The 140,962-nt window shown below is 50.1% G+C and overlaps 6 protein-coding genes across 6 annotated transcripts; 3 read left to right on the top strand and 3 right to left on the bottom strand.

Moving 5' to 3' along the window:
* Window positions 1-13,033: 13,033 nt before the first annotated feature.
* On the top strand, window positions 13,034-14,605 carry Fam43b (family with sequence similarity 43 member B). The gene has a single exon (XM_051173650.1). The coding sequence runs from the start codon at window positions 13,184-13,186 to the stop codon at window positions 14,174-14,176; it is 993 nt and encodes a 330-aa protein (XP_051029607.1). The 5' UTR covers window positions 13,034-13,183; the 3' UTR covers window positions 14,177-14,605.
* A 19,621-nt stretch (window positions 14,606-34,226) lies between these two features.
* Window positions 34,227-62,811, top strand: Cda (cytidine deaminase). The gene is made up of 6 exons (XM_051173532.1): window positions 34,227-34,277; window positions 34,394-34,546; window positions 35,422-35,608; window positions 51,224-51,335; window positions 57,191-57,248; window positions 62,331-62,811. Exons 1-6 carry the CDS (start codon window positions 34,227-34,229, stop codon window positions 62,445-62,447), a joined length of 678 nt encoding a protein of 225 aa, XP_051029489.1. The 3' UTR covers window positions 62,448-62,811.
* A 10,324-nt stretch (window positions 62,812-73,135) lies between these two features.
* On the top strand, window positions 73,136-85,083 carry Pink1 (PTEN induced kinase 1). The gene is made up of 8 exons (XM_051173647.1): window positions 73,136-73,582; window positions 77,524-77,808; window positions 78,570-78,670; window positions 80,433-80,615; window positions 81,143-81,306; window positions 82,875-83,002; window positions 83,275-83,511; window positions 84,792-85,083. Exons 1-8 carry the CDS (start codon window positions 73,196-73,198, stop codon window positions 85,047-85,049), a joined length of 1,743 nt encoding a protein of 580 aa, XP_051029604.1. The 5' UTR covers window positions 73,136-73,195; the 3' UTR covers window positions 85,050-85,083.
* A 1,708-nt stretch (window positions 85,084-86,791) lies between these two features.
* On the bottom strand, window positions 86,792-93,724 carry Ddost (dolichyl-diphosphooligosaccharide--protein glycosyltransferase non-catalytic subunit). The gene is made up of 11 exons (XM_051173648.1): window positions 93,548-93,724; window positions 93,311-93,421; window positions 91,198-91,284; window positions 90,387-90,490; window positions 90,157-90,251; window positions 89,119-89,212; window positions 88,726-88,874; window positions 88,145-88,292; window positions 87,508-87,628; window positions 87,290-87,396; window positions 86,792-87,201 (listed from the first exon to the last, which is right to left on the bottom strand). The coding sequence occupies exons 1-11, from the start codon at window positions 93,705-93,707 to the stop codon at window positions 87,052-87,054; spliced, it is 1,326 nt and encodes a 441-aa protein (XP_051029605.1). The 5' UTR covers window positions 93,708-93,724; the 3' UTR covers window positions 86,792-87,051.
* A 2,545-nt stretch (window positions 93,725-96,269) lies between these two features.
* Window positions 96,270-126,644, bottom strand: Kif17 (kinesin family member 17). Its single transcript, XM_051173663.1, has 15 exons — window positions 125,985-126,644; window positions 120,047-120,193; window positions 119,231-119,332; window positions 114,526-114,715; window positions 110,681-111,133; window positions 109,377-109,486; window positions 106,964-107,117; window positions 105,908-106,464; window positions 104,985-105,062; window positions 103,223-103,440; window positions 102,449-102,680; window positions 101,763-102,021; window positions 100,355-100,425; window positions 98,903-99,020; window positions 96,270-96,694 (listed from the first exon to the last, which is right to left on the bottom strand). The coding sequence occupies exons 1-15, from the start codon at window positions 126,627-126,629 to the stop codon at window positions 96,516-96,518; spliced, it is 3,513 nt and encodes a 1,170-aa protein (XP_051029620.1). The 5' UTR covers window positions 126,630-126,644; the 3' UTR covers window positions 96,270-96,515.
* Window positions 126,645-129,320: 2,676 nt separating this feature from the next.
* Sh2d5 (SH2 domain containing 5) lies at window positions 129,321-138,274 on the bottom strand. The gene is made up of 10 exons (XM_051173664.1): window positions 138,188-138,274; window positions 134,724-134,851; window positions 134,349-134,429; window positions 133,928-134,002; window positions 132,998-133,144; window positions 131,819-132,070; window positions 131,495-131,669; window positions 131,070-131,178; window positions 130,418-130,577; window positions 129,321-129,677 (listed from the first exon to the last, which is right to left on the bottom strand). Exons 2-10 carry the CDS (start codon window positions 134,808-134,810, stop codon window positions 129,474-129,476), a joined length of 1,290 nt encoding a protein of 429 aa, XP_051029621.1. The 5' UTR covers window positions 134,811-134,851; window positions 138,188-138,274; the 3' UTR covers window positions 129,321-129,473.
* Window positions 138,275-140,962: the final 2,688 nt, after the last annotated feature.

Genomic DNA, 140,962 nt, shown 5'->3' with positions numbered 1-140,962 from the left:
CACGCTTCCCATATAATGTCTTACACACACAGCACATACTCAGAAATCATTTAGTCCCAGCACTCGGGAGACAGAGGCAGGCAGATCTCTGTGAGTTCGAGGCCAGCCTGGTCTACAAAGCTACACAGAGAAATCCTGTCTTGAAAAACAAACAAACAGACAAACAAGGAGTCATTGGATGACTGAGTGTATGAAAAGTGGCCAGTTGTGCTTAGATGAGGGGCTCCCATTGTGGGCAGGGGGATTTGCACCAGTGTCAGTTTTGGTATAAGAGGGTGGGAACACCAAAGCTGCCTCTCCATCCTATCTGGGATCCCATCTGCTTTGGCTCAGGGCCTCCCTCCGGCTGCAGGTGTCTGCATTCCTGAAATGAGCCTGTATCCAAATCCCAGCCTCTATTGACAGAGCTCTGTTCTTTGCTATGCAAACATGATTTTGTTTGAACTGGACTGTAATTTGATGGATGGACCAAGGGCTCATCTCGGGTGCAGGCATGATTCGGGTAGCATTTCATCCATCAACTCTGCCCCTCATTTACATCCATTCCACTGGGCATCTGAGCATCTCATGAATCCTAAAGGTTCTTTGACATTCCAAACCCTTCATGTGGAATTTTGTCACACACACCCTTCATTTAACCTCCTTGAGACAGGGTCTCATGCAGCTAAGCTGATCTCACACTGCCTATGTAGACAGGGGTGAGCTTGAATTTCTGGTCCTCCTGCCCCTACCTTCTGAGTGCTAGCCATTATAGATCTGAACACTCTCATGCTGGGTTTATGTGGTGCTGGGAACCAACCCCTGGGCTCCATGCATGATAGACAAGAGTTCTATTAACAGACACATCTCTAGCCCTCTCCTTACTTTCATTCTATCGATTTACTTATTTGTGTGTGTGTGTGTGCTATGTACATTTCCATGTAGATAAGTATGCATATAAGTGCACATATATACACCTGCACGTGGAAAGCAATGATTGATTTTGGTGTCAACCATTTTTCATCATATTTGGGGGATGGGTGGGTTCAAGACAAGGTCTCACTATATAGCTGTGGCTGTCCTGGAACTCACTATGTAGGTTGGCCTTGAACTCACCAGAGATCCACCTGGCTGTGCCTCCCAAGTGCTGGGATTAAAGAAGTGCGCTCCCATGCCCAGCTTCATCTTAATTTTTGAGACACTGTCTTTCACTGGCCTAGAGTTAATTGATTGACTAAGTTGCTAGCTAATGGGTTCCAGGGATCCACCTGTCTCTATTCCCTCAGCTCTGGGGTTACAGACACCTGTCACGTGTCTGGCTTTTACATACATGCTAGGGATCCAAACTCAAGACCTCGTGTCTACGAATCAGGGACCTTACCAACTAAGCCATCTTCCCATTGCCATTCTCCTTACTTTCTTAGTCATATATATACATGCATGATTTTGTCAAAGGTGAGAAGCATGCCACACCCAGATTCACTTACTGCCCTGCTACTTGCTACCTCTGTGACCATAGGCAAGTTACTAAACCTCTCTAAGTCTCAACTCCCTTGTGTATATGTGGTATTGTGGATGAGAATGGCCCCTATTGGTTCATATGTTTGAATGCTTGGTGCCCGGTTGGTTGAACTGTTTGGGAAGGATCAGGAGGTGTGGCCTTTTTGGAAGAGGTGTGTCTCTGGGGAAGGGCTTTGAGGTTTCACAAACCCATGACATTCCAAGTTAGTGCATAATGAGTTCTAGGCCTGCCTGGTATATACTGAGCTCTGACCCAATAAAGCAAACAGTTGGACAGTGGTGGCGCACGCCTTTAATCCTAGTACTCAGAATGCAGAGGCAGGTGGATCTCTGTGAGTTCCATGCCAGCCTGGTCTACAGAGAGAGTTTCAGGACAGGCTCCAAAGAGAAACCCTGCCTCAAAACAAAAACAAAAATAAAGCAAGCAAACAAGAGTGCTTATTATTAGAAATGATTATAGCTTCAAAGAAAGTCAATTATATTATGAAACAGGTCTGTGGAAGAATTTAGGGTATCCACCAGCACAGGAATCTGTGCAAACACAGATTCTTTAGAAGAATGTTTCTGGGCTGGGGAGACGGCTCAGTGGGTAAGGTACTTGCAAGCATATGAGTTTGAATCCCCACACCTCTCCAGGTGCAGTGGTGCATGCCTGAAATCATGCTGCTGGTGCTCCCAGGTGGGCGGGCAGATTCTGGAGCTCTTACTTACCAGCCAAGTCTAGCCAATAGAAGAACTCCAGGTTCAGTGAGAGACCCTGTCTCAAGAAGTAAGGAGGAGAGCAACAGAAAATGAGATCCATTCTCAACTTCTAGCCTGCAAGTGAACATGCACAAACATGCACACACATATATGTGCACAAATGAGAATATAACATACATTGCAGGGGATGTGCATTCATGTCAGATATAGTGGAACATACCTGTAATCCCAACACTGGGGAGCTGAGGCAGGAGGACTGTGAATTCAAAGCCAGCCTGAATTATACAGGGAGACCCCCATCTCAAAACAAATAAAGGAGCAGAGAGAATGTGCATGCACAAATGTCTACACAGCCAGCACTGAAAGGCATACCTCTCCCCTTGCATCTTCTGTACATCCCCTTGTAAACTACAGTTCATTTCCATTCTGAGGCTCTAATCACTTACAACCACCTGGATATGAAGAAAACTGTACTTTAAGAGCACTGAACACATGCCAAAATCACTAAATAACACATTCCCCAGCCTGCAGCAGAAGCACTGGACCAACTGCTATCTGCCTTTCTCAGACAGGAAAAACAAGCTGCCCAAGGTCACAAAGTGAGTCACTGTCGGAAGTGAGGCTTTTTTCTAATAAAAGCATATGTACTGTCCCTTAAGAATAATGTACTGACCTGCCATCAGCCAGGAGTTTGCTCTTGGCTGCTTTTCTTTCACTGGAGAAGATGGGACTCGAGTCACACAGCAGGAAGATGGCTCATATGCAGCTCTCAGCAACTTTTTGAGAACCTACTATGTGTCAGAAAGTACCCATGGTACTTTTGAGGACCTACTATGTGTTAGATACCACCTGTGGTACTTTTGAAAATCTATAATGTGACTGGTGCTGTTCAGAGCATTTTCAAGACCATAATGTGTGTCATACCATCCAGGGCATTCTTGAGAAACTATCCTGAGCAAAGCATGATGGTACATGCCCACAGTCCAGCCCTCCGGAAACTGAGACAAAAGTCTGTACATTTAAGGCCAGTCTCAGCTATATATTGAGTTCCAGGCTACAGTATAAACTATAGAATGAGACTGGGGGAGAGGGGAGTCTAAAATGTGCCACCCACTGTCTAGGGCACTGTGGAGTGACCAGTACCTCAGACAGGAGTTCCTGCCCTCAGGGTGAATAGGGGTTTATTTATGAATGGAGGGGAATATAACTGAATCATTACATGATTATTTAAGTGCAACTTTGAAGGTAACTTTGTAGAACAAGACCAAGGAGAGACAAGAGAAGTCGGAACAATTGCCCAGAAACACTGGCTTGAAAAATTACCTAGACTTCAAGAGAAGGACCAGAGGCAAAATAGTGTTTGCTGTTGGAGGGACCAGAAGGAGGTATCGTGGCTTGGCTAGGCCAGAGGAATTGGGGGGGAGGTCACAGGAGAATGGGAATCATACAGAGCTTTGCAGGTGAAGGGTTAGAAGTGGCACTAGTTAAATGTTCCTGCTGAAAGATCGAGATCTCGCAGCTTAAAACAGCAATAACATCTATGACCTCACAGCATGGGCCAGCCAATCAGGAGCAGATTCATTGCACAGTTCTGACTCAGGTTCTCAGGAGGCTGTAGTCACCTGAGAACTAGACTGGGACTAGAGGACCCACTTCCAAGTCAGCTCACTCACAGAGATGGTGAAGCTGCTGGCTGCTGGTGGGGTGCCTCCATCCCTGGCCTCTCGGACCTTCACAAGGCTGTTGCAATGTCCTCGTGACATGACAGCTGGTTCCTGCCACAGTGAGCGACCCAAGAGAAAACAGGCAGACAGCAAGACCTTCAACCTGGCCCCAGAAATCGGCGTCACCTTATACTGCACCTCACCCATCGTGGCCATCCCAGTCCATGAGGGGAAGGACTCCACACAGACATGGACACCCAGAAGTGAGTCACCCTAGGAGCCATCTTGGAGGGGACAGTTATAGCAAGTGTGTCTTCTCAACTCTGTATGCTCATACTGGGGGTCTAGTTTTGAAGTCAGCACTCACTTGATTTAAAAAAAAAATCATTCCTAGGAAGGCAGAATGTTCACATCAGGGGGAATGAGGTATTCTAGCCTTTTCATTTTGTGAAAGAAACATGCATAAATAAATACTTGGGTATGCACCAAATCATTTTGTTATCTTTTGGTTTTTGTTGGGGGGGTTGGTTTTGTTTTGTTTTCTTGATACAGGGTTTCTCTGTACTACTTTGGAGCCTGTCCTGAAACTCACTCTGTAGACCAGGCTGGCCTCAAACTCACAGAATTCCACCTGCCTCTGCCTCCTGAGTGCTGGGATTAAAAGTGTGTGTCACCAGCACCCGGCCTCTATGGCTGACTAGTGTGACCAGCTTTACACTCTGATCTTCAGGCAAGCTTTATTTATTTATTAGATCATAAACAAAATGTCACACACCACACTGAGCACAAAATTAGAAGGCATCAGATCTCTAAGGAAAGCAGTTTGTGATGCTCCCCTCTCCTGCCAAGCCTCACCCCACAGCAACAAGGGAAGAGAAGTGGCTGACACTGCCAAGCAGGAAGGGGATGGCAGCCCAGAGTGGGACTCAAAACATTTGGGGACAAGGAAGGATTGGGACCACGCAATTCAGCAGAGCAAGGGGGGAAAAAAAATCCCATGCCTGATCATAGTAAAAAAGAGTGTCCACCAACAGCCAGCAGGGGGAGCCCCAAATACACCCCACACCCCCACAACTCGGAGCTTGGAAATTCCAGCCCAGGACCTGACCCAAAGCGCCTCTAGGCTGCAGAGCCCATGCACAGCCTAGAATGAGGGGTGCATGGGACCCCCTGGCCACATCAACACACTCAGGCTCATCCACTCCATCCCTAAGTCAGGGGACAGTACTGGTGCTCTCTAGGCACACCAAGCAGCCCAAAAGAGCTCAAGATTCATCCTCAATGCTCCTAAGAGTTTCTAGTCAGCTCTCCTGCCTCTTGGACAGAACTGGACTACAGTGGTCACTAGGAATTTTAGGAACAATTTGTAGCTGCTTGACTTGTCTTTAAATATACAAGAATAAAGAAAAGAAACTTGGGAAGATTGATGAAAAAACCAGAAGATTAAAAATAAAAGTCAGCTATAATTAGGTACCCACAAAGGGAAAAGGAAAAAGAATAAATAAATTCAGCAAGGTTGAAAAATCAACATGCAAAAATCAATTGTATGTCTTATGCCAACAATGAGCGATCTGAAATGGAAATGAAATGAATTCCACTTACATAGCACCCAAAGAAAAAGCTTAGGAATATGACCATGGAAACAAGAGACATGTGCATGGAAAAGAGAAAATCTTACTGAAGAGGGACTGGGGAGACAGCGCAGTCTATGAAGTGTCTGTTGAACAGCATGAGTTCAAATCCCCAGCATGTAGGGATGAGATAAATGTGTGGTCTGCAACTCTAACTCAGTGAGGAAGAGACAAACAGATCCCCTGAGCCTACTGGCCACCCAGACTAGTCAACTGGTGAGCTCTAGGCACATGCCTTTATTCCCAGCACTGGGGAGGCAGAGGTAGGCAAATCTCTGGGAGTTTGAAGCCAGCCTGGTCTACAGAGCCAGTTCCAGGACAGGCTCCAACACTACACAGAGAAACCCTGTCTTGAAAAACAAAACGAAGCAAAAAGAAAAGGTAGAAATGTGTAAAGAAAGACACCCAACTTAACCTCCAGCCTCAAAATACATCTGCACTTGAATACATACATACACACATCATACAACAAAATGCTGAAAGAAATTAATGACATATATTAATGAAAAGATATCCTGTATTTATGGACTGAAGGCTTAGAGCCACTTGGCATCCACTGGCATTTTGATCAGGGATTCCATTTAATCTAGAGTAATCTGTAGAGTAAATGGAATCCCTATCAATGTGCCACTGGATGCCAAGTGGCAAAAGGACAGTGTGTCGGTGGTGGAGCATGCCTTTAATCTCAGCACTTGGAAGGCGGAGAGACAGGTAAACTCCAAAATATACCTCAAGGGGCTAGAGAGATGGCTTAGTGTTTAAGAGCACTGGCTGTTTTTCATAACTGTTTTTTTTTTTTTTTTTTTTAAGAAGGGTCTCTGTGAAGCCCTGGCTATCCTGGAACTCACTCTGTAGACCAGGCTGGCCTTGAACTCACAGAGATCCACCTGGCTCTGCCTCCCCGATGATGAGACTAAAGGAATATGACATCACACCTGGCTAAAGCACTGGCTACTCTTGCAGTAAACCTGGGTTCATTTCCCAACACATGGGGCTTGCAACCATCTGTAATTCCAGTTCCAGGGACTCCAACACCCATACCTTTAATCCCAACACTCAAAAGGCAGAGGCAGGCATATCTCTGTGAGTTTGTGGCCAGCTCGACTACAGAATGAGTTCCAGGACAGCCAGGGATGTTACACAGAGAAACCCTGTCTCAAAACAAAACTAAACAAACCCACAACATTTCCCAATAAGAAAGCATCGTTGCACACGCTCAGGCCCAACTTTTTGAATATTATTTACCTAATACAGCACAGTCTAAGTTGGAAATGGAAGCCACTAGGCATGATTGTACATGTCTTTAATACCAGATTTTAGGATCCTGGTAGATCACTGTGAGTTCAAAGCCAGCCTGGTTTACATAGAGATATTCAGGTCAATCAGGGATACATAGTGAGATCCTGTATTAGTTTGAGTTATTATTGCTATGATGAAACACCATGACCAAAAGCAACACCGGAAGGAAAGGACTTATTAGGCTTAGCCTTCTGCACCAATAGCCCACCACTGAAGGCAGTAAGGATGGCACCTGGAGGCAGGACACCTCCTGCCAGAGATTTCACCACTTCCAATGGGCCACGCCCTCCCCCATCAATCATTCATTAAGGAAATGCATTACAGGCTTGCCCATATCCAGCTCTCATAGAGGCATTTTCTCAACTGAGGGTCCCTCTTCTCCAATGACTTAAGCTGTGTTGAGTTGACACTGAACTAGCCAGCACAGACAGAAAGCTCAGGACTGGGCTGGGAAGACAGCTCCGTGAGTAAACATGTTTACTGAATAAGCATGGAGGTCTGAGTTCAGATCCTAGAACCCATATTAAAAAAAAAAACAAACAAAAAGAGCTGGGCATGGCTGAGCAGGCATCTATAAACCCACATGCTATGGTGGGCAGGGACAGGAAGACCACTGGGGCTTTTGCCGCCTGCCCAGTTCCAGGTTCAGTAAGAGACCCTGCCTCAAAGAAATAAGGTGGAAGGTGACAGAGCAGGACACCTAATGTCTAGTCTCCCTCTGACTTCTCCCCACTGAGTGTGTGTGTGTGCAAGTATATGGACATGCGTAACAAAATGACAAGTGAAACGTGAAAATGGCTGTCTTTGGAATTGAGACTAAGGCTGGGTTGAGAAATTTATTACTACTACTACTACTATTATGCCACTTATATACCAACAATTTTTTTTTGTTTGTTTTTCGAGACAGAGTTTCTCTGTAGCTTTGGAGCCTCTCTTGTAACTCACTCTATAGAACAGGCTGGCCTCAAATTCACAGAGATCTACCTGCCTTTGCCTCCCAAGTGCTGGGATTAAAGGTGATCAAACAATTTGATTTTTAAAAGAAATATAGGAGTACACACACACACACACACAAAAGGAATAAAAACTAAGCTGGACAGAATTGAGGCTGGCGCGGCGGCGGGACAAGACCAGCGATGGGCAGAAACACATACTCCTTACATATGGCGCCCACATGGCTAATAAGAACTTCCACTTAAAATTTAACAAAAGCTTGAAAAAGGGTTTTACAAACAAAAGAACAGAGACAAGCAAGGTTTTTTGGTAGCAACATTTTTCTTGGTTGGACTCTGCTTTGCGAGAGACAAGCAGATATTTGCGCTGCTCCTTTAAGGGAAGTTTCCTGACTCAGCATAAGCAGCAAAAAACTGCATGGCTTTTAAGAAGCACTGCTAACAATTTATTGGTGTGTACGAGAGCTGGCAATGATAGTAACCAAGCCGGCAGCATGCTGCTGGATGGCAGCATAGAGACCAAGGCAGTGAGCACAGCTCTCAGTTCTGGTGGTAAAATACCTGCCATCTTGGATAGACCAGCAGCTATGTTGTTGTTTACCAGATAAAAGACTCGTGGCCAGAAAAAGATAAAGATTTACAGTAAAGACAGATTCACATTAAGAAAAAGCGCTAAAGGTTTACAGTGTGTTCTAAAATATACGTAGGCTTGGGAGAGAAAAGAAATAAAATGGTTTTAAAAATACAGCGAGGAGCTGGGCATGGTGGCACATGCCTTTAATCCCAGCATTCAGGAGACAGAGGCAAACAGATCTCTGTGATTGCAAAGTAAACCTGGTATGCAGAGTGAGTTCCAGGACAGATAAGAGTTACACAGAGAAACCCTATCTCCACAGATGGAAAGAATCTGCATACTGTATGGTATTATATTGTCTTTTATTGTTTAACTGCTGAGGAAACAACAACTGTTAAAGGAAATGCTGCTGGATTAATTCAATTTATATATTTTTAAAATGCTTTGACTTCAAAATTTAATCTAAGGACAAGTTACTGGGGAAAAGGATTTCTAGTTTTGTTTCCACAGAAAAGGAAAAGCTATGGATTCTTTCCAGACTAATGTGGTTTGATCAAGCCAGACCCCCTGAAACAGAGTTGCAGGTGATCCTACATTCAAACCAGTTGGGACATAGCAGCCTTGCAGACTACAGCCAGGATTTCTGCATCTTCTTAGAATCCCCCATGACAGCGCCCTTATCAGCAGGAAGTAGTTTGGAAAGAACGACGCCCAAATTCCCAAATATTGTTTATAAATGTTTGTTTTCATTTAAACGGGGATGGTTTAAATGGTTAATGATCACAGCCAATTCTTTTTAAAGGTAAAAAGAGAATTGTGGTATAGATATGAATACTTTGTGTTAGAATGGATTTATTGATACAAATTTAAGGTCAATTTTATGATACGTATATTTCTCCTTTTGTTTAGGTATTGTGTTTATATAGCTCATTTAGAAATGTAATGTATAATGTAGTACAGATTATAGATAATTACCTATGATAGTCAAAGCTTAGAGTTAAGTTAGTTAGGTTTTTCAAGATACACAGAGATGTATTTGAGATAGACAGGCATTCTTCAAACCTTTCAAAGACCTACAGAATATGGCATTTAAAATGGTTTAGGGTTTTTCTTGACAGTGAGACATAACTGCTCCTGGCAACACCACCTGCGTCAGAAAGGAAAATAGAGGACATTAAAGAAACTCATAATGGAGTTTGCTTTCAATATGGCAAGACTAGCCATTTGGACAAGATACTGCTCTTGTCTGGACTATTTGACTTTATGCTGTATAAACCGGACATGCAGGACCCACAGGAAACTGATTGCTGATACAAGATAAACATTGCTACAGAGTTCCTGCTTCATGGAAGAGTCTGCCAGACACAGAGAAAAATGACTGACAAACTGCCAATACAAGATGACAGTTTAAAGTTTCCTGCTTTGCTGAGGAGTCTGCCAGACACACTATGGCCTATGGGCTGAAGATGAAAGATTACAGAAGAACTTCGGGTGACTGACTAGGCAGTGAGTTGTCTCTGTCATTTCTAGAGTTTATATATTATCCTTCTGTGGTCTTTGATGGAGTTGAAGATAGATAGTTATGGTTATAGTTTTCCTTAGTTAGGATTAAAGATAAGTTACATAGACTTTAGACACACAAAGATAGGATAAATGATGAAATATTTTCTTAAATCTTACTAAATGTTAATGGACTTAATACTGTTAACTGTGATTCTTATTTGATAACTGTTGTGTGACATATTTTGCTATGTTAAGATTAAAACCATTCTTTTTATTTTAGACAGAAAAGAGGAGGTGATGGGAGATGTCATTCTGTATATGTTTCTCATACTGGTTAATGAATAAAGCACTGTTGGCCAATAGGAAAGCAAGATAGGCGGGACTAGGAGACAAGGAGGAGAGAGGAAGTAGTAAGGAGAGTCAGGATGGAGAGTCTGGAGAGAGGAGGACATCAGCCGGCTCTCTGGTAAGATAACCACGTGGAAATATTTAGATTAACAGAAATGGGTTAATAATTAAGACAGAGCTAGCCGATAAGAAACTAGTACCTGACCAACAGCATTATATCAAATACAAGGTCTCGGTGTGTTAATGGGGCTGGCGCGGCAGCGGGACAAGACCAGCGGCGGGCAGAAAAACCTAACTCCTTACAGGACAGGGCTGACTACATACCTGTCTATGAAGCTATGGTGATGAGGTCTGAGGCTGGGAGCTCTTCCCTGAAACAGAAGCTTCTGGAAGCCCCAAGCTCTGCTTTCGTTAATGGCTTCTCCTTCTATGTGAATGGACATGAGGTTGTGTCTGAGGCAGTTGACTCTTCCAAAGCCATGAGCTTAGAGGGAGTATTGCAGTTTGTTCTAGGTGACTGAGCATTATAAGGCATCTAAGGAGGAGCCTGGGGAGATGGGAACCTAGTAGGGAGAATCCAGGCCCAGGAGGCTGGATGAGTTGCTCTCCATGTGGATGGGATTGGCAAGTATTAATAGAATAACTGGCAATGCCAAATGCTACTTGCTATATGGAAAGATAGCTCAGTGGTTAAGAACACACATTGCTCTGGCAGAAGACTCAGATTTAGTTCCCATCTCCAACCTTGGGTCACTTAGAATCAGCTGTAACTCAAGCTCCAGGGGATCTGAGGCCCTCCTTAGACTTCCAGGAGCACTGCATCCAAGAACGGACACACACACACACACACACACACACACACACACGCACGCACACGCACACGTACACACGCACGCATGCACACGCACACACGCACACACACAAATACACATCATTAAAACCTTTTCATTTTTTTTCAGCATTGCATCTGCTGTGTTTTCGCATGGTCCCAAATAGGCACATCCTAGAATATGTTTTAAAGGTGGTGGGAACAGAAGCCACACCCCCAGCATGAAGGAAAGTGAGCCTGGCTGGGAATGGAATGGGGGCTCTCCAGGTACAGCCTGTCTTAAATTCTCTGATAGCGGAGCTGCTGGACAAAAGGCAGAGGATACTTGGGGCATCCTTTTTTCTTTTCTTCTTCCTCCCACCACACCCCCTCTCTGAGGCAGCTCTCACTATGTACACCACGCTGGCCTTGAACCCACAGAGATGGATGGGCCTGCCTCCGCCTCTGTCTCCACAGTGATAGGAATACAGATGTGCACCACCACGCCGTGTGTGTGTGTGTGTGTGTGTGTGTGTGTGATTTTTATTCTTCTGGGGATTCTGAAGCCACTCACCCACTATTCCTACTTGTTATCCCCAAATGAGCACACAGCCTTGTCATGGAATTTGACTTGGTTTTGAACTCCGCAAGATCAGCCCGGAGCCCTTTCTTGACCTGGCAGGTACCTCCATATGACAAATCCTGGGGACCCAATGAAAGAGCTTGTGCTGGCAGTGGGGAGCCTTAAGGCAATGGGCCCACGTGAGGGCAGTCCAGGAATTCTGGGAGCCTGTAGCCTAACTCAGAGAAAGCTGTTTTGGCCAGTAGGGCTGTTTTTCAGTATTCTAGACCACCTCCCCAGTAAAAACCAGTTACTCCCCAGGGGATGGAGCTGAGTGCCTGGATTCTATGTAGCAGAGAGACAAAGGTCAGAGGGAAGGGGTTAGGTGGAGGGCCAGCTCTGGTGTTAATGGGGTCTAAATGGACCCATCTCCTTCCAGCCTTGTGACCCTGGACTGTCTATCTGGAGGATTTGAAGAGATAGTGAATGCTAAACACCTAGGAACTAAGAAAGCAACTCTGCAAATAGGGCATTGTCTGTTTAATCTTCAGACAGCCTGGGGGCTGCACTTTGACCAAGGGAAGAGATTTGCTGCTGCAATTCACACAGACTCAGATCTGCTCTGGGAACCTCTCCCCATCCCCCAAACTCTTCTCCTCGCTTCTGTCCTGACCACCAGCCGCTGGTGTTGCGGTATGACCAGTCCCTCGGCTCAGGGGAAGCAGCCTGGCCCACGACCTTGGAGGAACCTGGGAGAAAGCTTCACCAACGACAGTACTTTTCCACTGCACTGCGCGGCCACCTCGGCTGCCTTTGTGCTGTGTAGAGAAGAAGCAAAGGGCACCAGACCGGCCCCAGCAGGAACCCACCCCCAAATCTCTGGTCTCAGAGATGGGGGTAGGTAGGCTCTGTGGATGAGGGGCAGCAGGAAGGATTCCTAGAAAAAGGAGGGGCTCTCCCTGGGAGCCTGGAGCCCACGAGTGAGGCTGGAGGAATCTGCATCCGTGAATCCCTCCGCAGTGTTTTCGGGGATTCCAGCTCCTTAGCTGCCCCTCTACTCTTCATCCTTCCAAAGATAAAGCTCAATACAGTTCCAGCGCGCCAGTTGCTGGGTCTTGGGAAGCTCGAGTCTGCATGCGTGGGGGGGGGGGGGAGAAGAAAGGGAGGGGACTAGAGAGCTAGCGGTCCCGCCCGGTGATGTAGGCAGCCCAGGGAGGTGGAGCCGCAACGCCTGAAGGAGTTCCCACCGCAGCCGTGGTCTAGGTCCACCTCATCCAGCTACCACCAGCCCCGGCTCCAGAGACGTCCCTGCCGCCGGTTACCGTGGCATTCCCCACCCATATTCGGACCTGGGGAACATCCATTGCTCTAGACTCCTGTCCCTCCTTGCTTCCCAGACGGCTGGAGTCATTCCTGGGGTAAGCTGTTCCGGGCCGACCAGCCGCCACACGGGCATCTCGCGGCCAGCCCAACTGGGCACCGAGCATCTGCGAACCCAGCCCTGCCGGACACCGGGCATCACACAACGACTATCTCCGGCCTCCGCCCAGCTTGTCGTGAGTCCTGGGCGGTGGACTTCTGAGCGCCTTGGCCTCCCCAGGGTGAGCTCCCCACGCTCCCAGCCCTCTGGGCCGCCGCGATGCTGCCCTGGAGACGGAACAAATTCGTGCTGGTGGAGGACGAGGCCAAGCGCAAGGCGAAGAGCCTGAGCCCCGGGCTCGCTTACACGTCGCTGCTCTCCAGCTTCCTGCGCTCCTGCCCGGACCTGCTACCGGACTGGCCCCTGGAGCGTCTGGGCCGCGTGTTCCGCAGCCGGCGCCAGAAAGTAGAGCTTAACAAGGAGGACCCCACCTACACCGTGTGGTACCTGGGCAACGCTGTCACTCTGCACGCCAAGGGCGACGGCTGCACCGACGACGCCGTGGGCAGGATCTGGGCTCGCTGCGGGCCGGGAGGGGGCACGAAGATGAAACTGACGCTGGGCCCTCACGGCATCCGCATGCAGCCGAGCGAGCGGGGCGCCGGGGGCACGGGGGGTCGCAGGCCGGCGCACGCCTACCTGCTGCCGCGCATCACCTACTGCGCGGCGGACGGGCGCCACCCGCGCGTCTTCGCCTGGGTCTACCGCCACCAGGCGCGCCACAAGGCCGTGGTGCTGCGCTGCCACGCCGTGCTGCTGGCGCGGGCTCACAAGGCGCGCTCCCTGGCCCGCCTGCTCCGCCAGACCGCGCTGGCGGCCTTCAGCGACTTCAAGCGGCTGCAGCGGCAGAGCGACGCGCGCCACGTGCGCCAGCAGCACCTCCGCGCGGGGGGCGCCGCCGCCTCGGTACCCCGCGCCCCATTGCGCCGCCTGCTTAACGCCAAGTGTGCCTACCGACCTCCGCCGGGCGAGCGCGGCCGTGGGGCTCCGCGTCTCAGCAGCATCCAGGAGGAGGACGAGGAGGACGATGCGGAGGAGGAGGACTCCCGGGACAGTGAGGGAGGAGCCCTGCAGCACGAGCGGTCCGAGGTGCTGAGCCTGGCCCGGGAGCTGAGGACGTGCAGCCTACGGGGCGCCCCGGCGCCTCCGCCACCGGCGCAGCCGGGTCAGTGGAAGGCCGGCTCCAGGGAGCGGGCGGGCCAGGCACGCTGAGAGCGCAGGGCTAGGACTCGGGCCCTAGACCCGGCCCAGCAGACTGACCAGGACTTTAACCCGGCTCTGCCCGCTTCAGCCTTCCTGGTCCCCGGCCTGCCGCCCTCACGGTGTATGTAGTGGTCGCCTTGCTCCTCATCCTGGCTCTGGGTGAAGCCGGATATGCCCTTGATTACTAGGGGTGGAGGGGAGTCCACACACCCCCTTCTGGGAGTTTCCCTGGCCCTCCACTGTGGAATTGCCCCCATGCTTTATGCCAGGTCTCTGCCTACAGACCAACTTGCTCTCTTCCAAAACAGCATCTCAGGAGAAAGGGGGAAATATTTGCGGAAACCCTAGAGGGTGGGTTTGAACACAGGACCCCGTCTAAGGGAGGAGTAATGGCCCTGCCCTTGGTCTCTTATTCTCTGTGGTAAGAACCTGGAGAGATTTCAGATAAGGAAGAAATAGGTGGGGAGAAATGTGACAAGCCCCACTGAGGACCATACACACAGGGAGGAATTCCTTCCAACCCTTTACCGTTTGGAAGGCTCCTGACACTGCTCTGCCTGTGAAAAGGGACAGGGATGGCCCTGTCTGTGTGCCAAGAACAGAGTGGAACAGTCTAACAGCCCAGCACTAGGCAGCTTTCCAAGCCTCTGCCTTGACATTCTTTCAGGGCTCCACTCAGCCCTTCTCTGCAGACAGATAACTGGTCTACCCTGCATCGTGGACCATGATGGAGCCTCCAAAGGAGGTAAGGACACATGCCCCAACCAGGCAAGGCTTTCAGGGCGATCAGGTCCTGACCACAGCTGTACTTACATGCAGGATGAGGGAGGAACAGGTATTTAGACAGAGGGGAAGGGAGTCCCTACCTAGGTATCTCCACAAGGCCATCAAAACCCAAAGATCTATGTCATCTACTGATCATTGTAAATAAAGTGGATCTGCTTTTTCAGCTGTCACCCCTCCTGTGTTGTGTTTGCCAGGCCTGCTGAGGGTGAGGCTGTCATCATGATCCTGTCCTGTCCTGAACCCTAAGGACAGGAAAGGGACCAGGAAAATAGTCCTCTTTAGCATCTGCAGCCACCTCCCATGATCCCCTGGAGTGGAGATTGCTGCCTGGAAGCTGTTCCAGGAATGTCAGGGGAGGAGGCAGTAACATATGCTTTGTCTGAAAACTGCATGAGCCAAATCCCAGAGGAGCAGCCCCTGTCTATCCGTCTGTCTGTCTCTGCCTCCCACGATGTCTGTACACCAAGGCACTCAGATGCAAGTATCTGTGGGGCATTTGGTAGAGGTGTGTGTGTGTGTGTGTGTGTGTGTGTGTGTGTGTAGTTGGGGGCTTCTCTTTTGCCGTGTTATGTGTTATAACCTGTGGTATAGACCATGACCCCACCAAATTCAGGGATGAGAAGAGGGCAGAGGGTAGAAGAGGAGGACAAGCAGCCTAGATTTCTTTTTGAAAGACTGGAGAAATGTGGCCAGCTTCTGCCACGGTGAGGCTTGAGCTCTGGTAGCTTCAGCCCTGCCCTGAGCTGGGCACAGATCCCAGAGCTACTCTGAGCTTACACAAGTAGTCTGTACTATGGCCAGTGTTCAAAATGACTCCCTTTCTCAGAGCTACTGGAACAGAGAGTACATCGGCCACACCATGCTGAACCCTTACAAGGTCAAAGGTCTGCTAGAGAAAGCCAGGGCTGGTTTTGCCCACCATGCTGACAATGACCAACAAGACAAAGATATCCCATCTGTCACTTCACTTGTACAACTAGTCAAGGCTTCTGCTGGTGTTTTTCCCACATAGAAGACGAGGTGGCATGTCACCCCTGGAGAGGACTGTGAGCTTCAGGGAAAGCTCTGGGGTTGGTTTAAGGCAGCCTCGCTAAGTAACAAGGTCTGAACCCAAATGGTACAGCAGATATTCCTAATCGTGTCTCACCTATGGGTGCCAGGGCTTAGGTGCTGGAGCTGCTGGAGCCCTCTCCTAAAGCTAGGATTAGAATTAAAGGGACAGACACCAAATGATACTTTCCAGGCTTGCTCCCAGCCTCTGGCTCCCTCTCCTTTCTCCTCAGGCAACCTGCCAACACCAAAGGCACATGCACACACACTTGTACAGCATCCCCCTTCCCTCACTCAAGCAATGCTTTCCAGCCCTGGAATGAAAAGGCCGGGGAGTGGTTTTCCTTGAGACATCTTTGTTTCCAGTGTGTGTTGGAAGGAGGACTTGACCAATGTCTATCCTTCACTAGTAAAGGATGAGATAGGACATCACAGGCTAGTTAGTATGGCTCCTGCTGCCACCTGGCCAGGGTCAGATGTTTGGGACTACCCCAGAATCCTGGCAGCCCTACTACCCAGGGAAAGGGTTTCTCTGATTTTGGGCATCCATCATTGGGTGACCTGGTGCCCTCATCTCTTGTCCGGGTTTCAGATTCCTTACTGGTAGAATAAAATTGGGAGTGGGTTGAACCAGCCTAGAACTGACAGCAAATCTTCATGTCTCAACCTCCTAAATGCCTGGATTATATGGTGGTGTGCACCTTTAATCCCAGCATTCAAGGAGGAAGAGCCAGCAGTCCCTGGTTGAGTTTAAGGGCAGCCTGGTCTTCCTAGCAAGCTCCAGACCAGCCAAGGCAGCATAATGAGACCCTGTCTCAAAAACAAACGGTGTAAGCCACCACACCTAGCTGAATATCAGTTTTTAAACCACTTTTTTTCCCAGTTTTTGTTCTGTTCCAGGTGCCATGGAGAACAAAGGGGCTGATAGGATGGCAAGTCTTCCCCATCCTGCTCTAACTACAACATGTAGTTGTGTGATCATTCCCCTCCCCCTCCCATTGGCTGGGAAAGGCTCATACTTATTAAAGCAGCACTCTACCATTGAGACTTTATTTGGTGTGGTCTCAGTGATGTGAGTATAGAAGTTTTTATAATTGATTTATTTTGAGACAAGGTCTCACTGTGTTAGCCCTGGCTGGCCTGAAACTCACTACATAGACCACGCAGCCCTCAAACTCACCAAGATCTGTTCTGAGTGCTGGGATTAAAGGTATGCACCACCACACCAGGTTCTCTCTGTTTATGCGTGCATGCGTGTGTGTTTTGTATTTTGTTTTGTTTCTCAATATAGTTCTGGCTGTTCTAGAGCTCTCACTATGTAGACTAGTCTGGCCTTGGACTCACAGATCCTCATGCCTCTGTCTCCCAAGTGCTGAGATTAAAGGGCTGTACTACCACACCCTCTGGATTTCTTTCTCTCTCTTAAAGATGTATTTATTTATTATGTATACATAATAATAATGTTCTGTCTGCCTGCATGCCAAAAGAGGGCATCAGACACTATTATAGATGGCTGTGAGCCACCATGTGGTTGCTGGGAATTCAACTTGCGCCCTCTGGAAGAGCAGTCAGTGCTCTTAACCTCTGGACCATTTCTCCAGCCCCAAAATTTTCTCTTAAGTGATGGGATGCCCTCTGAGCTTTCTAGCCTGAGACTTGGACTTGTTGGCTGACCCAGCCAGAGATGTACTATCAGAGCATTAGAGGATCTCAGACACAGCCATAGAGAGTGGGAAATGTGGCCCTAGTGAGGCCTGTACCTTGAGGATGACTGTCAAAAGTCTCCTGGGAACTCTGGGACCTAAATCCATCTCTCCTGGTGCCTCCAGAGGGGCTGAACAGTGATCAGTGTGACACACCACATATATAGCTCAATGTATACATCAGTCATCCATCTTGATTCCCAAGTGTGTGTCCCCATACTGCTCCCTGGTTTTCTAGATGACATGGTTTATTGCTACCTCTAGGCCTTTGCACACACTGTTCGAACTAGTGGCGATAGTTTTCAATTTGATGTTTTCAATACTACCCATCCTTCAAGGCTCAGCTCCAACTACTGGAAAATGTATGTTCCTCTACTCCTGCTTCTTGAGGGAGGATCTCTGCGTTCCCCATGGTCCTTGCACTACTGTGACCAAATGTATCATTCTTCCTGCTCATCCACCTTCAGTTCCGTACTCCTTTGTGTTCCCACACCTTGTGTTCCTTGTAGGGCAGAGAGTTGGTGGTGCTCAGTAATCCTCTCTTGAATGAACAGATGAATGAATGAGCCAGATGGAGGAGGCGTCATAGGCCAGGAAACCAAGTGTGTGGAGGCACAGTCCCTCTGCCAAGCTCCTTCTGCAAGATATGGGAGGAGAGCTATCCTCAGATGCCCTGTTCTGATGAACAGTGCCTGGGGAATCCAGGCCTAAGTGAAGCCTCTGTTCACAAGTCTGTTCTGCTCTTCAAAGCCCCGGGTGGGTCCTCTGCCTCTCTGGGCTGGGCTCTCCCCAGTGCCAGAGCTGACTTTCCCAGAGCAGAGGCCCCGGTGATGGCAACCCACTTTCCAGACACACTGGCTGGGACTGGCACTTGGTACTTGGAGGAATGACCACTTAGCCAGATGCAGTCTCTTGATTAATACACAGGCAACAGACCTCGGCACAGGCTGAGTGAGGCAAAATTAATTCCAGCCTGATAGACATGATGGCTGTGTGACTTCAGGAAGGTTCCTCAAAGCTTTTGGAGCCTTAGTTCCCCATCTCTAGGTGAGCTGACATCTCAGACAGTGGGAGCTGATGTCTTGGATGGCTGGAGAATAATGTAACGTGTAATGGAGTATCTCTTAGTGTGAGATAGCTGTTGCCATTACCATTTTACCTGGAACTCTCCTAAGGCAGAACCCAAATGAGATCAAGTGCCTGGTCTCTGGCACTTGGATCCAACACCTCAGACCTTTTTCATGTGTCTGTATGTGTGATGTTAGTGCATGTGTGTGTGTCTGTATGTGTTATGTTAGTGCATGTGTGTGTCTGTATGTCTGTATGTGTGATGTTAGTGCATGTGTGTGTGTCTGTATGTATAATGTTAGTGCATGTGTGTGTGTCCTGTATGTGTGATGGTGTGATGTTAGTGTGTGTGCATGTGTGTGTGTACATGCATGCATTTGTGCATGTGTGTGAAGCCTGATTCTGATGATAAGAATCCTCTTTCATCCTCTCAGTATATTCTTTAAGTCAGGGTCTCTCAGTTGAACCCAAAGTTTTCCAGTAAGCAGTAGAGCTAGGCTTCATGGCCAGCTTGCCTTGGGGATCTGCTGTCTCTGCCCTCCAAGGCTGGAATTACAAGTAACCCATCATACCCAGCTGACATTTACATGGGATCTAGGAGCCTGGTCCTCACTGCACAGCCAGTACTTTTGAAGCAGAGCCCTCCTCTACCCTTTTCATTTAGTACCCACCCAGCACAATGCCAGGCACATATAAACATTCAGAGGTGAGTGAATGAGTGAGTGAATGAATGATTATGTGCTCCAGGCAGCAATGTTGACACACAAACTTCTCAGTCAAGGTATGATGATGTAATTGGCCTGACAGAAATAAAAATGTTCTAGACACTTGTGTCTCCAAATCTGACTATCAGGTATTTGAAACAATGGATTCCAGAGAAATGGGAATTTCTGCAGGAATCTCAGGCTGGCAGAAGGAAAGGGAACCAGCCTAAGGGAGTTCTCACCTCAGGAAAAATGAGACACACAGCGTGTCAAGCCACCTGACAGGATGACACTAAAGCCAGGGCAGTGACAGGCCATGCCTTAACCTGGCCACTTAGTTATGCAAGTCTTCTGCCTTCTATTTAAACTGTTCCCTCATTTCAGGATCACAAAGATGGACTTGTCGGGGAAGGGTCATTGCATCTTGTGCTGGTTAGTTTTATGTCAACTTGACCCAAGTTAGAGTCATTTGAGAAGAGGAACTCCCTTTTGTTTGAGGGGGGTGGGGTGAGGGAGTGGGGAGGTTCAAGACAGGGTTTCTCTGTGTAGCTTTAGCTGTCCTGGATCTTGCTCTATAGACCAGGCTGGCCTTGAACTCAGAGAACCCCTGCCTCTGTCTCCTCTGAGTGCTGGGATTAAAGGCTTGTGCTACCTCTGCCACAACCACCCAGTGTAAAGATGGGCTCCTAATTGAACAAAGACATACAAAAGATTGGTGTATAGGCAAGTCAGTAGGGGTTTGTCTTGTTTTTCTTGATTAATGATTGATGTGGGAGGGCCCAGCTCACTATGGGTGGTGCCAGCTCTGGGCAGTTTGTCCTGGGGTGTATAAGAATGAAGGCTGAGAAAACCAGAAAGCTTTAGTTCCTGCCTCCAGTTTCCTGCCCTGACTTCCTTCAGTCATGGGGTGTGATCTGAGAGCTGTAAGATGAAATAAATCCTTTCCTCCCTAAATCGCTTTTCATCATGGTGTTTTATCATGGCTACAGAAACCTTCATGAAAACGTCTTTGTCCCTGTTCCTAATGTGGTCATACTGAATACATCTCCTTTTCTTTGCTTCTGCTTTTCACTATCAACTCGTCTCTTTATTTGTTAATTAATTAAGTGCATTGGTATTTTTCCTACATGTAGGTCTGTGTTAGGGTGTCAGATCTTGGAGTTACAGACAGCTGTTAGCTACCATGTGGGTGCTGGGAGCTGAATCTGGGTCCTTTGGAAGAGCAGTCAGTGCTCTTACCCTCTGAGACATCTCTTCAGGCTCCAACTCACCTCTTTCAAGTGTCTTATTGAGAACAAATGGGTTTTTGGGAGCCCAGGCTGTGTGATGGTTTGAATGAGAATGGCCCACATAGGCTCAGATGTTCAAATACTCAATCCCCAGTTGGCGGTGCCATTGGTAGGTTTAGGAGGCGAAGCTTTGCTGGGGGAGATCTGTGAGGTTTCAAAACCCTGCGCCATTACCAGTGTGTTCACTCTGCCTTGTGCCTGAGGTTAACGATGTGAGCTCTCAGGATCCAGTTCCTGTCACCATGCCTGCTGCTTGCTGCCACATTTCTCTGACTTGACAGACTCTTTCCCTTTGGAATTGTAAGCCAAATAAACCCTTCCTTCTTCTGGTGGCTTGAAGGAGGATGGCCCCCACAGGTCCATGTTTGAGTACTTGGGCCTCCAGGTGGTGGAATTCTTTGGGAAGGGTTAGGAGCTGTGGCATTGTTGAAGGAGGTGTGTCACTGTGGGTAAGGCTTTGAGGTTTCAAAAGACCCTTGCCATTTCTGGTGTCTCTCTCTGCTTTGTGCTTGGGATTCAAGGTGTGAGCTCTCAGTTTCTGCTCCAGCACCATGCCTGCCTTCTGCCATGCCCCCCACCATTATGGTCAGGGATGATGAGTCCCACATTGAACACTTATTTCCTTATTTACTTATTTATTTGTTTTTTCAAGACAGGGTTTCTCTGTGTTACAGCTCTGGCTGTGGCTGTCCTGGAACTTGCTTTGTAGACCAGGCTGGCCTCAAACTTACTAAGATCCACCTGCAGCCTCCACTGTGCTGGGATTAAAGGCATGAACAATCACCACCTGCCAAATATTTTCTTTTATGGGTTGCCTTGGCCAAGATATTTTATTACAGCAATAGAAAGTAACTAATATAGGCTATGACTGCCACATGGAGTAACAGTTAATTTTGATTGCCAACTAGGTTAAGAAATGCACAGGGATGGGCTGGAGAGATGGCTCTACTGTTAAAGGCTAGACTCATAACCAAAAATATAAGAAATGCACAGGGTGTTTGGGAGGCACACCTCTGGATTTGTCTGTGGTGGTGTTTACAGGGACAGTTCCATCTTTGGAGATCTGACCTAATCAGTGAATTCACTGGTGGTGCTATTAGGAGGTGGTGAAAGTCTGGAGAGAGGACCTGACTAGAGGAAAGAGGTCACTAGAGGTGTATCCTTAGAGTTTTGCATCACTCCGACTCTTTCCTGTATTTATCCCTGGCTGTCTGTGCCTGAACCACCATGATGTGAACTGTCTTGCCCTACTCCTCCCCACTACCACCACCACCATGACAGACCTAATCCTATAAACCATGCACTAAAATAAACCTTCCCTCCCTCCCTTAGTTTGCTTCTGGTCAAGTACATTGTTCACATTGATGAGAAAACTTCCCCAGTGCACAAACGTTCCAAAGGTAGATGGAAGTGTCAGGACAAGGACCATAGCCTTCATCAACCTGACCCTAGCTAAGAAGATGAGGTTGACACTGTTACATGCTGGGAGTCCTTGAGAAAAAAGACCAAGGGTCCTGGATTTAACAGGAAGTATGGGTAGACTCTTGCTTGACCTGCCCATCATCCCTTCCTGGTTTGTAATAGAAGCTGCTGTTGCTGTCTCTTCCCAAGCCCTCAGATACAATCTGTCTCTACCTGCCCTGTACTTGGGTGTGATCATGGGATTGCATTAGGCCACTAGACCAGTGTATACAAGTCTTGGACCTGGACCATATGTGTGTGTAACTGAATGATAGTTACCTCATTTCCATGCCTGCTTGCTAGGCACCTTCACCCAGGGTGTCCTTGGAAACCATACACTGAGCATGGCTGAGACTGAGCCAGCTCAATGCCCACCATCAGCAAGACAGATGAACTTTCACCATGTAATGCCACAGACATATGGGGCTTGCTATGCTTTACTTGAGACAGGGTCTCACTGTGTCACTATATAACCCTGGCTGGCCTGCAGCTTGCTCAGAAAACAACTAGCCTCTGCCTCCCAAGTGCTAAGATTAAAGGCGTGTGTCACTGTACCTGTTGAACCTTGTAACCAGCCGCTACCAGGGTGTCTCTGCTGAGCCTGCTCTTCCTGTACCCTCAGACTCTATAGCTCCAGGAAAGTGACCCCCCCATGGGTTCCAGAGGGCAACATGGCATGCGGTCCTAGCTGGTCAACGTGCTTGATTAACTCTCAGTGTCAGGTCAGGAAAGGGCCGGTGCACTAGTCACTTTTTGTACTGCTGTGACCAAATCCCTGACAAGAAGCAATTTTGTGGAGGAAGGGTTTGTATGTCTAACAATTTGAGGGGACAGCTGCATAGTGACTGCAGGAGACTCTGTCTCAAAAACTGAAGACATAAATAAACACATACATGCATGCATATATACATACATACACACAAAGCTGACATGAGATCAGTTAGTACCACCCTGGGCAGAAGGGGTTTCTAGTTGCTGGACAGAACTCAATGCATAGGAAATGAGTCAGACCTGCAGATGGGGTGAAAATAGACATAGTAAGGATGTCCTGGAGGAGAGGCAGAAAATCAGAAAAAGGAGATCCCACTGTAACCCTCCCAACTCCCCCCCCACTCCCCCACCCCTTCTGGCCACAACAGACTTGTGAGGTGGGGTGTATTTCTGCATCTTTCCGCAAGATGAGGAATGGCCCAGGGCACCTTGGGAAGGGCCCCAGCTGCCTCTGAAGCTGCAAGTGGAAAAGGCTCAGCAGATGGGATACTCTGCCTCCCAATATAGTCTGCCTGTGATCTTCTGCTCCCTAGGGACCCAATGGGATCCTACAGCAGCCTTTAAAGTCGGCAGATGCTAGGGGACCAAAGAGAATACCCTCCCACCCTTCCTGCCTTGCTCAGGCCCCAGACCACAGAAGACCCAGAGACCTCACCACATCAGCCGAGGCCACATCCCATTGGCTGGAAACCCTTCTCCCCATTCTGCAGGCTCACATGGTGGTGGGCCCTGGGAAGTCTCCTGTAAAAAGGACCTCCGTGGGGGTAGATGCCACCCAGGGAGCAGGCGAGGCCCTGGGCAGAGACTGGATGCCTTGTCTGCAAGGATTCAGCCCCAGACATTAGACTCCTTGGAGATCTATTAAATTTCCTCTCCCAAGATCACAAAAACAACATGTTCTTATTTGAAACTAGAAAGCAGCAAATACACAAGACAAAGTGAACACCCTCCCCCTCAGGCACGGCTGATATCCCGTCCCCCAGACCTCAGCAAGCACACACCTGCGTGGTTGGTATTATAGCCTGACCCACCATGCTTCCTGCTCATGAACATGATACAGGTTTTGCGTTTATTCTCATGAAAACAGAGTCATTCTTTGACACATTAACCTGCAAAGAGCTGTGTTCTCACTTACCTCATGCTTGGTCCTGTAGCTTCCTAGATTTAAGTCTACCTCATCTTTAAATAGCTGCACGGTGTATTTCAACCCTTCCTGTTTAGTGTGCTGGGGCATCACTGCTTGAAAAGGGGTCTAATAAGTGTCTGCTGCGTGTAGATAATCAGAACACACTGGCTGCTCTTCCAGAGGACCCAGGGTCAATTGGGGGGGGGGGTCTGATAGCCTCTTCGGGCCACTGAAGGTACTGCACACAACTGGTGTACAGGCAAATCATCCATACATATACCACAGTCCCAGCCCCCAGGAAGCAGAGGTAGGCAGATCTCTGAGAGTTGAAGCCAGCCTTAACTATGTATTGAGTTCCAGGCTGCCCAGGGTTACATAGTGAGACCCTATGTCTAAATAAGTAAGTATTTTTTTAGAGAGAGTTCAAGGCCAGCTTCAGCAACATAGCAAGCTTGAGTCCATCCTACCCCACATGAGAGCATGTTTCAATAATTAAGAGAGAGAGGAGAAATGGAAGTGGCCAGAGAAATTATCATAAATGTGAATGGTAGTTATTATGTGTAACTGCTAAAACAAGAGCAAGAAGTATTTTCTTTTTGTTTGCTTGCTTGCTTGCTTGCTTATTGTTTTAATCATATAAACAAGGCTGCCTGCGACAGCCTGCACGTGGATGTCAGAGGCCAGAAAAGGTTTCTCTCCTCCCACCTCCACATAGGTTCAAACCTTCGGCTACCAGGTTTTTGAAACCAGTGCATTTACCTGCCGAGCCATCTCATTGGCCCAGAAAACGATAATTTCCAAGTGAGTTGACGAACGAACATACATCCATGTCAATTAACATAGAAAAGGACAAAATGGGGGCAAGGCAAAAAAAAAAAAAAGAAAGAAAAGAAAAGAAAAAAAGAAAAGAAAAAAAAATCAGAGAGCAGCAGCTCCACAGCAGATCCCGGCCTACCCAGCAGGGGCAGAGGGGCCAGTGCATCCCTGCAATGAGGTTGGCTATAGACGCTTCAGAAAGGCCAGGAAATATACTGATGCTGAGCTAGGAACAACTCTGGACCCCACTGCAGACCCGGCCAGACAGGAGAAACGCCACCACCGCTACTGCCTCCAGAACTCATTGCCCAGGACAGCTGTGAGGACATGAATCCACCAATGCCCTTCACGACACTAAGAAGCCAGGACCAACCTGGCACCAGGGCCTGCCTCTCTGCAGCTGCCACAAAAGAACCAGAACATGTCTGCCACCGTGCACCCAGAAGAACCCAGGGCCACCTCTACCACCTCTGCCTAGTGCTCATCTCTTTGCCTTTCTGATGTATCTGTTCTTCTGGACAGACTCAACATTGAGACAGAAACCCTAGCTGCCTGGATGCCTGGAAGTCACTCTTCAGGGCCTCAAGTCCCTAGAGCACAAGAAGCCATGGTGGCCAGCAGGGGTTGGGGGGGGAGTAATTCCAAGCAAGGCATCTTTGGTATTGGGGGGGTTGTAATACTGAGCAGGGTATCTTTGGTATCTGGCCACAGCCACTCATCACTTAACCTCAATTTCCACCCCACCTGGGAGACAGAGGCAGGAGGATCTGTGAGTTGCAGGATAGCCAGGCCTACGTACAAAGACCCTATCTTGAAAAAAAAAAAATATATATATATATATATATATATATATATATTAGAAGCTTTATCCTTTGCTCCTAAAGGATCAGTCCATCTCATTGATAGCTGCATCCCACTCGCGCATGGGAGACCTGGGGTAATATTTCTTTCTCCATGTCAATCACAGCTCCATCTTGATCATCTATAGTTACACACTGAATTGTAAACTTTACTAACCCAAAACCTCCCCACAAAAAAAAAAAAAAGTCAGAGAATGAAATTAAGGGTTAACACCAGGAGGAAATTTGAACATGACAGGGGTGAGAATACAGACAAATTCTGAGGTGCTCCCTTCTGCAATGTATACCTTGAAGCATGCAAACACCCATGCTTCAACACACACGCGCGCACACACACACTTCACTCCATGGCCTTGGCCTTCAGTGTGCCACTTGAACAATCTGAGGTTTGCCATCACGGATCACCCACCCTTCACTCAGGAGGCAGCCGAGGCGGGAGCCGAAGCAGGCATGAGCTATTCATGCTGAGCTGATGTCATCCTCTGTTAACTTTTACAAGTGGGCAAGGAGGTTGAAGGCGCTCAGGGAGTTTCAGAGGGTCCAAAGACAGATTTATCTGTGTTTTCATGTGGAAGAATTGGTTACTATGCCAACCTAGAACTCATCTCAGAGCTATTCTCTCTCTCTCTCTCTCTCTCTCTCTCTCTCTCTCTCCAACCAAGCATAACGAATAAGCAATGTGCAATTTCCAGACCTGAGTCTCAGCTTTCAAACTACTGTTTTTTTGTGGGGTTCCCTGATGGAAACATCATTCCTTGGTGACTAAAACCTCTAAAGAAGCCGAGATCACGGTCTTGAGAAGCAAGGCGCCCTGGTTCCACTTCAGTTGCTTCAGTTGCTGTGATAAAATACCACAGTTTAAAAACTACTTAGCTGAGAAGGGGCTTGTTCGGCTTACTATTCAGTGTACAGCCCATCGTTGTGGGAAAGCCTTGGCAGTGGGGACGGAAGCAGGTGGTCACATCCCAGTCCCAGTGGAGAGCAGAGAGAAATGAATGCGCGCATGCCCCAGACACAGACTAGCGGCGCCCCCCGCAGGATGGGTCTTCCCACAACTAACCCAATTAAGAAGAAAGTCCTCACACACAGGCTAACCTGAGCTAGACAATGAGTTCTGTCATAGAGACTCTCTTCTCCCAGCGATTGTTGACTGTGGCAAGCTGACAATTAAAGCCCACCACCACAGGGAACCGAGCTTTATGCTCCCCGAATATGAATTATGGAAGAGAATTATCTCTTTGACCTGGATTCTGGCTCGAGTATATGCCAAGTCCTTCATTCCAGATACATTTAAGGTTGTCTTCTAACTGACACTAGCCAAGTCTCAGTAGGTTGTGTCACTGACATATAAAGTCAGGGGACTCTGGTGGGGAGCGTGACCAATATATCGCATGTGTGCCTTTACTTTTTTGCTGGAAAAAAAAATGGGGCTTTTGTTCAGAAGCAATGCTGTTTGTAAAACAAAACATCATTTGGTGTTGTTGTTGTTGTTAATTCTTTTTGAGACAGGGTTTCTCTGTGTAACAATCCCAACTGTCCTGGAACTCCCTGTGTAAACCAGGCTGGCCTTGAACTCACAGAGATACACCTGTTTCTGCCTCCCAAGTCCTGGGATGAAAGGAGTGAGCCACCACCACCTGGCCAACAAACACTAGACATTTGTTAATCCTCCCCCCCATTACCAGCAGCTGTATGTCAGGCAGAGCTAGAATAAATGTCTACAGCTGTATGTCAGGCGGAGCTAGAATAAATGTCTGCTCCGGTGGGGGTAACCTGGGTAACTTCAGTAATGTACAGCTTTCCAGTGTGACCAGCCAGCCACCAGATGGCAGACTGACCCTCTCAGGGCCTGGTACCATGCTGAAGGTTAAGTCACTGTTCTTGGCAGTTGGGCACTTGGTTCTGGGGAAAACTAAGGTTAGACAACTAACTGCTAGACCACTCAGTAGGAGAGGACTCATTTTATTCAGGGCACCCATTCCCAGCCCAAAGACCATCTTCTCTGGCTTCTTTGCTGTTAGATTAAATCTTATTAAGTTTGGACGGTGAAATGTAAATGAGGGTGCATCCTTTCTAGCATCCCCCCACATTTCCTTCCTGCTCCCTGGAATGAGTCTGTGAAGACTAGCAGTTCCATGGCCATCTTGGAGCTTGAGATGAATTTGGGAAAGGTGTGCCATGGTGCGCATGTGGAGGTCAGAGGACAACTTGTGGAAGTCCGTTCTCTTCTTCTACCACATACATTCTAGGGCTCGAACTCAGGGCATCAAACCTGGCAGCAAGTGCCGTACCTACTGAGCCGTCTTACCAACTGTAAGTTGAATTTGGAGATGGAAGGCATAAGCTTATAATGTGGAATTGAATCCTTGAGGGCAATGTGGGCACTAGATGGAAGAGAAACAGAGTTATATTTGATATAAAGCAACCTGGGCATGGTGGTACACACCTTCATGTCCTTATACACCAGAGGCAGAAGCAAGAGGACTGCTGCAGTTTAATGATGATGATGATGATGATGATGATGATAGTTGAACCATTATTTGGAGTTGTCTATAACATACATTGTCTTAGGGTTTCTATTGCTGAGAGGAGACACCATGACCATGGCAACTCGTATTTATTTATTTATTCATTTATTTATTTATTTTGAGGCAGGGTTTCCCTGTAGCTTTGGAGGCTGTCCTGACACTCTGTAAACCAGGCTGGCCTCAAACTCACATAGATTCACTTGCCTCTGCCTCTGCCTCTGCCTCCCGAGTACTGGTATTAAAGGTATGCACCACCACCACCTCCCAGCTGGAAACTCTTATAAAGGAAAACATTTAGTTGGGGTGGCTTACAGTTCAGAGATTTAGTCCATTATTGTCATGGTGGAACACGGCGGCCTTCAGGCAAACATGGTCCTGGAGAATGAATAAGAGTTCTATATCTTGATCTGTAGGCAACAGACAGAGTCTGTTTTCACACTAGGCACAGGCTGAGCATAAGAGACCTCAAAGCCCGCCCACACAGTGACACACTTCTTCTAACAAGACCACACCTATTCCAACAAGGCCACACCTACCAATAGTGCCACCCCCTATGAGCTTATGGGGGCTGATTACATTCAAACTACCACATAAGTCAACCTAATACTAACATAGAATAAATCATCAGTCAAAGGAGAAATCTAAAATGTAGCCATAACTGGACAAGAAGGCCATTTGGCTGCAATATCTGTTACCCCAGTAGTCACCAAGGTAAATTCAACTCATCTGGCTTGCTAGGCAGGTGTCTCTTTTCTCCCTTGTAGCTCCGTGTTTGTCCCTCTCAACACTGAAGATGGGTTAAAGGAGTCCACAATTACCCAGATAAAGAATTAACAGGTATTAGGGGAGCACTCATACAATGATGATAAATAACCACCGGCATCTTCCTGCTCCTAGAGATGAAGCCCTTCAGGATGCTCCAACCATAGCCCAAGAGCCCATGAGCCAACTCCTCCTCTTCCTTATAAGGAGTCACATCCACACTCAATGAAGCCACACCCTAAGGTGTAGCTATCACCCCAAGTCCACTGGCTGAACAAGATGCCACTACACAACTCTGTGTGCTTGATTGAAGAGAATAACTCTGACAGAAAAGGGCTATGCTTCACTGATGAGGGATGTCCTTCTGTATATGTTTCTCTGATTTGGTTGATGAATAAAACACTGGCCAATAGAGGCAGGAAGATAGGTGGGATTAGGAGAAAAGGAGAATTCTGGGAAAGGTAGGCAGATAGAGATTGTGAGGAGACACCATGTAGCCAAGGAAGGAGTAACAAGTCTGGACCCTTCTCCAGTAAGATAAGACCACATGGAAATACTTAGATTAGTAGAAATGGGCTGATAATTAAGAGAGAGCTAACCAGTGGGAAGCCCTAGCCATCGGCCAACAGTCTAATAATTGAAGCAGCAATGGGACCAGGCTGGAAAGAAAACTCCAGCAACACTTCATTCCAGAGTTAATAGCATTAACTCCCAAGGTTTACAGCATCTGCTCCAAGGTTTACCAAAGCTTTACTGCAGAGTTTATAGTATTCACTCGTGGGTTTACAGCCTTCATTCCAGAGTTTACACCATTCACTACACAGTTTACAGGAGCTCCACTCCTTTAGGTTGTGGGAACCTCAAGACAAGCTCTCAAAACACAGCAGCAATGCCAATAAATGTAAAAGGAAGTGAGGCTGCATTCCAGCTACTCAGGAGTCTGAGGCAGAAGGATTTTGAGTTTGAGGTCAGCCTGGGCTGCAGAGTGAGTTCAAGGTCAGCCTGGTCAACTTAGTGAGCACCCCAAGCTTTCATAATGACAATGAATGGTAGAACATCTGTCTAGCATGTACAAGGTACTTAGTTCAACACCCTGTGCTGAAAACCAAGTGTTAAAAGGATTAAGGAATTCCATGTCTAATCAAGACAAATTTCAGGGTTCCTTTTAAATTTTTTATTTATGTGTAGGAGCATTTGCCTGCATGTGTCTGTGTACCACGTGCATGGCTGCTGCCATACAAGGCAGAAGAAGGTGTTGGATCTTCTAGAACAGGATTTACAGATGGCTGTGAGGTACCACGTGGGTGCTGGGAATCAAACACTAGTCCTCAGTGAGAGCAGCTGGTGCTCTTAACCCACTGCTTTGCTTTGATTATTTGGAGACTGGGTCTCAGTACTTAACCCAGTCTGGCTTGAAACTCAGAAATCAGAGATCTGCCTGCCTCTGCTTCTCCAGTGCTGGGCTTGAAGGGTGCTCCACCACCTCTGGGTCAATTCTATTTTTAGGACCAAAAGACTAAAAATAAGAACATGCCTTCTCATCTTGGGACCCATTGGATCAATGACCTTGGAAAGACAAATTTACTAAGTGCTAACAAACATTTACCTTATCATTTTATAAATGTGGGCAACAACTGACATTAAGTATCAGTTCCAATGACTTTGACCCCCAATATAAATTCTGTTTCCATATCACTTTATTGCAGTGATTAAATTTATTGACTGATAAGAAGTATTTTTTATTCTGACTTCTCCTTCAAAGTAATTAATAAGCCTATTTCAAGACTATGCAATCTGGTGCATTTATTATACTGTATGTATACTAGCTGGGGATGGTAGCCCAGGCTGCTCATCCCAGCACTCAGGAGGCAGAGGCAGGTGGATCTCAGTTTGAGGAGTATATTATTTTAGTAGTCATCAACCTTAATAGTGCTGTAGACCCCTTTGGGAGTCTTGTGAGGCCTAGGGAACCATTTTGAAAATGGTGAAATATATTGAAATAATTGTTAGAATAGTTAAAATACTTGTGATATTAATGTATAAAATGTATTTAGACAGGATCTCATTATATATCCTGGCTAGCTTGGAACTCACTGTGTAGGACAGGCTGGCCTCAAAGTAATTAGGCTGGCCTGTACTTGCTCTGTAGCCCAGGCTGGCCTTGAACTCACAGAGATCTGGGACTGAAGGTGTGTGCACCACTGTGCCGGGTTTCCAGGGATGTAACACTTATCCAGTCTCTCTCTGTGCGACTCTGATGGGTGCAAAGTCACATTACATAGTCTCCTTTTGCTTCTGTGGAAATTGAGTAAGACAGTTGATCAAGCACTTCCTGATCATGTGTATTATTGTTTCCTAATGTTCTTACCAATTTCATGTGAGTCACTCTATACTCGGTTGTAAATTGCCATTTGTTTTTTGTTTTTTTTTCTGTTTCAGTTTTTCAGCCTTCTGCTATATTTGTTTACGGGGTCCTTTACTGAATAAAACTTGATCTTTATGTGGCCAAGTTTGAAGGCTTAAAGGTTTTGAAAGGGGCTTTTTGGTTGTTTGAAACAGTGCTTCTATGGCCCAGGCCACTCTCAAACTCCCAGCAATCCTCCTGCCTTAGCTTCCCAAGCACTGGGACTATAGGCATGAGCAGTCATCTGGCTTCCTCTGTGGAATGCCTGTTTAAGGTTTTTCCTTGCTTTTTTCGAGGAATATCTGTCTTCTTATTGAGTTTTGGGGCAGTTAAATATACATTATAGATCCTTATCCTCCGGGAAGTGTTAGCGCCTGCTATTCTGGGGCTTTTACTCCTGTGCTGGAGAACACTGAAGGCAGGAGACACATCTATATGCAGGACTGGGGGTGAGCACAGCATGGCTGAAGGGGTGCCAGGACACTGATAGCATCTTCGTCTACACCCACTCTGTCTGCCATAAACACCGCTGCCCCCATCATTTAAAACCCGTCCTGGGCTCTTGCCATCTGGAAAGAAACTTTCTCAGGCTACCCAGCTCACCCCTCCCTCTAGACTGTTAGTTTTTTCAGTCTTGCCACAGGCCCCAGGTCCTAATTGTGTGTCACGGTGTCTTACACCTGTTGATTTCCTGTCTCCTTCACTAGAGTGTGAGAACCTCAAGACAGGCACCTCTCATTGCCAGGTGGTGCCCAGGGTGGGACCTGTCACGCAGCCTTCATTACCACATGGATTAACGCTTGTTGAACCCTTGCTGGCACCAAGTGCTGCCCTAAGAGGTGCATGTGGCTCTGCTTGGTTCTGGCAACCACCCTGGGGCTGGGCATGGCTCAATGGCTAGATCAATCCCTGCTCTTTCAGAGTTTGGTTCCTAGAACCCACATCTGGTGGTTCACATCCAATTCCAGAGACTCTGATGTCCTATTCTGGCCCCCCTATGCACCCATGTGTGTATAGCATGCACTCATACAGACACAAACACATAAATAAAAATCAGGGGGAAATCTTATAAGAGAACAATAATCCCAGGAACTAACTACTCTATCATTTGGTGTTCCAGGGTTGACAGAGACAAAGCTCATACAGGCCTAAGCTAGCGGGGAGTGTACTGGCTCCACACGGGGCAATCTAGACATATGCTCTCAGGCCTGACTAGACTCAGAGACAGCTTCTTCCCTTTTATGCTCTCAGCCTTGTGTCTCTGTAGGTGGCTTCACTTTGCAAGCAAGCTCTCTGGACCAGAGGAAGCTGGCTATCAGCCCTGTAGCTCCATCTCAGCTTACCAACCACAGTGCCAAATGCATTCCAGGGACTCAGCAGAAAGAGGAGGCTTCTGATTGGTTGTGCTGCCAATCAGGAGCTCTCCCCTGAAAGAATCAAAACAAAAGATGTAGAAAAGTCTCTCTGAGCAGAATTGTGGCCTGGTGGATCTCATCTCATCATGGGACATGTGGCAGTATTTTGCTTGTGCTCTAACAAATAAAGCTCTCCTGAAGATCAGAGCGCAGAGCTAGCCACACTAGTCAGCCATAGAGGCCAGGCAGTGGTGGCTCACACCTTTAATCCCAGCACTTGGGAGACAGAGGCAGATGGATCTCTGTGAATTCAAGGGCACCCTGTGCTACACAAAATTGGTCCAGTCTAAAAGAGAAACTGAGCTCACACTTGGAGTGACATACCTTAATCCCAGCACTAAGGAGGTGAGAACAGGAAGGGATATGACTGGGCAGAGAGAGGAATGTAAGACTGGACGAGGCAGGAGGATCTAATACCCTCTTCTGACCCTCCATAAGGACCAGGCAGAGGCATGGCAAACAGACATTCATGCATACAACAAAAATAGAGACAGAAAATTTTAAAAGAGAGAGAATATGGATGCTATTTTAAAAAACATCTTGCCTGGCGGTGGTGACATGTACGTTTTATCCCAGCACTCAGGAAGCAGAGGTATGTGGATCTCTGTGAGTTCAAGTTCAGCCTGGTCTACAGAGGAAGCTCTAGGACAGCCAGGGCTACACAGAGAAATCCTGTCTCAAACAAAACAGAACAAAACAAAATAAAACAAAACCCCGAAAACAAACAAAAAAAACAACCAACTTCTTTACTCTCTGCCTTCAGGAGTGATGGGCTCCTTTCCTTCCTGCTTGGCCCCTTAATTCTCTCCCTCTCTCTCTCTTTCTCTCTCCCCCCTCTTGTGTGTGTGTGTGTGTGTGAGTGTTTGTGCATGATATGTGACTGTGGGTGCATGCCTACCATGGCAAGCATGTGGGGGTCAGTGGGCAGCTTTGTAGAGTCGTTTCTCTCCTCCACCTTTGCATGCTGGGGCTCTAACTCAGGCTGTCAAGCTTGCTGGTGGAGTGAGCACTTTTCCTGCTGAGCCATCTGGCCAGGTCCTTTCCTCTTTTCCTCTCCTCAGGGTGGGGTGCATAGAATAGACTACTCACTGAATTATCTTCAAGGCCTGCTGTGCCGAGGACATTGTCACCCTTTTCCCGGTTGGAATTGCACTTGGCCCCTAAACATTTATCAGAACTGCTGACCTGTCTTCATACTGCAAGTCCCCATCCAAGGAGAACGTGCAACTGGATGGGGAATGCCCAGTGCCAAGCTGGAGGGGTAAGAGCCTCTGGAGATATGGATAGAGGGGGGTCAGGACCTAACGGAGGGAGATATGGGGGGGGGGCTGACGCAAGCCTTGCCCCTGGGGCATCGGAACTGCCAGGTATGGCTTCAACTATATATGGTTGAGAGCTGACAGTACTGGATGCAGAGGTGTCTGCATGCGGGGGAGATGCTGCTCCATTCTCTTCCTCTCTCCTCCTGCCTTCTTTTTCCCAGTCCTTAGCACCACACAAGCCCTCACTCAGAGAAGCTGCTGATTCATCTGGCACACTGGCCATCTGGCAACACCTGGAATTTGGCCCATTCTATACAATCTTGGCCAAGTCACTTGTAGACAATAACCGGGTTAAAGTGTTCCAGATTCTCCCTGTACGACATCATCATCTCATGTTCGCAACCTCGAGATGTTCGCAACCTCTGACAGGCGTGTGTCCACTCTGGAGACAAGGAAACCAAGGCCCAGAGAAGCAGTGCAGCTCTACCTGGTTGTGGAGAGAGCTAATAAACAGACCTGGAGTCTAAGCCGGAGCCCACTTTAATCCGAAGTTTCCATGCTCCTGTGCTACTGTAGTCAGAGGAAACTGCCAGTGTTCATCAAGGAATCAGCTAACATTTGTATGGAACAACTCGGGTATAAATCCACTTCTGGTACCACCAACCCAATGTCCATGAAGAGAAAGGAAGGCCCGGCTTCCTTCAGCTGACGTGCTTTTAAATGCTGGGTTAGGACAGGGAGGAAATGAAGACAAACCACTGAAAATAGACATTTCCCCCACGATTTGCATACCTTCTGACTTGGCACACTATCATGGTTGCCCTTCAGCCTCATCCCTTCCCTCAGTTTAGAGACAGACAGAGAGAGAGAGAGAGAGAGAGAGAGAGAGAGAGAGATTAGATATTCCAAGAGCTCTGGACACTTTGAGCTCTGAGCTCAGGTCACACAGACCCACCCAGAATTCTCCTCCCTTGGGCAGTGTTTGTCTACAGTCATTCACTGAGGTGGCACGGCGCCCTGTGACCCACTCATGATCCATGTTCGCTTTAAAGGAGACTGACTCACTCGTGGGCACCACACATCGGTCCACCCTGGGACTCCCCAGCTCAGCCTAAAGGGCATATCTTCTGGGCTCCCGCCCTGGGAGCCTCCAGGTTTCTGGTGTCGCGCAGGGACACACCCCAGGGGAGGAGCCACCTCTCCCGGCCAGTGCAGGCAGACCGCCAGCTTCAGTTTCCTCTCCTCCAAGGCAGACAGCTCATTCACCACCAACCGGACCAACGTGTCCCAGGAACGCCCCTCCTGTGCTATGGAGCCCGAGCTCGTCCAGCGGTTGCTGCTGTCCTCTCGGGAAGCAAAGAAGTCAGCCTACTGCCCCTACAGCCGCTTCCCTGTAGGAGCTGCCCTGCTCACTGGGGATGGGAAGATCTTCTCTGGTAAGGGCTGGCGCCGTGGTCTCCTCCCTGGCAACCGGGATGGGGCTCAGGTACTCTTGGAGAGGGGAGCAAGCAGTCCCCTCCTCACTGGGCCTATCTGGCCTCCTGCCCAGGCTGTGGGGCAACTCAACTGCTGTTCTACACAGTGGTTCTCTGTTCTTAGAAGTCTGGGATGGGGAAGGGAGTTTGCAGGTGAGGCTGAGGGAGAGACCAAAACCAAGACTCCCCGTGACCTGCATGCAGGTCGCTAGAGGATTAACGCTTTCAGAATGTCCTGCACACCTGGCATGCACCTGTTCCTCTGTAAATTCTTCCTCTAACCTGCTGACCTGGGTTAGATCCATTTTTAGATGAAGAAGCTGAAACCAAGAGTCAAGTCCTAAGTCACAGGAGGCCCTGGTAATGGCACCCAGGCTGGAGGCCCCCAAAACCTCCCTTTCTTACTGTGGCTGGCAAGGAATGGGCATCTGGTATAAAGTCTAGGAGAGGATCCAGCAGTCTGCACTGAGTTAACACCGGTCTGTCCTGAGCTCACCTAGGCCAGAGTGGCTGCAGCTGGTGGTGGGATGCTTGTTCACATGCACCAGGGTCTGGGTTTGGGAGGAGGGCAAGAAGAGAGGAAAAAGAAGGAAGAGAGGGAGGGAAGGGAGGGAGGAAGGGAGAAATAAATCTCGGTAAACTTAAGATATGTCATGGACAGGAGGCAACTGCAGTGCCCCTTTGTATGTCTTGTTGACTGAGGTTCTGTGGTGTCCTGAATCACTTGGGTGTTGTGAGACACTTTTCCTTGGAAGATGCAACACATGACTGACTATTCACCCCCAGATAGAGAGTCCAAGACAGACCAGAGTGCAGACACCTCCAAAGTCTAACTCGGTGAACCAATGAGTTCTACTGGGGTGACTTATAGGAATATGGGTGCGGGGTCGCTTATAGGCACAACAATGACTCAAAGACAGCTGCATCACCAAGGCCACACCAGGACGGGTGACAGCTCACAAAGCTGGGAACCTGGAGCACAGGGCACAGCCTGCAGGCAGCTCCGCAGGTTGGAGTGTCCTTTTCATGTGGCTTGCTTGTTCTAAGCCTCTTGCAGGCAGCTGGTCTGGTCTCCGAGTCTTTGCAATTCAGCCTCTTTCATCTGAGAAAGATTCTCATTTTTTACTGTTTACTCTGGCAGGAAGAGGGCTCTGGTCCGTTTCAGGGAATTCCAGATGGGGTTAATGGAGTACATGAGTACATACATGGCTTGGGCCAGGACTGTAGGAACAGGAAGAGGAGGAAAGAGATCTGGGGTAATCTGCCAGTCAGCAAAGTGCTGATCTCCAGAACCCACATAAAAAGCTAGGCTTGGTGGTACTCACTTGTAATGGCAGTGCTGGGTAGATGGAGACAGATGGACGTGGGGGCTCTCCGGCCAGATAGCCTAGCCTGATTGGCAAGTGCTAGGTCAGTGAGAACAAAGAACAATGTGGATAGTGTCCGAGGAATGACACCTGAAGTTGACCCAGCCTGGCCTCTATACACATGCAGCAGTACACACACACACACACACACACACACACACACACACACACTCGGGAGGGAGGGTTGTGAGAGATACCCAATTGAATGAAAGAGAAGTCTTTGGCCCAGAAATTTTCAGTCAGGTGGAGCAGGGAAGTGATAAGGTAAGTGGCCAAAGGCAGAGCTGGTTTGTGCTAGGGGCAAGGTGGGCAGGGACCAAGAGCAAAATTAGAAGCTACAGTGGAATGAGGAGTTAACTGTGTGGGAGATCCCTTGAAATCTCACAGCCAGTGCAGGAGGAAGGCAGGCAAGTGCTGTGGTATTAGTTAGGAAGCTTTCCCTTGTCGGTGACAAGCCTGCAGGGTAGCTCCAATTTCAGGACAGGCTGACCCAGGAAATCAGGTACCATGTCACTCTGTTTCTCGAGACAGGGTTTCTCTGTGTAACAGCTGTCCTGAAAATTGAGGCAGAGGCTGGCCTCAAACTCATGAGATCCGGCCGCCTCTGCCTCCGAGTAGTGGGATTAAAGGCGTGGGCCACTAGACCTGGCATGCCACATGGCATTCTTACGATGGGTGCTGCTTGCTTTCTGTTGCCTGGCAGATGGGTCTCTACCCACTAGGGGACAAGGACACAGGCAGGTTTCTGCTCTTCATTCTTACAGCCATTGTACCCAACTTTAGATTGCACTCCAAACTCAAGCTCCTTGGGCAGATCCTTGCCGCAGGATGGATGAGCAGAAATGTTACCATTTAACTGAGAGAGGGCCCTTTTGTCTACTAGGATGCAAAAGTCACAAGCAGACCAGGAGGGATGCTCTTTTAGCTTGGTAGTGCTGGGCCTTCTAGTGCCCATAGCATGTGGTGTGGACAGACTGACACAAGGGCTTAGCGCTCCAAGTCCACAGAACTAAAGACTTGTGCTCCCCAACCTATAATGCGGAGATTTAGTTTTAGGCGTTCACATGGGCGATGTGTGTCTCTGGGCTTTGATTGCCTGTAGCCTGGCTGGTGCTCAGCAGCTAGTGAGTTCCAGTATGGCAGCCTTGGCCTTTAAGGCTTGTCCACTTCCTAGAACTCTTAAGTCTGAGGCAGGCATTACTTCATCCCTGGCTTTTCACAAGCTTCTGCCTTTTCTACACTTGTCTCGTTATCTGCCAGCTGTTTTTGTTGTCTCCTCTTTGCATTACCAGCTCACCTTGCTCTACCTGTGATAGCAAGAGTCTCTACCTGCCATAAACACTGCAAGTATGCAAAAAGAAAAAAAAAGTCTTTTATGGACAGAGCCAGGAGGTGGGTATTTATTTCATAGGTGTGACATGCAAACTGAAACACACGAACCACAGCCACTTCAGGTTTTATCAAGACCAAAGTCAGCCTTTCCATCTGTCAATCACAAGCCTTCCTGAGTTATCAAGGGAGTGTCCTCTTTTGGACTTGAAGCCTCTGCAGGGTTCTGAGCAGGCAGAGATGGGCCACTGGAGTAGCTGTACGTGGGAGTTAAGGGGCAGGTTAGTCCAACCTTTTCACATTACAAGTGAATGTTGTTATTTACATTACAAAGCACACAAATGTCTTTCTCTCTTTGGTTTTTTTCAAGACAGGCTTTCTCTGTGTAGCTTTGTAGACCAGGCTGGCCTCGAACTCACAGAGGTCTGCCTGCCTCTGCCTCCCCAGTGCTAGCAGTAAAGGCATGCACCACCAACTCCTGGCTTCTCTCTTTCGTTTTTCAAGACAGCATTTCGCTGTGTAGCCGTCTGTCCTGAAACTCAGAGATCCACTCGCCTCCTGTCCCAAGTTCTGAGACTTTTTTCCCGAGACAGGGTTTCTCTGTATTGCTTTGGACCTAGCTTGGTAGACCAGGCTGGCCTTGAACTCACAGAGACTCACCTGCCACTGCCTCCTAAGTTCTGGCATTAAAGGCCTGCGCCACCACCTGGTGTAAAAGTGTTTTTTAAAGATTTATTTTTAATTGTGTGTATGTGTCTGCCAGTCTGTCTGTGTCTTTTGTGTGTTTATGAGTCTGTGTGTGGGTGCAAGTGCCCAGAGGCCAGAAGGCACTGGATCCCTTAGACCTGAAGTTACAGGAGGGCGAGCTGCCCGATGTGTGTGCTGGGAATCAAACTCTGGTTTTCTGCAAGAGTGGTAGCTACTTTTAGCCCCTGGGCCATTGCTTCCACCCCCCCCCCCAATCTCATAATGCTTTAAAAGACTATAATTTTGTGTTGGGCTTCCATTGTAGCTGTCCTTGGCTGCCTGCAACTGCATGCTGCCCATGGGCTGCAGGTTGGATGTGTTTGAAAGTTCACTGAGGCGTGTCTTACCTGGAGTAAAGGTTTGTAGCTGTGGAACGTGATCTGAAGCAGGAATCGTGCCTTCAGTGGGTGTGGTTAGGATAGGCTTTGCTGCTAGGGTGCATGTTTCTCTGAAAGGTTCCTGCTCGAGACTGTCAGAAACCAGGGAAGGTCTGCTGGATGGTGCGCATTCCTAACAACTTCATTCATTCACAGGAAAACATCAAAGCAGGCTCCCCAGAAAGGACTTACTCTCAGTACAAAACTAACAATCTCTTATATTTTTGACTGTGAGCCTAGCCTTTACTGGCTGAGCCATCTCTCCAGCCCAAAACTGACAATCTCAACAGCACTTTAAAAAAAAGAGATGTGTGTAGCTGGGCATAGTGGCACACACCTTTAACCCTAGCACTCCAGCAGAGGCTGACAGATCTTTGTGAATTCAAGGTCAGTCTAATCTACAAAGCGAGTTCCTGAACAGCCAGAGCTACATAGTGAGAATTCTGCCTCAAAAAACAGATTCTTTAGTGGGGTGTGGTGGCACACGCCTTTAATTCCAGCACTAAGGAGCCAGAGGCTGGTGGATCTCCGAGTTTGAGGCCAGCCTGGTCTACAGAGTGAGTTCCAGGGTAGCCAAGGCTACACAGAAAATCTTGTCTCAAGAAACAAAAATAAAACAACAAAAAAAGTGTTTGTGTGATGTGTATGAATGTTTTTATGTGTGTTCAGGTGGAGGCCTCAGGCAATCATTAGGGGTCTTCCTCCATCCCTGTCCCCCTTACTGACAGTATGGGGGGGTCTCCCACTTGAACCCAGAGCTCACAGAACCCAGAGCTTGCCACATTCTAGTCTAGCTAGCTAGCTTGCTCTGGAGTTCCCATGTCTACCTTCTGAGTGAGTGCTGGCTCCCATCTGGCATTTACACTGTTGCTGGGGATTCGAACTCTGGTTCTCATGCTTTTTTTTTTTTTTTGTTGCTTGTTTTTGTTTTTTTGAGACAGGGATTCTCTGTATTATTTTGGAGCCTGTCTTGGCACTCACTCTGTAGACCAGGCTGGCCTCGAACTCACATAGGTCTGCCTGCCTCTGACTCCCAAGTGCTGGGATTAAGGCATATGCCACCACCCACCTGGTCCTCACGCTGACACTAATGCTTTCTTTAGGCACCAAACCATCTCCCCAGATATTATAAGTATTTAGCCTTGGTGCAGTGACTTAGGCGCCTCTAACTGTCTCTGAAGAAACAGAATTTTGCAGAGGTGAACAAATGGAAGACATTAGCCTAAGTACCAGATGTCTTTCCTGATAACAGAAGTGGGGCCAAGTGCATAAACCGAAGGCCCACGACATCAGGTAGGGTCTGGGGGGGGGGGGGAAAGGGGTCTCGAAGCAACCAGAGGAAACTGTGGAGCAGAGAGATAAGGGAGCAGAAAGGGCACAGCCCACTGGAGACACTGAGTTTGTAACTTACAGCAGGGTGTGTCTGCTCAGCTCTGTGACAGTCCCCAATCAACAAAAGCCCAGGCTCTCAGTAGCTTCCAAGCACAAGAAGGTGGCATCCCACACAATTCAAAAGCAAGTTGCTTGCTGAAAGCTGTCAGCAGCTCAGAATAACATTTACTCCCTACCCCAACTAGGGCCTTGAGCTCCTCACAGATGGGCCACCTGGCATAGGGATTGGTGACTACAATTGTGTTGCAACTGGCAACCTTCTGCAGTTGCTGGTGAGGAGAGTGAGACAGACAGACAAGAAAGCTGGGGTGGGGATGCACACAGGTATCAGGACAGGAGGAGTGAGAAACGGGGAAGATGGGGAGTGGGCCCATCCTCATGTCACATGGGGAAGATGCTCCGCCAGTGTTCCTGGAAGGCCAGGTGAACATGGGTAAAGGGGAAGCTTAGAGGACCACTCAGAGCCCCAGGCATACTCCAGGAAGTGTCTCCCACCTCCTCCTACGCTCCAGGTGATGAGGCCGCCCACTGCAGCACCAGAGAGGATCTTGGGATAATGGCCCAATGAGGACTTGCCTGTTCCTGCCAGCTTTTTGCAGGCACCATCTAAGCCAGTGGTTCTCAACATTCCTAATGCTGTGACCCTTTAATACAGTTCCTCATGTGGTGGTGATCCCCAAGCATAAAATTATTCTCGTTGCTATTTCATAACTGTAATTTTGCCACTGCTGTGAGCTGTAATGTAAACATCTGTGTTTTCTGATGGTCTTGGGTGACCCTATAAGAGTCTTTCAATCCCCAGTGGGGTCATGAATCACAGGTGAGAACCGCTGATGTAAAAAAGACTGGAGCGTTCTCCTTTAGTGTGTGACCTTGGGACATTACTGTCCCCTCTCCTCTAATCACCCACCATTTAGAAAAGAAGCAGCTTTGCTGGATGGAGATAAGGCTAGGAGAAATTCTGAACCTAAATTCAATCCCCAGCGCCCATGTTAAAAGACCAGGCCTAGTGGTACACGCCTATAAGTGGTACACGCCTGTAAGTGGTACACACCTATCATCCCAGTGCTGGGGACACTGAGGCAGATGGATCCCTAGAGGTCATAGACAGGCCTGTTTAGCCAAGTGAGCTCCAGGTTCAGTGAAAGACTCTGCTTCAAAAAGTAAGCCAGGACAGGGGTGTGGCGATGCACACCTGTAGTCTCGACGCTCAGGAGGCAGAGGCAGGTGTCTGTGAGTTGGAGGCCAATTCTGGTCCACATAGTGAGTGAGACATTGTCTCAAAGTGAACAAATGAATGAAATGTAGAAATAAATTATAGTGGAGGGTGACTAAGGAAAACATTCTTAGGCTTCTATATATGCACATGCACACACGCGCGCGCGCGCACGCACACACACACACACACACACACACCACAATGTTTAGAGGCCAGATTTGGTTAAACATCCTATAACCTCAGCACACAGGATGCTGAAACAGGATTGTAAACTCAAAAAGAGGGTGGGGCAGAAAAGAATTCGTAGTGCTGCCTAGGCCTATCTAACAACAACAACAACAAAAATCTCCTGGAGTAAGGTTTCAAAAGACTCCCTCTGATGGTGAGTAGACTAGCATGTGCCACTAGTCCCAGCTACTTGGGAAACTGAGTCAGGACCTTACATTTGAGCCTAGAAGTTTAAGACTAACATGAGGGACATTGCAAAACTGGACGACTAGAGGGGAGGGGCAAGGAGAAGACCAGGTAAGGGCAGTAGAGACTATTCCTTTTATCTCAGTGGGATCCCTCAGTAAAGAGAGGAAGCTTGGGCCAGGCTGACTGTCAGCTTTACCCAGCACTCAGGAGATCCTGTCTCAAAAAGTTGTTTCTTTAGTGGGGTAGAGTGCCACAGCCTTTAATCCCAGCATTAGGGAGGCAGAGGCAGGCAGATATCTGAGTTCCAGGACAGCCTGCTCTACAGAGTGAGTTCCAAGGCAGCCAGACTATACAGAGAAATCCTGTCTTGAAAGAGATTCGGGGGTGGGGGTTACCCTCCAGCTCTGCTCTCTCTTCTGGACTCCCCATTGGGAGCCTCTGCTTGCTGGTGTGGTGGGAGCATCCCATCCTGGCACCAAATCAGTTTAAAACAAATGCCATGGAAAATAAGTTCTGTAGTTGGTTCTTTTTTTTTTTTTTTTTTAACTCTTGGGGGGCCACTACCCAGCTCCCAAATAAATGTGCAGAAACTTATTATTACTTAAGAATGCCTTGACTGGGCAGTGGTGGTACACACCTTTAATCCCAGTACTTGGGAGGCAGAGCAGGTGGATCGCTGAGTTCGAGACCAGCCTGGTCTACAGAGTGAGTTCCAGGACAGCTCCAAAGCCACAGAGAAACCCTGTCTCAAAAAAACAAAAAACAAAACAAAAAAACAAACAAAAAAAAAAAGAATGTCTAGCCTTAACTTAGCTTGTTTCTAATCAGTTTTTCTTTCTTTCTTTCCTTCCTTCCTTCCTTCCTTCCTTCCTTCCTTTATGTTTGAGACAGGGTTTCTCTGTATTGCTTTGGAGTCTGTCTTGACACTCGCTCTGTAGACCAGGCTGAACTCAAACTCACAGAGTTTCCGCATGTATGGCATGCTCCACCACCACCCGGCCCCCTAGCCAGCATTTCTAACTTGATTATCTTGTTTCTCTTTAACTACTATTGCTTCTTGGCTATCTACCTTTCTTTCCTTCCTTCTTACTCCGTGGCTGACTGTGTGGCTGGGTGGCTGCCCCTGGTGCCCTCCTCTCCTCCTTTTCTTGCTCCTTGCTCTTCCATCAAGCCTAGACTTCTCCTGTTTATTCTCTCTGCCCTGCAGCCCCACCTGTCTCTTTCTCTCCCCTTGCTATTGGCCATTCAGCTCTTTATTAGATCAATCAGGCGTTTTAGGCAGGCAAAGCAGCACAGCTTTACAGTTAAACAAATGCAACATAAAAGAATGCGATACATCTTTGCATCATTAAACAAATATTCCACAGCGTAAAGGAATGTAACGCATCTTAAACTAATATTCCACAACACAGCCCTTTGGGTGGTACAGACCATCATCTGCATCCTGACTCCTGGGCGTTTCCACCCTGTAAGCAGGATTCATAATGGTACCCATCTTGCCTGGCTGGAGAAAGGACTCAATGACACAGCAAAGCCATGGGCAATACCAAAAATCTTATCTTAGAGTCAGATATGATAACTCATCTTCTCTCTAGCATGTCTCGTGTGCAAATGATGGTGGCCTGTTTTGTGTCCATAGGGAAGCAAAACAAGATTGTGGGTCTTTCAGGAAGGATGTGTGTGTGATTTGAAATTTAAGATTAAGGGGTTTTCTAGAAGCCCTGAAGTAGCTATTTTCATTTCAGAAGTCTAGCTTTGTCTGAAGTTGGACATTCTACTTCCTCAATATTAATGCATCATTTTTTAACTTAGGTTGCTATAGCAAAAGGCCACAGCTGGGGAACATCAACAATGCACTTCCAGTCTCACAGTAGACAAGTCTGGGAGCTCACAAGTCCAAGGTGAACATGCCAGCAGATTTAGTTCCCGGTGAGGATCGGCTTCCAGTCTTGGCTGCCTTCCCTTGTGTCCTTGCACATTAGAGTTAAATGACAGGGAGATGTGTTTCTGCCAAGAAGCACCATGAAGTAAGTTAAAGCTGGGTGGGAGATGGAAGACAGAAAAAGTAAAGTAGCAGATTTGGGGAGGGTCATCAGGGAAGGCAAAGCTGAGGAGAGCCACTGATCCGGTGTCCAAGGACAGAATGATAGCGTGTTAAGGTAAAGAAAGGTGTTAATCGACTTTATGTTGGGGGCTAGCAGAGTTTCACATATTAACAATATGTTTTCATGGCTGGAGAGGTGGCTCATCAGTTAAGAGCACACACTGCTCTCCCAAAGACATTTGGGTCCCAGCAGTCCCATCAGGTAACTCACAACCACCTGTAACTCTAGTTCCAGGGAATCCAATGCCTCTGACACCCACATGTGAGCACATATCCCTGAGGACACCTGCACACACATGCACATACCCACAGACAGGGTTTCTCTGTAGCTTTGGAAGCTGTTCTGGAACTAGCTCTTGTAGACCAGGCTGGCCCTGAACTCACCGAGATCTGCCTGCCTTTGCCTCCCAAGTGCTGGGATTAAAGGCATGAGCCACCATTACCTGGTCATATATGTACTTTTTTAAAAAGTTAAGATAAAATCTAAAAAAAAAAAAAAAAAGAGTGTTCTGGTAGCTGGAGATGTGTCTTGGTTAGAGGGCTTATACGCCTAGTGTGTGCCAAGCCCTGGGTTTGCTCCTCAACACCACTCACACTCCCCAAAAACAAACTTAAGAGGGAGTTTAATTGGGGTTACTTACAGGAATATGGGAGCAGAAATGACTCAGAGACAGCTGCATTGACAAAGCCCATGCCAGCATGGCTGACAGGTCACAAAACTAGGAACCTGGAGCACACTGCACATCTTATACAGGGTTCCACAGGTGGGAGAGTGTCCTTTCCAGGTAGTTCAGTTGGTCTAAAAGTCTTCTAGGCAGCTCCCTTTGTCTGAGAGGAACAGTCAACCTTCTTTGCTCTTTACTCTTGGAGGGGGAGGGGCCTAGTGAGTCCTGGCAGTTTCAGGGAGTTCCTGACACTATTCTGAGTTGTTTACTTGCTGTCTCAATGAGCTTCCCAGGAGAACTGGATGTTCCAGTCTAGGAGGAAACCACTACACAACTTAGGTAGAGGCTGGTTTTGGAGTCACCCTTGGCTACTTATATAGTTTGAGAATAGCTGGGCTACAACAGACTTTGTCTAAAAAATACAAAAAGAAAGAAAGGAAAAAGGGAACGTAGGTGAGGTGGCTGGCTTTGTAGGCAGAGAAAGGCTGAAGCAAAAACAAGGGAAAAGCTGGGCTGGGCCTTCTCGGTTATTTTCCTTGAGAGAAGCCTTGCCCCTCGGTTTTACATCACTGTAATAAAATACCCAAGGCAGTTGACCTTAGAGTAAAGGTTTGCTTGCTGTGTAATTTCATATTTTATTCTAGTATTAGTTGGAAAAAGGAAGGAGTTAATGTAAAATTTCACTATGCGGCTATTTTTCTGTGAGAACTGTGACTCAGTGAAGATTTGCTTTGGCTCCTAGCTCTACAGGTCCCTGTGCAAGGCCCAGCAGTCCCCGTGCTCTGGGCCTTTGGCCAGGGCTGCACACACAACACAGAAGCTCCCCCACAGTCCAGCAGCAGCAAGAGAAACAGTTGGTTTCCCATAATCCCCAGTGAGGACCCTCCTCTACTGACCTAAGAAGCCCCCACAAGATTCCATCTCTTACCAGGACACAGAACCTTCCAATAGTGCCACCCCAGGCAGTACTCAGACTTTGGGGGGAACACTCAGCTTCTAAATCATAGCAGGTAAAAACCAAGATAATAAACAACAGAAAAAAGTAAAACAAAAAAAAGATGAAGTTACTTCAAGTTTGATTTTTTTCCTTCGATTTTTTAATTTTTTTTTTTTTTTTTTTTTTTTGAGATAGGGTCTCATGAAGACTAGGCTAGCCTCCAATACGATGTGTAGCTAAGGCTGGCCTTGCTGATCCTCTTGCCTCCATCTGTCAGTTTCTGGGATTACAGGTGTGTGCTGCTACAGCTGCCTCTCCTGATTTCTAAGGTCAGATGAGAACTTAATTTCGATTTGGTGACATGGAACTTCTCAGCGTGGGTGACATCCTTTGAGGCTCAGTGCCTGAAGGGGATCCCTGTACAGCGGGGGCTCCTTCCAAGGCCCCAGGTTAGGCACAAACCACACCCAAATACCTGTTTTCACAGAGAGACCCTTTATTAGGTGGGGCAGGGACTAGGGAAAGGGGTGGGGACACTTGTCCTGCAGAGACAAACAACTGCCCTGGGTAGGGGGAGGACAGTTGTGGCACTTAGGCAAGAAGCTGTTTATAAAGGTAAAATGAGAAACCCGGCATTAGGATGAGCTGTTTAATTTTAATGGGGCATGTTAATTAGGTGAACCAAAGGGGGCTTCTGATTGCTGGACTTCAATACTTTGATAGCTGGACCTTGGTCAGCTTCAGGAGGAGGAAGTGGCCAAATAAGGGCTAGCTCTAGAAATGTTCTCAGGGTTGCCCTGAACTGGGTGTTCGAGATTCTGAATCCTAGCTGTATTCCTTGTCTTCTACATGACTGCAGTGACTGAGATTCACACGAACTCTTGTAGACTAAAGAAATGTGTGAGCTCACATAAGAGCACCGGAGAATATCCGGGCCTGGGGTCAACTGCATAGACACAGAGCTTTCCTTATCTCCCATTCTCTAATGGTACCTTCCAGAACAAATGGAAATATGGCCAGCCTCAGGGCAGAACAGAAGGTCTACACAGAGAAGAACCCTAATTGTCGAGTTTGGGTCAGATGCTAGGCCTTGTCATCTGCAGGCCAGCCAATAGGAAGGCTGTGTGAGAAAGGATGTCAGCTTCTGTTTGAATTACCTGCTGGAAATGAGGTGACCCTTTATAAAATGGAGGAATGAGAGCCTGAGAGATGATTCAGTCCATAAAGGACTTGTTGTAGACCCGAGTTCAGCTCTCCAGCACTCATGTAAAAAGCTGGCACAATGGTATGTACCTGTTGTCCCAGATTAGGACAGTGGAACCCCTGGGACTTATTGGCCACCCAGACTAGATGAATTGATGAGCTACAGGTCAATAAATAAATAAAGGTAAGGACTGGAGAGATGGCTCAGCAATTAAGAGTGTAGCACAATAAATAAAAGGCCCAGAGATTGATACTGGGGTTCAAACTTCAAGCTGAAGGTCAGAAAAGCAAAGCATCTGGCCACTAGCTTCTAACCTCTACTTCAGGCTGAGTGGGCTGACCCTGTCTCCACTAGCTCAAGCCTCAGACTGTAACCTCTCCTCAGCGTGGCTAGAGAATGAATTCCTCATACTTCAGTGTGACTGGAGAATGAGTGCTCCTATCTTCAGCTGGAAAATGAATGCCTCCTACTGACTGCTTGCTCTTGTCTTTTATACCTCTCTAGTGCTGGGTGTGAGCTGTAATTCTCTTTTAGACGGATTCACTCTTGTGTAGATCTGGGTGGGCTTGAACTCACAGAGATCAGTCTACCTCTTAATCCTGAGTCCTAGGATTAAAGGTGTGTACTACCACCTCCTAACTTCCCACTGCTGGGATTTAAGGTGTGTGCCTGGCTTCTATGACTTATGGCTGACATTGCTTTCTAAATCCTCAGGCAAGCTTTAATAAATCATAAATAATACATCACTACATAAGAGCGCATACCACTCTTGCAGAGGACCGGAGTTAATACCCAGTTCCCATGTCAGGCAGTTCACAACCATCTGTGACTCCAGCTCTAGGGGATCACACACCCTGTTCTGAACTCCATAGGCATCTGCTCTCATATGTGCATACGCCCCCACACATGTATACACATAATCATAAATAAGGTGGGGAGTGTTGGGGAAGACTCCCAATATCAGCCTCTGAACATAAGCACATACATTCATACATACATATAACATGTACACACACACACACACACACACACACACACACACACACACTAACGAAATAAAAAGGAGGAAGAGATGCCAAGATGTCAAAGCATTCAGTGATCACTGCATTCTGCCTGTGATGGTACAGTGTACACCTGCCCTTCTTCCCGGATATAGGAACCTGTCACTACCCGGTAGCTCTGAGACAGCCCCAGCCTGGCCATGAAACACACTGCCCTTCCTCCCAGGAGACTTACATCTATGGCATCCTGCCAAAGTTCGAGTGACAGCCATTAGTTCTGGGCCGTGGATTCTTGTGGTCCTAAGAGCTATGAGCTACATGATAAATGTATTTGCTCCCAATATGCTAACATAGATCATGAAGGCACAGGAAAATCCAAGGAGACACTGACTCTGGCAACAGCTATATGTGTTCAGTGGCTTTCTCTTACAGCTTCCACATCTGGTAAATACTTGAGGGACAAAATACCGCAGAATCATAAAGAACACTCAGACTTGGACTTAGGGATTGTGACAAGCGGGGACAAAGTTGGAGCAACAAACACAAACCCAGTAACTGTAGGAAGATGGTGCGTCTCTCTCTCTTCTCTGGCAGAGCAGCAGCGGGCTGCATTCCAGGCATGTGGGCTGCATTGCTCTGTTCTACAGGGCTGTTCCGTAAATGAGAACCCTGTCCAGGTGTGCCACTGTACACACTAGAGTGTGCCCTCATACACAGGTTCAAACTGGCACGCTGCCCCATTCAACATTGAGCTGTTTTTGCTGGACAAGGGGGAACATGCCCTTAGTCCCAGGAGACAAAGGTAGATCTCTGTGAGTTTGAGGCCAGCTTGATCTATATAACAAGGTCCAGGCCAGCTAGCACTACATCATGTGATCTGTCTCAACAAAAGAAATCAAGTCTCAAGCCCTAGGAAGGGAAAGAGGAAGTAGAGGGCAAGCAGTGAGCTTCTAGAACTGTCACCGTAAGTCATTCATCGCACTTACCGCTTCCAATCACATTCATTGGCTTAAACTGCATGCTTGGGCTGGGGAAATGGCTCAGCTGAGCAAGCATGAGGACCTGAGTTTAAATCCCAAGCATCCATGCATGTAAAAAGCTGGGTGTGGTCACATTTGCTGTTGGGGTATTGTAGGGAAGACAGCAGGATCCTTGGGCATATTGGCTGTCATCCTAACTCTAGGTCCCGTCTCTCAATCAAATAGAGAATGACACATCCAGCATCCTATATCCTCCTTTGGCCTGCACAGACACACACAGGCACACACAGCCAACAAAACTGTACGACTACAGGAAGCTCCAAGGGAGTCTGGGAAAGGTGGTTTCCAGCGGGTAGCTCTGCACCCAGTTACACTCCAGTGGAGAGCAATGAGCAGCTTCTATCCGCAGCCTCCCCTGCCCCCCACAAGGGTCTGTACTCATTCTCCCTACACATGAAGCACCCACCCACCTACCTACCACCTGGCTAAGAGAGGCCTCCGAGGGCAGAGTCCCACAGCTGCACCGCTCCATCCTCCAGTTCAGTGGTTAATGAATTGAATAGTTTCCTGCCCCCACTTCCTATCCATTCCCACCATACGGTGCAGAGTTTTAAACGGTGAATAACAACAGACTCTGCCATTAGGTGAAAGGATGGAGAGGGAACACACAGTCACCAGCCGTGGCCGCTAACGGACCCCCAGACAGACACGCGAGAGGTTTCCTGTCCTGCCACATCCTTGTCTCTTGTCTGCTGGGGTTGCCAGCTTAGCTATCTGGGAACCTCTCTGTTGGTCATGTCATCATTTGGGGACATATCTGCTGAGAGCATTGGGGAGCTGGAGGGATGGCTCAGAGGTTAACAACACTGGCTATTCCCACGGACCGTTGTTCAGTCCCCAGCACCCACATGATGACTCACCACTGTCTCTAACTCCAGTTCCAGTGGATACAGCGCTCTCTTCTGGCTTCATTGGGCACCAGATACACATGCAGTGTTCGTACAAACATGTAGACAAAACATACACATAAAATAGAAATAAGTAAAACTTAAAAAAATAAAAAATCCAGATCCACGACAAGCCTCCCTGTGGCCTTCATTGCTTAGATCCAGACCGGCGGCTTCTATCTGATTTCTCCCTCTGCACCCTGGAATGCAATCTGTATCTTCACACTGCCACAGTCAGCTCTCCACTGACTTTGTCAAGCCTCAGCATCTCTCTTGGTCTTGACCTTGACCTTGGGAGTGATGAGGCTACTCACCTGCCCAGTTGCAATGCCTTCTGTTTGGGAACCAGGACGAGGCAACAGGGAAAGAAAGACCTGAGCATTCTCGGAAAATCCACCTCACAGCAGGCCCCAGTGTCCCTCAGTGCACCTGGACACATTGCCCCTTCCTTTCCAACTTTGTTGAAAACAGTGAACCCCTCCCTGGCCTGGGTTCTGGGCGTGTCCTCCTAAGGGTTGAGAAAGACCACAACCAAAAGCAATTTAGGGAGGAAAGGGTCCACTTGGCCTACATTTTCACATCTTAGTCCATCACTGAGGGAAGCCAGAGCAGGAGCTCAAGGCAGGAATTGGAGAAGAAGCCATGGGTGGGGCGATGGGGCGGGCTGCTGCTTAAAGGCTCACTCCTCATAGCTTGCTCCGCCTGCTTTCCTAAAGTACCACCAGCTCACAGATGGCACCACCTGCAATGGGCTCGGACCCTCCCACATCAATCATCAGTCAAGAAAATGCCCCACAGGCTTGCTGGTGTGGGCACAAGGAACCTCTCACAGCATCCATGTCAGGAAACAGTTCTGTTGCTTATACTGCTGGTCTCTTCTCTCCTCTCAGGGTGCAACATAGAAAATGCCTGCTACACACTGGGTGTGTGCGCTGAGCGGACAGCCATCCAGAAGGCCATCTCGGAAGGATACAAGGATTTCAGGGCTATTGCTATCTCCAGGTGAGTGGGAGAGGCCAGTTACTGCAAAATTCATCATCCCTCCACCTGACATCCCCCCATACACAACTCATTCATTCATTCATTCATTTAGTCATCAGACACGTATCTGTTGTATATGTTCTTGGCAGACAGGGGTAGGCCCCGGGGCTCAATGCCAGGGATAAGAAAGTAAATAATAGAGGCTGGGGTCCTGGCTCAGTTAGTAGAGTGCCTGCCTACGATGCAAAGGCCGTGGGTTTAACCCCAGCATCACATAGATATAGTTGCACACCCCTATAATTCCAGCACTCAGAAGATAGAGGCAGGAGGATCAGAAATTCAAGGTCAGCCATGGCTAAATAGTGAGTTCAAGATCAGCCTTAGCTACTTGATACCTTATCTCAAAAATCTCAGCAGGGCTGAGATGGCTCAGTGAGTAGCCACCTTTAAAAGATTTTTTTTTTTAGTTTTTGAGACAGGGTTTCTCCATGTAGCTTTGTAGACCAGGCTGGTCTTGAACTCACATAGAGCCACCTGCTTCTGCCTCCCAAGTGTTGGGATCAAAGGAGTGTGCCACCACTTCCTGGGGTGTGAGCTTCTCAAAGGAAATTTTTGGTGTTGACCCAGTGGAGACTAAATGAGGGATCTGGAAGCTTTGGGATCTCATCATTCACCTGGTTTCTAGGGGCTCCTCCCTTCCTCTAACTTTCTCTCTCTCTCTCTCTCTCTCTCTCTCTCTCTTTTTTTTTTTTTTTTGTTGTTGTTGTTGTTGTTTTGAGGCAAGGTCTCACTGTACAGCCCTGGCTGACTACACAGTTATAAAACTCACTATAGACCAGGCTGTCCTGGAACTCACAGAGACCTCTGCCTCCCTTGGGACTAGAGGTGTGTACCATGCCTGACGCATTCTTGAATCTCAGCTACTGAGAGGCTTCAACAAGATTCCTGAGTGAGCGGCTTCTATCCCTTTTCAAGTCCCTATAGTTTTCTAGTCTATCTCAGACTGTACCCTAGGGGTTAGCCTATGAGCAGTTGACCCAGGGTGATCCTGCCACAGAAGGTATGTTTCAGTCCCGACAACAGCAAGTATAACACAATCTCCCAGAGGTACAGTAGAAAGACATCACACAAAAACAGCCACAGGACCTGAAGGTCACTTGGTGTAGTCTCCCTTGCCACCACCCCACTTTTATAGACAAAAAAAAAAAAAAAAAAAAAAAAATTAACAAGCAAAACCCTGAGGCTTGAGAAGTTAGGACTTTCCTGGGACTTAGTGGTAAAGCTGGGACAAAATGCAGGTCTCAAAGTCATAGTCCAGGCCACAGTCCACTGTATCATACCGTGCCAGGAGGCAGATACTCTTCCCTTCTCTCAATAAGTGGGTCCAGAACCAGCCACTCAACTTTGCTAACTTCAGCACCCAGGTGAAGGTGCCAAAACCAAGCTGGGGCAGTGACCTTGTGGCAGCCATGTAAGGCACTGTGTTTCACGCTAGGATCCAGCTTGATAAGAATCCCAGTCAAGGGCTAGAGAGATGGCTCAGAGGTTATGAGCACTTCCAGAGGTTCTGAGTTCCATCCTCATATACCACATGGTGGCTCACACTGTCTATGGTGAGATCTGGCGCCCTCTTATGGCACGCAGACATATGTGTAGGCAGAACACCATATATGTAATAAATAAATAAATTAAATGAATGAATAAATAAATAAATCCCCCAATCAGTGCCCTCTTGTGCCCTACATGTGGTTGCTCTAGCTCCCATGAACCTCCTTCAAGGGGAGTGCAGAGGGGTCTTGGCGCTGGACAGAGACTGTTGGCTAAGCCTGTGAGAATGGGCTCTTTACGCTTTAAACCGCAACAATTTAACACTTTTGTGGTGAGCTACACTTGGGTGCCCCTTTTGTAGTAGCTAGTAGAAAAGTAATTTTGGCAAATTAATGGCTGAGGAAACTGACACAGTCAACGGTGAACCTAGCCAGCAGAGCCGCTGACCAAGCATTGGTCTTTAGCAGTGTGAAACACAGATTCTGGAAGGGAAGCGCAGCCTAGTAGAGAAACGGGCTCTGAGAGCAATACTGACAGGGTCTGTGTAACAGGGAGGACCTTGTGGCTTTGTCCCAGTCCGGCCCGGAGGGGATCTGAGTACTGGAGTGCCATGTTGGGGAGCCTGGAGCCAGGGTTGCCCTTGAGAATCAAGGCTGCGATTCCTAGCTTTCTCTGGAGCTGAGGGCTGTCTGAGCTTCCCTTTGGCTTCTGGAGAATAAATGAGGCTGTGCTGGGAACATTTTGTGCAGCTGAGGACAGATCGGGATGTGTATTGTACTTTATGAAGAAATGGGGAGAAATAACTCAATTTCAAAGCTGGTCCAAGAAAGTAATGATGTTCTGGGGAAGAGAGGCCAAAGCCAGCAGAATGGTGCAGTAGCCTGCTGGCTGGCTCTGTTAGCATTTGCCCAATGAAAGGCTTTTCCCCTTGCCCATCAGCTGCTTTTAAATATGACTAACAGGGTCTTGCTATGATCAGCAGATGTCCTTACATAACACCTGCAGTTTCCAACACCCAAGTGGCCTACTCTGGATTTTTAACCCATAACCATATCCCCCAGCCAACAATGCAGTCATTATCACACTAATGATATTAAACAGAGAGCATGGATTTAGAGGAGGAATGGGAAATGCTAGCCAGCTCTTATTGGCACAGAACAAGGCTGAGCAGTCCAGTCCCCTCCCTGGGAACACAAAGGATGGAGATGCTGTGGGCATTGGCAGAGCCAGGGCCTCACTGGACTCCTAGCCTCTGTCCTCAGCATCAGTAGGCTTCTGGCTTACCACGCTGAGCAAGACCCCAGTGTGTGACCAAGGTGTGCACAAACCACAGGAAACCCTTGATCGCCAGTAAAGAGAACCCAGGTGTGGTGGTTTGAAAGAAAATGGGCCCTGAAGGAGGCGTGGCTTCGTTGAAGTAGCTATGGCCTTGTTGGAGGAAATGTGTCACTGTCAGAGCAGGCTTTGAGTTCTTGAAAGACCCGCAGAGCATGGACCCTCACGCTCAGACTCAGGAAAGGCAACATCCCAAGTCACTCATGAGAAGCGGTCTTGATGCAACAGCATGCGGCCTTTTCTATTCCAAGTGCACTGGGGTCCATAGTCATACAGCCCGTGGAGTAGAGGACTGGGGACCCCAGTACAGAATTGAGACAGCTTTTATAGGATTACAACAAAGCCTGCGCATCGTAAACCAATCATCTCATAGCATCCAGAGGCCACGCAGTGCGGGACAATCAATTTAAACCATTTTATAGTTTTTAGACCAATCATTTTAAATCATCCAAGCCTGCGCTTTATAGACCAATCAGTTTTCTATAGCCGGAGGTCTGCATTTGCGGGGACTCCTAGACGTTTTGCCTATTCTCTGAGGTCATTGGAGAGTTAGGCTGTATTTTTCCATCCTTATGTTCAAGCTGTGCCCAGTGTCTCAGCTGACTTCCTGTTGCCTGCAAGATGTAGGACTCTCAGCGACTTCTCCAGCCCCATATCTGTCTGCACGCTGCCATGCTCCCTGATATGATGATCATGGACCGAACCTCTGAACTATAAGCAAGCCACCCCAAGTAAATGTTTTTCTTTGAAAGAGTTGCCCTGGTCATGGTGTCTGTTCACAGCAATAAGAACCAAACTAAGACACCTGGGAGATGTCCAGATGTAACAAGCATATCTGAGAGCTAGTGCTCACTCTTGGCAAGAATGTTGAGTGACACTTAAAGCCCCAGCTTCAGCGTCCCTGGGGCTGGATTTCAATCTTTCCCTACTGTCCACCTAAAGTGTTTAGAAGCCTCTGGATTTTATTTTATTTTTAGACTAAGTCTTGATGTAAGCCAGGCTGACCTTGAACTCACTTTGTAACTGAGGCTGTGGCCCTGACATTCTAATCTTCCGGCCTTCACCTCTTGGGTGCTGGGGTTGTAGGTATATACTATCATTTCCACTTTAGATGGTACTATGAATCAAACCCGGCCTCTGTGTGTGATAGTGAACCCCAACTACAATCCCAGCTGTCAGCCTGGGTTTTTTTTTTTTTTTTTGTCAGGGGACAGGGTTTCTCTGTGTAGCCCTGGCTTTCCTGGAGCTCACTTTGTATTCCAGGCTGGCTTCAAATTCACTTTCCTCTGCCTCCCAAGTGCTGGGATTAAAGGCCTGTGCCACCAGACCCAGCATCAGCCTGTGTTTTGAAATGGTAAAACTCATGAGAGGAACAATACACCAGTGTGCTGTCCTCAGGCTGCATGACGTGACTTCTGTGAACTTCCTAGCGCATAGTGAGTCATCAATGAGAACCACAAAAGCAGGCATAGCAGTGCATGCCTGTAATGCATGAACTTGGGAGATGGAGGCGGGAGGTTCACAAGGTCAAGGTCATCCTCAGCTATGTGGCAAGTCAGAGGCCAGTCTGGGCTACATGCGACCCTGTCTCAAAAGTAAATTTTACACATCCTCTAGACATGGTATCTCACTTTGTTGAAATCCTGCTGAGTAGATGGCATTGTTGCCTGCTTGTTACAAAGGGACAATCCATGGGTGACTTATGACGGCTCAGAGCCACACGGTGAGCAAAATGGAGTTGGCCAAGAGTCAGAATTTGAATCCCATGATCTCTTAGAGCAGTCACAGAGCTGTGGGCTCAGAAGGGCAGGGATGGTGGTGCCAGACACCAAGGTTCCTACAGTCAAATCTGTGTTCTCTAGGCACCATCCTTTGTCCCCCGTCTGAGCCCAAGGACTGCTCCAAGGGGCCTGGATTCTCACAGGCAACCCTGGCTGGAAGTGTGTGCCTTTCTCTGTCATTCTCAGTTGCCAGCAGCCCATTTTCTTCTTTGATACACATACATGGTAGTCTTCCACACCCAGGGCCTGGCCTTTGTGTGTAATCTTCCTTTTTCTTTCATTCCCTTTTCTTTCTTTTTACATTTTTATTTATACGTGTAGTAAGTGTATATGTGTGTATTGTGTGCATGTGTGTGTATGTTCGGAAATGTGGGGGGGGGCATTCATGTGTGAATGCGTGTATGTGTCCAAGGAGGACACAGGCGGGCTTCAGCTTCTCTAGAGCCAGAGTGACAGATGGTTGTGAACTACCCTGTGGGTGCTGGGAACGGAACTCAGGTCCCCTGGAAAAGCAACACATATTCTTAACCGCCGAACCATCTCTCCAAGCCCCCATTCCACTTCTCTCTCATATTTCTCTACAACACAGAACACCTCTTGGACTTCAGACTAGCCATTCTGTTAGTCATCTCACCAAACCATTGATCTCACCAATAAAACAGCTATGCTGATACGCAGCTTGTTCTGAAAATTAAACCTAATAACGTGGTTAAATGCCTGGTACAGCAGTTTTTCACTAAGTGGGAATGCATGACTACTCTTCCTGTGAGGACAAGCTGACGCCACCTTCTGTGTGCGACATTGTCTCGCTCTGGTGACAGGCTTATTACGGTGCATTCTTAATGCATTTTACTTAAAATAGTAAGTCTAGTTTTGTGTCACCCACTGGGACGAGCCCACCTATGAAGGATAGAGATAAGCTTTCCTTCTCCCTTTGTCCTGGAGCATGAGTGAGAAAACAGCTAAGTGCCTCTTAAATATTTATGAGTGTACTGGTGACACCAGCGTTCCACTGTGGCTTTGCTTTCGGGAGTGTAGCCAGCCGCCAAGTTGCCTTCCCAGCCTCCAGGTCACAGTGATTCTGGGAATCAGGAGTTGTCTGATGGGGTGTGACCTGATATGCAGCAGGACAGGGACTCAGTGTGTGAATCTCTGTCATCAGCCAAAAGCCTTTGTGACAGACTGTCCTGAGTTGAGTCTTTGTTTCCCCAGTGACTTGCAGGAAGAGTTCATCTCTCCATGCGGAGCCTGCCGACAAGTCATGAGAGAGGTAAGAACTTGGTTTCTCCCTGGAAAGCAAGCCTGAGGTCTCTTAGAGGCCACACCAGATTGCCAGTGTAGACAGTTACTTCCCGGGCTATTCGGCTGGCTGATTCCTGTGGTCTTCCTGGGTTCACATGAGCTGCTGGAAATGAGTCCCTCTGTAGCACAAATAAAAACCCAGAGACAGATGTTGGGGTTCAAGCTGAAGATCAGAAAAGCAGAGCAGCCAACCCCTAGAGAGTTCTTAACTCTACCAATGTTGGGGCCATCCTGTCCTCAGCAGACTGAATACACTGCGCTCCTATCTCCACCCATCTGACATTCCTCTCCAGTGCTGGGATTAAAGGCGTGTAGCACCACCGCCCAGTTTCTGTGGCTAACTGATGTGGCTGCTGGGATTAAAGGTGTGTGTCAGCACTGCCTGGTCTGTATGGCTAGCTAATGTGGCTGCTTCGCACTCTGATCTTCAGGCAAGGTTTATTTGTTAGATCTATAAACAAAATATCAGCACATCCCTCTTTCAACATATACATACTGACAACTCTCTTGATGCCAGGCCCTGAGCCAGCTCTGGGGATAAGCCAGGCCAGGCTTGCCCTCACTGAGCTTCGAGCAGCTGTGACAAAATACAGGAAAGGAAGTTGGAGGACAGAGAAGCAACAAGGGGACAAAGAACAAGAAACTCTAGCCCGTAGGCCAGTCCCAGCATTCCTCTTGATTGTACATAACTGTGGTAGGGGACAGCTATGCCCAGTCGCTGCTCCACCGGTGGTGAGCACTCTGGCCCTGTGGCAGCAGGGCTAAGCAGTTACAGGAGAGCCACACAGCCTGGGAGACCTGAAATACTTCCTATTTGTCCTTTGTCAGCAAAAAACTTTGCCACCTTATGCTCTAGTGGCCAGGAAGGTCCTCTCTTTGAAGGTGACATTCTAGTAGAAACATAAATCATGAAAAGCAATGAGACAGAATGTTCTAGAGAAGGATAATTCTAGACAGACAGGCCAGCGGGTTTCACACAGACTTAGATGTTTGCTATGTGGTCAACAGCAGAAGGACAATGGGCAGTGGGGGGTGGGGAGCAATGGGATATAGAATCACAGGCTTGGGCTGAGGCCGTGTCACATGGCTGTACCAGCCAGGGAACAGTGTATTCCAAAATAAAGGGAACCGAGTTATGCACTTAAAAATGACAAAAGTGGCATATGCCTGTAATTACAGAACTCAGGAGTCAGTGGGAAGTTAGCTGCAAGTTTGCAGCCAGCTTGGGCTATGTAGCAAGTTCCAGGTCAGCCGTGGCTGTCCAACAAGATCCTGTCGTAAAACATACAAGCAAACCCGGGTATTGGTGACACACACTTTTAATCCTAGCACTCAGGAGGCAGAGGCAGGTGGATCTCTGTGAGTTCGAGGCCAGCCTGATCTACAAAGTGAATGCCAGGATAGTCTCCTCGAAAACAATACAGAGAAACCCTGTCTCAAAAAACCAAAATAAATAAATAAAACATACAAGCAAACAAACAACAAAATTGATAAAGGAGAGAGGGTGTGTGTGTATAAATGGAAAATGAAAAAGGATATGAAGCAAGTTTTGCTAGTTTGTCTTGGTTTTTTGAGACAGGGTTTCTCTGTCCTAGAACTTGCTCAGTAGACCAGGCTGGCCTCAAACTCACAGAGACATGCCTGCTTCTACCTCCTGAATTCTGGGATTAAAGGCCTGTGGCAGGTGTGTGTGTGTGTGTGTGTGTGTGTGTGTGTGTGTGCATGTGTGTGCGAGCGCACGCACATGTGTGCACACGCCACAGTACAAATGTGGAGGTCGGAACTTTTGAAAGTCCATTCTCTCCTTCTACCATGTTGACCTCAGGCAGCCAACTCACATGGTCAGGCTTGGCAGCAAGCACTTTTGCCTGCTGAGCCATCTTGCTGGCCCTGGAAGGTTTTACAAAACGTACCAATATGAGGCTTCGATTTTGTTAACTGTGGAAACAAAAGGGTGGTTTGGATGGTGAGTTAGCTGGCTGGCTGCTTTTGCTGTCCTGGGGATGGATGGAACCCAGTATTTACTAGACAAATACTCTACACAGTGCCCAACCTTGACCATGGGTTTTCATTCAGGCCCAGTGGGGGCTTCTGGTGTTAATGTTGGGGGATGTCAGGAAGATTTAAGATTCTCAAAGGATCCTATGCCCTCTAGGATCTTCCCAAATGAAAACCACAAGCCCAGAGAATCCCAAGCATGGCCTTTGAGCTTGCTATGAGAATACTGAGAACCTGACAGCCCTACCTAAGCCCAGGACAGACTCAGGTGTCATCCTTTCTATCTCCAGTAACATCAAGGGAGAGCGACCAGCCCATGAGGAGCTGGTATCAATGGCAGCCAAGGCTGGCTCCAGACTCACTGCCCCTCTCACGGCCTATGCCTCCTGGAGCCACACCCCGGACCACTGTGCAGGAGAGTGTGGGTTTTGCCACAGCACGGGTGTGTGCTGCCTGTTCAGCAAGCATTCTTGCGTTGGAGCTGGTGCTGGAAGAAGGGCAGTTGGCTTATTTGTCTGTCTTATGCTTCCCAGTCCTGCAGTTCACAGAGCCCATCTCCCAAGTCCAGATGGAAAAGCCACCCCAGAGGCATTTATTCTCAGGGTGAACTTCACCTCACCACAGAGGGGTGGGCCCAGCAGCCCAGCGCAGTGACCATGTCTAAGGACACCAGCAAGCACCGAATTTCTGGGACCCAAGGCCCCAACTTGATCCACTTGCTTGTGGCCATTTCCTCCAAAAGGATTAGATGCTGGCAAAGGACAGAGAGGGAGAGGGGGAGGGAGGGAGGGAGAGAGAGAGAGAGAGAGCAAATGAAATTATCTGGAGGGGAGAGGAATCATGAAACCAAATGTGAACAATGTGCCATGAAGCCTGGGAAGCAGGGACCTGGCATCCAAATCCTCCTACATCTAGCTCACACCTATACCCTCAGGCACAGCCTGCCAAGCAGGAAATTTTCCTCCCTTGAAACCTTAATTCTGAAAACCCCCAAAGACTGATGGAGTCTGGGAACAGCTCCGATTCAGACAGATGTGTGGAAAACAGGAGGCCGTGGACCAGCCATGGCTGGCAGCCCACACATCAATCACGGTGCCACAGCCTCTGTGAACTGAACACCTACTAAATGCCAGGGTCCATGAATCTCAGCATGCCTGCCAGGAGATGCTAGGTCTGTCGACTCTGTCACTGACTTAACTCTCCACCCACCCACCCCCTAATGCCCTTTCCTATCACTAAAATACCCCACAGATATAAACAATGGGCCCCATAGGAGCCACCGCGAGGCTGGTGTGGGAGAAAGTTCTGGATACGTGTTCGCCTTTGCTGATGTGTTACTGTGGGAAAGCACCTGATCAAAGCAATTTAAGAACTGGTTATTTGGGGCTTACAGTTCCAGAGGGTTAGGGTCCCTGATGGGAGAGATAGCAGACTGTGGTGGCTGGAGCTGAACGCTCACATCAGGAACAATACTCGGGAAACGGTGAATGCGCTGGAAACCCCCAAAGCCTGCTTTCGGTGTCACTTCCTCTAGCCTCACTTCCTAACCCTCCCCAAACTGCCTACCAACAGGGGACCAAGTTCCAAATGCGACAGTGCTTCCAAACCACCACAGCTGACTTAATACCACTAAGACTCAGTTTCTTCCACAGTAAAATAAACATAGTGGGAGCAACCACCTCCGCTGGTAGGTAATGCTGTAATGCAAGTGTAGTATGTTGAGTGTCATCACACAGACACAAACTCCTCCTGGAATGAGGCACAAAAGTGAGCCTGTAAGGAGCAGCAGATGTTAGCTGTCATTGCCATTGCAGAAGGAAGCCTAGCTTTAGGGCATAGACTTTTTTATTATTATTTTTAATTATGCCTACGCATCTGTGTGGGGATGTGTGCACTCAAACACAGTTGCCCACAAAGGCCAGAAACACCAGCTCTTCTGGAGCTGGAGTTACAGGAAACAGTGAGCCTCCCAGCGGAGGAACTGAGAATCAAATTTGGCTCCTCTGAAAGAGCACTGCTTGCTTTTAACCACCGAGCCATTTCTGCAGCCCAAGGCACAGGTATTCAACAGTAGCTAAGAAGATGGCTCATTTGTGTGCAACCTTGAGGACCAGAGTTTGCATCCCCAGAAACCCACATAACTGGGAGGTGGTCTAGGGAGACACCTGTAATCCCAGTCTTTGAAGGCAGAGACAGGATCCTCACAGCAAGCCGGCTGGCAGGACTAGCCCTGTTGGTTGAGCTCTGGGTTTGATGGAGAGACCCTGCCTCGGTGAATGTTATGAGCAGTTTTCCTGCCATCCTGGTCCCAGAGCCGTATCAGCCCCAAATAACACACAGAGACTCTGTGTTAGTTATAAATCTGCTGGCCTGTTACTAGTATTTCTTATTGGCTAGCTCTACCTAAATATTAACCCATTTCTATCAACCTAAATATTTCCACGCGGTGTTGGCTTACCGGGAATGCCAAACCTATGTCTCCTTTGCCTGCTACATCTCTGCAGAGAAGACAGAGATTTCCTGTTTGTCCCTGCTTATATTCTGAGTCTGCCCAGCTATGTCACTTCCTGCCTGTCTGAACAGACCTCCAGACCTCTGTGGTTAGCTAGTGGCAGTATCTGCCATGCTACATCAATTCCTGCCTGGCCAATCAGTGTTTTATTCATCAACCAATAAGACAAGCATAGATACAGAAGAACATTCCCCATCAAGTGAATACTATGGATGGCCATGGAGGATGATTCAAGCCCCAACCCTTGGGCTTCTACATGCATATGTTCCCACACATACATATGCACACATGTATAACACACATACAAGAAAACGTATTTGTATTTTTATAAAGCTCTTGGGGGCAACCTCTAGGGACTGCCCATGGCCCATCAACAGCAGGCCATGCACTCTGCTGTTGACTGGTGGTGTCCTTCCACTGATCCCTCCTCAGGCTCTGTGACATTTGACAGGAGAGAGACTGAGGCACAGAGGACCATTAGACAGAAAGTCGTAGGGTCAGATTCCCTGGCGTCTCTCACAAGTTTGCTCTCTTTTCCAGTTTGGCAGCGACTGGGCCGTGTACATGACCAAGCCAGATGGCACGTATGTAATCAGGACAGTCCAGGAGTTGCTGCCAGCCTCGTTTGGGCCTGAAGACCTGGAGAAGATTCATTAAAGGCTAGAGAATAGAATGCCTGCCTGTGTGGGTCTGGGTTCCCAACTAAGGGAAGAGTTCATAGAGATAACTGTCCCTGGCTGGGCCTGGAGTCACCTGCCACATGGGTCCCAAATGGCTAGGCAAGGGAGACCTTGCCACAGTCTCCCCAAGAATGATGAAAGCTGTCACTCAGTTTGGGCCAAAGCCTGCATCCTCTTGGAGACTCCACCCCCTCCTGTCCCTCCTATAGGCCCTGGCATTCTAGGCCTGGCCTGCCTCCCTGCCAGCCTTCCTAGCTTCCTCCAAGTCCTGTTCCATGTTATTTTTCTGATTGTAAACTCCACAGAACATCCTGGCTGAAAAGAACATGTTTTTGCTCTTAGTCCCTGTGTGCAGCTCTGAGGGCGTGGCTCATCTCGCAGGGTGGTCTTAGTGTTGTCTTCAGGCGGAGGATGTGGGTGCTTCTCAGTGCACTGCACGGCTCTAAGCGGCGTCTGAGGTCGGAGGCTCCTTGCCCCTGTGTTCTTGACTGGAAGCCCTTAGGCAGGGTTCGATTCTAGGAGCTCACTTGCTATAGTGGCTATAGTGTGGGCATGGGTGGGAAGCTGGGCCGTTGGGGGGTCCCTGGAGGATATGGAGGTATCCAGATGTCTTCCTCCTCCTCACTTCCTGTCTATGAGGTGAGCTGATCTTTACCACACATTCACAGTGATGTGCACCTCCCCAGCCAGAGGCTGAAGGTCAAGGGGCCCAGGAGCCAGACCCCCAAAAACTGTAAGGCCAAATAAATCATAAGCTGATTTGTTACAGGGTGGGGAGCTGACTGACACACCACTGCTGGGGCTGGTTTGGGCTTAATAGAGACCCGAGTCTCTATTACCCGAGTCTCAGACATTTTTTTGGGGCCACCAGTTCACAAATAACGACATGACATGGAGACTTTTTAATTAATTAAGAAAGCTTAGCCTTAACTAAGGCTTGTTTTTGACTAGCTCTATCTACAAGCTGCCTCGTGGCTTTAACCTCTCCTCCTGCATGTCCTCTGTGTCCAATTGGCAGCTCTCGTGCACCTAGATTCATCTTTCTCTTCCTTTCTCTCCCTGGGAATCCCACCTATATCCTGTGCTTAGCTATTGGCCGTTCTTCTTTTTATTACACCAGTTACAGCAATGCATCTTCACAGTGTACAAACATCCCACAGCAGCCACCCACTGCCACAGCTGTGATAGCATAGTGTAAGGGGAAGCATGGGCAAGGTAGGGAGGCCATCTCTCAGGACCCACTAAGTGCCACATGCTTTTATACTACTCTTTGTTTTCAGTGCTCAGTGATTTTGGGAGCTGGCCGTCACCTCTCTTTTTTAGGCCATGGGTCAGAGTAGCTGCGAGCTTGCTTGACAGTCATGGCAGAGTTCAGCAGAGAATCCAGATCCCGGCACTCTGGGGAGGCAGAGGCAGGCAGTACTCTGAGTTCGAGGCCAGCTGGGACTACATAGGGAGGTTTCAGGGCAGCCAGGATGACATAATAAGATCTGTCTCGACCAAAACAGAAAGGTCCAGATCCCTTGACCCCACAGTGACCTGGAAGCTGTGCACTCTGCTGAGGTTTTTGATGTGTATGAACTCACTGCACCCTCACTTATCAAACCCAGAGGTGGTTTTGCTTTCATTTTTATCAATAAACACATCAAAGACCAGAGAAGTTAAATCATTTCCCAAAGTCAAACAGCCATGCGGAGCAAGGAAGTGAGTCGGCTCTGGTTCTGAACAGCTTTTACCCCATTCTGCACATCCGGGACTGTTTACTGAGTGTCTTTCCTGTCAAGTATGCTGAATTCTGCAGAGAGAACAACATAGAAGAAACTGTCTGATCTTGAGGAATGCTTAGTATGAAGTGAGGGATCGGATAGATTTAATGCACAGGATGAACACTAGCCAGGGAAGGACAGGGATGTACACTGTGACCAGGGAGAAATAGGCATGCACACTAACCAGGGAAGGACTGCTTGCTTTGTGCATTGGTAAGCACACACACACACACACACACACACACACACACACACACACGCACACTAAAACAAATAATGTTTAAAGAAAGTTTGTGCTGTGGATTAAATAACCTTCAGGTTGTGTGGGTTGGCCTAGGTTGTTTCACTATTCTGTGACTCTGTCTCCACATCTGTAAATGGGACTGTTGTGAGGGTCTGAATGAAACCATGCAAAATTAAAAAAAAAAAAAAAAAACTAGCTGGGAGATGGTGGCACACACCTTTAATCCCAGCACTGGGGAGGCAGAGGCAGTCGGATCTCTGTGATTTTGAGACCAGCCTGGTCTACAAGAGCTAGTTCCAGGACAGCCTCCAAAATCACAGAGAAACCCTGTCTCGAACCCCCCCCCAAAAAAAACCCTAAACAAAACAAACAAAAAGCATGTTTAAGCCACATATGGTGGTATGTGCCTGCAATCCCAGTGTCTGAATTGGGTTTCTATTGCCAGGATGGAGCACCGTGACCAAAAGCATCTTGGGAAGGGAGGGAGGGTTTTATTTCATCTTACACTAACACATCACAGTCCATCATGGAGGAAAGTCAGGACAGACACTTGAGCAGGAGCCTGGAGGCAGGAACTGAAGCAGAAGCCATGTTGAAAGCCTGCTTGCTACCTGCCGGGCGGTGGGGCACACACCTTTAATCCCAACACTGGGGGGGGGGGGGGCAGAGGCAGGTGGATTTCTGTGAGTTCCAGGCTAGCCTGGTCTACAAAACTACACAGAGAAACCCAGTCTCAAAGAAAAGAAAAGGGGGGGGGGTGTCAAGACAGGTCTTCCCAGTTGGGAACATACAAAGGATTGTACCATGAAGCACTGGGGGGTCTGGGAAGGGTAAAAAAACAAGGCACGAATACCTGTACTTCATGAAAGCAGGCAGAGGAAGACATTATTCAATGGAAACTTCCAGAATTTAGTTGAACAGTATCCCCTAGAAGAACTATAGTTATTGACCCAAGAGAGGCTGGGATATTAAAGCCAAAACATTTTCACTTGGCAACTGGATGTACAGCACACTGCCACGTGGAGTTTCCAGAGCCCCGAGTGCTGTATTGTTCTGTGTGTCGGTGTCTTCAGAACCTGAAGAAGCAGTCCCAGATTCCGATGGAAATAAACACAGGTGTGTGCACTTCATCTGTTCTTGCCAGCTGCTGCTTGCCTCTTTCAGTCCCAGGATGCTTGAGGAGTTCCTCTGGGCAGAAACAATGTCACAACTCCAATGACAGACCTAGCACTGCACAGTGCCTGTATCTCAAATGAAAGCCACCATTCATGAACAAGTACTTGAGCAGTAGTTGAGCATAGTAGTGTGGATCTGGAATCTGATCTCCCTGGAAGCTAAAGTAGGAGGAACTTGAGTTTAAGGCCAGTCTGGGTTACATAGTGATTTGAGAGCCAGCCTGGGCGATTTAGAAAAACCCCATCTGAAAAAGGAAGATTGGGGCTAAAGATGTGGCTCAGTAGGCCAGACAGTGGTGGCCCATACCTTTAATCCCAGCACTCAGGAAGCAGAGGCAGGTGGATCTCTGGAGTTCAAAAACAGCCTGGTCTATGGAGCAAGTCCCAGGACAGCCAGGGCTACACAGAGAAACCCTGTCTCAAAAAAACTAAAAACAAAACAAAAAAAGATTTGGCTCAGCAGTTAAGAGCATTTAGCATGGGGGTGAGATGGGGGAGTTGGCGGGGGGGGGGGGGGGGGGGGGAGAAGGGGGAATGGGAGGAAGGGAGGGAGAGGAAACTGGGATTGGTATGTAAAATAGATTGTTTCTAATTGAAATAAAAAGTTATATATAAAAAAGGAGTGTTTAGCAGGTACTGCTCTTGCAGAGGACTGGGATTCATTTCCCAGCACCTGTATCAGGTGGCTTGCAACTGCCTAGAACTTCCCATCCAGTGGACCCAACACCCTTTTCCTGCTTCCATAGTCACCTACACACACGTGATGCATATCATGTCACACAGGAACACACATATAGACAGAAATCAAAATAAATACATAACAATAATAAAAAGGATTGAGGCAGGTGGATCTCTGTGAGTTTAAGGCCAGCTTGATCTACACAGTGAGTTCCAGGACAGCCAGGACTATGTAGGGAGACTTTGTCTCAAAAGACAATAAACAAATAGTTTTGTTTTTAAGGGCTAGGGACATAACTCAGTGGCAGAGTACTCACCTAATATGTGCAAGGCTCCAAGTTCAAGCCACAATATTGCAAAAGAAGAAAGATGGGCTGGTCGGGTTGGGGGGGGAGACAAAACAGAGTTTGGGGGTGTAGCTCGGTGTATACAGTGCTTGTCTAGTATGTGCGAGGCCCTGATCATCCCAGCACCACAAAGATAGAGAGTGGAGAGAAAGATCATAGAGATAGATAGACAGAAAGTAGACAGATGATAGATAGTAGATGACAGATGAATAGATGATAGTAGATAGATAGTAGACAGATGATAAATTGATGATAGACAAATGACAGGTAATAGATGATATAGACTCTAGATTGTGATAGATAAATGATAGAAGGTAGAGAGATAGTTAGGAATAGATGGTCTGGAGAGATGGTTCAGTGGGTAAGAGCACTGGTTGCTCCTCCAGAGGACCGTGGTTCAATTCCCAGCATCCACATGGCAGCTTACAGATGTCTATAACTCCTGTTCCAGTGGATCCAGCATCCTCATGAATGCACATAAAATAAAAATAAATAAATTTAAAAAAATAGATGGGTAATGATGATAGATAGATGATAGATTAATGACAGTTAGCTTACTGAGTCTCAGACATGGACATTTCATAAGTGATCGTATGAGCAGACATGGACAGAGGCTGAACCAGAAGTCTGTTGACATGGTTTCAACTGTGTGATGAAAAATCTAAGGGGAAAATTAAAAGCTCTACAAGCACAGAGGGAAATATAAGGCACAGGTTCTATCAGCTCCCTGCCACTCTGTGAAAATCGCCAGCAAGCATGTTATTAGCTCAGTTTCTCTGGGTCTGGGCTGAGATGAGTCTTCGGCTCTCTCGAAAGGCTTCACAGAAGGTATGAGCCTGAGTTGCCAAGTCATCTGAAGACCAGAGTGGTGCAGGTCTGCAAAGCTGACACACAGCTGATGACAGATTTGGCTCCTCACAAGAGGCTGCTGTTATGACTGGGTTCCTTGTTGTCGTAGGGCAGTTAGCAGCATGGCAGCTGGGTTCTCTCAGAATAAGCAAGAAGGAGGAGCTGAGCTTTACAGAAAACCAAATCTCTCTGTAGGCCACATACTGTATACTTCCATGACACTGTGACCAAAATGCCTGGTGATAACTTTTTTAAAAAAGATGTATTTATTTATTATGCATAGTGTTCTGCCTACACGTATGCCTGCACACCAGAAGAGGGCACCAGATCTCATTACAGATGGTTGTGAGCCACCATGTGAGTGCTGAGAATTGAACTCAGAACCTCTGGAAGAGCAGCCAGTGCTCTTAACCTCTGAGCCATCTCTCTAACTCCTGCCTGATGACAACTTAAATGAGAAAGAATCTATTAACTCCTGACCTCAGAGATCAAGTGCATTGGGATGCGATGAAGAGGACCCAGAGAGGCTGAGCAGGTCACTGTTGTGGGATAGGACACAGACAAGGGAACTCTCCTGCTCGGCTGGTTTTCTTCCCCCTGCCCCCCTTTACTCTGTCAAGTCCCCAGCCCATGGGATGTTGTCACTCACATTCAAGGTGAGTCTTCCCTTCTCACTCACTTAGTCCTCCCTGGACACACCTTCACAGACACCTGGAGGTGTCTTCTAAATCCAGTCAAGCTGACAATGAAGATTAATCACACATCCAAACGCTTTCCACACATCCTATCCTAGAAGCGAGTCCCTGAGGTCCAGTCCACATCCTTTGTTCTCACACTGGACCATAAATACCAAGTCTGGGCATTCTAAAAATACTGGTGTCAAAGATGGATGTGAATAAGGAAGAGAAAAGGAGACAAGACTAGTGGCCGAGGGTCAGAAGAAGCCAGCATAGCTGGCCCCGTGTGGGAGTCCACCTGACCACAGAGGGCACCAGCAGATAGACCCAAGACAGGGAGGCTGGGGCATGGCCTGAAATAGCTCCCTCTTCTAAATCATGAGTTGCATGGCTGTGGGTGTAGCTCCATCAGTAGCCTGCTTGTCCATAAGCACCTGGCTCTGGGCTCCATCCTCAGAGCCATGGAATCCAGCTGAGGTGAGGGATGCCTGTAGTCCCAGCACTAGAGAGGATCAGAAGTTCAAAGTCATCCTCTACTACATATGCATTATGAGATCTTCACGGGCTATATGAAACCCTGATTCAAGAAAAAAAAAATGGGGTGGGAGAAACTACTTAAAAAAACTAGCTCAAAAGTAAAATTCAGTTTCCTCCGGGCTGGAGGCTAGCTAGGCTTGGGGAGAGTTGGGACGGTGACAGCTGACACTTCTTTCTTGCTTTAGCAGAGAAAGCCTACTGAAGGCTTGTATTCCCAGAAGACTTTCAAACAAGGGCTGGGTGTAAGCCTGGTCTTGTCCTGCAGCGTCTGGTCACCCCGGTCTCTCCATGCTGACTCCTCCTATCTACTTCCTCTTTCCTCCTTGTTTCCTAGTCCCTCCTATCCTCCTTTCCTATTGGCCAACAGTGCTTTATTTATTAACCAGTATGAGAAACATATACAGAATGACATCTCCCATCAGCTGGGGACCCAGAAGGCCTTTCATTAGGTGCTAGGGAAGCCAGGTTTAAAGACCATAACCCCCGTTCTTAAAGAACTCACAACATGTTACACCGGAAGAGAGGAAGAGCTCCCAGTCCATTCCAGAGAAAGTCAAGGTAGGCTCCCTGGACCTTGAGTATGAATGGTGACCACTGGGATCAGCAAGACTATTGGGGCTACAGCAAATGATCCTAGTATTGCTTGGTCCTAAAGGGAAGGAGAGAAGACACAAATGCCAGACAATAGTGAAGAACGTTCTGTGCCTAGGCAAGGAGCTTGAACTTTGTCCCAGGAGCAATAAGCCAGGACAGAGAGCAGGTGGCACAGGGTGTTTTATCTGTGAGTAGTCACTACATGGCAGCAGAAAGCAAATAGCATAAACCACACACAGCTGAACTCACCAATATGGCGTCTCCCTGTTCCACTGCCCATGTTTTCATCCCTCTTGGCTCAGGCACCATGGCGACGCTTCATCCCAGTGAAATGTCAGTGTCTGTCCACCATGTTCTGATGGTAACCTGTAAGCCCCCAGCCAAGGAGTTTTAGGAGCAGGACTTTGACCTGGTCTAGGTTTTAATCTGTCAACAGTTTCAGCGTCCTGCCCCCTCCCCATCTGCTGGAGTTGACAGATAGCATTTCTGAAATGGGCTGTGGCTAGAGGACATTGCTGTTTTGAGAAAATGTATCCATCCCTGCCAGGAGGGGACAGAGTGATGAGCTGGTGAGCTAGTGCCAAGGGATGCTGTCCAGAAAGGAAAGGACAAACAACACTGAAAGGCTGTTTTTTCAACTCTCTCCTTTTCCATTTTTACATTAGCATCAGCTTTTGCCCTCACGTCCTTTGGGAGAAGGTTAAACAATGCTTCTTAGGAATGATATGTACTTTACCAAAACTCAGATGTCTCCTGTGCATGGAGGGAGAGTGTTGTGCAGACACAAGGATGCCTGTAGCAGGGAAGCAGACCAGAGGTGGGCACCCTTTCTGCCCTCTCATTCTTGCTTCTGAGCAGATCAAAGCTTATCCGGCACATAGCTGCTGTTTAATGTGCTGTAAATGAACGTTTCTCTTGCACAGAATATTAAACCTGCAATGTAAGCAGGATTCTCAACAGAAGACATACCCACATCCCCACTTTGACCTTCTTGGGTATCAGTTCCAAGCTGGGAGACAGTATAGGAGAGCTGGAGATCATCCACCCTCTGAGACTTGGTGCCACAGAAAGGTATCCATCATAGGATAAATGGGGGCTGGGAAGATGGCTTATTGTGTAAAGTATTTGTTGCACATACTTGAGAACCTGAGTTCGAATCCCACTGCCTACAAAAAAGCTGGGTGCAGCAGTGCATGTCTGCAAGCCAAGCATTGAAGTGTGGAGGGGCAGAGACAAGCAGATCCCTAGAGCTCACTGGCCAGTCACTCTAGGCAAATGGGTGTGTTTCAAGTTCAGTGAGGGACGATGTCTCAAAACCAAACAATCAATAAATAAAGATTGTAGAGAGCAACTGATGTTGGCCTCTGGCCTCTACATGCACAGGTGTGCACACAGAAGCACATACCTACCTACCCATAAATTAAAAAGAAAAGGAAAAAAAAGTGGAGAGGGATGGAAAGAAAGGTACTTCCTGGGTCCCCGTCACAGATGGCAGACAGAGAGCACAGATGTCCTCAGGCCCTGCCAGGAGCTTCTGTGGGCAGACATCATCTTTCCATACAGATGTCTGCCCAGGAATCAGGCTTCATGCTGTGCTTGGCTCAGACTTGTCAGAAGCAGCAGAGACTTCCGCTAAGAGGGAGTATGAGCATATCCAATTCACAGCAGCAGGTTAATTAACATTAGTCTGGAGAATTTGTTTCCGGGAACAGGTTGCCTATCCTAGTGTAGTCAGAGTGCCTGCAGCTTAGGAGAACAAATCCTGAGGCTTATCACAAACACACTCCTGAACTCGAATGGATGCCCTTCCCAGGCTAAGGACTCATCACAAGCTTCATGGAAACGGATTAGAGAATGGATTAGAGAACAAATCCTGCTGGGGATGGAGCTGAGTGGGGGGAAAGCTAGCCTACTGCAAATGAAGCCTTGGGATTGATCCCAGCATTGCATCCTGCAGCTGGGTGTGATAGAGCATCCTATAATCCCGATACTGGGGAGGTGGCCCACCACAAAATCTTTATTGAAATAGTATCTTCAGGGTCTGGGGCTCAGTGGTAGAGCATGTTATAAAGGGGAGCAGGTGGGAGGATAGAAAATTGCACTGCACAGTGTACAGTGCAGTGTACAGTGAATTTTCATCTCATGGGCACACAGGCCATGAAAGAGGTCACCAGCATCCAAAAGACTCTTCACGTCCCTCTAGTAACTGCCCACCCAAAGACACTCAGTGTCCTGACCCCTAATACAACAGATCAGTCTCACTGCCTTTGAACATTATATAATTGAATAACAACATTTGTCCTTTTATTCTTTTTTATTTTTCTAATACATGGTTTCTCTGTGTAACAGCCCTAGCTATCCTGGAACTCAATCTGTAGACCAGGCTGGCCTAGAACTTATAGAAATCCACCTGTCTCTACCTCCCGAGTACTGGGATTAAAGGTGTGCACCACCACCACCTAGCCAAAGTCATATATCTTATATATACATACTTTGTGCCTACCACTCTGTAGTGAGATAGTCATTCTGTGGCATTGACCACGCCCATTGGGGGGGTGGAGCCATGGGCGGATGCTATCTGTGGAAGGAGGTCTGAAGGAGAGCCTGGAAAAGCTCTCTTGCTGGCTAGACTAGGACAGGAGAGCATCTGGTGGAATTTCGTGGTGTTCATCTGTCTAGGTTGTAAGTTATTTCTCCCTGAATAAACATCTATTCGGCCTATTTGTTTATCCTGATCCTTATTTAACCGCGATACCACTCAAATGAGGATCCCTTTGCAATTGCTTGATTTCTATAGGTAAACTTCACACACACACAAATATGCAAATAAGTAAAGTTTGCTTTGCAAGCATAGGGACCTGAGTTAGACTTGGGAGACAGAGGCAGGCATATATCTGTGAGTTCAAGGCCAGCCTGATCTACAGAGTGAGTTCCAGGACAGCCAGGACTGTTTCACAAAGAAACCCTGTCTAGAGAAAAACAAAAACAAAACCCTAAGTTAGATCCCTGGATCTCAGGGATTTTAGTTGTTGTTGTTTTTGGGTTTTTTTTTTTTTTTTTAATGTATGGTTTGCCAGTTTATATGTCTGTTCACCATTTGTGTACCTGGTGCCTGAAGAGGCCAGAAGACAGTGTTGGATCCTCTGGAACTGGAGTTATAAATGATTGTGAGCCAATATGTGGGTGCTAGAAAGCAAATCTGGGTCCTCTGAAAGAGCTGCCAGTGATCTTAATAGATAGGCCATCTCTCCAGCCTCTTGGGGTTTTTTTGTTTGTTCTTTTTAAATCTAGAAAGCTGAGTGAGGTGGCACATGCCTTTAGTTCCAGCATTCAGCAGGCATAAATTACGGCCTTTGGTCGAGATCTCCCTCCTGGTCCTAAGAAGCTCTGGAACCTGTGACCTGTAGAGGAACATGAGGACACTTGGGGGAGGGGGAGAGAAGACGAGGCCCTCAACAGCCAGGGCAACTTGAACTTCAACCTGAGCTCTAATATTTGCATGCAATCTGGAAACACAGCACTCTCTAATCTACAAAATTGGCAGGCTTCTATCATTGTTAGGGGAGTTTAACGGTGTAAAGGGCCTGGATCGGTGATTGATAACAAATACTAGTTTACCGGCTCAATTTTTCATGTTAACCTGGACTAGTGAAGTTTCTGCAGCCTCTGTACCAGAGTTCAAAGTGCAAATCAGCCACTAGGGGAGACGCAGATGAGCTCACAGCGCCCTCGTGCACCGAGCCGGGAAACTGCCGCGGCCCCGCCCCCCGCGCACAAGCTCCACCCCGAAGTTTGTTGTCGTTCTCGGCCTCTCGGACGTTTGTGGCGGTGGCAGCGGGACCAGGTCGCCGTGCCACCATGGCGGTGCGACAGGCACTCGGCCGAGGCCTGCAACTGGGTCGGACGCTGCTGCTGCGCTTTGCGGCCAAGCCCGGCCCGATCTCGGGCTTGGGAAGGCCCGGCCCCGTGGCAGCCTGGGGCCGCGGAGAGTGCCCGGGCCGGACGGCAGGTCCCAGAGCACAGCCGGGCCCGCTCGGGCTCCCGCTTCCCGATCGCTACCGCTTCTTCCGCCAGTCGGTGGCTGGGCTGGCGGCGCGGATCCAGCGGCAGTTCGTGGTGCGGGCCCGGGGCGGCGCGGGCCCTTGCGGCCGAGCAGTCTTCCTGGCCTTTGGGCTGGGGCTGGGGCTGATCGAGGAGAAGCAGGCGGAGGGCCGGCGGGCCGCCTCCGCTTGTCAGGAGATCCAGGTGAGCGCAGCCGAGGCCGGGGAGCAGGGCGAGCGACCAGGACCCTGCCCAGAGTTGGGCCTTTGGGCCAGATGAGGCGGGGCAGGGGCGGGGCCTGGGCAGGAGGAGGCGGGGTTAGGAAAGTGGTCGGGAGTGGGGTTGGGCCGGGGGCGGGCCCTGAGCCCGAGGGGGCGGAGCCGCAGCTAAAGTGGCGCTAGGGCGGAGGCGAGGCTGGGATCCCGGGCTGGGATCCCGCAAGGACCTGGGGCCAGAGAGAGAGGCTACAGCTAGAACTATAGCTGGAAGCAGGGGCATGGACTCAGGAGGAAATAGGGAACGCTGGTTTAGGGTGGAGGCGTGACCAGGAGCAGGTCTGGAAAGCGGTTCTTGAGCCATTGAATTTGTTCCAGTGATGGCGGCAGCATCAGGGGCGGAACTACCTGAATAGTTATAGATTCAGGCTCTAAGCCCTAGTGTAGGGCCAAGTCTGAGGATGAACCAGAAGTCTGAAATAGGGCATGGACATAGGGAAAGGCAGGCCCCTGAGCTGTGATTGGGCAATTCAGGGGTGGAGAACTCGTGGACCGTACTAAGTGATGGGTGGCATCTTAGTTATGTGTCTAGGAGCATGTCATGAGGGCATACCTAGACCTACCTGGTAGTGGGGGTAAGTCGAGGGATAAGGCAAAGATTAAGGTCTATCTTTGACTAAACTGTAAAATGGAAATCATCAATTAAGTCTGACTTCCAGTTACTGATGGCCTGATATGCCAGCACTTTGCATTTCTTTTACAAACAGTATTTTTTTTTTTTTTTACAAGAGGTATTGTCAATTGTTAGTTCCTGTTGCATTGTAGCAAGTGACTTTGAGTAAATTTTTTTCTTTTGGGACTTGAGGAGGAGGCCTTGACTTGTGTATGTAGCCCAAATTGACCTTGAACTTCTGGCCTTCCTATCTCCATTTCCCAAGTGCTGAGATTATTGGCATGTGCCACTATGCTTTGCATACACTTTCTAAAAACCACATTACTCTTATCTCTTGATGTAGTTGTCATCTCGATTTATATTCCAAAAAGGTGAGATGACTTACTCTAAGTCACACTGCTGGTAAAGGTAGAGCCCAAGGCCCACCCTCTCAAAGCCTGAGCCCTTTGCTGAGCCAGGCTGCTGCTGGGTAAGAGGCCCAGCAGAAACTGCAGAGAAGACTGAGAACAGAGCACATTTCCTGTTTTAATTAGCCAGAGTGGAGTTATCACTGGATACATACGTGGGAGCTCTTTGGCCTTTCAAACTCTTAAAATAGCATAGCGACCTCTCTTTTACTCACAAAGTCTTCTAGTCAAGGTCACCCAGACAAACAAAACCAATAGGATGTGTATATTTAGAGATGGGGACTTATTTTGAGCACTTGGCTCATGCTGGGCTGGCAGATCTAAAGCCTGAAGGCAGGCCCAGAGAAGAGCTGGCTGTGCAGTTCAAGTCTTTAGGTTGTCAGCTGCCAGAACTCAGCCTTCTGGGAAGCCAGCTTTTTTCCTGGGGTTTGAAACCATTTGCTGAGTGAGTGTAGTCCCTGTATTTTACAGGGTTGGGCTGAGGGGTCAAAGACATAGATCAAAGACAAAGATCAAGCACGCATTTCCTCTACTTCCTGTTCCTAATACTGGAACCCATGCATGTGTCTTACATAGCTACGGTGAGACCCTGTTCCAAGCAAGCAAGCAAACAAATAGAAAAAAGATGTAAGTATAGGTGGAAGATTTTCAACACATCCGGCCATTTGACAGGTGCATATTAAAATGAGATGATGTATCCGTGCACACTTACTAGAACAACTAAGATAAAAACAAGAACAGTAGCAGATGCCGGTGAGGGTGGGGAAATGGGATCTCTCAGGCCTTCCTTACCGGTAACCGTCACAAATGGCAAGTAATACAAAATTAAATATGTGTTTACCATACCAGCCTGTCATGGCAGTCATCAGCATCTACTGGGGAAACAGAAACATTCGTACAAAAACCCGTGTGCTGCAGTTGCTATGGAAAATGGTAACCCTAACCGTCAAAAGAGCTAAAAACAGAATCACTATCTAGTATCCACTTCTCCGTGGATACCTGACTAACGGACAGAATGCATGTAAGCTCTAGGCAGCTTATTTTCAGAGCCAAGGGGTAGAAGTGACCCCGTGTCTGTCAGTGCTGTATGTTGTTCAGCCTTTGAAAAGGAAGGACATGCTGGAACCTGCTGCACATGGATGAACCTTGGAGACGGTTTGTGCTACCACTGTATAGGTATTGCCTCTGGGAAAGCTGAGAAAGGGGTACAGGGACATTTTGCACCATTTTTGCAACTTTCTGTGAGAGTAATTACAAAAGAAAAAGTTAAAAAGTATCTTGTGCTCAAACCCCTGGTTAATGGGAATTACTCTGTAGATAGCTTTTCTGCCCCTGGGGTTTATGAAGCTGATGACAAGGGAACACCCATTTCCATGTATTAATCAGTGAGAATTGTCAGTTCAAGGTATAGTAGCTTCTAGGGACCCAGTGCCTTGGGAACTGAAGAAGGCATGTGTTACAGGCTGGTCCCCAGGGCTACTTATGGAGGAAGGATGACCTAAGCTGGGCTTGAGTATTGCGGTAAATAAGGATCAGGATAAACAAATAGGCCGAATAGATGTTTATTCAGGGAGAAATAACTTACAACCTAGACAGATGAACACCAGGAAATTCAACCCGATCCTCTCCTGTCTGAGTCACGCCAGAAAGAGAGAGCGCCTTCCTGGCCCCCTCCGACCTCCTTCCTCACTTGAGTAAATAGGAATGTGCCAGGCACAGCAAGAATGCAGTTGGGGAGAGTTCATAAAGGAACCCAGGGAGAGGCGCCTGCCGGGTAAGTACAGAGATAGGCAGAGCTGGGGTGTAGTTCAGTGACAGAACACTTGCCTAAAGTAGGGAAGGTCCCAGCAGAAATAAACAAGTGTAGGCATGTAGACCCTGGCCTGCCAAAGCTCCAGGAAAAGCCACAGTTGTCCCTTGGTGTCTACAGGGAATCTGTTCTTGTCCCATTCGGACATCAAAATCCCCAGATGCCAGTTCACATCCCAGCAATAAGATGATGGTTTTGTATGAACACCTCCTGTAGGCTGTAGATTATTTCTAGATAATTTACAGTGCCTGGCATGCTGTTACAAAAATCTGAACAAATGCCATGGGATGCTCACTGGGATGTTCATGGAATAATGGCAAGAAAAATGTACATATGAATTACTTGTTTTGGGTGGTGCACGCCTTTAATCCCAGCACTCAGGAGGCAGAGACAAGTGTTTCTCTGAGTTCAAAGCCAGCCTGGTCCACCGAGTGAGTTCCAGGATAGCCAGGGGTACACAATGAAACCCTGTCTCAAAAAAAAAAAAAAAAATTAATATCTCACTCTGTGGCCTAGGCTCAAACTAGTGACCGTGCTGTGTGCTGGGATTACAGGTGTGTACCAGGATTTTGGTCTGCAGGGACATTTTTGTTTGTTTGTTTGTTTGTTTGTTTTTTGAGACAGGGTCTTTCTGTGTAGTCCTGGCTGCCCTGGAATTCACTGTAGACCAGGCTGGCCTCAAACTCATGGAGATCTGCCTACCTCTGCCTCCCAAGTGCTGGGACTAAAAGCATGAGCCACCACTGCCTGGCTGCAGTTGAAATCTTTAAAGACCGTTTTCCATCTGTAGTTGATTTAAGCCACGAGTGCAGGGCCTGCATTGGGCTGTCTGTGATCACAGTGAAGGGTTGCGTGAGAAATACTGTCTTAGACAGTGAGCCAGAAGCAGGCTAGCCTGTACCCAGGACAAGCCCACACTTAAAGTCAAGGTGGCCGTCTTAGTGAGGACCCTGCACGGTGGTGCCTCTTCTCCTCTTGTGTTTGCTTTGTGGTGGCCTCACCAGAGCCCCAGGATCACAGCCCATTCTTTTTCCTCACAGGCAATTTTCACACAGAAGAACAAGCTGGTGACTGACCCACTGGACACAAGGCACTGGCGCGGCTTCCGTCTGGAGGATTACCTGATAGGACAGTCCATTGGCAAGGGCTGCAGTGCTGCGGTGTACGAGGCCACCATGCCCACTCTGCCCCAGCACCTGGAGAAGGCCAAGTGTGTTAGCCTCCTAAGAGAGGGCCCGGATGTCCTCCCAAAGGGAGCAGATGGGGAGCGGGCCCCAAAGGCCCCAGCCTTTCCCTTTGCCATCAAGATGATGTGGAATATCTCGGTAAGGATGGGCCTTTCGCCTTCTAAGCAGGCACATCTCAAAGCATCAGTCTTCAGGGACAGGGAGTGGGGGAGGGGGGAGATTTTTACATGAGAGTCGAAGCTATCAGCCTTAGACTAACATATCCACCATCCACCAGGGGCTCAGGCCCCACAACAGATTTTGCTTCTGTCAGTCAGGGTGGGGTTTGAGAGTCTGATTTTTTTCCAGGTTCTGTTGGAGCACAGGTTTCTGGTCTGTGAACCACTCTGAATGGAAACTGCCTAAGCCACAGGTTTCTGAGCCAATGGTTATTTCATTTGAGGTCAGCCATATAACCATTCTCCCCTCATGCCTCCTTCTATGACTGGCTTCTCTAGCTAGGAGGAGCCATGTTCTTCCCCATACCCCAACAACCTGACCCAAGGCTTACTTACCCCAACAACCTGATCCTAGGCTTACTTACCTTCCTGTGACCAGTTTGAGCTGGTGGTGACCAAAGACTTTCTTGATGAGAAGCATCTTGGGCTCTGAAATCTTGGCCTCTGATGCTGCCCAGGGCCATTTGGATACCAAGGGTTCAAGGTGTGGGAAGCATGCTCCAAGGCTCCAGGCTCCAGGAGGAACTGGTTTTGGCTCAATGCATTAGAGAGGTTATTTCACCTTGACTGTCAAAGCCAGGCCTAGGTTGTAAATGTCTTGGTTCAGATCCCAAGCAGAGCATGGACTTGACATTCCAATCAGGTCTGTGGAATCATGGGTGCACTATGGGTATGTTCTAGGCAGGTTCCTCCAGTGAAGCCATCTTAAGCAGAATGAGCCAGGAGCTGGTCCCAGCAAGCCAGATGGCCTTGGATGGAGAGTTTGGAGGAGTTACTTACAGGTGAGCACTCCTTTGCACACCAGAGCAATCACGGGTTCTCTGAGAACAAATGCATCACTTGTATCTCCAGCACTCAGCACCACGTCTGATGTGCTACACAGTGGATGGCTATTGAATGATGTCCTAGAAGGATTTTTAATTTGTGGATAAATTAAGCCTGAGAAAGACTGAAGATTGTCTCAGCCCAGTTAATGATGGGGATGGTTGATTCAAAGAGGAGCAGGAGTGAACACCATTCTTACAGGCCCAGTTCACAGTGTCCTAACTCCTGAAATGCATTTTGTGTGTGGGGGGTGGCGCCACCTACTGGTACAAGGTGGAAACACTATTAGCCACACTCAGATGATAGACTTCCATCTGAAACAGTCCTGGCCCTCCCTGTCTTTGTTCCCATGGCTTTTGTAGTCATGTGGCCTTCAGTCCCATTTGCCCAGGTGTCTCTGGTTATGCAGTTACAGTTGGCTGTGCATTCTAGCCCGGGTGTCTGAGCCCAGGGCGTGCTGCTGGCTCTCCCCCTAGAGCGCTCAGGGGCCATGGCCACTTGGCCTTAATCCAGACTCAGCTCCCTGCTGCTTCTCCCACCTCAGTTCTCATCCCTGCCAGTTCACACCTCCCCACTCTCGAGCTCCACCCCACATGCTCAGGCCACTCTCTGCACCTCGTTCAGACACGCCCTGCCCGCCTCCCACACTGCCTTAGAGCTCTTATGACGCCGGCCAGGGCACTGCCAGGTCTCCTGCTGAGGTCTTGACTCTCCCTGTCACCAGTGACCCGGGGTAAGAACAGTGCTGCATCCACTCCTGTGACACGGAAGGGGCAGGACAAGGACTCTTGTGGATTTCCCCACAAGGTCCCAGGACAGTGCAGGCACCCTGCACTTGGCTTATCTCTGGGTCCTCTTCTATTCTCCCATCCACCCTCAGCGCTGGTGTTTCTTCCGTGGGGCTCATCTGTCCCTGCAGCCTCTTGAAGTGACCAACCTGCCTGTTCCTTTCCCACCAGCCATTGGGATCTCAGATGAACCCATGAGCAAATTGCCTTTGGTTCCAAATGCCCAGTCTTGGTCCAGTCTTTGGCTTGAGGGCCAGAGCTGGCACAGGGAGGCAAAGCCACTCAGTCAATCACTGTGCCGCTGTGGGGCCATGGCTGGGGGGGGGGCAGCCTGTAGGAGTAGACAAGGACCACCAGGTGGCATCACTACAGCATGCTTGTCCCTTTGATTAGGGAGATGGTTTGGGCTGGGTCCCTGTCCTTGGGGAGCTAAAAGAATCCCTGCTGTGGTCGATCTCAAAGCAGTAACTTAGAGACTCCGCTCTGTACACATCCCCCAGCATCGAGGCTAAGGCCCAGTACTCAAGAGTACTGTCAGCCAATGCTAGTTAAGTGACTAATAGTGAGCGTGAGCACTGCAGAGTGCTCCCTCTGCCGAGTACCACTGTAGTGTTTTATGCTTAGTAACCCCTTGCACAGTGTATCTCGAGCTTATTCCAAGGCTAAGGACTGAGTGTGGCAGCTTCCAGGATCTCTTAGCCACTGTGTTCTGGCATGTGGTATGAAAAGATGAGCCAAAGGGTGGACTAGAGGAGCCATTGAATGTGAGGAGTCACCTCGGTTGGGTTTTTGCCCCATGGTGCATGCAGTAGCTGGAATGAATATTGGTAACTATGTGTGAGTGGATGAGTGCCTTTGTGGTGGCTTGGCTAGTCTTCCCCACACTTGTCTCTGATGCTGGCCTCATCTGCTGCCCCATTCGCCCCAACAGAAGACCCAGAGGCGGTCCCAAGCAGCTTGCCCCACACCCCAACATCATCCGGGTTTTCCGTGCCTTCACGTCATCTGTGCCGCTGCTGCCAGGGGCCCTGGCTGACTACCCTGATGTGCTGCCACCTAGCTTCCACCCAGAAGGCCTGGGCCACAGTCGCACGCTATTCCTCGTAATGAAGAAGTAAGCGATGGGATGTGGGGAGTGGGATTAGGGACCCTGAAGCAGCTTCTTCTTTCCCCTGGGAGCCTGTCCCTGTCCTTGGCACATTCATACCTCCCCTCTCTATGGCTTCCTGTTCCTTTTTTTTTTTTTTTTTTTTTTGGTGGTGGTGGTGGTGGGGTTTGGGTTTATTTTGGTTTTTTGTTTTGTTTTTTCAAGACAGGGTTTCTCTGTAGCTTTGGATGTTGTCCTAGAACTGGCTCTGTAGACCAGGCTGGCCTCAAACTCACAAAAATCCTGCCTCTGCCTCCCGAGTGCTGGGATCAAAGGTTTCCTGTTTCTGTGCCACCCACCCCGCTGCGGGGATGGATCTGAGGAGCTGGGGGGCGGCACTGTCATGGCTTCCAAGTTTTAGGGTCAGCATGGGTGGGATCTAAAAAGATGCTGGAGAGTGAAGAGAACAGAGGCTCCAGAAGAAGAAAGGCCCAGTTCTGCAATCAAATGAAGCCGTGAGATTGTGATGCCTACATTCTGTCCTCCCCTTCCAGCTACCCCTGTACCCTGCGCCAGTACCTTCAGGAGCACACTCCCACTCCCCGCATGGCTACCATGATGACCTTGCAGTTACTGGAGGGCGTGGACCACCTGGTTCAGCAGGGCATTGCCCATCGCGACCTCAAATCTGACAACATACTCGTAGAACTGGACGCAGGTAGGTGCTGAGCACACCAGAGTGCTCCAGGGAAAGGGAATGGAGACCCTGAGATCAGGGTGTGTGTGTGTGTGTGTGTGTGTGTGTGTGTGTGTGTGTGTCCGTGTCCATGCATGTGTGAGGTGCACGTGTGGCAGCCAGAGGTTGATGCCAGGCCCCCTCTTCCATCACTCTCCCTTATGATTTTAGACAGGGTCTTTCTTTCCCTGCACCTGGAGCTCACTGAGTTATAGTGGCTGGTCCGTGAGCCCCTGGGATCTCCCTCCATCCCCTCAGTACTGAGCTTACAGCTTTGACACCGGTGCTGGGGTGTTGGCGATCCAAACTTAGGTCACCATTGAGCTGTCTTGTCTCACCAGCTCCTAAATGCTCTACTCTGTACTGTCTCCTTTAGCTCCCACAAGAGATGGCTCCCCTCCATCTGGTGGGTGAGACCGGCAACAGCTCTCAGTTCCCCAATCCTCTCTGTGGCCCTCTTGTGGAATAATACCATTAGTATTGCAGTTCTTCTCGAACCAGTGAAAGGTAGAGTCTGGCTTCCTCTGTCACAGGCAGCACTCAGGTAGAAGCCACCTGCTGGGGACTTTCTAAAGGAGTCACAGGGCTGGGGAGCTCAGTGGTTGTGTGCTCTACTCTTCCGATGACCTGAATTTGGTTCCCAGCATCCATGTGGAAGTTCACAATTGCCTGTAACACCAGTTCCAGGAGATCTGATGACTTTTTCTGGCCCCTGTGGGCACCTACACACACTTGACAGACACATGCATGTATATAAAAATAAAAATAAGTCTTTTAAAAAATTAAACTTAAGGCCAGGAGTGGTGGTGTACGCCTTTAGTCCTAATACTCAGGAGGCAAAGGCAGGCGGATCTCTGTGAGTTCAAGGCCAGCATGGTCTACAGAGCTAGTCCAGGACAGGCTCCAAAGAAATACAGAGAAACCCTGTCTCAAAAACAAACAAAACAAACAAAAAAAATTAAACTTAAATTTAAAATTATTAAATGTGTAACTAAAAAGCTAAAAGTAAACTGGCTTTTTTTTTCCTAATGTCTTCTTTTTCCATTTTTTAAATTTTTTATTTCATTTTACATTCCAACCACAGTTCTTTCTCCCACTCCTGAACTGGCTTTTTCAAGGAGCTGTGTGAACCCCTTTATCTCCCAAGGCCCATTTATTAGATTTATTGGCATTACAAATTTAAACCTGACTCATAGGGTATATAGACCCTCTAAGGTCATAATTATTTAGCCAAGGCTGAGGTCCTTTGGTCTGTGGGTAGATCTAGTTGACTAGAACATTTTCCACTGGACCCTCCCCCCCCCCCCATCTAGTCAGTTCCCTGCCTGGGCCTGGGCTTCAGTCCTTGTTTCTGGGTGACAGTTCCATGTACCTGTTGCCAGCCCTGCTGTGAGCTCATTCATAATGACTCCCATCCAGGCCTTGCTGGCCTGGGCTCTTGGACGTCGCCAGTTCATCCATGTCTTGGTGCTGGCTCTTGGAGGGACCTGTGAGAGACTGACTGTAGGGGCAGGAGCAGACCCTGATGCTCAGTTCCCCTGCCTTTGCAGACAGTTGCCCCTGGCTGGTGATCTCGGATTTCGGCTGCTGCCTGGCTGACGAGCGCATTGGCCTGCAGCTGCCTTTCACTAGCTGGTATGTGGACCTCGGTGGCAACGGTTCCCTGATGGCCCCTGAGGTGAGTCCTGCTGTATGTGTGTTGAGCCATCAGCTGGTGTTTCCTAGGTTTCCCCAATAAACGAAGGTTCCTGCTCTGCGGCTCTGCTTTAACTAGGCTGACCTGAGGTCTTTGGACATTTGTCAGCATCAACCAGGCCACAGTGGCCCATCCATGGTGCATTTAAATTCTGGGCTCAGATTTGATCTCAGCTTAGGTGACATGCTTGGACACAAATGGTAGGCCTGCTGGGGTCTGATCTCTCTCTCTCTCTCACTGTCTACTTCCTGCAGGTGTCCACAGCCCATCCTGGCCCCAGGACAGTAGTTGACTTCAGCAAGGCTGACACCTGGGCTGTGGGAGCCATCGCCTATGAAATCTTTGGGCTTGCCAATCCTTTCTATGGTCAAGGCAGAGCCCACCTTGAGAGCCGCAGTTATCAGGAAACTCAGCTGCCTGAGATGCCCAAGTCTGTGCCTCCAGATGCAAGACAACTGGCGAGGTCACTGCTCCAGCGAGAGGCCAGCAAGGTGAGGCCATCCCCTGGCTCTGGACTGTGTGGGTGAGTTCATGTCTGAGTCAAGGCCAAGTTTAGGCAAGCCCTATGGCGTTAAACTCTGTTATATACAGGCAAAGGCCCACTAAAGAACAAAACAGCTTTAAGAAGAAACAGGAGCAGGAAGCTGGCCAGCGAGCCCATAATCAGAGTCCTAGGCACCAGAGTCTTAGCAGTGCATCTTTTGGGTCCCTTTCACTCCCCAGTCACGGGGCTCACACCCGGGGCCACATGAATGTTGGACAAGAACCATCCCCCATGCCCCCCAGTTCTCTTGGCTTTGGTTACGTGGGAAGTTGCTTAGAAGGATGGGCTGGTGAGATGGCTCAGCAGGTCAAGGTGCTTGGCACACCTGCACCCTGAGTTCAGTCCCTGGAAACCACACACAGAGAGCTGACCCCCAACTATGCTCTGACCTCCACACATGTGCTACCACACATCCATACACATCATACACATCCAACAGTAATAGTAAACCCTAGGGCCAGCAGGATAGCCCGGGGGATAAGGGCACTTGCTGCCAACTGTAATGCCCTGAGTTTGATCCCCAGGACCCACATTGTAGAAGAGAACCAGTTCCTTCAGTCCCACCCCCAATAAACATAACAAAATATTTTAATTTCATTTAAATAAGAGAGTGGCTTAGAGAGAAAAGGATGTGTTTTTGTGACATGTGTAACAAAGATGCCACAAGGGGAAGGAAATGCTGCTCTCAGACAAACAGGGGCGCTGAGGTCTGTCTGTCTGCCTGAGCCATAATTGCAGCAGCTCAGGTGGCTCCTTAGAAAAACCTGAGACACACCTGGTCTCAGCCTGCTGCTCTGCAGCATGCACGCCCCTCAATGTTCACGCCCCTCAGTGTTCACACCCTCACTGTTCACACCCCTCACTGTTTATGTTCACTGTTCACACCCCTCATTGTTCATACCCCACTGTTCATGCTCCTCACTGTTCACGGCCCTCATTGTTCACACCCCTCACTGTTCATGCTCCTCACTGTTCACAGCCCCTGTTCAACCCCCTCATTGTTCACACACAGCAGCTACTCAGCATTAGCTGGGCAACCACACCAGGTGAGGCCTCTTGCACTAGAACCCAGACATGTGTTCCCTCAATGACAAAGGTGTCCCAGCAGAGCTGTCATGGGCAAGGGCCTGTGCTCGGTTAGGGAGCAGCTGTTGGACACTCCCTCAGCACACAGTTCAGACCAAGTGTTTGTTGCAGGTACTGACCACACCTTCCATTGCTTTGCAGAGACCTTCCGCACGTGTGGCTGCAAACGTGCTGCACTTAAGCCTCTGGGGTGAGCATCTTCTAGCCCTGAAGAATCTGAAATTGGACAAGATGATTGGCTGGCTCCTCCAGCAATCAGCAGCCACTCTGCTGGCTGACAGGCTGATGGAGAAGAGCTGTGTGGAAACAAAGCTACAGATGCTGTTCCTGGCTAACCTGGAGTGTGAGGCACTCTGCCAGGCAGCCCTCCTCCTCCGTTCCTGGAGGGCAGCCCCGTGATAGCTCTGTGCTGCAGTTACTAAAAGACTTGGGGGACATCTGTGTCATGATGGTGTGTGGAAGTGGCTTGGCTGGTGGGTGGGAGTCGGGGGACAAGCTGAAGTGGGGGGGGGCAGGTCAGCCAGAAGAAGCCGCAGGTTCAGCAAATGTTAAGTGGCCTCCAATAGTTCAGGCTATACATTCACTAGCTGTCAGGTTTGAATAAGTCCTATGGCCGGCCCATCCCACTTAAGTTCTCCCATAGACATCAGGCCAAATCTAGAGTTGGCAAGCTGTAGAAGACCAGACAGGAAATTAATTGCAATGACTCACCTGCCACTGAGGCAAAAGGACAATTATTGCAGCAGAATCAACACTGAAATTTGGTTGTCAGTAAATTGTTTTCATTCCCCCCCCCCAACTACTTAGAGATGCAAAAAAGCCGGCCAGGTAGTGGTGATGCACACCTTTAATCCCAGCACTTGGAGGCAGAGACAGGCGGGTCTCTGTGAATTCAAGGCCATTCTGGTCTACCGTGTGAGTTCCAGGACTACACAGAGAAACCTTATCTCAAAAAAGAAAAGCAGAAAAGAAATGCCCAAAACCACGTTGAGTTGTGAGTGACAGTGACAGGACAGCATGGCTCACGGGTGCGTTTCCCAATCACTGGTCACTAAAGACAAATATCCATGCTAAAGACAGTGTGAGGCTGAACTCTGTGTACATCTGGAGGTAGTGTGTTCTCCCTACCAGGGGAAATCCCTCACTCGGTGCCACTGCTGACCAGAAAACAGCCCCTGCCCGTACTGTCCCCAGTACAGGAATGGCTGTGCTGGTAGAAAGGATGGGCTGAGGGGCTCAGACCTGCAGTCCATCACCCAGATCCAAGACAAGGCAGTGGGTAGCAGTTTCTGATATGGTCCCTAGTGCCAGGAATGGACTATTTGTCTGACAGAGGTGGCCATGGTGTTGCTTGGAATGTGCTGCCTAGGCTAAGGGCAACTTATGTGCAGAACATGTTCATGTCCAGAGAGTAGCAGGAAAACCATGCTCTAATGCTGGGTGTCTGCCTAGGCTGGTGAGGATGTTTCTTAGTGATCCCCCACTTGTGTCTGGATTTACCCAGCACAGCGGAAGCAATCCGTGCACAGGAGCTAACAGAGCAGCACGCTGGACAGTTGTATCTTGGCTTACAGAAGCTGTTAAATATTAAACTCAAATTTACAATGCGGAGCAGAGTATGATGTGCTGAACAGAGTTTCTGGCTTATATTATGATTCTTACACCCTAACAGTGAGGGAGGGTTCACATACAGTTTATATGTGCTTGATAAGAACACAGGTATAGCCTAAAGCCAGTGAACATAAACTCAAGCTTTTTAAAAAGTATTTTATTTTATTTTATGCTTATTGGTGTTTTGCCTGAACATATGATGGACCACTTGAATGCATTATGGCCTCAGAAGTCAGGAGAGCATCAGATCTCCTAGGACTAATTACAGACGGCTGTGAGCTGCCATGTGGGTGCTGGGAATTGAACCTGGGTCCTCTGCAAGAGCAGCCAGTGCATTTAACCACCAATTCATCTTTCCAGTTCCTCAATGGTCTTCTCACCAGCAATTCTTAGTCCAGCACTGAAATTCTAGTTTCCACTTTGTGTGATTCCCACCTTCCCTCTGTGAGGAGAGTTAAAAGACACCCAGTCTCTGGCACGTAATCCCTAGACAGCAGCCCTGCCATCATGAAGTGTGAGGGGCCAGGTGATGGGTGAGGGCAGATGTTCTCTTTATTTTAGAAATGGGGGTGGCTGCCCATATGAAAAATGCCAGAGTGATTCAAAGTGGGAAAACTTACAGAAAAAAACTCTATTCCCTGCCCCCCACCCCACAGTCACCACTCACTGAGGTAAGGCTGTACCATTTCCCCATGGCCTTTAAAAAAAACAACAACAAAAACCCAACCCATCAGTTCCAGTGAAACCCTCTTGCCATCCCCCTGCTGTATGGAGGAGCCCAGGTTCCGGCTCAGTCAGACTTCTCCTTCTCCTTCATGTGTAAGAAGACGATGCTGAAGATGAAGAGCCCGGCCATCATGGAGAAGGCGCTGGCATAGTAGGGGTAGGCTGAGGGGATGAAGCGCTCGTACTGTGTGTGCTGTAGTGGCCTCACTGACACCTGTAACAGGACAGAGGTGGCAGGCCCTGGTGGCCGGGAGGCCTAAGAAGGACACCTGCTGGCCAGAAGCAGACGGCCCCTTGCTTACCTGGGTGGAGGAGTACAAGTGTGTGTAGCCTAGCCTGTTGTAATCCACTTTGAACTGGAACACACCATACACGTCAGGCAGCTTGAACTGGACACTGTACTTGCCACCTGGGGAAGCAGCAACAGCACTCAGACCAGGAGGGTTTCACAGGGAACATGTGTCCTGAGGCAGGCAGGTGGCCACTCTGTGTGGCTTTCTCTGACAAGCATCACACTTACCTTTCCTCTTCAAGAAGGTCCTCACAAAGGGGTCAATGCGCACGAACTCCAGCTGAATGTCGTCACCATCAAAGGGGACCCACTTGCCATTGGAGAGCTGCTCAATCACGATGCTGTACTCCTGAGATGAGGGGCTGGATCAGCTGGGCATGCCAGCTGCTGCAGGTGGACCACACCCAGGCACAACTGCCCTCAATTCCCACCCCACAGACATGGCAGGGACTCAGCCCTGCAGCCCGTGGAAGCCCCCGGTGCCTGCAGTCACAGAGCACAGCTGACCACTCCTTAGCTGGGCCAATAGCTGGCAACACCTCTGCCTTCCCTGGGCCTGAGATCCTTAACAGACGCCCCTCCATCCTGCATGTGCAGGTTCTGACAAATGTCTGGGCAGTGACAAGGGACCCACAAAGTCCAACCGGAAGTTCACCTGCCATGCCACTTTTCTGGTAAGTCTGACTTCCCAGCCAGTTCAGTGGAGCTAAACCCCACTACAACTCCACCACAGGGGCTTCCGTTAACACTGCTGACTCTCTTAGGGACAGAGTGAAATGCATGTTCATCCTGAATACCCCTGAGCTAACTGATCCACCCTGGTCAAAACTTTAGGGCCCGTCCGCCCACCCCCAGGAGCTCTTACCACCAGGTCGGTGACAGTGTAGGCATTAGGTGGGGCTATCTCACCCACCCGATGATGGGACACAGGCCCCACTCGGAGGACGCCCTCCTCCTTGAACACCCAGCGGGAGAGGGCCACGGCTAGCTCATAGTTGCCTGTCTGAGAATACCTGGAGGAGGGAAAGGAGAGGCTGGGGCTGCAGCCACTTCCTGCTGGGTTCCTGCTGGAGACCACCCCTGTCTACCAGGCCAGGGCACTCTAAGGGAGGTTCGGAAAGGAGGCTGCACACACCTACTGGCCCACGGCTAAAGGGAAAACACTGAACAATGAAGGTTGAGGTGGCGTTGCTAAGGGTCATCTGCACAATCAATCAATCCCAATCTGTTTTGGTGCTGGAGACTGAGCCGGGCCTATGCCCGTCGTAAGTGTAGGTGAGAGGGCTCCACACAAGCCACTACCACCCTGGTGAGCTGAGCGTGGGGCACCTATGCCAGCAGCGCTGCAAGGAAGTCTGTGGATAATGAGAAGCCCTGAAGACACACACTTCAAAAGGCTCTCCTCCTGCTGCACACAGATCTCAAGTTCCAATGCTCTGGCATTACCTCTGGGCGCCGGGTGTGGCCTTCTGCACTGCTGAGTTGAAGAAGGCATCACTGAAGAAATCCAGGGAGCCACTGAAGATGACCCGGGCATTGTTCCTGGCCTGGAGCCCCGCGATCAGGAGAGTGTTCTTCCCCACCGCGTGGGGGTACTGGGAATAGAAGGGGCAGTCAGCTGGGTATCACCAAAGTACTAGCAAAGCCACCACAACAAGAAGACAGCAGGCTGACACCCACACGGCTATGTCCCCCACCCATCTGAGGGAGGACATAGTCCTCAGTCCCATCATCTCTTTATCAGTCTCAACAGAGCCCACCTCCCCTGCTCTGCTCTGGCTTTCAAATTAGAAAGTGCCGCCACTGGGTCCAGGAGCTGGAGGCTGCAAAGGCTCTTACCTGGGTGATGGGCTTATCTGGGAAGAAGGAGTAGGAGGTTGAAGAGCCCGTGAGGATGTCCAAAACCAGGGGATTGTCAGGGTCGGCCACCATTCTGCAAGGGAGAGGAAAAAGAAGCCTAGCACAGAGCAGGAAGCAGCTGCAGGATACAGGGTCCCAGGCCATCTCCCCCAGAGAAAAGCTCTTCCATTTCTTCCCAGAGAGGTCAGCTCTTCTCTTCCCTTTCTCATTTGTCATTCATTCATTCAAAGATTGGGTCTCACTAGCCAGGCTGGCCTGGAGCCCCAATCTTCCTGCTTCGGCCTCTTCAGTGAGGCATACACCACCACATCTGACCAGGAAAGATCCTTTCTCAATAGCCAAGACTTGGCTTTCATTTTAGCAATGTTATTGTTTACCAGATAAAAGACACGTAGACAGAAAAAGAGATGATGGGAGATGTCATTCTGTAAATATGTTTCTTGTGTTGGTTAATGAATAAAGTACTGTTTGGCCAATAGGAAAGCAAGATAGGTGGGACTAGGAGACAAGGAGGATTCCGGAAGTAGTAGGGAGGAGTCAACATATAGAGACTGGAGAGAACAGAAGTCTGGGCCCTCTCTCCAGTAAGATAAGACCACGTGGAAATACTTAGATTAATAGAAATGGGTTAATATTTAAGACAGAGCCAACAGATAAGAAACCAGTAACTGGCCAACAGTTTTATTCATTAACCAATATGAAAAACATATTTACAGAATGACCTCTCCCATCACTTAGAGTTCCTCTAAAACTCACTGCTACCACTGAGGGAACGAACATTCTCAACCCTAAATTTGGCTAGGTGGTGGTGGCACATGCCTTTTACACCAGCACTTGGGGGGCTGAGGGAGGTGGATCTGAGTTCAAGGCCAGCCTGGTCTACAGAGTAGCTTCCAGGATAGACAGGGCTACACAGAGAAACCCTATCTCAAAAAACAAAACAAAGTTGGCTTGATGCCCACAAACAAAGAGTGAGCCCTGAGCCTCCAGGTCCCCTTGGTGCCCCCGCTCACTCACCCAACTCCTCGGAAGAGAATGGGGTTCAGAGATGACTTCCCAACAATGGTTGGGGCCTTCAGCAGATTCTCAGTATCAGCCACGATGAGCGTATGCTGCAAAGGTGCAGGGAAACCAGGTCAAGAAGAGGGTCCCAGGGCTGGGGAGCCCGTTCTGACTTCCTCCTGGTCTACAAGCAAAGCTGAGCTTCACTGTGTATTCCAGACAGCTGAAGGGACAAGCCTGTTTACCTGGCCAAGGTCTGAGACATCGTAATTGTGATGGTCAATGACAGCTGTTTTCTCTTCATCAAATTCAATCCCACACTCACTGCCCAGCTCCCGAAGAGGGTCACCTGCACAGATCCAAGAGATTGCCTGGCTGAACCCTGACTGTCAGGCCTGACAGTGTAGGTCATGGCTTCTTCATAGCTCACCCTCTTCTGGTTAGCCATAGTACCCAGCACCTTCATCAGGCGGGGCATCCCCTCCAGGGCTGAGAAGATAAACGAACCTAAACAATAGCCTTCCCCTCTCCCTGCACAAACATCCAACAACTTGGTTCTGCACAGACCCCTTTACCAAACTTAGCAAAGCCACAGCCAATGCTGGCTTTCACAGGCCTGAAGGCCTGAGCTTACCAGTCCTTGTCATCACCCCACCAAGAGACCCACACAGAGGAACGTGGCCCTGAGCTGTTCACTGCTGAAGCCAAGGGACCAACACATGAGCTGAGGATGTAACTCTCTCCCTGCTGCTGCTGTACAACTTTCAAAACCAGAATCTGGAGCAAAACCTACCCACTGCCTCCCCTGACTTCCTTGCTCCCATCAGAGCAGAGCCACTCAACAGAACACAACAAAGCAAACGACGGAGGAGACCAACCAGGGTCCTCACCATCTCTAGTCACAGGACAGTACAGGAAGGACCCTCAATGCAGCTCCCTCAATGCCTCCCTGGCCAGGGCTCACCTAGCCAATGCCACATTGGCAGCTCCTGCATATAAAGCTGAGTTCTGTGGAGAACCAGTAGAAAGCCCTGGGACTTCCTAGGGCAGACTTACCAATGTCGGAACTGGCAGCCACCAAAACACTGCCACCACCGTCAATGAAGGCACTGATGGTCTCCACGTTGATGTTGCCTCCAAAATCTGAAAGAAGGCCCCAGACACTGTGACCAGACAGTCTTGTCCCCACTTCCTGGCAGCTGGATGGAGATGGGAGACTCTCCAGAGCAGCCACAGTTGATCTGAGTAGGTTCCCATGGATCCAAAAATTAGAGGCAAAGTAAATTCACCACATCTAAGTCACATGCCACAAGCCTGTGTCCTCAAAGGGAAGCCCAGAGCAATACCTCGGTCACTCAGGTACAATCACCAAACATGTCCTAATAACAATGAGGTGACAGAACATACTCCAAACCACATCTATTTGCTAAGAAATTCTGCACTTTCCTCCCACACTTCACAGAGCAATGCTGTTCAAATGCCCAGATGCCTTGACACCCACAGCCTTTGCCATCACTAGCACCGGTCACTTTACAGTATTCTACCAATGTCACTCCATCTAAGCTGTTTGGGAAGGCACTGCAGAACCCACAGGTGATACTGCCACTTGACTGTAAGGCTCATGGCCTAACACTAACAGCTTCCTTGTTCTTGTTCTGCACAGCAGAACCACTCAGTGCTTTCCACATCACCCAAAGGGCTTGTTGGTTCCCAACATCTGAAGGATGAGAGCCTACCCTGTGCTGGTCATTCGCTTAGTAATTAACCACCGCTGTCATAAGCCTCCAAACTGGCACAGGGTGGGGCTTGATGAACTCTAGAGTTATCTCCAGAGTGAGTCTGCAGTTCAATGTAAGATAATGTGCTTCCTTGCTAAGTGTTTCTTATGGACTGGGAAGATTGAATAGGACAATGAGGGAAGGGAGCCATTGTGCCAAGGTTAGTGAGGAGAGCCTTCAACCAGTGATAACATGAGAAGATGGAAGGGTAAGCTGGACAGCAACAGCATTCGGGAAGAGCACTCAGGCAGAATAAACATCAGGTGTGAAGTCTGTCGAGTAGGGTGAGCTACAGGGCTGGACCAGAGACCAGGAGTGAGGTGAGGTGGCCAGTTATTGGAGGGCTGGGGCAGGTGGGAGCCACTGGAGGATTCTGAGCAGGAGAATCATGTGACTTGGTTCCAAGGTGGAGCTGGGTACAGGTGGCATGTGGGTCAGAAGGCACAGCGAGGTCAGGCTGTGAAAGCATTCCTAGACCAGGAGGAAGTGATGGGGGGGGGGTGCTTCCCATGGGACCTGAAGGGAAACAGCAGGAGCTGGGGAAAACACTTTGGACAGCTGGCAGAACCCAGTCTTGTGTGAACTACAGAATACAAAGTAGCTGCCAGGGAAATAAAAGCCATCTATGTGTCATCAACTGAAAGAACAGCAGAAACATCTTACCCCAGACAGGGACAACACAATGCAAAATGCAAAGACTATCCACCGTGCTCACCAAAACAGCAAGGCAAAAGAGAAACAGCCAGGGCTGCAGAGATGGCTCAGTGGTTAGAGCACTGGCTGCTCTTACAGAAGACCAGGTTAAATTTCCAGCACCCACACAGCAGCTCACAACTGTCTGCAATTCCAGTTCCAAGGGATTCACCACCTTCTGGCAGACACATGGTGAGACATACATGCTGACCAAACACCCATGCAAACAAATAAATAGCCAAAGGAACTGGAGATGCCTAGCGAGGAGGCTACAGCTATGGGAAAGCCACACAGCTCAGTAAGACAAAAATGAGATCCCCCATCATCCCATCATCTCTTCTTGGTCTGGGAACACCAGGCTCTCAGGCTCGGGGGTGGGGATGTTGTGATCTACCACCTGCAGAATAGCTTTTTACAGCAATCCACGTTAATAATGGGATAATTCTTGGTAAACAAGCAAGTCAAATCAGGGACTTCTTTATCAGGACCTTTGTTAGGGAAAAACCCCTGCTCCATAAGCAAAGCGTCTATCATTTTGAAAGACAACAGCTCCAAGGCTCAGGATGGAATTAACATTTTCCTCTACTGTTCTTCGAAACTCATCCCGAGACCCAGAGCATGCCTGGGAACCACAAGAAGACAACGGAGTCCTGCACCTCGAATCCCAGCTAGTTCTGGGGGCGCCGCGCCACCTTTACCTTCCACGGAGGGGGAGAAGATGACGAGGTTGTCATAGAGGAACTCCCCGTACTTAATGAGGGACAGGCTGGGGTCATCTGCGGTCTTGAAGGTGAGCTCAAAGCCCCGGTCTGGAGAAGAGGGAGATGGAGCAGATGTTCAGAAGAGGAACTCTTGCTGCTGCCGTTGGAGGGTGCCGCCACCCCACCCCTGGGCTTCCCAACCCCGGCCGGCCATGCCCTCGCCGCGGCGCTCACCCTTCAGGCTGCGGAAGAACATCGAGTGCGTGTCCCGCACGTTGAGGTTGTCCAGCAGCACGAGTGTGCGGGGACCGCTGGCGCAGACACAGCCGAGTGCGGCCAGCAGCAGCCCACAGAGGGGCCAGGCACGGGCGGCGAGGTGGAGATCCATCTTCATCTTCCTGCTGGAGAGCCCAGCACCTGGACACCGGAAGTGCCCCTCGCGGCCGCCCAATGGACGCTCGAGGCGGTAGAGTACCACCCGGAAGTGGTCCGGGTCCTCCGTGGCCCCGCAGCCCATGCCGCGGCGGAGACGGACTGAGAAACGGGGAACGCCGCCGGAAATGCCCCGTCGGAAGCTGATTCTCTGCATCTTATTGGAGGAATGAGCTTGAGGCCCCGCCTCCCCCAGGGAAAAGGGCAAATCCAGAAGAGACAGCTCTGTAGCTGCGACCAATCAACAAAGCCAGGCACCCTTAGGCTCCTCCGTGCGGGCTCCCGCCGTGCGTCAAATCATCCTAATGTTGGGTTCTGTAGGGTCTAGTTTTCCTTCCTGGGCTGGTGGTCCTTGTCCCCTTGGACACGATTGTCGCCACTTGGGCGAGATCGGGGTGCGGGTGACACCTCCTTGTCCCTCACTGGTCTAGAGCACTAGGAAGCAGGCCTTTATCTATATGGAGCAATGGGGTGGGGAAGTGGGTTCCTGGCCCCAAACAGCAGAGATGGCCAAAGGGACAGGCCTAGCGGTTAAAAGACTCTTCACACCCGGGATTATGGCTCGTGACTTTAATCCCAGCTCTCAAGTGGGAGGTAAAGGCTGGCGGATCTTTGTGATTAGTAAATCCAGGCCTGCCAGGGTTACAGAGTGAGATCTGGGGTACCAGCAAAATGGTTCACCTAGGAAAGGAGCTTGCCTGCCAGACTGACACCGAATTCGATCCCTAGGCCCCACGAGATGGAAGGCGAGAACCGACTCCTGCAAATTGTCTTCTGACTTACACGCACACACCAACCCAAGGCTCAGGACTAAAAAATGTAAAGGGCTAGGATTGTAAAATGTAGGTAAAAATGCTTACCTAGCAGGCATGGAGGCCTGGGTTTGATCACCAATATCATATAAAACCAGGCTTAGTAGCCCACACCTGTAATCTCAGCACTCGAAATGCAAGCAGCAGAGTAATTAGTTCAATGTCATCCTCAGCTACATAGCAAGTGTAAGGCCCGTCCCGTCTGGGCTGTATGAGACCCTGTCTCAATATAAATCGATCTTGATACAAAAAATTTAAAAGATTCTTGCTCCTAACTTCTCTGCAGCCACTGACACTGACTTTAGGGGTGTGCCTCTCACTGCTCAGGACACCCCTTCAGGTATCCACCCAAACTCACGTCCATAGCTTCATTCCCCACTCTCCCTGCTCTGAGTACTACTGGCCTTCAGCACACACCCTGAGCTCCCATAGAAACCTGAGCTGGCTTCCCCTGACTGCTTCTCCTGCACATTCTCTGGTGGCCTCACCTGCCCTGGCTTAGCCCTGGGTTAAGGCTTTGGGCCTACCACAGTAACTGATATAGGAGGGCAGCAGGTCACTACACTCTCTCTAACCCTCACAGAGCACCATGACAGGGGTACTTCTCCAGTGGACAGAGGTGGCTCAGGACCCATGTTCTCCCTGATTGTGCCCCCCCACAAACACACAAGAAAATGGGTGGGAACAAATGACAACAAGACACCCAGTTTCAGTACAGGCCCCTGAAGACTCAAAACCCAAAGCCTGGGCGGGAGAGCAGGTAACAGCTCTTGCTGTATAAACGAGTTCGATCCCTAGAACGCACAGTGGAAGGAGGGCAGCCATTACTGGAAGCCACTCTCAACTCCATACCCAACAAGCATCATGGCAAATGCTCCCTCAACCAGGCACACACAAAAAAGGGGGGCGCTTGGTGGTTGGGACATAAGGGGGGCTGCTCGGTGGGTAGGGACACTTGCTGCCAAACCTGATGACCTAGATTCAATCCCAGGGACCCACACGGTGGAAAGAAGTGACTTCCACAGCTTGTCCTCTGACCTCCACATGTGCACCATGTGCCCCGCCCCACTGGATAAATAAGTAGACAAATAAATATAAAAAAAGAAGGCGGCGGGGAGGCTGGGGAGGGAGCTCAGCTGGTAAAGTGCTTGAGGAATGATACCCGAAGTTGCTCTCTGATCTCCACGGGCTCTTGTGAGGACGTGTGTGTGTGTGTGTGTGTGTGTGTGTGTGTGTATGCAAGCACGGGCACACATGTGCAGACACACACACACACACACACACACACACACACACACACACTACAGCCCAGATCACTTACGGTACTGGCAACAGCAACCCTGGAGCTGCTGGCTTGCAGCCTGAGGCAATAGATTGGAGAAGGGAGGGGGGAGCACCAGAGGGTTGGGTAGGGGAGCTTATTCTAAAAGGCAGTTTATTGGGCAGCTTAAATAAAGCACCTTCTTTGGGCTGTGGTCCAACCAATAATAGGTCAGGCATAGTAGTAGGCCCCAGGTCTCCATTGGTATCCGCTGTGTGGCACAGGCTCCCTTGCAAGGGACCCATCACAGGGAGGCTCGAAGCTTAGTCATCGAGGTGTTGAGCTTCAACCTTGTCCATGTGGCAGCTTCTGTGCTCAACGGTGAGGATGCTTGTGAGGTCCAGTGTCACCTGAGCCCATGGAGGTAGACCCACACTGGCTAGTGCAGGTTCTGTGGCTGTGAACAGCTGGGGCAGACCTCTCTCTGAGAAGGGCAGTCCGACTTCCACAGAGCTCAGGCCCTGGGCCAAAGGGAGTTCTCTAGGGAACAGGGAAGGGAATGTGTCTTCCCAGGGCTAAGATCTCCTCGGGCTTTCGGGACACTGTGGAGCAGGGGAGAGAAGGCCTGGTTGGGGCTTCATGGGGAGGACTTGGAAGTTTCTAGAAGCCTGAGGACAGGTAGCAGCAGGCAGCTGGGTCACAGAGGTTCACCGCCAAAGCTGCTTTTGCTTTTCTTACGCTTGGCTTTGGAGAAGGGGATGTCAAGGGACTCCAGGCGGAAGGGGCGGGGCTGGGGCATTTCAGGGGTCTGGGTGGGTGGCATGGCTGAGTTGTTGCTGAGGGGGGAGTTGAGCCCCGGTGGTGAGTTGTGATGTGCTGTGGAGAAAAGGCAGAGGGCAGGAGTGAGTCAGAGGCCAACAATCACGAATATGGCAGAGGGTCTGGCAATACACACAGGCCCACCTCAGACCTTGACTCCAGAGCTGGGACCCCTCTGAAGTGCTCTGCTGGGGTCTCAGACCTCTATCACTACTGGGTCTAAAGGGTCTAGGATAGAGGCTGGAGTTTAAAAACCTCTAATTGATGCTCCAGCCTGGTACCTAAGGAAGGTATGCCTGAACACAAAGCCCAGCCCAGCATGTCCTACCAGCATCAGCTTTTGGGTCTCCATTAGCTTGGACAGTGTCAGACCCTCCATACATTCTCATTCTTCCCCCTCCCACCCACCCCACTCCACTCTGTCTCTGCTTTCAGTTTAGAAACTTTTAAAAATTTAATGTCAGTTAAAACAATATTTAGTGTGTATGGGTGTTCTGCCTGCATGAATGTGCTGTTTGTGTATGCAGCGCCACAGAGGTCAGAAGAGGGTACTGGGTGCCCTAGAACCGGAGTTACAGACGATTGTGAGTTGCCATAGTGCTAGGAACTGAAAACCCAGTCCTTTGCAAAAGCAGCCAGCGCTCTTTCCACTGAGCTATCTCTGCAGCCCTAAGTGTTGTTTCTAATGGATATATTACTGGAAGCCCTGTGGGTTGTTTTTTCCAAAATTCGAATAAATGTGTTAACAGGTTGACTGAGTCATTCATTCCACAGTGCTTGTGTGGAGGTCAGAGGACAGACAACCTGCCAATTAGTTCTCTTCCTTTCGCCACATGGGCCCTGGGATCAACTCGGGCTCTCGGGCTTTCAAGCATCTTTATCCTGTGAGCCATCTCACCAGCCCACTTTAAGTTTTTGTTTTTGTTTTTTTTTGGGGGGGTGGTTTGAGACAGGTTTTCTCTTCACTTTATAGACCAGGCTGGCCTCAAACTCCCAGAGATCTGCCTGCCTCTGCCTCCCCAGTGCTGGGACTAAAGGTGTGTGCCACCAATACCAGGTCACCTGTTTTTTTAGTTTTAAGAGAAGAATAAAGACATTTTTCAATTCTTGGAACTGTTTTACTCTGGGGACCTTTCTGCTCCCTTGGCATAACACCCTTTGGGGAAAGTTATCATAATGGATTCTGAGGAAGCCAAAGTAGGCCTGATCTGTGCACCCCCATTTGAGGATCAAAAACAGACCCTCTCTTCAAGCAGATGGGAGACTAGGTGCTGAGTAATGTGAGGGTTAATCTTTAAAAACTTATTTTAGATCTATTTCTTGTGTGTATATGAGTGGTTTTGTCTGCATGTGCGTGTGTGCAGCACCCGGATAGGTCAGAAGAAGGCACTGGATCCCCTGGAACAGGAGTTATAGATGGTGGTGAGCCACCATGTAGGTGCTGGGAACTGAACCCCAGTCCACTTAGCCACTTAACCATCTTAACCACTGAGTCAATTCTCCAGCCCCTTGAAGGTTAATCTTATCAAGCTGATCGTGTTGAGAGATGTGTAGCCCACACCTCCGTGTGTGTGTTGGGGGGGGGGGGTGAGTTCCAGAGTCCAGTGCTCTGTGGTGTAGCAAATGAAGAAAGAAGTCATGACTTGAAGGGAGAAGAACCACAGGTCTAGAGGGGTCAAAACCCTGTCGGAAGCTTGCTGTCTCCCTGGTTCCCAGCCACCATGATGTGAGCAGGTAAGCAGGTCTCCACCACCACGGGGTCCCACTCAGTGTCTAGCCCAAAGGAGTAAATCCTCCGAAGCTGGAGCCAAATCTTTCAATCTTCCTTCTCCTTCGAGGCAAGGTCTCACATAACTGGCCTCAAACTCTCTTTGTATCCAAAGGTGACCTTGAACTGCCAACCCCTTGCTTCCACTTCCCAAGTGCTGGCAGGCAAGCATCACAAGCCTGGTGTATACTATACTGAACCCAGGGCTCTGTGAACGCCAGGCAAGCACTCTAGCAACCGAACCTCGCTCCCAGCAACAACTCCTTTGAGTTGCTCCTCTCAGGTATTCATGGCAGCAGTGGACACTGACTAACATAATTACCTGCTATGTGGTCCTCTTTCCCCAGCTCATCTCTAATCCTGAGAAGGGGGCATCATGCCCTTATTTTATAGCAGAGGAAACCGAGGCTTATACAGGAAAAGGGTTTTTGTGCCTGACTCCAAAATCATCCCCATGGAGTGTGGAGGAGGGGAAGCCCAGTGGGCAGGACACTCACTGAGGCTCTTCATGGGATCTGTGCTGAGGATCTGGCTGGCCCGCTTAGACCGGAAGTAGTTACTCGCGATATTTTCACTATCACTTCGACTGAGCATCAGCTTATACCGGTCTTCCTCCTGCTGAGATTACAGAACTCATGAGTGACAGCCCCCTCATCTATGTAGCCACCGTGCATCCTATCCTGTGCTTTGGAGCTTCTGGAGATGTGTGGTGCTATGCATTGCTGGGCATCTCCTGGGCTGCATCACTCTGAGGGCTCCTAGGATAGGAACCCTGACAGCTTCAACCAGGGAAGTCACAGCCTCCTTTCACCTTCCATGGGTGGGTCCATGTTCCTTCCTCCAGCATCAACAGGACCAAGGGTGATAGATACTGCATGGTCCAAATCCCTCAGAGTATACACAATGCAAAAGGCCTTCGCTGTCAGCTACCTTTGTGGCCAACACATCCTCATGGAAGGCTCTTTTTCACAACTGCTGGGATGGGCTTGTTTTTCTCAGTCTGAATCTTTTGCATGGAGTATTTCCTCCCATTCCAGCAGGAAGATAATTCACAGGGACAGATGTAGGACCCAGGCTTGCACCAATCAGAATTACATCTTCCTGAACATAGAGTAGGCCTGTGACCAGGCAGAACCAACCTCAGTCTTTCCACAAGCTTGGGTGTAATGATGGCTTCGGTTCTCAACCCTCCTAACCCTGTGACCCCTAAATACAGTTCATGTTGTGGTGATCCCCAACCATAAGATTATTTTCGTTGCTACTGTTATGAGGAGTAATGCAAATATCTGCTATGCAGGATATATGATATGTGATTTCCAAATGGGTTGTGACCCTCAGGTTGAGAACAGCTGGCTGAAGGAACGATATTCTTCCTTTTGGATCTTAACTGCTAGCAGCCATCTACAACTGCCCTTCCTTGGGGATAAAGCCTGAAGCTAGCTAGCTCAGAGGCAGGGACACAGGGCAACGTCAGACACAGAGCCCTGACTGAGTCCTGAGATTTAGCCATGTTTGGAACCGATCCACCTACACGGGTCAGTGAGGTGCCTATTTTGTGTTGACTGTTTGGCACCTGTCACTTTGAACTAAAAGTGTTCTGACATAACCTCTCTGTAGTCCCACGCTAAAAATGTTTTAAAGCTTTTTCTTTCTTAAGAAGTTAAGTCACTGAGGTAAATCCAGCCTTAGGCTAGCAGGAGACACCACAGGCAGTTAGCACAGACTCTACCTTTGTTCAGTACTTTTGATTGAGAGGTTATTGAGAATCCAGGTGCCTAACATAGCGGTGGAAAGGGTCCAGGCTTAGCAGCCGGCTTTAGTCCCCAGGCAAGACCGAGGCATCCTGCGGCTTCACTTACCCACAGCACTTAGTGGGCCAGTGGGCACCCCCATCTACCCACCTCCACTCCCACCCCTGCTCTCTTCCTCCCTCCCACTTCCGGCCTTACCATGTGCGGCTCGCCGTTGTCCACTGCAGAGGTTTTGCGGGTTGGCTTGTTCTGTGGCCCAGTTGAAACTGCTATGAGAAAACAGAAACTGAGGAGCTGGGCACAGGGTGCAGTAGGAGCGGCCCTGCCTGGGGTGGGGGTCAGGCTGGCTGGAGGCTGGAAACAGGGGACACTTCCCAGCCCAGTCAAGGGATGATGAGGAAACATGACAAGAGGACTCAGACACAGGATGCCCACACCGCCGTCCACGCTGCAAATCAGGTGAGTAGGACCAGGAGAGAGGCTCATGGGAAATGGCGCTTGCTGAAGTTTTAATTGGGTGAGTGGCATCCGTGGCTACCCATCACTTCAGGGATGGGAGCACAAGTGAACGGCGACCGGGGAAAGGACTGCAGGGGGTCACAGGAAAGCAGAGATACACACATGCTCGCACACACATACACACGTACATACGAACGGTAGGAAAGGATCCACAGAAAATCTGACTTTACTCTGAGGTCATCAGAGCTAGATGGGTCCTTACAGTCATCTTCTCCAATCCCTCCTTTGTTAAGCTCAGAGAGGGACAGTGGTCTTCATAAAACCACACAGGAGGTCAAGGGCTAAAGCACAGATTAAACCTGGGACAGCTGGTATCTATCCATGGTCCTAGTATAACCTGCTGCTCTGGTTGTGAACTTGACCCTGTAAGAGTCCGTTTCAATTTTGTTTACTTTGGTTTTGTGGGCTTTGTTTATTAGTTTATTTTTATTTCATGTGTGTGAGTGTATGAGTATGTGCATCCCCAGTGGCCGCAAAGGCCAGAAGAGGGTACTCATTAGAGGAGGACTTACTGCCAGATATGTGTGCTGGGAACCCGAGTCTAGTCCTCTGGGAGAGCATGTACTCCTGATTGCAGAGCCAACCCTCCAGCCCTGCTTTGCTTCGTTCTCGAGGCAGAGGCTCATGTATCACAAGCAGGCCTTGACCTTGCTCTGTAGCCCAGGAGAACCTTGAACTAATCCTCCTGCCTCCACCTCCCAAATGCTGGGATGCCAGGCATGCTCGACTATGCCCTGTTTTGAGATCCAGTTTTAATCATGACCTTTGTGGGACTGTCAAAGGACGGAATGACAATAGTGAAAGAACTAAGGCATTTAAATGTCTGAGCATATCACAGACCTCACCGCACCTTTAAGGACAGTGCTGTCATTTACTCCCATATCACAGATGGCAGTCCCACAGAGGTCACACGGCCCCCACCTGTCACCTCCAGAGCACAACACTCTCAGGGTCCTAATGATTGGATCCTCAGGAATACCATGTCTGTTGTACCCACAGCTTGCAGGAAGAGGTCAGGCTTTGTTTCTCTGCAAGGTGGCCAGCTGTCAAAAAGGCAGTGGAAAGTGGGGGCAGCCGAGCGCCTGACCTACTGGAAGGCTGGTTTTTAGGATGATGGGATCGGGGATCTTCCAGAAGCCATTATCCTCATCCCAGCTCGACTCTCGCCGTATCTTCTCCAGGTTGCTATAGTTACAGTCCCTTCGAATGAGCGGCTGCACCTGCTCCAGGAGTTGCTGGAAGAGCATGGAGTCCCGCTCCTGCCTGCGGATGGTCGCCAGGTAATCGATCTTCTCCAGCTGGAACTCTGACTGCAGATCCTTGATTTCTACCTCCGCTGCCCGGAGCTGAGCCAAGGATGAGCGACACATGATGAGCAGGGAAAGGCAGTTTAGCACCTGTCTGCCCACTCGGTCCCCAAACTGCCCCCCAGCAGCCACTCACCAACTGCTCACTGGTTCTTCCTTCCATGTGGCCCATCAACACTGTGTCCAGCACCCCCCCAGCCTTAACCCACCATTCACCACCTTCCCTTCCAGCAATTAATGAGTGCCTCCTGTATCCACAGTCCCACAAAATATTGGTCTTTAACCACACCCTTGGCCCCAACCTCAGCCACCATGCCCTATCAGACATTTCTTCTGGATCATTAGAAGAGGCACCCAGCAGGCGCTAATACATGCTTGTGTGGAGAACAGAGAGCTGCCAGCTGTTTGCAAGGAGTGTTGATGCCCAGCTGGGATGTGGGGCCAGGGGCCTGGGCCAGGGCCTCACCTTCTTCTGCATCTTCTCCAGCAGCTTGCTCTTGGCCCTCACTTCCTCCTGGATGGAGTCATAGACGTTGAGCAGCATCCAGTCCCCGCTGTCCTCATCTGAATTCTGCAGCGCCGCCACCAGCTGCTTTTTGCGCTCATCTGCATACCGCTTGCGTCGCTTGTGTTTCTCCTTCAGGTCCTTGTTCTTAGCCTGCTCGCCCCCCACCACCTGCTGCTCTAGCAACTGCAAGCTGCAGCCAGGAGGAGAAAGCAAGGGTGACAGGTCCTGCTGGCCTGCCACCATCTGCCACCCACTCTCCCACAACCCACTTCCCAGCACGGAAAACTGAGTTGCAAACACCTGAAGCTGCCTTCTCAGAGCTGGGTTCCTCCAAACAGTGTCCTGAGGGCTCAGAGCTGAGCCACCCCCAATACTGATGATGCCTGAAGCAGAGCAGGCCCATAGCCGTGCTCCCTCAGCATAGGGGTGGTGCTCCACAGTTTTTTTTTTTTTTTAATCTATTATGGAACAAACACATCCCAGCAGGTGACTGAGTGGAAACTGGTGTCTGGGTGGCTCTGGTCAGAGCTCTGCCTGGCTGGCCCACTGTGGTACCCCCCCCCAGCCCCACTGCCCCTCTTATGGTAGAGGAGGAGCCTGGTGTGGGCTCAGCAGAGGTTGAGAAGCAGATCCTACCTCGCCCCAGCCTGGGCCACAATTCCTCAACCTCCAATCCTGGGCAGGGTTCTTCCAGTCACACCCCAGGGTCCCCACCCTGAACCTGCTGCTCACCGGGCCAGCACTTGCTGCTGATCCACAGGCTGTAGCTCTTCTGTAAGCACAGCCACTTCTACGCCCACACTCTCCCTTTTCACGTTCGCCACGGCCAGCAAGGGCTGAGGCTGGGCCACCTCGGCCACCTGGGCCATGTGGGCTTCAGACTCCATCCACGTGCCAGTCTCTGCCTCAGATACCACCTCCTCAGCCACCTTCAGGCCTAGATCAGGCTCCTGGACACAGAGTTAAGGATGGGAGGAGACGTGAATGAGCCTCCATAGTTCACTCCCTGCCTCAGATACAAGATACACAGGCTAAGCATCTCTGAGCATTCCAAAGTCTAAAACCCAACCTGCATAAGAATCTGAAAAGCTCTGATCTCCAGGGTGCTCCAAAAGTTTAATGGGTCAGTGGCTAGAGAGACTGCTCAATGGTTAAAGCATGAGAACTAGAGTTCAGGCCCCCAGAATCCATGTCAATCCCTTGTATTTCCAGGCTCAGGAGGCGAGAGTCAGGGGGCCCCAGAGCAAGCCGGCTACTGAGACCAGCCATGTGAGCGATGCTGTCTCAGTGAACACGGTGTAAGAGCAAGCCAGGATGATTTCCAACAACTTTGAGTTTCCACATGTGTGTGCACACATATGTACCCACAGACCTGGGCCCATACACACGTAAAACATGCACACGTGTACATGAAAATGGAAAAAAAAAAGTTCAGATGTCAGAACATTATGGATTTAAGATAATAGGAACACAACCTGTAGCAAGCTATAAAAAGTTTTGGACCCAGCTGGGCATTGGTGGCGCACGCCTTTAGCCCCAGCACTCAGGATGCAGAGGCAGGTGGATCTCTGGGAGTTCGAGGCCAGCCTGGTCTACAGAGTTAGTTCCAGAACAGGCTCCAAAGCTATACAGAAAAACCCTGCCTGGAAAAAACAAAACAAGAAAAAAAAAGTTTTGGACCCAAGCTAATTCTTCGTACAATTGTCTTCGCCACACCCCAAACAGGCTCCTGCCTCTTCTCTTGAGCTCTCTAATCTAGTCAGCAAGGCAGGCAGGACAATTTTCTCAAAAATATGAACTGACCATAGTGTCCCTTTCCTTCTAGAACCTTCCATTACTGCCCATGGAATTCATCCACAGGAAACTCTGGTCTCCTCCTTGGCTACTGCCCCTCCCCCATTTCTCTCCTAAGCACCCTCTGCACCCCACCTGTCCTTCTTGGTGCCTCTGAGGACACTGGTGTCTTGTTCAGGAAATCTGGCATGAAATGCTCTTCCTGGCTCCTCCTCGATTTGGTCTCACCTCCTAGCTGGGGCCTCCCAACACTTTGTCTACCACCACCCTGTGACCCCTGCCTAGAGGCTTGCAGACTTACTGTTGCTCTACCTAAGTGTGAAGAGATTTAGAAGCCTCCTTCCCACCCACCCCCACCTGTCTGCTGCACTGTTCCAAGCAGAAGAAGAAGGGTGTTTAAATTGGTTGCCACAGGACTACAGGAGGTCCTGGACAGTGTCTTAGGACCATCAGGCCTGCCTGCAGCCCTGGTCCTCTGTGCATACCCTTCCTTTGCTCCTCTAAGACAAGGGCCTCCAATGCCACTGTCTCCAGAAGGCCTCCTATTAACTGCACAGAGTGGCAGCTCTCTCTTTAAACACTGCTCAGCCATGGGACACCTGCCTGGGGATGGTGGAGGCAAGGAAACCTAGTCCCAGGAAGGGAGGGCACAAGTCAGACAGACTGGGTCAGGCCCTTGGAGGGCCAGGCAGGTACTCACAGTCCTGAGGAGGAGGCTGTCAGCCACCTCAACTTCTGACTTTGTGTCACTGGGCTCCAGCAGGTCGGTCGAGGATGGCTGGTGGGGGGGAGGAACAGGTGAGGGAAAGGAAGAATGATCTGGGCCGCAAATCCCCTCTACTTCCTCACTGTCCTGACACCCAGTTCATCTTGCCTCCCTGGAGGCTGCAGACCCTGCATGACCTCCCCTGCCTGCCTGCTGCTGCTGTAGGGGTGAAGAGATGAGAGGAGAGACAGGGCATGGGTGAGTGCCTATGGTGTCCTAGGAGGTGCTCTGTGTTATCACGCAAAGCACAAGCTGGCATCTCTACTATTCAGGGGAGGAAACTGTGGTCCAGAGTTTCTGGCCAGTGTTGGACCATGAAGTGGGAGGTGGGATTTCAAAGGCCTGTGCTGTTACATGTGTGTGCATATGTGCACACACATGCTTACATGAAGAAAACAGAAAATGGGGAGAAAAGTGGAACATTTTCTTAAAACAGGAAGGGGCCAGAGATTGGGCAGGAAGGATTAGGGGAGGCACCCCAAGTCCTGTGGCCTTGAAAGGCAGCCCCAGGCTGCCTGTCTCTCTTAGGCTGGGAGCTCAGGATCACTATGGCAACTCAGCAACCCACCCTCCTTTACACACACACACACACACACACACATACACACACACACACACACGCAAAGGAACAAGTGCCTGCCTAACATGACCTGGGGGCTCCATCCCAGCTTTCCTAGTGTGTGTCTGACAGAGTATATGTCCTTCCCAGACCACAGGACAGCAAGCTCCCCAAAGAGGCCACCAAGTCACAGAGGACACATGTGGTCACTGCTGAACAGCAGAGATCAGCAGCCCTGTGTGTACAATGAGTCCTGTGGTCCCAGCCCACCCTGCCCACTCCATAGGACGTTCGCTACCTGCTCAGGGGTCTGGGAGACATTCTTCTGGGACAGGTCCGTCATGGCCACGGTGGAAGAGAGTGTGGCTAGCTTGGCTTCCACTTCAGCAAAGGGATCTTGCAGGCCTGTTAACACGTGTATGGGTTCTAGTGGTGGCTCATCCTCTTGGGCATAGTTTTCTGGCTCCAGTGAAGACGCAGCAACCTCTGGACCAAGATAGTCATCAGAGAAGTACCTGCTCTCAGCCAGCACCCCAGGCATGGAGAACTCCACATTGGAAAGCTCCTCGGGCCCGGGGAAGGCCTCCGACATTGAGGAGTCTTCGAGGGTAGATGACTCATTAGACCCAAAAGAAATCTCTGACCTGGATGGCTCCACATGGGACAGTTCCTCAAATGTGAGGGGAGCTTGGCTCTTGATGACCTCATCACCAGGCAGCGTGTTGGGCATGGAGAGGATAGTGGGCTTCACCGCCGTCTCATACTGCAAAGCTGGTAAGTACTCAGACCCGTTGGCTAACTCAGCCCTGGACATGACCTCTGACCTATAGAGGACTTCTGCCTTGAGAATCGCCTCTGCAACAAACAAGAATGTCTCACCTTCTCTCAGGGGGAAGGTGGCCTATGCCCACTGTGTCTCACAGACCAGCTTGAGATCCCAAGCGTCCGGATACATGTCCCCCATTCCTGCTCCACTGCCTTCTCTCCAGAGCCTAACCCTGCCTTCACCCCCTCTTCCAGGAAGCCATCGCTGAGCAGCACTGATAAGCCAGAGGTGGCCCAGCTTGTGGACAGAGCACCACAAGATAGTGTCGTCTGATTCTATCAGCTTTGGGCCTAGAGTGCCTGGATTCCAATCCTGACTCCACTTCCCCTGCTGTGTGGCCAAAGGCAAGTTACCTCTCTTCTCTGGGCCTGTTTCTTCACCTATAGGCGGAGGTTAATGTGGTACCAGCCTGGCTGGATTGTAAGGGGTAGAGAGGCCTGAGCCTACCATACAGAGGGCCCTTCACACTTCTGTCACCAAGAGGGAAGACAGGAGGTGGGCTCCTGGATGACCCACGGCAATACACACCTGTTTCCTTCTCTTTGCGTAGATTCTCCTCCAGCGTGGACAGCTTCACATCGTATGAGTTACGCATGGCAGTGATGTCTTCCTGTAGCCTGACCCGAGACTCTTGCTCCGCCTCGTAGTCGGCCTTCAGGCGGGCCAGGCGCTCCTCATATTCCTGAGGTGGTCGGAGACATAGAGGTGGTTAGTGACCACCACCTAACCCACCTTCAGAACTGACCTCCAGTGCTAGACACTCGGATGACACAGGAGAGGACAAGGTGAGTGTCCCTTTATCGCATGGGAGTGACAGTTGGACCTCGACAGCCCCTCTGCTCTGCTCTCTGAGGTTTTGATGGATTGATGCTTTCCATGTGCATTTTCAACCGCATTCTTCCACACCACACGGTGTCATGAATGCCTTTCCTCTTCTAGCCAATGTTTCTACCCAGTGCCACTCAAGCCATTGATAACAAAATACTGGATGCCAATCTTTCAGCCCAAACCTCCCCACTCTGACTGGAGGCTGAAGCCAGAGACAAGCCTTGGGCTCATAGCAGGGCTGCCTCCCAGCCAGGGCTGTCTTTGTACATGCAGGAGCTCCATTGTAGGGTCTGACTACCCTAGGGTATGGTTTGCAGCACAGTGGGCACTAAGAGAGTGTGATTCAGGAGAGATAGATGCACAGGACGATGGGTGACAGCCACACCTCTGCTTCCCATCATGGCTCCAAGCAGAAATTCCAGTGTCAGAAATGGAATCCTGAACAGCAGTGTCTGTCTGTCGGCACCCTCTGATAGCCTATAGTGTCCACTAGGTTTTAGGCAGGCAACATCCATGGCTTCCATGAAGCACCTCTCCAAAGTGAGGTATGTTCTCTTTGGAGGCCACTGAGGGGGAGGTGACATCCAACCTACCAGACCACAGGAGCCTGCCTAGAAGGTTCCATTCCAGGTAGTGTCCAGTTTTCTCCTCCCCTGAGAGTCTGTAGCCCAGATCCCTCATCATTGTGGGATCCCACAGCCACTCCAAGTCACTTGGTGTGGCTTCTGGTCATTGGTACCTGCAGAGCACCAAGGCTCCTAACACAGGAAGAGCTACCCCCTAGTGAGATGCTCAGCCCTCCCTAGAAAGGTTCTTCTTACCCCGCCCCCCACCTCCACAAAGGGCAAGACCTGGGTCCTGGAGCAGACTCAACACCAAGACCTATCCTAGATGATCCCCAAAGGCCAGAACTCCCAGGACTAGGGTCACTAAGCCAGGTCCCTGGTCCCATAAGCTGACAAGGATCTTGAGGGCTAGCCCCTAATTGAGGTCACAGCTGACAAGGGCCCCAGCTGTAGATGTCACCAGGTCAGAGATTCCAGGAGCTGCTTCTGCCTTGTATCAGGAGGAGTCAGGTACCCACAGGTACCCACCAGACAAGGTTAGCAGGCAGCCTTTTGGGACCCACAGAGCCTGGAGTTAAGAGGGACCCTCTGCTATGTCTTCTTATGTATGTACCCCTGGAGAGCTCCTGTCCTGCTGCTTCCCAGGGATGCTGGGAGATTCGTGGTGGGAGGACCTGGGTGCCGTGTGAAGCCAATGCTACACTTTCCCTAGGATAAACTAGCCGTGATGCTCTCAGGTCCAGGCTTGGCAGTGGCACCAAAGGCAAACAGATTCCTTTCCACTCTGATAGCCTGATCTCCACCAAGAGCCTTCCCATTCCAGGGACATGCTTTCTATCCCTATCAGTCCCTGGCCACCTTTTCTAGCATGCAGTGGTTTGAAGGAAAATGGCCCCCAATTGGAATGGCACTATTACGAGGTATGTCCTTGCTGGAGTATGTGTGCTCTTTTTTGGAAGAAGTGTGTTGCTGTGGAGGTGGGTTTTGAGGTCTCATACATGCTCAAGCCACCCCCAGTGATACAGTTCACTTCCTGTTGCCTGTGAAAGATGCAGAACTCTCAGATACCTCTCCAGAACCATGTCTGCCTGTACACTGCCATATTCCACCATGATGATAATGAACTGAACCTCTGAACTGTACTGTAAGCCATCCAATTAAAGGTTTCTCTTTATAAGAGTTGCCATGGTCATGGTGTCTCTTCACAGCAATAGAAACCCTAACTAAGACATAGCATTACCAAGGAGACCTCCTCTTGGGAATGTCCCTGGTCCTCAGCTCTCTCCCACACAGGTTCTACTGTGACACCAACAGCAATCTAGACCAGGAACCCAAGTTCCTGGATCCTGGATCCAACTCTGATATTCTCATCTTCCCTATAGCTTGGGAAAAGTTGTAACATCTCTTTGAAGTCCAGCTTCCTCAGAAATAAAAAGGGCACCATGATGCCAACCTCATGGGGAGTGAATTAGGGTGACACCTTCTCCTTTACCCTGGCTCTCCCAGGACACCCTCTCCTTCACACTGCCAACTCGCTGGGGTCTCACCTCCCGGATCAGTTGCTTCTCAGCTTCAGTGTCCTGCTGCGTAGCAGTGGGGGACAGCAGCTTCTCCTCAGGCTGGGCAGAGCTCAGGGGTGTCTGAGTGGACAGCAAGGCTGGAGATAAAGAGACATGAAGAGTCAGGAGTGAGTGAGGCACCCAGGAACCAGGCATAAATATGCCTTTATGTAAATGTAATCAACCAGTCAGCCGAGAGGTAAGTAGCACTAGACACAGCTCCCCGCTGCTGTGCACTGTGCACTAGGGAAGACAGCAAGTGAGTGTGCAAATGTGTAATGAATACAAAGAAAGGGTGGGCTGCCATTTGCTTGCTGGGAATCAAACCCTCTGGAAAAGCTGCCAGTGCTCTTAACCACTGAGTCACCTCTCCAGCCCCAACAGCAAGGGTTTAGAGAGGCTGGTCACAGCTCATGAGACAAGAGCTATTCAATGGGTGGGGCTGGCCAGCCTGGATTAGGGGCAAGAGGAGGGTGTGGGGGAGGGAAATGGGAGCCAGCAGAGGCAGACAGATACTCCACATCTTGCTAAAGGATCAGAGAGAAGGATGCAGTAACTGAGGGAAGAAGGAGACTGAGAGGCCCTGCATCCATGTCATTGAGCACTAGGCCTGGAGTCTCGCACACAGAACAGCTCATGGTCTAAGGTCTACGATGGTGGGTGGGTGTTGGAAGAATGGATGAGCAGGGGCTGTGTAAGCAATAGAGTGGGTGGAAGGGAGGTGAGCATGTGGGAAGGCAGGAGAGGGAGGGGGGGCTTGTGATGGGTGGAGGTTGGGGCAGTGTGTAGAATGGGTCAACAGAAGCAGCTGGGCAGGAGGACCAAGGGGCTGATGCTAGACTCTTCTGTGCTCACTGCTCCTAAGAGATGGCAACAGAACATTCTAGCTTCTCCTCAATCCCTGCAGGCCTGTGTTCCAGACCTGGCTTTCTATGCCTGCCAGATGACAGATTGTGAATGGAAGCTACAATTCCAGGAGCTGGGGTGGGATGTGGGGAAGTGAGTCACCCAGATGCTAAGAACATGATGCCCCTGCCACTGAGCTAGGGAGACAGTTGGGTAGACAGGTGAGCAAGCCTGAGGCAGTGAGCAGCTGTGAGCTTATGGCTGGCTGAATAGGCCAGCCAGCCAGGCCTCTTTCTGGGGCTACAGGCAGTTAGAGGCCATCACCACCGGGATATGATGTGAGCTGAGTGGTGTCCAAGGACCTGCCTATGGAGTCAGAGAAAGTAGCAGCATCGATGGGAAAACTGCTCGGCTCCGCCCTCTCCCGCTTCCCCAGGCTGTCCCACCTGACAGATGGCCAGGGCCCATCTGCTGGGCCAGAATGGCCTTTAGCCTCTTGATCTCCTCCTGATACTCTCGAAGTAGAGCATCCTTGGGGTCTTCGTTGATGCGTGGTTTGTTCTTGATGTTCTTGGCCCGGTTGGCATAGCGCAGCGTGCTGAGGCTCTCGTCGTAATTGTTGTCGGCAGGAGACAGGCAGGCCACCATCAGAGTCTTGGTGTTGCCTCCCAGTGAGTCCTGCAGCAATCGTGTCAGCTTTGAGTCCCGGTAAGGGATATGCTTGCAACGTCCGTCTACCAGGGCCGAGATGACATTGCCCAATGCTGACAGGGACAGGTTGATCTTAGTGGCCTCCTTCAGTCTTTCCCCTGTAGCCCCGGTCTTGGATTGCCGCTCACTGCCGGCCAGATCTACCAGGTTGAGTTTGCCTGCACGGAGGTGGTCCTTACCCCGCTCATCTGCAGATAGGCAGGCAGAGGGCAACAGCTGGTGAACCCCACATCTTCCCAAGGTGAGGGTGGTTGACTATCGGGCCCTCAGGGCTGATAGTCACCTACTTGGGGCTACATTTGAGCCTACGATGGTACAGGTAAGGAGACTGAGGCTCAGAGAAGATACGCAACTTTCCCAAGGCCACTCAGAAGCCAAGAAGGAAGGGGGGGGAGCTGGAGAGAGAGTTCAAAAATTAAGAGCATTGTCTGCTCTTCTAAAGGGGTCAGGTTCAAGTCCCAGCACCAATATGGCTGTTCACAATTGTCTTTAACTCCAGTTCCAGGTGATTTAACAACTCCCACACAGACATATATGTGGGCAAAACACCAATGCTCATACAAATAAATAAATCATTTACAAATAAAAAGGCGAAGCTGAGGAGGGGGGCCAAGGTGGGCACTCAGGGCTGCCTGACCCCAAAGGTAAGGCCCTGCGTTCTGGGGACAGCAGAGTCTCTTTTACGTCAGTTTGAACAGATTTCCTACGGGGCCAAAGGCAGAGGATGGCGAAGGGGAGATGAAAAGATTGACAGGGCACTTGCTTTGAGGGGCAACCCCACTTCTCCCGCACTGTATGGCACGGGCACAGCCACACACCTCTCTAATCCTCCAAGGGTTCAGTCTACAAAGTAAGAGTAGCCTTGACTGCTTCCGACCAGGATTGGATGTGAAGAGTCCACTGGCCACATACTCTCTGACCAGAGCAAAGCAATGTTAAGGGAAATAAATTTTTGCTGACGTTAGATGGATGTGAGGGATTTGAGTCTATAAGGTCTTTTTTTTTAAAAAAAAAAAATGGGGCAGAAAGAGACTAGTTTTGTTTTTGGAGAGTGCTTGTAGAATGTACCAGGATGAGTCATGAGCCTTGAGTATGTGTGTGCTCTGTGCTTTCACTGTGGTCTAGCCTGAGCAAATGAGTCTCAGAGCAGAAATGGCCTTGTACACAAAGGTGTTCATGGCAGCATCAGCTATAGCACAGTGAAACCAGAAATGATGCCAATGCCTCCTGGATGACAGCTGAGAAAAGGGGGGCGTCCTGCATCCACCACTCACCACCATGAAGACCCTACAGTGATGCTTAGACAGAACAAAAAAGAGGAGCCAGAGAAAACACTTAGCTGTGTGGCTATGTTCAGGCATTAGCCTGCCCTTCAAACCTTCTGCAAAGCCCAAGAGTGCTCATGAGCCTCTCCCTCCATCGAGTCAGGAAACTGTCCCTGCCCCAGATGCAACTGGGAGGTCATGTCCTCTTCAGATGGGCATCCCCAGGGACACTCATGTGTTGTAGAATATTATTTTAAGATGCACTACATTTGTTTATGCTGGGGAACATTTGTTTAATGATGTGTCACATTCTTTTATGTTGCATTTGTTCAACTCTGTGACGCTGTGCTACTTTGCCTGCCTAATTAAGAGCTGAACAGCCAATAGCAAGGCAGGAGAAAGAATGGGCAGGGCTGGCAGGCAGAGAGAATAAGTAGGAGGAGAAAAAGAAAGACAAATATCTAGGAGTCAGGGGAGGAGGGTGACTCAAGGGGCAGCCACCCAGCTACACAGCAGGCCACGGAAAAAGAAGTACAGCAAGGTATACAGAAATAGAGAAAGATAAAAGCCCAGAGGCATAGGTAGACAGGACAATTTAAGTTAAGAAAAGTTGGCTAGAAAGAAGCCAAGCATAAGCAGTCATAAGAAAGAATACAACTCTGCGTGTGATTTATTTGGGAGCTAGGTGAGGGACTCTCCCAAAGAGCAAATAACAGAAGAGTAAAGAGCAAACAGTTAAAAACAAAACAAAACAAAAAACAAACAAAATCCACCTATGCCCAGGTTGACGTCCTTCACTCAAGCAAGCACCAGGGCGCTGGTCTGCAAACAGGTTGCCCAGGTTGCTGAACAGAAGCATGGAGGGATGTTCTATCAGCCTGAGCCTTGACCCTGAGTTAGGGGTCTCTCCACAGTTACATTCCCAGTTGGGTTAGGCTGCTTCAGGCTCTATGCTCCCTGCAGTTCTAATTGTGACGGATCATCTGCTGCAGCTGCAGCATTTTAGGGGACAAGGTACCAGGAGGCCCTGGGTTCAAATTCTGACTCCTCCACTTCAAGACTGGGGTACCCTGTATGAGCAAATCTCTTCACTTCTCAGAGCCTAAGTTTCCTATGTGTAAAAGGAGAATGATACCTCCTGCCTCAAGGACTCCCACAGTTACACAGGTGAAGCATAGGGGAGCCCTCACACAGCATATCCCCTCACACAGCATCTCCCCTCACACAGCATCTCCTTCACACAGCATCTCCTTCACACGGCATCTCCTTCACACAGCATCTCCGTCACACAGCATCTCCTTCACACGGCATCTCCTTCACACAGCATCTCCGTCACACAGCATCTCCCCTCACACGGCATCTCCTTCACACAGCATCTCCTTCACACAGCATCTCCCCTCACACAGCATCTCCCCTCACACGGCATCTCCCCTCACACGGCATCTCCTTCACACGGCATCTCCTTCACACGGCATCTCCTTCACACAGGCATCTCCTTCACACGGCATCTCCTTCACACGGCATCTCCCCTCACACAGCATCTCCTTCACACGGCATCTCCCCTCACACGGCATCTCCTTCACACAGCATCTCCCCTCACAGGCATCTCCCCTCACACGGCATCTCCGTCACACAGCATCTCCTTCACACAGCATCTCCTTCACATAGCATCTCCCCTCACACAACATCTCCTTCACACAGCATCTCCCCTCACACAGTATCTCCTCTCACACAGCATCTCCCCTCACACGGCATCTGGCCTACAGGTGCTGAGAGTAAACACTGATTTCTTTCCCCTCTTCTCAGCAACTCTCCAAGGAAGAAAGAGGGGCAGGTGAACGAAGGGCAGAGAACATTACTGAGGAAGAGGAGTCATGAGGCCTGAGTGACACACAGAACTCTGGCCCTTCATATTTTCCAGGGATGAAACCCAAGGTCTGGAGCAGGCTACTCAAGTACTCAAGAGCTGAGCTCCAGCCCCATCTCTGAGACTCGGTCTTCTCACCTGTAAAATGGGGGTGTGAGCAGCTAGTTCATGGGAGGGTTGAAAAGAATAGATTAGATAATGGGTACATGCTGCCTGGGGCTCAGTGCTATCTAACAGTTTTGTGGTTTCTGGTACAGACCTAGGAAACAGGTCCCAAGCCCTTGTCTGGGAAGGACCCTTGTCTGTTTCCTTCAGGCAGTTAAGGGCATCTTTTCCCAGTTTGCCGTGGGGTTCTCCAGGCTCCAAAGAGGTGAGACACCCTCCTAGCAGGAGTGGGAATTTGGCTCAGCATGTGTGGGCCACCCTCTGCCTGCAGCCAGCCCCGTACCCACGGCATAGATCTCGATGCTGATGGTGAAGATGGAGTGTGAGCGGGAGGAGTCCTTATTCATCAGGGTGTAGCCAACTGCACGGTTCTTCCAGCCGGTCTCCATGACGCGTTCACACTGGGCCACATTATGCACCGTGTGCATGGACAGCCCCTTGACGTACACGCCCTTCTCGGGATGCTCCTTCAGCTGCAGGGAAAAGGAGCAAGGAAGGTTGAGATCACCAAGGATCTCTAACAAACCCAAATGTGGGACCCTGTCCAGGCCTGTAATAGGCAGAGGCCTTGCTCTAGTGGAGACAACTGCAAACCTACCCCTGCCTCCCACCTATTGGGGGATCCTGAACCTCAATAGGCACATCTTGAAAATGGGCATGAGATACCTATTTCATGGGAATGGTAAGATTCAGTAAAGTAAGGCACACACATGCTTTGCATGGGACCCTCAGCTTCTGGATGCTGATGGAGCTGGTACCCAGGACTCTGAATGGATCTCCTTTGTCCTGTGCACATGGCTTCTGATATGCCCTCTGCTGATGTGACCAGGGCAATGGAAATGTTTCCTGATTCCTGGATGGTGGCAGGTCATTTGCTGCCCAAGCTCACAAGGCTCTCAGCTCAGCCCTCAAGAGATGGCAGCGAGTAAGCTATGCATGCCCCCAATGTTCCCGGCTTCCTTTCCAGGCACCCAAGGAGCTTCATGACTTACACAGAGCAGTGAAATGCAGAATTTCTTGAGAGGAAAGAAAACCAAACTGGCAAGAACAGAATGAAGGGCTGGGTGTGGTGGAGCATGTCTGTAATCTCAACACTTAGTCGGCAGAGAGGCAAACTACTGCAAATTCAAGGCCACCCCGGGCTAAACATCAAGACCATATCTTGGGTGGAAGAGGGAAGGAAAGCAGAATGAACAGGAGATGTCTGCCTGCCAAGCAGCCATGTTGATTGGAGCCCAGAAGGCTCAACTCTCTGCTCTAGGAGTCCTAGGAGGGGACAAGTCCCCTTCTGTGCATGAGTTGGCTGGGAGCACAGGCTAGCTCCACCTGCTTGGGTGTGATGTCCCTCCGGGGCTGGTTCTATGGAACAGACAAGTAACTGAGGACAGAAAGGTTAAACGACTTGCTGAAAGCCATAAGGCTATTAGTGGGGTTTCGGTGACAGAAGGCTTCAGAAGCAGGATAAAGAGTCATAGATGATGGGCACAAAGGACAAGCTCCTGAAAACAGAGGTAAGCAGCATTGAGGGCCCCAAAAGCAGGCACACGATCCTGCTACACTCCTATAATCTAGAACCCAGTTTAGAGCACACAGCAGGTCTGAGGAGTGTCTGGTCACCCCCAGAAAGAGCACACTGAGCTGGAGAGATGCCTCAGTGGTTAAGAGAACTTGTTGCTTTTGCAGAGGACTGGGGTTCAATTCCCAGTGTCCACATGGTAGCTCACAACCATCTAGTTCCAAGGGATACCACAACTTCTTCTGATTTCTGTAGGAAATAGACATGTACACAGTGCACATATAAACATAATACATACATATAGGCATATATACATACATACATAATACATAAAGGTAAAACACTCATATGTATAAAAATAAATCCATCTAATAAGTTTTGTTGTTAAAAAGAGCCTATTTAGGTCAGGCAGTCATAGTGCACACTTTTAATCCCAGCACTTGGGAGGCAGAGGTGGGCAGATTACTGAGTTTGAGGCCAGCCTAGTCTACATACTGAGTTCTAGGATAGCCTGAGCTACACAAAGAAACCTTGCCTTGAAAAAAAAAATAAAGAAGAAAACAACAAAAGTCTATTTAGCTGGGCATGGTGGCACACACCTTTAATCCCAGCATTTGGGAAGCAGAGACAGGTGGATCTCTGTGAGTTGAAGGCCAGCCTGGTCTAGACAGTGAGTTCTAAGATGGCCAGAGCTATAGTGAGACTGTATTTTTAAAAAGCATACTGAGCCACTTCCCTATTTATTCAACAGGACTCAGGCTAGGAACCCTGCTACATGAGGGTTGTCAGCTGGCCTCTATAGGCCTCATAGTAGCCTCTCCTATGAGATGGGGATTAAACCCCCATTTCTGTGAAACTCCATAGGAAGAAAACAGACCTGTGGTACCTTGGTGGGCTTGGTGGAAGCAGGCCATGAAGGGGACATGGATGCTGCCTTGAGCATACGTAACCTCAGAAAGAAAATCAGCACCCCTACATCTCTGATACCCTCAGAGGTCCTTCCCATCACTCTCACCCACACCTCTGCCAACACTGGTCCTGGGGAGGTGCTGAGTGATGGCTACCAGCTGTACATCCTATCCCCCTCAGTAACTGCTTATCTAGGCTGCAAGAAACAAGAGCCAGGTCTCCATGGCAACCAGCTGTGCTACTGCAGTGATGGAGAGGGGCACAGGCACATGGCCATGACTAGGATCCATTTGGGGGGGGATGTTCATATGCTCTTCCCACACATGACTCAGGGAGGAATCTTGGGAGGCCCCTGCAGGCTCCACTCCACCACAATCTACTCAGTGGAGATCTGGGGCAGTATCAATACTGGCTTGGGGATGGGGAGTTGGCTTCCTCAAATCTCTTGCTGGCCTTTGCATTATAAAATGTACCAGACGCTATGCTAACCACAGGTTGAGAGCTTGCTCTGTGGAGTCTCGGGTTCCAATCCATTCCCACTCTGTGTCCTCTTTGGGTTATACATAGGTTCGTGAATCATAGATGATGAGAACAGGGTTCTCCTACGCTTACATGAAAACCATCTGCATATCACCCACAGAGCAGCATATCAAAGGCCGAGTGCCTACAGGGTGTGCCCCACCGAGCACATCTATCACCTGCAGCCCCCAAGGCAGTGGGCTCCCTAAGTGAGGCCTTCCCAGGGTCCAGAGTAGCCAGGAAGGAATAGAATCCTCATGGCCCCCACACAAGTTGATTGAGAGTTCTGTGGGCAGGGCTAAGACCCTGAGGCTAGCCTTCTGGAGCTCCCAGCCCTCATGCAACTCCTCTGCCTGAGGGTGAGTCATGACTTACAGGTTCCCAACACCCTCTTCTGGTGAGGGGGTTGCTGTAGTTGGTGGTAGAGGTTCCTTGCAGGGAGGGCAAAGATCCGATAGGCTTGTGCAAAGCCTGCTTGCTGCAGGATGATGGGCAGGGGTTTGAGTGGATGGATGGAAACTGAGGGGGAAACTGAGTCTTTGTTGAAATCAGTGAATGACTCTCCCTTTCTCTCCTAAAGCTGGAATCACTGGCTTCGTGGTGGACCCTGGGAGGTGGGGTGGGGGCTTGGTCAGTTCATAAGCATCATGGCTGGAGGGAGAGTCCAGCGGTATCCCAGCACTGATGAGGGGCAGCATCTCACACTAGCCTCTCCTCCCTGGACCAGGCCATCTGGCTTGCAAGAGTCCCAGGCAGGAACAGGACCAGGACCTTAAAGCCAAAGGGTCCCAGCTGGGACTCCATGCGCTCTCACTGGCTTCTAGTCCTGGCAGCGGTACTTGTTTCTCTCTCTCTCTCTCTCTCTCTCTCTCTCTCTCTCTCTCTCTCTCTCTCTCCTTTTCCCTCCCTCACCTCCCTCTCCTTTCCTCTCTGTCCCTACTTCTGTTTCCTTTCTTCTTTTTCTTCCTTCCTTCCTTCCTTCCCTTTTTTAAAGACAGTCTACCTATGTGATGCAGGTTGGCCTAGAACTTGCAAACTCCGTGCCTCAGTCTCCACACTCCTGTGCCATTAAGCCAAGTCTGGAAGGTTTCTTGACCTCTGTGAGTGCCCCAAACAGTCATGCTAGTCCAGCCTCCCTGAACAGAAGAACCCTCACATACCTAGATTTGCTCCCACTGTTAGGAAGGAACACACCTCCGCCCTTTGAGGAGACTGAGAACTTAGGAAATGGGGCCTGAGATTCTCAGACTAAGCCGAATCCCATCTTCACCAACGTGAGCAGTTCATTGCCCCTGACTCTACCCCAAAGGCACCACTTGGCAGCCCTGTGTCCTTGCTGGGTTTTTCTCAATCACCAACAGCTTGAAAAGTTCCCAAACTGAACACTTACCAGGTGCTGGCTCTTTGCTGAGGGACCTGCCCTATTTACTGTCTTTAATCTTCAACACCCATTTTCAAAGTGGACCAACATGATGGAATCCTCACCATATAAACATCAGTAAAATAAATTGTTTGAAGTTCAAATCCTTCAGTTTGGGAGACCTGGGTTCAAGTCCAGGCTCAGCGGCTCATTGCATTACAGAACCTGGACAGGTTGAGGCTCTCTCAGCCTCCTTTCTACACTGATAAATTAGAGGTGACAACATCCACAGCAAGGTTACTCCAAAGATGAAGTGGAATAATGTGCCCAAAGATCCAGTAAATAGCAAGTGCCTCATACTTTCTCTCAGACCGTCATAATAATTTTTATCGGTGGAAGTGTTTTCTAAAATAGAAGTCTATTGCAAATTTCCACCATGTTTCAATGGAGGTGGCCTTGTTCAAGGTGCTATCCAGCCTGTGTGGTGGCAGCAGACATAGTAACAGTCCATGCATTTGGTTCTCTAAGGACTCAAGTTCAAAAGGACCCACTCTAACTGGAGTGATGCTGGATGCTGATGTTTGTCCATGATCCCAGCACTAGGGAAACTGAGGCAGCAGGAACCTGAGTCCTAGCCTCTAACCCGAGACCTTCCTGACCATTCCACATGGGGGCTGGACTTACCTCCAGCTTCTGCTTGGTGTCAGCGCCCAGCAGGTCACGGACATCTTCATTGTAGATCTCCAGATAGGAAGCCCGGACCAGGAACTTGGTGTTCTCTGCACACTGCAGGAAGTAGACAGCATTGAAAACATGGCTGATGCCAAACCCACCTGCTTCTCAGGCCCCTACAGCTAGGACATCAGAAGAGGGAGACATCAGGGCCATATGGGCCCTCACCCCACCCTACCCCACCTGCCCTGATGGCAAACCCTCCCCAGCTCCAGGACCCTCAGACCTCTAAGCTGTGTTGTGGCTATTCATCCAAAGTGCTGCCCGCAAACCTCATGGGAAGGGAGATAGAAACCTCCCAACTACATAGGTGGAGAAACTACTGTCACAGCCTCAGCAACTGTACCCAGATCAAGCCCTGGCAGTGGGCTGAAGAGTGGGAGCCTCTGGGCCACCACAATTGGGAGCTGTCCAATCTGGGGTCCATGAGATAATTATACAAAGGGCTTCACACAAGTTTGGTCTTTAGTAATTGCTCAATACATGGGGAGCCGTGATGTTATAACCACTTCCTGTCACTGTGTTCAGAGTCATCATACAAGAATGCTAAGGGGATTCAAAGGCAGCAGGAGAAGAACATGGAACCAACAGACTCTTTGCAGTCTTGTTTTTCACCTATGATCTTTTTAGAACCCAGGACTTGCCTCTGTTGACCTATGCAGAGTCAAGACCAGGTTCTGACTACAACCCACAGTCCATGCCTCTGTCATAAGTGCCCTGGGACCATCTGTGATACCAGCCTTACCCCTTCTGATACAAGGCCCATACCTGAACGCTCTCAAATACATGCTCGAAGGCTCGGGGAATGATGCCTCTCTGGCAGGGGGGATCCGGCAGGCCCTGCATGGTGAAGGACTTCCCACTGCCTGTCTGGCCATATGCAAAAATAGTGCCATTGTAGCCCTCGGTGACACCCTGTGTGAGAGGGAACCAAGGTCAGGTGTTCAGACGGCAGTTCCAGGCGGTCACCATGGCCTCCAACCCACAGACTTGGGTGCCCTGCCTGGGTCTCCACTAAACAAGGCACCACTCTGTCCTCAATGGTCTGATGGGGTTAAACATCGTGCCAAGGTAGGGCTATCTAAAAGCCTGTTCTGGGGAGCCAACATGGTTCAAATTGTATCTCCATGCTTGTTTTACTTCTTCGTGCACTGCAGGAGATAGACTCCAAGGTCTTCACCAAGCCACACCCTCAGCCCATCCCCACCCTTTATGGCATGCACTTGGACTGGTCTAGGGCACATGGCTTCCTCTCGCCCAGCATAAAGGATAAGACTATAGCCCTTCCTAAAGCTGAATCATCTTGTGTATTAGGCTCGGCAAGTGCTGGCATGGACAGGTGCTTGCTATAGTCTGCTGGGACCGCGGGGAGGCAGACACAGTGCTTCTCATCCAGACCAGGAGGTGTCCATGGGGCAGAAGTACAGAGAACCGTGAAGGGAGGCAGTCAGGGAAAGGCAGCAAAAAGGTGTGGGGAGAAACAGGCAAAGCCTTCTGTACAGCAGAGGCAGAATAGACGTGGAGCTGCTGCTGAGGACACCTGGGCATGTGACAGGTGACTGACAGGAAGAGGAGGCTGATCCAGGCCAAGGGGACCCAGGGGAGTAGCTGACAGCAGGTGGAGCTGGGAGTGGGGTATGAATGAGGAGGCTGAGAAGGAAGACAAACTGGGTACCACTTCTAAGGCCATTCTTCACTCGTGATGCATTTATTCACCCTGCAGAAACTAGCTTGTCTTCTCTATAGCAGGAACCATGTTCTGGTTAGAGGGAGAGGGAGGTGAACAAGTTAGCCCCTGACCCTGCCCCCAGAGCTCTTGGGATTATAGATAGCAGAACTGACTGTGGGGCATCTGTGATGGTTACTACTGTCAACTCGATGGGATTTAGAGCTTCCAAAACCTCTTGATGCACCTGTGAGGGGTTATCTAGGTTAGGGTAACTGAGGTGGGAAGACCCACCCCTAACATGGGCAGTACCATCCCAAGTGCTGGAGTCCCAGGCTGAATAAAGGAAAAAAAGCTGAGCCGTGTAGAGGACAAGCACTTCCTTTGCTGCCGTGGAAGTGGGCAAGGCCACCCAATCTAGGGAAACTGTGACAACATTGGGGTCCTGCAGTTCCTTAGAGGTGGTGGGCTGTACTCAGGGGTGGGACCTTTAAAATGGGTCCCAAGCAAATTCAGAGGAAGGGCCAACCCTGCGCTAGGCTTCGTAAGCCCACATGCAGCTAAAGTGGGAGGTACATGACACCCCTGGAGAAGATGAAGCAGTTCAAGGAGTGTCACTGTAGCCTGAGTCCAGGGAAGGGACTCTACAGGGATATTCACAGTCACACAGCAGATGCTCGCTCTCCTGGGTAGCCATGAGCAGTAGTACTGTGACGGTGCTGGTGCAACTTACAGTCTCACACATGCTATGGATATGCAAGTGCTCTACCACTGAGTTGTACGTCTTATTGGAGGTGTGTGTGGCGATCTCTTGCAGCCCAGAGTGACCTCAAAATCAGTAGTAGCTGAGGATGACCTTGAGCTACGGATAAGCCTGCTTCCATCTCTAGAATCACAAGCAGATGCCACCAGGTAGGGTTCATGCTGGGATTGAACCCAGGTCTGTGTGCTGAGCAAGCAAGCAGTGTTCCCACAAGTCACGTCCTCCCCCAGTCCCTGTCTGCTCTTTCTGGCTTCAGACTGGTCTGGAATTTCTTGTGATTCTCCTAGCTTTGTGTCCCAAGTGCTAGTATTACAAGTGTGCACCACCACACTGGCCCTTCATTTCAATGACTGGAACTGAGATGTGCTTTAAATATAAAATACAAGCCAGACTTCACAAGTCTGGTCTGGTTTGTTTTGTTTTGGTTTGTTTTGGTTCTTCAAGACAGGCTTTCTCTCTGTGTAATAGCCCTGGCTGTCCTGGAACCCACAGGTCCTGTCTCGAATTACACTATTTGGGGGTGCTGCAGAATCTTCAGGGGCTGAGGGGGCAGAAGCAGGTAACCCAAAACAGGTGTTTAAAGCGTATAACCCACTCCCTAGTTCTGGCTCATTCTCTGCCTTTGGGCCTGCTGTGTGTCAGGTCCTTACTGCACTGATACCACCACGCCTCCTCCTGATGCTCGGAGAGCCCTGAAACAGTGAGCCACACATCACCTTCCTCCACCTCACTTCTCTCAGTGGTCTGGGTCACAGCGAAGCAGACCTAACTAAAATGTTTAGTTCTTTAGTTGTACGAGCTTCCTTCCTGTGCCACTTGCCAACTACATCTAGGGATACCTAACTGGTAAGTGTTCATACAGAGAATTTCCATTGTTCCAGAATGTTCCATAGGACAGCACCGCCCTGATTAAATAGAAAACAACTTTAGGTATATTTCTAAGATGAAACAAAGATTTTAGAAAAAGTATGATATGGTAACTGACACCCTGCGGGGGGATGTCCTAGGGAATAAGCACATGTGGGGCCGGTCCCCAATGTCCACCACTCAGTCACTGCGTCCTGCTGTTTTATTGAACTATGAAATGTAGTGAGTCTTCATGAACACAACCACTGACTGATGTAGAATATTATTTGAAGACGTGTTATATTTGTTTATGCTGTGGAACACTTGTTTAATGATACAAATATGTGTTGCATTCTTTTATGTTGTATTTGGCTAGCTCTGTAAAGCTGTGTTAGCTTGCCTGTCTAAAACACCCATTTGGTCTATTAAAGAGCTGAACGGCCAATAGCAAGGCAGGAGAAAGATAGGCGAGGCTGGCAGGCAGAGAGGATAAAAAGGAAATCTGGGACACAAAAGATCGAGGAGCAAGAAATGAAGACATCAGGACCAGCCACCCAGCTACACAGCAAACCATGGAATATGGAGTAAAGAAAGACATACAGAAATAGAGACAGATAAAATTCCAGAGGCATAGGTAGACAGGATTATTTAAGTTAAGAAAAGCTGGCTAAAAACAAGCCAAGATAAGGCTGGCCATTCATAAGAACAAACCTTTATGTGATTTATTTGGGAGCTGGCTGGTGGGCCCCCAAAGTGCAAAAGAGCAAAAAGCAACAACAGTTAATCTATCTCTCTCTTCTCTCTCTCCCACGCCCCCCCCCCGTGTGTGTGTGTGTGGGGGGGTGAGTTCAAACTTAAAGCATCACATATGCTGGGCAAGGGCTCCACACTTGGCCTGTACTTCCAGCCCAGCAATGAGTTTGAACCTGGTGTTATCCTCAGCAATAACCCTCATGATAGCAAATTAGACATGCTACGTATTTCCCACTACTATTAACTTAAAATGGAAATAACTGAGTTGCACCATGTCTTCTATATGCTCCCTCCCAAATGTCCCCATGGGTGAACATTCTACCACTGCTTCTCCACAAGGAACCGGGGCCACCCTTCGCAGCCTGGTCACGATAGGAGCTGTGGTTATGTAGAACCGGGGTAGTCTGGAGATAATTCATCAAGCGGCAACTCTGGAGAAATCTGTCAGGAGCAGGAGATGGGAAGGCAGGGCTGCTGGTTAAAGGGGTGGGGTGGGGGGAGCTGGGATGGGATTCTAGTCAGCCAAGGGTTGGTGTGGAAAAGGAAGCCACAGGAGGGTTGAAAAGCGCAGTCATGGACAAGAGGTGAGGAACAGAGCCTGGACTGAAGAAAGGGAGGATGAAAGAAAGACAGAAAGTGAATCTGAAGTATAGAGACAGCATGGGAAAGGAGCCGAGGAAGGATCCTGGATAGAAGATCAAAGCTACCTGCCAGAAAGCCCAAGGAGCAGAGCAAGCAGGCCCATGCTCTACCTAGCCATTGGTCTCACTAATGCATCTGCTCCTGGCTTAAGCAGCTAGAGCTGTGATCTGCATGTTGTCCCCTGATGGGAGATGGAGCATGGAATCTGGGACCCAGAACTGTCTCTAATTTATCCCGTGACCCCTCAGGCCTCAGTCATCTCTCTGACAAGAATGACTCCAGCTCTTCTTGTGGGGGTCCAATGCTACACACCAGTCTTTCCCCGATGGCCTTCCACCTTCCTGTTTGGCTAGCATCCTACAGGGCCCATCTTAGACTTCGTGCTCTGTTCTCCACTCCATCTCTTCCAAGTTTTTCTGGCCTCCCCATGCTATGTGCCCCCTCCAATAATTACTAATGGTTAGCTTAGCTGCTTCTCTTTTACCTTGATGAGGGCAAATCCAATGGCCTCCACATGCCTTCCCCATGCTCAATCTGGGGGCTCACAGTGGAGACGCTAGTATTTCCTCACATGGATGGGTGAATGGATTAATGAAATCATAGATGTCAAATCTGAGGTCTGGGGACTGTCCAGCGATAGGTCTGCACAGCGGGACTCAGAAGAGAAAGGTGGATGAGAGACCCAACAGGCCTGTCACTGGGTCCTTAGTGTCTTCCTCTCTGGTGGGACTTGCTTGGGTTCTGCATAATCCACAAGGAAGAAGGCAGCTGGAGCCTCATCCTGGTAGCTCTAGACAGCCCCAGAAAGAAGCAAGGCCAAGGAAGAACACAAGTTCAAATCTTCAAGATACCAACCCTAGACAGAAGAAGGCAAAGGTAGGGCCTGCAAGGTCCTTGAGACAAAGGTAGGACTGAAAGCTCCTGGGAGGCCTCAGAGTGGCTGGAACACTCTGGAGACTAAGAAACAGAGATGGAACAGAGTGCTTTTGCAAGCAAGAGCTGGTCCTTTACCTGACAGAAAGTCAGACCTGATAAACAAGAGGGACTGAATTAGATGACCTCTTGGGTCCCTTCTAGCCTAGAAAACCAGGCCAGCAGATAGACAACTGAGCTATCCTGAGAGACTGGGACTGTCCCCTTGGGAGAACTGTCCATTGTCTTCTGAGTATTCAGAAGGAATCACCTCTTGTGCTCTGCGGTCTACATCACCAGTCAGCAAGCCTTGGGAGTAGGGGCAGAGTTCAACAGCGGACACTTGACCCTAGATTCTAATGATGCACCCACTGCGGCACAAGGCTAGGCAGTCTAGAGGCTTCGGAACACACCGGCCCTCTCAATGGGCAGGATGGATGGAATGGCTGAGAGGGCCTGCCAGTCAAAATTGCAAGCATCTATGTTAAATGTTTGGGGAATGGCGAGTCAACGAAGTCAAATAGGTATCTGCAGCTGAGTGTCTCTGAACCTCAGGTACCGGAGCATGTTCAAGTGACAGAGGGAACACATGGAAGCCCCACAACGTTGCCTCTTTAGGAAGAGGGGTTTCCTCCACTGCTCTCAAGAAAAGAGGAGAGTGTAACCAGGAGGCCTTTGCTTGCCGGGCTGAAATGGGAGCAAGTGTGTACCACCACATGACAGAGAAAAACCTTGGGACTCTTGGGAAGGAAGGAAGCTGGGGGAAATGGCTGGAGCTTTTTCAGGATCCTGCAGGTCTGGAATGAGGGTAGAGGACCAGGGGCAAGGTATGAGGGTCAGACAAGCTGGGGCTCTGAGTGGTCCTAGGTTTGGAGTCCTGTGGTAAAGGCTGCAAATGACTGGGGAAGGGGGTGTGGAGCAGCTGGGGCGCTGGGTTCAATGTGGACACCACATTGGAGGTAGGTTCCAGTTATCTGCAGCCAGGAAAACCTTCTGAGTAACCTGCTGCCTGTGCCCTGTGCCTTCTCGCTTGGCTTGGGCGGGAGGGGTTGGGTTAACCCACCTATCTCGTCTCCACCTTTGGGGAGCCCGAGTCTGGCCCTGCAGTCTCAGGGCACCCTCACCTCCACCAGTGGGTAGGCGATCTCGTTGTAGATCTGCTCGGTGAAGTGGTCCATGTAGTAGGCGCCGTCGAAGGTGAACTGCTTCGGGGGCTCGTCGGCTGCTCCCGGGTTCTGAATGAAGCACTGGCCGCGCGCGCAATCCACTGTCACCACCGTCTGGCAGCTCAGCTCGCGCTCGCGCTGGTTCATGGGCCGGCAGCGCACCACTACCTTTACTGATTCCGAGGCCATGGCGCCCCGCGAGCCCCGGGGGCGTGGCCCGGTCCAGGGGGTGGAGCCAGTGCCCGCGTGGGGCGGGGCCTGGCGGCGGGGGCGGGGCCGCAGCCGGGAGCCCGGACTCTCCGCAGTGCGCGCTGAGAGCAGCAGGGGCGCGGCGGACAAGTCTCCGGGCTGGAGCCCGGGCCGCCGCCTCCCGCGCCCGGGCTCGCCCGTCCCTGAGGCCGGGCCCGGGCGGGGAACGGGGGATCCGCGCTGCAAGCGCCTCCGCAGGACCCGAGCCCCGGAGCTGGCCGGGCCACGCTCGCGCTCGTGCACGCCGTCTCGGCGTTCGCCGTTGCCGGGCAACGTCCGTGACGTCACAGGGCGGGCCGAGGAACGCTGAGTGCGAGGAAGAGCCTGACTGCAGGCTGGCCCCTTGGGATGCATTAGTGGTAGGGTTGCACTGACCCTCCTGTCTCCCAGGCCTCGCAGCTCCAGCCCAGAGGCTCAGCAATCGGGCAGAGGTGGCCAGGCTAAGACCTGGAACCCATGCTTGACTTAACTAACCACTCAGGGGTTAGCGACTTCGCTGTCCCCTATCCTCTGGCAGGGTGAAGCTTCTTGATGATAGTGCCAATCTTAAGAGTCCAGATTTTAAAGAAACGAAGACTGGACCAACAAGATGGCTCAGCTAGTGAAAGGTGCTTGCTGCAAAGCCTAATGGTCTGCATTCTACCCCTGGGACCTACATGGTGGACAGAGAGAACTGACTCTTGCAAAGGAGCCCACACACATAATTTTTATGTTTTTCAAGACATAGCTTCCGTATTGCCATGGCTGTCCTGGAACTCGCTCTATAAACCAGGCTGTCCTCGAACTCACAGAGATCCACCTGCTTCTGGCTCCGGAGTGCTGGGATTAAAGACCACCCAGCACAAATATATTTTAAAAAGCAAAAGACAAAAACTTTAGCATTTAGTCTCTCTGTTGGAAAGACCACACAGCCTAACCTCCTGGCTCAGTGTAAGCTGCCACCCGCCCAGTTGCAATGCTCCTGTCGGTTCCTCTGCAGAAACAGTGTCAGTCGTGTGACAGGCTCTGGGAAGATAGCCCTCTTGAAGACTAGTAGGGAAAACCCCCACAAACAAACCAAAGAGTAACTACAAATAAACAAATCCTGTGCAGGACAAGTATCTTAGATCTAACTGGAGCTCACATCAGGTTTAGGCAGGCCTGGGCTGGGTAAAGGACCTGCTGTGCTTTGCTGGGGCAGTAAGCAAGCCCGAGTTACCAGTACACTCTGATTTTTTTTTAATTACCTGTGTGTTCCAATGTGGGTGCACTTGCACGAATGCACACATACACACAAATGTGAAGGTTGGAGAACAACTCCCAGGAAATGGGTCTCTCCCTCCTCCGTGTGGGTCCAGTGGGGCAAAGTCAGGAGGTCTGACAGAAAGCACTGAGCTGTCTCACTGGCCCTTGGGTCTTTTTCTTAGATCTCTTCACCAAACCTCACTTCTCAATTCAATTTTTTTCTGGACCCTCATGGCCAGGATCTCAGTCAGGCTCACCATTCCATGCCATCTGCAGTATGTTTGGCAAACAAAAGCAAAACAGGAAAACGTTGATGAAGCTCTAGCCACTCAAGGAACTGCAATAGACTGAAGAAATGTGTTTTATTTATCTCAAAGTCCACACCGGGGAGGGGAGGGCTGTGGTTTGTGTCATGTGATCAAGAAATGCTTTGGAAGGAATGTTAAAGAGCCTGGGGAAGGCTGATCCCTTGGACATGTTGAATATCTCCTGGTATTGTACACATCAGCAACTCACACTATGAACATACCCTGGAGGTGAGCCCTGGCCTAAAGTGTGGCTCAGTTAGCTACCAGAGTTTCTCAGGTTTAACTCTCTGGAGTTGAAATCCTAGGCACAGGATATGCTAACTCTGCTCCCACTGGGGACCAGGCCCTACTCAGGACCAGTGGAAATGGTCCTGGAGGGAATACCACCCACATTCTGTCTCTGGGAAGTGTTCTCTCCTGTGAACGGATCCCACACCTTTTTCTCAGGCCACATGTCACTTGAAAGAAATGACACTGTCATTAGCTATAAGGGCTTATCTGTGTGTGTGTGGGGGGTCTGGAAGCAGAAGTGCCAGGCCTGGCCTGCCTCTTACTCCCAGATTTGTCTCCTTTCTTCTCTGTAGAGGCTACCCTCCTTCCCTCAGGGTCCAAAACCCCATACCTGTGGCTTCCACTTCAAGGCACTGAACACAGACACCCTCTTCCTCCTGTGCCCACACCTCTGTTTCCAAAAGAAGTCTGGGCCTTTTTTTTTTTTTGGTTTGGTTTGGTTTTTTGAGACAGTGTTTCTCTGTGTAGCTTTGCCTGTCCTGGAACTCGCTCTGTAGACCAGGCTGGCCTCAAACTCACAAGAGATCCTCCTGCCCCTGCCTCCCGAGTGCTGGGATTAAAGGTGTGCATCACTATTGCCAGGCTAAGAAGTCTGTTCTTTTGGGTAGATTCATATATTCTGCTGAGTTGACTTAAGGGACACTTGGATTTGTCATTGCTAGCTGGGCCACTGCTTTCCTCTAGAATGTGTCCTAGGAGTTTCCATTACTAAGGCCACAACCTCCTCTCTGTGGGGTCTGGGTTAGTTCTAGTTTTCCATTGCAAGTGGGGGTGATTTACCAAGGAGGTAACCAGTGCCAGCCATGCCCAATGGTCAGCACTGTATGAAAGCCAGCATGAGATGGCTTCCTAAAGCAGCTAGCTACCAAACTGACTGTGGTTTGCCTACTGTAGGCTCCACTCAGTGGAGTGACACCAGGAAATGAACCAGGGGAGGCAAATCTGCAATTCCCTAAACATCTGGTTCCCCATGGGAGCTCTCTGGGGTTCCCTGTCCAACAGGGGCTGGGCTCTTCCAGCAAGGGCTGCACCCACATCCACGAACTGCTGGGAACGCCTCTGCACTCGGAGGACAGTGAGAATCTGGTGATGACCACCACCCAAAGTCACCTAGCGTTGCCAGGCACTTAGCTCTACCCGCCTGCTCATCCTGGTATCTCAGCTGGGCCCCGGTCCCGGGAGAAGCCCTGTTATCTCCAACTCCAAACTTAGGGCTCCCCTCCCACGGGCAGTGAAGTGACGGAAGACCGATCAAGGGGCAGATGACCTGTTTGAAGCTGGTGACCAGTGAGTGGGGTGCAAGAAGGACAAAATGACTGTCACAGCCCAGAGCCCAAGGCAAGGCTGGGCCCACAGGGGACTGAGGCCTTGCGTCCTAGCCTAGGCCTTGCAGTTCTGCCTCAGACTTGGCATGGCTGAGGGGCCGCAGAGTCCGTGGGAGCCTGCCCTCAGAGCCACAGTCCTGTTCTTCATAAGTGGGGTTCAGACGGCCCATGCTGAGTGGGCAGAACAGGCTGCGCTCCATCCCGGCGTGGCTCTCCACCAGGGCCTCCAGGCTGGGGAACTCTGCTGGCAGGTGCTGGGGAGGAAAGGTCTTTAGCTCTGGTCCCCTGCCCCATGGTTCATGCCGTGTATATCAGCACCCTACCCGCACACTCGCACCCAGGTCTCCCACCATGTGGAGGGATAAATTCGGAAAGATGGGATGTGCAGGGTTATAGGGCCACTCAGCATTTCCTCCTTCTTCCCAGTCTGGGCAGGACTGAGACAGCTGGCTTGGGGGGACGAATGTCATATAAAAGCCTTGCCAGCCCAGTCCTGGAAACAGATCAGAGACTCAGAGGTTGCATGCGTTTAGGTCAGCTCTCCTAGAGGTAACCTCTGAAAGATACCTCTAGAGGGGAGGACCTCAGTGGCAAGGAACCTCAGTGACTCTCCCTGAATGCTGGTCAGCACCCAGCCAGCAAGAAGAAACTGTGTGCCACCAGCCTTTACTCTCAGTACTAGGGGGCAGAGGCAGGCAGATCTCTGAATTTGAGGCCAGCCTGGTCTACAGAGTGTTCCAGGACAGCCAGCATTACACAGAGAAACCTTGTCTCAAAACAAAACAAAACAACAACCCCCCCCAAGGAACAGAAGCAGAGTTAGCAGGGCCAAGGAGGGATAAACTAGGAGAAGGGGTGGGACCAGAGAGCATCCAGTAAGGGAACAGGATGAAGTGAGGTGGGCTCAGGAGCTCAGGGGCTGGAAAAGGGCAGAGTAAGAATTGCAAGAGATGGAGCCAGCACAGGGTAGAGCTGGAAACCCCTTAGGGCTCACCTCTAGGCAGTACCGGCCCAGGTGGTTCCGGAAGACCTGGTGAGGCACCACACCACACTGGGTCCGTACAGACAAGCTCCACTGGTCGCTGGTACCTGGCTCTGGCCACAGCAAGAAGGCCCCATGCACATCTCTCCGTAGCAGGGTAAGAGCACAGGACCTGGAGGGGGGGGGGAGCCAAGGTTAATGCCACCAGTCTGATCCCAGATGCCAGGCTGTTATCCTGATTAGGGACATACTAGCTCCAAGAGCTTGATGGTAGTGACCGAGGACCGAATATGTACCCTCAGAAGTTTTGAACCAGATCAGCCACTCAGTGAACAGAATTCAAAGGAACTAAAGGCCTTCTGATGACCTGACTTGCTGACTTCAAGGCCCTGGTCAGGAGAGGTCTGAGAAACCTCAAGACTGCCAGTGACAGGCCAAACACTGAGGGTTTCGCTTGTGTCTTGCTCCTCTCCTTAGCCCCATTTTATATTCTGAAAAACTGAGGTTCCAGGGGAGGAAGTCCATGGCCTGAGGTCACCTAGGCTGGGAGCTTTCCTCATTCACCAGTTAAAGTCCCTACATTCTGCCCATGCACCCTGTGTAGACATGATAAGCAGCCTACCCCACATTTTCATACCCAACCCAAGGGACAGAACTGCCTTACCTGGAGAGGCCGGCAAAGGCCCAGATGTTCTCCATCAGGCTACCCTCGTTCTCCACCAGGCACGAGGGACCGCCAGGGCTGCGGGGCCATGCCTCCCACGCAGCAGGAACTGTGGATACCACGAAGGTCAGAAGGAGCATGGCAGAACCTCCCAAGGCCAGACCTACCCTGCTAATACACACCCCCATCTCATGGTTTGTCTCCCCACCAAATCGCTTCCCCCAACTGTCACACATCTGGTCCCCCAACACAAACTCTATGCTCATTAGTTAAAGTTCATACATGACTGTTTAGCCACCCTCAAGCCTGATCATCCTCATATGCACAGGCAGGTACAAGGGAATGAGGCCACAGCCCCCTCCCCCCCCAAATTGCATGAACCCCTGCCCCTGCCCCTTGCCAGCCAGCTGCCTCCTCCAACTCACAGGCCTCCCGGGCGGATAGCTGCAGCTGTGTCTCATAGGTGCAGCCTCGGTAGGCCCCGGAGCGGATCACCTTGCTGCGGATGGCCTTCTTGCGCACCAGTGTGGGAGAGCAGTAGGGGTTCCCTAGGCGAGTGTGACGGGTGCCCCCACGGCCCTCGGGCTCTGGCAGCTCCTTCTAGGGCACCAAAAAGGGCCCATGGGCAAGCAGATTCAGACCCACCTGTTTGAGCCCAGGTGAACCCGGCAAGAAGCCCACCCCTCCAACGTAACCCCCAAGCCCCTGATCCTTTCCCCCATCCACTAACTGACTGGGGTGCTGCATACCCCACTACTGCCCAGTAGCCCTTCTGCAGGAATTCGACGGAACGAAACCAGGGCGTGGACATTCTGCGACAGCTGATCCCGACTGAAGGGCTCTCGCACTAGGGCAGGGGGTGCCCCAGGGCTGCAGAGGGGCTTCGGAGACATGTCCCCCATAGGCCCCAGGCAGGGCTCAGGCTGGGCCTTCTCCTCAGGGTGTTGCAAGAGGTAAGCAAGCTGGAAGGAGCGGCAGAGCAGCAGATACAGGATATGGACCTAGGACAGGAGGGCTGGGCTCAGCTGCAGCAGCTTCCTGGGAAGCCCCGCAGACACTAGTCCACTCTTCAGGGCTGCAAATGGCCCCCTGGCTTTGGGCGCCCCTCCAAAAACTTCCTGGGAAAACTACTTAGCCCTCAAAAATCTCACTACATACAGCCTCCGCTGCCAGCCTGCTCCAGTCTGCTCACTACCAAGCCACTTTGTGCCAGGCACCATGCGGGGAGCAGAGAGTACAACCCCTGGACCACCATACTCCTACATCAGCCTCACCATCCTCCCAGGGCTCAGGCTCTCAACACCCTGTCAGTTAGGAGCTGTTGGGTAACCCAGGGCAGAGCATGTCACCCGTGTGCCTGTCTCTTTGTCCTCTCCTCCCCAAGGTCCTCTGAGGAGTTGATGAAATGGGGCACTGGAAAAGCGCTTATCTGGGACCTGAACATGGAACCCATCACTCACTCACTTACACACTCCAGACCCAGAAGGCTGTCACCCAGGGTCCACATCCAGAGGTGAGACCAAATGCCGGAACTCACGAAATGACAGGCTGCCACTGGTCTGTCACTCAGTGATCACACCAGCTTTGGCCTCTAGTATATGTGCCTATGTCCTACACAGGGCCATCTAGGGACAGCTCAAAACTTGGACCGAGACTCTGCCGTTAAAGGACTCAGGTGTCTGTCATCAGCACAGCCCGGTGCTGGAGTGGGGCCCGTGTCGAAGGTGCGCTGGGCTTAGGAGGGCAGTGGGAACTAGCCGGGATGAGAGAAGGTAACTCCACAGCAGAGAAAAGTCCCAGCTAGTGCAGGGGAACACAGTGCTAGGAAGGAAGAGCCAAAAGCCAGTGTGGTGAGGCACAGATCCACGGCTGCCACCTGATGACAACACAGCCCCCTCACGGCACACTACCGTCTAGGTGTCAGGTACCTCTCCAGGCTGGCTCCCCACAAAGAGGTGGCAGTAAAGCTTGCTGGCTGGGCTGCGTGGGTTCCGGGCAACAAAAGCAAACTGACAGGCAGCTGGGCACCAGGTAGCATAGAGGATGCGCTTCAGGGCATGAGCCATCAGGAGCACCTATGAGGCATTGTGGTGACAGCAGACCTCACTCACCTGTGTGGCAGTGGCTTGAGGGCCTCACATGTCTGGTACAGGCCACCCGCCTCCTGGGGCAAAGAGACCCTTTTTTCCTAGAGGCCTGCCAAGCCCTCATAGCTCTGGATCTGTTGCAGAGATGTAGGTCAGGATGGCTATCCCAAGTTATGGAACTGAGGGACAGGACAGTGGCCCAGTGATCTCTAGCTGGAACCACACAGAGGCAGTGGCAGCAGGTCCTGGGGTTCTACACTGGTATCTGGGGTAGGATGGTCGGAGTTCAAACCCTCCTTCTGCCACTCACTCTCCATGGGAAAACAGTCCCCTCAGTGGCTCTTGCTGTCAGATGGTAGCAATGCCTTGGGCAGGTGACGTAGGACTCCAGATTACTACCACAGCCAGCACTGGGCCTTGTATAAGAGGCCTGCAGCTGTGGGTTGCACAATCTGGCCTGGCTGTCAATGGGCAGCCATGTTGGTTGAACAGTGGTTAGCCAGGGATGGACAGGCAAGCATGCAAGGGGTCCCTATCATTACTAGCCCATGGTTGTCCCCAGCCACCAGCCACTGCTGGGCCAGGCATTTGGAAAATCTTATGGGGTGGATGTCTCTGATACTAGGTCAGGAGGTGACCTCTAGAGAAGATTCTGGGGGACCAGGCAAGCAAGTGTTGTCTGAGCTTGTCCTAGGGGGGTTATGGGGCAAATTGTAAGAAGACCACACCCTGTCTGGTCCTCTCTGCCCTGGCCCCTCCTACTCCTCCTACCTCGCCCTCCCCACTGTAGACCTTGAGACCCTGAAGACTGAATTTCAGGATAACAGCACGGCGTCGGGAACAGTCCTGAGGGAAAGAGAGTTGGCAAAGACAGGTGTCACTTCCTAGTTCTGGCCCAATGCAGTCACACCACAGTGCCCCTCATGGAGGCTGCTCAGCCAGCTCCAACACCCCTGCCCAGGGACAGAGACTTGGGTAGCAGATCCCCAACAGTCATGTGGGGCATGGGTCCCCAACATCTAGGAAGAGCCCTGAAGCCTGGAATTCCTGGGTCACCTTTGGCCCCACTCTCCCTGGGTCTTAAGTGCCCGCCCATCCAGATGATGTGGGGGTGGGAGACTGGCCTCAGGGCTCCATCCAAGCCTGATATCCACAGTGCCTAGTTTGGGGTTGTGCTCCCCAAGTCCCTCACCTGCAGTGCCCACAGCTGCTGCTGTACAAGGTACACACCCTCCTGCGTGTCCAAGTCCTCTACAGGAAAGGATCCCACATACTGCGGAGATGAGCAGAAAAAGCAAGACAGGGAGGTGAGTAAGGGCCACAACTCCAATGCACACAGTACTCTACCCTGCAGGCAAGGCACTGTCCTCGGAGACCAGTACTTTTTGTTAATGTTCTTAGCAGGAGACCCTGGTCAGGTCACATGGGCCTCATCCCCTCACCTATTAGTGTACACACACCCACTCCAAAGGAGGAGTTAGGTTATTGGGCCCCAGGTCCCCCCAACCCCAGGGAGTAGCCACCCCACAACTATCTGCCAGAGCACACAAGATGGACACCCACCCACCTGGGCAAACTTGGCAATGCACCTGGGCCGGTAAGGTGCAGGCCCGCAGTCCGAGGCCCTTCGGGCCCCGGCCCCAGCCCTCTGCATGGTCCCCAGCGTGCCCAGCTTCAAACTCCACGGAGAGAAGGCTACGAAGGGCAGGGGAGAGGTTGGTTTTCAGGCAGGTCGAAGGCTCGCTGTCAGGGTTCTCATCCTTTTGCTTGTTCAAAGACTCATTCATTCATAACCAACAATTCTTCACCGAGTACCTGCTATGTGCCTGTCACTGTCCTGGGCACCGGACAGAGACAAAAGACAAACTCTGCCTGCTTCTGAGAACAGCACTCTTGGGGAACATGATGGGAAATTAAATAATAAGCAATGGCTGGGGGCACAAGATAGTTGAAAGCTGCCCTGGGGGAGGTTAAGGAGGGATCATTTAGACATGGGATGGCTCATGGCATAGGTCACTGAGCCACAGCTGGGGCTGCAGTGCCGGCTTGACCCTCTGCGGTGGGGGAAGCTGGTAGAAATTTGGAAGCAGCTCTTAGGTAGTGCCAGAAGGAAAATGGTGTTTGCCAGTAGTTCTGGCTTTTCCAGAGACTGGAGCAGGAGGGCCATAATCATTTGAAACCAAGAGTTCAGAGCCAGGGTGGACAATACAAGACCCCCATCTCAAGAGGGAAAAGAAAGAAGTGTCATGGGAAAAAACGGAAGGATCTGGGAATAATCCACGGAAATGCACAGTAACCGCAGTGAGAAGCCTCGCTTCTCCTGAGGTAGAGTGCCAAAACGGCAGGCTGCATCCAACTCATGACTAGTCAGCCTTCGGGATGAGACTTTACCCTGTGGATGATGGGGAGCCATCGCTGGCCTAAGGGCAGCAACGGGGCACAGGGGCACGGGGTGGTGGTGAGCTAGATGGCTAGCATTGAGGAGAGCAGGGACCGTTCTAAAGGCAGCTGGCTCATTTGTCCAGCCTGAATCCCAAAGCCCTTTGCAGGCTATGACAACCACAATCCACCCAAACTTAGCACTGGTGCTAAGTGGGGTGTGGAAAAGATGGGCAGCTGATAAACAGAACCCCTGCTTTGCCCCATTGTTTTGTTTTGTTTCTTCTGGGACCCTTGGCCAGATCCACAGGGTGAGGGGTGAGCGCATGTCATGTGGAGAGTGGAGAAGACGTATAATGGGCTGGCCCCTGCAAGGAAGCATGGACTAAAGCCTCTGCTAGGGTCCCTGCAGACTCAGCTCCTCCAGTGACAACATAAGATATCCCCCTCTCTCCTATTCCCACCAGCTTTCTTGCAGTTACTGACTTGGGTCAGAGAGGCCTGGGCACAAGTCCTGTGTGGCTTAGGGCCAGCTGCCCTATCTCTCTGTGCCCTCACTCCCTCACCTGCAAACCCTGGGTATTGTGAGGTGCCTGGCATGATGCCAACCTGATATGGCACAGGGGATGAGGCTTCCCCAGCCTGCAGGCAGGAAGGGAGCTTGGGAAGACAGCAGAGTCTAACACTTTCAAGACCAGTGAGACTGAGGCTGGCAAGGTTGGCCTGGAGGCTTGGACTCCCCGGGAGAGGCCAGGGGTTAGTAGTATGGCCTGGGTGTGCCACAGCATCAAGCTTGCCCAGAAAGGGAGGGACTTGGGTGCCTTAAAATTGATCGTCTTAGAACCCAGGAAAGGCCCCCCATCTCTGGCTTCCTGTGACCTTCGAGCCCAGGCTCAAGCCAGGGAGCAGAGGGCAGCAGGCATTTACAGCTTTCACCCAGGATGAGCTGGCAAACAAAGGCTGCAGCCTCCCCTCAGAGCCCACGTGGACCTCCTGTAGGTTGTGGCCAACCTGCCTTCTGAGCTTCCCTTTCTAATCCTGCTCATTTTTCAGTTGCCTATCCCAATTGCACATCTGATGTTTGCAGAAAGCAAACCACACTCCACCTGCTATGGCTGCCCACCCCTTCCCAGCAGGGGGACGTGGCTCCCAGGGAGGTAGAGAAGTGAGTGCTTCCTCTCTCACATCACAAACGCAGGCAGGCAGAGGAGAACGAGGAGCAAAGACCACAAGACACACAGCAGGCACAGAGATCCACAAGGAAGGGAGGTGGGGGGTGGAGGAACCGGGTGAGAAGAGCAACCACAAAAGGGACAAAGAGAGCTGACAAGAGCCCTTCACACCCTGCCTGGGCCACACAGCCCGGCAAGCACCAGGTAAAGGAGGAAAGAACCAAGGGTCAGTGTACCTCATACTTTCACACACAGAGGCCAGCTTGCTGAATCGCCCGCGCGAGTGTGTGTGTGTGTGTGTGTGTGGGTGGTTGCAGGGGGTGGGTGGGTGTGAGGAGTAAGGATGAGGGGTTGGACAGACCCCCTCCTCGTACCTGGTCCTTTCCCCCATCCTGATATTTAGCCTTCCCAGAAACAGGAACTTTGTTCCTTCTCTTGTCTCCCTTGCAGTCTGATCCTGCTTAGACCAAGGAAGACACCAGGGCTCACCAAAACCCTGATAACAACCACACACCCAGCTCATCTCTTTGAATCAAATCAAAGTTTTCCACACGGGTCTTCTGGTCTAGGACCTTCCTACTGAAAGACACATTTGGGATGGCGCTGGGCTTCTGCTTTCCGGGTGTTCTGCTTAGCAGGGAAGTGGCTAGGTTGACCCTATATTTCACATCCAATCACAGGTCACTGTATACATTATAGCCGAACTATCCATCCCCCCAGGGTACTGGGAGACTACCCTGCCTGCAGTTCTCAGCTACTTAACTGACCAAAGACACACAGCACAGGATATGGAGCTGGCAAACCCAGGACTCTGCCTAGGCTTGGCAGTGCCCTTCCTTCTACATAGAGTCTATGGGTCCCCCAAGCAAGCGTCCATCCTCAGCACACACGGAGTCTGTGCAGGAATGGATGCTGCAGGAGCAGCAACTAGGGGCCCCATAGCTCGTAACAACTCGGCTGCTGGGGACGGAACTGTTTAGAAAGGCAGGACTCGCTCTCCCGTGTCTAGCACACCCCTGATTACCCACCCCCAACATATACACAGAGGTCCTGGATCCGCGCAACCAGGGACAGAACTGGGGTTCAGCAGGGTTGGCTGGTGTGACCTTGGCCCGCCAGCCTCCAATTCCTCCACTGTAGAGGGAACCGCGAAGGCAGCCACGTCCTGGGGCTGTTCAGCCTCTGTTCCTCACGATAATCTATCTGGACGCGACGAGCACACTGGCTGCATGCGGAAGACACCGACACGATCGCGAGCGGAGACGCGGGGCGCGTGCGAGCGCTGACAGCGATCTCGCAAGCGTCACCGTCCTCCCCACGTTAGGTTTTCGGGGAACTCAGGTGCCCCAGCGCCAGGAAGGAAGGGATGAAGAGGAGGGCTGAGATGATAGCAAAAGCCTGTGGTAGGAGATGGGGGTGCAGTTCGCTTCTGGGAGACCCTCCCGGCCACGGCCCGCTCCCGGAGGGTAGGAGCACTCACCGCCGCTGCCGCGCCTCCTGGCAGGTCTTACAGCTTCGGACCCCAAGCCTGAGCGCCTACCCAGTGCCGCGCCCGCCCCGTCCCCGCCTCCGCCTCTGCGCCCCCCCACGTGGCCCCGGGACCCGACCCTCTGCATCACCTGGCGGCAACCACGGCCTCACCAGCCAATCGGAGCCAGCGAAGCCGCTCGGCTTGGCCTCGCCGCCCAATCAGAGGCTGCAAGGGTCCCTGGCTCCGCCCACGCCGCATCTCCGGCTGGCTCCTCTTTGTCGCTCCTCCTCCGAGAAGCCGTCCGCCGAGTTCAAGGCCTCACCACTCACCTGGTACTCAGAACACGAAGATACTCATCTCCACTACAGGGCCCAGCTCCGCTCGGTTGCTACATGATCACGCAGTTCCACGCCTTCACACGCAAATGGCAGAGGACTTGGTGACATGTATTCCGTTCCCGTGGGAAGATTCACTGGGCTGCTCATCCCGGGTCCGGCACTCTTGCCGACCCTGTTCTTTGGACCGCACGGAAATCCACTTAGTTGGGGAAATGAGTTAGCCAGCGCTCGCACAGAGGGAGGGCCTTTCTGATCCCATCAGGCTAGGAGCGCTGTAGGTGGCCCAAATAAATCGCAAATCCGAGCCAGGCAAGCACTTCATGTGTATTAAACCCGAAATCCGCAGAGAGAACGCATCAGAACTGCCCGTGGCCCACACCACAGAAATCCAGAACACCGGGCTTCTGGCTCAGGAAAAGTAACTGCTGTCTTCATCTCTCGGGACACCCATGCAGATGACACAGCCAGCGAGAATGTAGACCTGAAAAGGAGTTCCCTGGGGCAGGTCGGGAACTGGGCATTCCTTGTCTCTACAGTGACCCTGGCACCATTACTGAGTCAACAACAGTGAGGTGTGATCATCAGAGACCTAACCCACAACGGGGCACTTCCTCGCTCTGAAGTAGGGCTTGGGTAAACATTTTAATCGCGTTAATTATCCAGAACCTCTCCAAGGTTGTTGCCACCCCTGACTCAACCAGGTGAGCGTTGGAAGGCACTAACAGGCACAGGGCTTGGTCCGGGCACTGGCCTGGTAAGTGAAGGATCAGTAAATAGCGGTGATACTAGTAGCCTTAAGTTTATTTTCTCTGTGAGCTGATGAGTGTTTACCAACTCCTCTGTGCTGAGTGCTAAGGGAGCTAGCTGACACTCTCTAGGCTAGGACCAAGAAGTAACATCGTGGCAGACTCAGCTTACCAAACTAGCAACTCAGGAGACATAAAAGAGATAAATATTTGGAACACTTTACATCATTTATTACATTAATTGTGAGCTATGGTGGTTCCTTCCTTTCTCCTTTCATTTTATTTATCTGTAGGGTGTCTTGCCTGCTTGTATGTCTGTGCACCACCTACATGCTTGATACCCTTGCAAGCCAGAAGAAGAGGAAGTCAGATTCTCTGAAACTGTAGTTTAAGACAGTTGTGAGCTGATATGTGGGTGCTAGGAATTGGACCCAGGTCCTCTGGGGAGCAACTACTTAGCCATTTCTCCATCCAGAGCTATGACTATTTTGTCTGCATGTATGTAGGCATGCATGCATACCCGTGCCCCTCAGAGAACAGAAGAGGGGGCTACAACTCTGGAACTAGAGATACAGACGGTTGTGAGCTAAGACTACAACCCAGTCCCCAAAATAAACACAACTTAAAAGAAAAAAAAAATACTTCAGTGGTAGAGCATTTCTCAGGCATGCAGAAGGCCGAGTTCAATTCCTAACATCAACAAAAGAAACCAGGCAAATCGGCTCTCAGTGGGTTCAGGGACCTACTGCCAAGGCTGATGGCCTGGATTCAATCCTTTGGACCTACATTGTGGAATAAGACAACTCCTAAAAAGTCTTCTGCCTTTCAAATGCCCACAACCTTACATGTGCACACACAAATAATAAAATATCATCATCATCATCATCTATAGACTGCAGAGGCTCAGTGGTTAAGAGGGTCCCAAGTTCAATTCCCAGCACCCACATGGTGTTTCACAACCATCTGTAATTCCAGGTCCAAGGGAATTCAATACTGTTTTCTGACTGCCTTGGGCATCAGGCATACAGGTACAAAGACACACACACACAGGCAAAACACTCACACACATACAATTCAAACAAAATCCTACATGCTCCAAGGTTTACATGAAAGGTGACACTCTTTGGAGGTGCCAGCCATCTCTGGTCCAACTGAGAACTGTAGCATGAAGCAGTTGTCACTACTCATCTGCCATGTGTCTAATCCTGCATTCTTAACAGCAAGCTCTCTGGAGCTACCAGAAACAGCACTTGAACTGGCTGGGTGAATCACCTTCGAAGGAAGCCTGCCTTTACCCATATTAAGCATGGAGAGGGATGTCAAAAAAAGACAGGCTTGGGCGGCAGTCATGATTGCCAAACCCATTGGTGCTCTCCTTGCAAGTCATGGTTATTTCCTGATGAGTCAGTGACAGTCACTAAACCACACAGGTGGGAGCCTGCTATCACAGTCTCCCCTTTTATCGAAAATCCCGGAATCTGGCTGTGCGCTTGCCAGCTGACGAATGTGAGTGGGAGTAACTGCACATCAGCTGAAAGCTGCTCTTCAGCCGCTAAGCTTGGCTATGGGGCTGGGTGATGCATCTCCTCCACCCCAAGTACCCAGTAGAGCCACTGTCCCAGGAGAGATGCTGTACTTCCAACCAGGCCTCACACTTTCCCAAAGGAAAAGAGGTCTGAAAAGAGGGGGCCGCCTTCCCA

Source organism: Phodopus roborovskii, unplaced genomic scaffold, assembly GCF_943737965.1.
Source record: "Phodopus roborovskii unplaced genomic scaffold, PHOROB, whole genome shotgun sequence".
NCBI lineage: Eukaryota > Metazoa > Chordata > Mammalia > Rodentia > Cricetidae > Phodopus > Phodopus roborovskii.
This window is presented reverse-complemented; position numbering and strand designations above follow the sequence as displayed.

Bases quoted from the DNA above. Each gene is read 5' to 3' on its own strand.
- Sh2d5 (XM_051173664.1), bottom strand. From the start codon at position 134,810: ATGCAGAGGGCTGGGGCCGGGGCCCGAAGGGCCTCGGACTGCGGGCCT. The intron at 133,145-133,927 runs GTAGGAGGAGTA...AATGCCTCATAG, and splicing joins TCTACAGTGGGGAGGGCGAG to GTGCTCCTGATGGCTCATGC. The intron at 131,670-131,818 runs GTATGCAGCACC...TTGGTGCCCTAG, and splicing joins GGCTACTGGGCAGTAGTGGG to AAGGAGCTGCCAGAGCCCGA.
- Ddost (XM_051173648.1), bottom strand. From the start codon at position 93,707: ATGAAGATGGATCTCCACCTCGCCGCCCGTGCCTGGCCCCTCTGTGGG. The intron at 88,293-88,725 runs GTAATGCCAGAG...TCCCTCCTCCAG, and splicing joins GCCACACCCGGCGCCCAGAG to GTATTCTCAGACAGGCAACT. The intron at 87,202-87,289 runs GTAAGCAAGGGG...GTCCTGTTACAG, and splicing joins ACTTGTACTCCTCCACCCAG to GTGTCAGTGAGGCCACTACA.
- Fam43b (XM_051173650.1), top strand. From the start codon at position 13,184: ATGCTGCCCTGGAGACGGAACAAATTCGTGCTGGTGGAGGACGAGGCC.
- Pink1 (XM_051173647.1), top strand. From the start codon at position 73,196: ATGGCGGTGCGACAGGCACTCGGCCGAGGCCTGCAACTGGGTCGGACG. The intron at 83,003-83,274 runs GTGAGTCCTGCT...TACTTCCTGCAG, and splicing joins GTTCCCTGATGGCCCCTGAG to GTGTCCACAGCCCATCCTGG. The intron at 83,512-84,791 runs GTGAGGCCATCC...ATTGCTTTGCAG, and splicing joins TCCAGCGAGAGGCCAGCAAG to AGACCTTCCGCACGTGTGGC.
- Cda (XM_051173532.1), top strand. From the start codon at position 34,227: ATGGGGGGGGGGCTGACGCAAGCCTTGCCCCTGGGGCATCGGAACTGC. The intron at 35,609-51,223 runs GTAAGGGCTGGC...CTCTCCTCTCAG, and splicing joins GGATGGGAAGATCTTCTCTG to GGTGCAACATAGAAAATGCC. The intron at 57,249-62,330 runs GTAAGAACTTGG...TCTCTTTTCCAG, and splicing joins GCCGACAAGTCATGAGAGAG to TTTGGCAGCGACTGGGCCGT.
- Kif17 (XM_051173663.1), bottom strand. From the start codon at position 126,629: ATGCATCCCAAGGGGCCAGCCTGCAGTCAGGCTCTTCCTCGCACTCAG. The intron at 119,333-120,046 runs GTATGGGCCTTG...TACTTCCTGCAG, and splicing joins ATGTATTTGAGAGCGTTCAG to TGTGCAGAGAACACCAAGTT. The intron at 103,441-104,984 runs GTGAGTACCTGC...CTCTGTGTCCAG, and splicing joins ACAGCCTCCTCCTCAGGACT to GAGCCTGATCTAGGCCTGAA.